The sequence below is a fragment of the Nerophis lumbriciformis genome, linkage group LG15 (genome assembly GCF_033978685.3).
Source record: "Nerophis lumbriciformis linkage group LG15, RoL_Nlum_v2.1, whole genome shotgun sequence".
Classification (NCBI taxonomy): Eukaryota; Metazoa; Chordata; class Actinopteri; order Syngnathiformes; family Syngnathidae; genus Nerophis; species Nerophis lumbriciformis.
In genome coordinates, this window is record NC_084562.2 from 45548324 (window position 1) to 45692502 (window position 144179).

Genomic DNA, 144179 nt, shown 5'->3' on the forward strand with positions numbered 1-144179 from the left:
GATTCTCTTATCGAATCCAGTATATGGAAAAAAACACAATATTTGGTTTAACAAAAGCTCACTTTTATTTTATAAGAAACATGAATAAATAATAAATAAATAAATATTGACTGTCAACCCCCTAAAAAAATAAAAAATAAAAATATTGACTGTTGTTACCCAAAGTATATTAAGTGGGATTTTTCAGAAAAACAAATATATACAGTAACACAAAAACAACCTGTCTCTGTGTTTACTATAGGTAAATAGCCATGCCTTGAGGCGTTTTTTCCGGTCCATTATTTTTGCTGCTTGTGTGACATCACAGGGAATGACGTAGCTCAGTCATTAGACTGAGCTACGTCATTTCCTGTGATGTTCCACAGGGCATTTCTTGTGGGACGTGATTCGTTCCCAGGGATTCGAATAAAGAACCAACTCTTTTTCTTTACTATAGTGGCCTCGATAACGGGAACCGGTTCCCAAAAAGGTATACGAGTCCATGGAATCGGTTCTTTTCTTATCGAACGGTTCTTTTCTTATCGAACAACCGGGAGAACCGGTTTCGAACATCATCCCTACATATAAGTCAATGCTATACTATTATGTCAAGATCATTTTAAGGGTCATTGATCCGATTTACTCACAATGTCCACAAGATGGCAGCAAATATGTAGCATTCTCATACCGCCTGGTATTTAAAGGGGAACATTATCACCAGACCTATGTAAGCGTCAATATATACCTTGATGTTGCAGAAAAAAGACCATATATTTTTTTAACCAATTTCCGAACTCTAAATGGGTGAATTTTGGCGAATTAAACGCCTTTCTATTATTCGCTCTCGGAGCGATGACGTCACGTTGTGACGTCACATCGGGAAGCAATCCGCCATTTTCTCAAACACATTACAAACACCGAGTCAAATCAGCTCTGTTATTTTCCGTTTTTTTCGACTGTTTTCCGTACCTTGGAGACATCATGCCTCGTCGGTGTGTTGTCGGAGGGTGTAACAACACGAACAGGGACGGATTCAAGTTGCACCAGTGGCCCAAAGATGCGAAAGTGGCAAGAAATTGGACGTTTGTTCCGCACACTTTACCGACGAAAGCTATGCTACGACAGAGATGGCAAGAATGTGTGGATATCCTGCGAAACTCAAAGCAGATGCATTTCCAACTGGACTGGACAGATCAACTTTCAGGAAAAGAGAGCGGATGAGGGTATGTCTACAGAATATATTAATTGAGGAAAATTGGGCTGTCTGCACTCTCAAAGTGCATGTTGTTGCCAAATGTATTTCATATGCTGTAAACCTAGTTCATAGTTGTTAGTTTCCTTTAATGCCAAACAAACACATACCAATCGTTGGTTAGAAGGCGATCGCCGAATTCGTCCTCGCTTTCTCCCGTGTCGCTGGCTGTCGTGTCGTTTTCGTCGGTTTCGCTTGCATACGGTTCAAACCGATATGGCTCAATAGCTTCAGTTTCTTCTTCAATTTCGTTTTCGCTACCTGCCTCCACACTACAACCATCCGTTTCAATACATGTGTAATCTGTTGAATCGCTTAAGCCGCTGAAATCCGAGTCTGAATCCGAGCTAATGTCGCTATAGCTTGCTGTTCTTTCCGCCATGTTTGTTTGTATTGGCATCACTATGTGACGTCACAGGAAAATGGACGGGTGTATATAACGATGGTTAAAATCAGGCACTTTGAAGCTTTTTTTAGGGATATTGCGTGATGGGTAAAATTTTGAAAAAAACTTCGAAAAATAAAATAAGCCACTGGGAACTGATTTTTAATGGTTTTAACCCTTCTGAAATTGTGATAATGTTCCCCTTTAAGATACATTTCTAAGCACTCGGCAGTCCGATGCTTTGTTTGCGGGCCAAAAGACACTGGCGGGCTGTTTGGACACCCCTAGTTTACATGCACCTGCTCACAGTTAACAGTTGGATGTGAGTGACTGATCAACCCCAAACAAGGTTTTATTTAGTTCCACAAGGCTACATTTTCCTTTACTAATGTAAAAAAATACAAATCCATCATTAAGCGACTGCAGTCATTAGTTATGCCAATGGCGCCACTGTCCACATGACTGCGGCCAGTCCAGGATCAGTAGGGACCGACTCAATCACACTGGGTTCCATTCCTCTTCCTTTGTTTTCATCCTGTTTCCTTCCTCGTCTTCTAAGATACCGTTCCACCGCGTGGAAGTCCAAACAATACAATACTGTGAAAGTAAACAAATTGTATGTAGGAATATCATATCTCAAATCCAGCAGGCCCTGGCTGGAGGGGATATTTCAGCAATCAACGCCAGGATGTGGGGCTTGAAGCACAAATGAAGGATGGCTCTCCAACGCATCATCTTTAGCTAGAAAAGAGTGAAATGACTACAATACTCCTGAACAACTAATTACAATAATTCCTGCAATAAAATGTTTATTTCATAATATGATAACAGTATATTACATGTATTTATTAATTAAAAATAGTAGAATGGACGTTTCACATGCTCAGTGGCCTGGTGGTTAGAGTGTCCGCCCTGACATTGGTAGGTCGTGAGTTCAAACCCCGGCCGAGTCATACCAAAGACTATAAAAATGGGACCCATTACCTCCCTGCTTGGCACTCTCCACTCTCCACTTGGAATTGGGGGTTAAATCACAGAAAATGATTCCCGGGCGCAGCCACCGCTGCTGCTCACTGCTCCCCTCACCTCCCAGGGGGGTGATCAAGGGTGATGGGTCAAATGCAGAGATTAATTTTGCCACACCTAGTGTGTGTGTGACAATCATGGGTACTTTAACTTTAACATACTGTAGCAAAGGCCTGTGAGAGTTTTGTTTGTATTGTATTTTATAGGATCGAGAAACTGTTTCTATTGGGCTTTGTACTTGTTTTTAAGTTGTTTTCATTGAAACATTTTATGCCTTATTTTGACCTATTACATGTTTTTATGTTAATATATATACAGTACAGGCCAAAAGTTTGGACACACCCTCTCATTCAATGGGTTTTCTTTATTTTCATGACTATTTACATTGTAGATTGTCACTGAAGGCATCAAAACTATGAATGAACACATGTGGAGTTATGTACTTAACAAAAAAAAGGTGAAATAACTGAAAACATGTTTTATATTCTAGTTTCTTCAAAATAGCCACCCTTTGCTCTGATAACTGCTTTGCACACTCTTGGCATTCTCTCGATGAGTTTCAAGAGGTAGTCACCTGAATGTGTTTTCACTTTACAGGTGTCATAGTTTTGATGCCTTCAGTGACAATCTACAATGTAAATAGTCATGAAATTAAAGAAAACGCATTGAAATGAGAAGGTGTGTCCAAACTTTTGGCCTTTACTGCATATAAGTCGGCATGCGACTGTGAATTGTTCTTGTTTGCGGATGACTCGGCCCTGCTGGTATCAGACAGGGACAAGTCACAGGTGGAGAAAATCCTCAGTGCTGAACTCTGTAGAACTTGCACCTGGCTCACTGACAAACCTACTCAGTGGCCTAGTGGTTAGAATGTCCGTCCTGAGATCGGTAGGTTGGGAGTTCAAACCCCGGCCGAGTCATACCAAAGACTATAAAAATGGGACCCATTACCTCCCTGCTTGGCACTCAGCATCAAGGGTTGGAATTGGGGGTTAAATCACCAAAATGATTCCCGGGCGCAGCCACCGCTGCTGCCCACTGCTCCCCTCACCTCCCAGGGGGTGATCAAGGGTGATGGGTCAAATGCAGAGAATAATCTCGCCACACCTAGTGTGTGTGTGACAATCATTGGTACTTTAACTTTTTACTTTTACTTTAACAAGCTATCCATACACTTGGGTAAAACGGAATCCATCCTGTTTGGGTCCCACATAAACCTTAAGAAAGTCAATGACTTCACTATAAAAGTGGGTGACATTGTTATCACCAGGAAGGATGAGGTCACCTACCTAGGTTCCATTCTAGAGGCTAATCTTTCCTGTGATAAAATGGCAACCAAGGTCATCAAAAAGGTCAACCAACGAACGAGATTTCTCTATAGAATCTCCTCTCTGGTCAACAAAAGCACCAAGAAGATTCTGGCGGGAACTCTCGTTCAACCCTTTTTTGATTACGCATGCACCTCCTGGTACCCTAGCACCTCCAAAACCCTCAAATCTAAACTCCAAACATCCCAGAACAAGCTAGTCAGATTACTTCTAGACCTCCACCCCAGATCCCACCTCACTCCTACCCACTTCTCCAAAGTGGGCTGGCTCGAAGGAGGACAGAGTAAAACAACTTGCACTGAGCCTAGTCCATAAAATCCGCTACACCTCCCTGATACCGAAGTACATGTCAAACTAGTTCCTTAATGTAAATGACCGCCATAACCACAACACCAGGGGGAGCTCCACTAACCACGTTAAACCCAGATTCCGATCTAACAAAGGTCTTAACTCATTCTCTTTCTATTCCACATCAATGTGGAATGCACTCCCAACAGGTATAAAAGAAAGGGCATCTCTATCCTCCTTCAAAACCGCAATAAAAGTACACCTTCAGGCAACTACAACCCTAAACTAACACCCTCCCCGGATTGTTAAGAATCAAATGTAGATACTTTTCTTATGCCTTCTGATCTCTCTCTCTCTCTCTATGTCCACTACTTGCTATACATATCCTACCAAGTCAGACCTACACTGTTTCAATATCCATTTCTCTGTTCTCAATTGTTGATGACTGATGATAACAACCAAACCTAACCCCCCCAAACCCCGAATTGTAAATAATGTAAATAATTCAATGTATGCACCCTGATGATTATCTTGTGTGATGACTGTATTATGATGATAGTATATATGATAGTATATATCTGTATCATGAATCAATTTAAGTTGAAAAACGTATTTGGGTGTTACCATTTAGTGGTCAATTGTACGGAATATGTACTTCACTGTGCAACTTACTAATAAAAGTCTCAATCAATCAATCAAGTAATTTATTTTTAATTGTGGTGTGTGACTGCTGCTGTTTTTGTTGTTCTCATAAGTATGTCGGTAACTTTGTTTTGCTACCCTCTTGGCCAAATCCTTCTTGGAAAAGAGATTTTAATCTCATTGAGTTTTTACCTGGTTAAATAAAGGATATTGATTGATTGATCGGTATATATTGTGGCCACCTGTTACCAACTTCTACTGTATGTATATTGAGTGTGTTATTACTGTCATTATCATTGTGTGTGACAGGAATATTTAACTACCGTATTTTCTGGACCGTAGGGCGCACCGGATTAAAAGGCACACTGCCGATGAGCGGGTCTATTCAGGTCTTTTTTCATACAAAAGGCGCATTGGATTATAGGGCACATTAAAGGAGTCATTATGATTTTTTTCTAAATGTAAAACACTTCCTTGTGATCTACATAACATGTAATGGTGGTTCTTTAGTCAAAATGTTGCATAGATTATGTTTTACAGATCATCTTCAAGTCGCTTTCTGACAGTCTCTTCAGGTCTTATTTACGTGGCTCACCTTTGACAGCGTCTTCTCCCCGTAATCTTTGTTGTAGCGGTGTAGCGTGCAAGGACGGGAGTGGAAGAAGTGTCAAAAGATGGCGCTAACTGTTTTAATGACATTCAGACTTTACTTCAATCAATAACGGAGCAGCCTCTTCTCATCCGTGGCTCACTAGTGCAACAACGCCGGAAATGTGTCCCGTGAAAAATCGTCCGACCGTAACTCTCTAATAACTAAAGTTCCTTAGGTGAATAATGTAAACCCACTACACCGGTATGTTTTTAGCGCTTCCATAGCAAGATATAAGTTACAACTTTAAGCTACTTTATATTAGAAATGACAACAACAGACGGTGAATGCCCCATAACAAGGAGATAGAGAAAAAGAAGAAGCTTATCGACTCTGGCATCGACCCGGACTACAGTGGTGGATGTGCGCACATTTTCAGGACTTATGCAGATCTCAAATACACATCAGAAGGTAAGAAAAGTTGGTTTTGCATAATATTGTGAAACAAAAACGCCAGATAATATGTCTGCTAACGGGTGCCATTTTGCGGTCCTTTTACACACACCATAGTAATACTTGTATCTCTGACTACGGTTGCCGTAATGGGCCGACAATCCATCAAGCGGTGCGGCTTCAAAGTCATACTAAAACATTTTGACAGATTTTTGAGTGCCGTGTGTAATGTTCTTTATTTGCAATGGAACATTTAAAGTTTTGGTGTTGTTTACTGGCGTCATATTGCAGTCTACACTTATCTCTTATGTGTGACTGGTCACACTTATCATTACACCATGTACCAAATAAAATTGCTTCGAGGTCGGTAAGCACAATCAGAATTATTCCGTACATTAGGTGCACCGGGTTATAAGGCGCACTGTCGATTTTTGAGAAAATGAAAGGATTTTAAATGCGCCTTATAGTCCGAAAAATACGGTAAACTGTTTTGAAAGCCACATCTCCAGAGAGCGAAGGACCGAGTGGCTGGGCTTCGCCCTTCATTATTAGTCTTATTTTGTGTATTCCGGAGAACCAGCGTCCTCTGCAGTAGACATTTGATTTTGGTCTATTTATTTTGTTGGAGTTACATTAGCGCTCTGCTGTTTTAAGGACATTCTGCAAAGAAGCTATTCAAAGATCATCTCTATGACTCTAGTGCAGGACTATTCAACAACACAATGAAGAGGGCCGCAGTGTCAAGAACTGAAGGGCTCAGGGGCCAGTTTTGTGATGAAGCCTACGTGCTGGGATTTCTACCATTGTTGCCGCTTGTCTGGATCAATGTGTCCGTCGCTTAAAAGGTCCGCCAGAAAACGATGACTCGAGGTAGAACATTTATACTTTGTCGTCCAGTCGTTGTTAAAAGTCAGATTTTTGCAGTTTATTTAGATTTTTTTCTAAGGTTGAATGAGTAGTCTTCTTCTACTCACCTCGCTGCTGCTTAACTGTGACACATATGCCTCGCTGTTGCCCCCTGCAGGGTGGCGGGAGTAATGCATACATGATCAACCCTAGTTTTAATGGTTTCATCAAGCCTATTTGGGCGATGTTTGGGGGGGCCACCAGTTAAATAGACCTACTCTAGTGTTTTTAAAAATGCAAAAAATGCTAATCTTTCACAAGTTTTTCGAAGTGATCTCGCGGGTCACGAGTTGAATAGCCCTAATGATGAAAAAGAGAAGTGGAACCTTGAAGAAAACCAAAAGACGTTTAGCCGATGACTATATACAGACTGCATTTGAAGTAAAGAAGCTACAGCAAAACCTTAGTTACATAAATCACATTACGGGAAAAAAAAAAGTGTAACTGCTAAAAAGGAGAGGACTTAAAGGGGTGCCTGGTGTAATGCCTCAGTTATGCAAATCACAAGTTTGGACCCCAGTGTTGTATGTGTGCTAGCAAGGTTGAATTGTCAATGCAAGGATCTGCCAATGTGTTTACAGTGGTCCAACTTCCTCCATACAACAGGAGCACTCGAGTGTTTTTAGGAATTTGCAGCAAAAGAAAAGGAGCAGTATCGCCAGTCTCGGTTTATTCAAAGTGCAGTTATCAATCACAGTTTTGCGATAATTGCAATCAGATACAGTGACGTGCCTCACCTGCCATCATGGAAAGAAAAAAAATGTAAAAAGAAAAAAAATCTATTAAATTGTTATATGTATTCAGTGATTACACTATAAAGTTATTTTCCATTTAACTTCACCAATTTTAGATTATTTTTATTCAAAATCGCTGAATTTTCACATTTGCCGTTCAAATACTGAGAAGAGACGGTGCGGTGATCAGCAGCCAGTTGAGGCACGTCACTCAGTGCCTCAACATGGATTGCGCAATAACTCGGCTAACTGCTGGCCTGCTGTGCAGTGAGACCGTAAAGTTAAAGTTAAGTTAAAGTACCAATGATTGTCACACACACACGAGGTGTGGTGAAATTTGTCCTCTGCATTTGACCCATCCCCTTGATCAATCAATCAATCAATCAATCAATCAATGTTTATTTATATAGCCCTAAATCACAAGTGTCTCAAAGGGCTACACAAGCCACAACGACATCCTCGGTACAAAGCCCACATAAGGGCAAGGAAAAACTCACCCCAGTGGGACGTCGATGGGAGCAGTGGGCAGGTGAGGGGAGCAGTGGGCAGCAGCGGCGCCGCGCCCGGGAATCATTTTTGGTGATTTAACCCCCAATTCCAACCCTTGATGCTGAGTGCCAAGCAGGGAAGAATGCTGGTATGAGCTTTTAAACATAACCCGTTAACTGCTGCCAATCAAATGGTGAATAAGATACTCTTTAGGGTTCATATGTTTGTAAATCTGACTGTGATGAAGTCAGTGCCTCACCAGTCATGAACCTCACCGCACGTCACTGATCAGATAACAATACAAACAATCGGAAGTTTCCGTTTCGTTCCCGCTAGCTGTGTGAGAAAGCGTTTCTCCAAGCCTTGTGTACATAATGCCCACTGCTCGCCTAATAACATCATACATTAACTTGTGTTCACATTGCTTCAAGTTTTGAGAACGAAAGATAAAAAGGTTTACTGTCGCCGACATCTTGCATTGACGACATGCCGTTACATCAAACATGTATGCGGTAAAATTGCGTTGTACATTTCATGCATTATTATTACAGACTGAAGATAAATGAGATGTGTTTTCTCAAAAAAAAAAAACAACAGCCTGCATGAAAGGGCAGGATTTCCACAAATAAATATGTGTTTTTACCAGAAATCAGTGAATTTGCAAGTTCGTAAAAGCTGAATCGCAAATATACAGGGATCCGCTATACCAGTGTTTCTTAACCATAGGGCTGGGTCCGCCAAAAAATATCTGTTTTTCAGCTGTGGTCCGCGTGGGCCGCAGCGGTACTCAGTTGTAATACACTTTTCCACCACTTGTGGCAGTAATGACAATATCAAACAAAGAAAAAGTTAGGCACTAAAGTCATAGTTTCTTAAGTGCAAGAAATATGACTAAAGTGGTGAAGTCATATTTTCATTTGCATTTAAATTGATGTAAAATAACATGATTATAATTATTATTTATTATTACTTAATTTATTTTAGCACAGAGGTTATAAATTGCAATACATAACTAATACATTGTAAGAAATATGTAGAAAAGTAATCAGTTTATATGAGTCTATATGAAGATGTTTTTGTTAAGAAATTGTAATATTTATTAATTAAATTAGTTATGATTTATTCACTGTAGCACAGTGTAATTGTATGTACATTTATTTTTCATCAGTTTTTATTAGGGATGTCCGATAATGTTTTTTTGCCGATATCCAATATTCCGATATTGTCCAACTCTTTAATTACTGATACCGATATCAACCGATATATACAGTCGTGGAATTAACACATTATTATGCCTAATTTGGACAACCAAGTATGGTGAAGATAAGGTACTTTTAAAAAAAATTAATAAAATAAAATAAGATAAATAAATTCAAAACATTTTCTTGAATAAAAAAGAAAGTAAAACAATATAAAAACAGTTACATTGAAACTAGTAATTAATGAAAATGAGTAAAATTAACTGTTAAAGGTTAGTACTATTAGTGGACCAGCAGCACGCACAATCATGTGTGCTTACGGACTGTATCCCTTGCAGACTGTATTGATATTTATTGATATATAATGTAGGAACCAGAATATTAATAACAGAAAGAAACAACCCTTTTGTGTGAATGAGTGTGAATGAGTGTAAATGAGTGTAAATGGGGGAGGAAGGTTTTTTGGGTTGGTGCACTAATTGTAAGTGTATCTTGTGTTTTTTATGTTGATTTAATAAAAAAAAACTAAAAAAAAAACAATACCGATAATAAAAAATACGATAATTTCCGATATTACATTTTAACGCATTTATCGGCCGATAATATCGGCCTGCCGATATTATCGGACGTCTCTAATTTTTATGAATCCCTTCTTTTGAAGTATATTTGGTGAGCATTTATTTTTGTAATCAGCTTGACTTGAGCATTGCTAATAATCTTTGTGATTAACACATGCGTTCATATCATTTGACATTTGTAAGTAGGTTACATATAATTATTGAATATCATTAAGATCAAGAGTAAGAATACTAATTCAGTGTTAATATTTTAGTGGGCCCTGGGCCCCTGTGTAGTGGAAAAGTTGGGTCCTAAGGTCAAAAAGGTTCAAATCAGATTAACAATCACTTTTTAATTCTAATGAGTTGCGATGAATCGCAGTTAATTGATACATGTTGCAATATGTTTACATACTCCATCATGCTTTGTTTAGAACCATTCAAATGATACAGTAATGGCTTACATGGCTATATAGTTGGTATTTTGTTACATTTTATTTAAATTTAGTTTGAAATCTTATTGCATACTGATGTATCTGTGCAAAATGAGTTTGCTCTGCTTTCATTTTGGGTGTCGTAAAGCGCCTGTAACTGCCGTAAAAGGGTATATTCAGTTCAAGCAGGGCAAGGAGAAAACAGTTTGTGGCAACCATCATGTCAATCACCTGTCAATGACGTGTTTGTGATATCGTCATATTCATTATTTTATCATTTTTATTATTAATTGTCATTTGTCATTCCTGTCATTGATCATCAGGAGAGAAAAATAAAATAAATCCTGTCATTTTTTGGCAATGGAACATTATCTACCCATTATTGACACACAATGATATTTTATTGTCAGAATAACATATATGGACATGTTTTTATGGTTTACTTGAATGCACTTCATTTACAGTATTAACTACAGTATAGTAAATGCAGGTGCAAGGTGCAGATGCACACCAAGAGATAAAACCTGTACACTAAATCTGAATCAAAATCCAGGACCAGATTTGTTGGTTAACAAAGAAGAAATTTTACTTGGTAGGCTGTGCTCTCGTGTTTACTTTATTCAACTACTAATAACAAATAACTAAACATATAAACAAGTACTTAATAACTAAAACGTGCAAGGCTAACAAATAATAGAAAAGTGGTGAACAGAGCAGAGCAAAAAGATGATGAAGTGAGCATGAGTAAGTACAGTCACAGTGACAGATTAGTTCCAGAGTTCTTTTACAGCGTTTATCAGATTGTTCGCCTGCGGGGGAAAAACTGTTCTTATAACGAGTTGTTTTGGCGTACAGTGATTTGTGACGCCTTCCGGAGGGGAGGAGTTTAAACAGTTTGTGACCAGGGTGTGAGGGGTCTGAAGTGACGCTACCTGCTCTTTTACTGACCCTGGATCGCTATAACTCCTGGATGGCGGGAAGGTCGACACCGACAATCAATTCTGCAGAAGTCGGTTGCAGTCTGTCCTGCTTGGTTGCAGATCCAAACCAGACAGTGACGGAGGTGCACAGGACAGACTGAACGACAACTCCCAATGCACTTATGTCTAGTCAGGGTGTATTTTAAAGCAAAATTTGCACATTGACTCGTTCAGTGAACATACACTATGGTCTGGTGTGGATGAACTTGACTGGCCTGCACAGAGTCCTGACCTGAACCCGATAGAACACCTTTGGGATGAAATAGAACGTAGACTGAGAGCCAGGCCTTCTCGACCAACATCAGTGTGTGACTTCACCAATGCGCTTTTGGAAGAATGGTCGAAAATTCCTATAAACACACTCCGCAACCTTGTGGACAGCCTTCCCAGAAGAGTTGAAGCTGTAATAGCTGCAAAAGATGGATCCACATTATATTGAACCCTGTTTCTGTCTTGCCTCTTGGTGAGGGCGGTCGCATTTTTCTCCGCTCCCTCCTTCCCTGCTTGCTTCCTTCGTGTCCTTGTCCTGTCTGAACTTTTTTGAAGCCTCTTTCTTTGCGCTGTCCTCAAATCTAAACATCAAACATGGATATGATCAGCTGGACTCTCGACGCAATTGACAAAGTCTTTTCGACAAGGAAAAGAGATTCGGGGGAGCCTGGCTGCCCTGATGGAACCATTGCTGCGGGGTACGTGAGAGACTCCTGGGATGAATGGAGAATTATGTGCCTCTCAGTCCTTTCCATCGAAGACGTGGAAGACATCTACCTATTTGGAACCGTGATCGCGGGGCACCTGCTGATTGGGCTGGGCATTGCTCTGGTGTATCGTCAAATTCGGAAGACGATGGCAGCCACTCAAGGAGCCCAACGGCTGTTCATCACAATGGAAGGATTGGGTCGGGCTGTGGGAACACAGACTGTGGTGATTTCTGATTTGAATCGCAAAATAGATCTCATCATGGAGAAGCTTGCTGAGAAGGAAGAATTAAATTGAATTTGAGAGAACCAGCACGGACACAGAGCAGGAAGATCATTGTTTTGACTGCTCGAAGAAAACAACATCTTAATCTATGATTTGACTCCCTCGAATGGCCTTGACGCTATCAGGAACAGGCTGTTCTGAAAAACTCCCCCGAGGACTCCTCAACGATGGACGCTTTTGACCTTCCTTTTTTTCAATAACACCTGGTGTCGAACTTTGAGATCGGCCCCAGTCCACAAAAACATTTCAACATCTTACCCAAGTTAATTGGGCATACATGCACGCACCCGCCCCTCCCCCAATCAACGCCTTCACCACTGCTTAATTCCTCTTCGGGGTTGTGGACGGCTGAGTAGCGCTTTATAGCGGCAGCCGGCCTTCAGAGCCCCAAATCCCCTCCCCCCCCCTCTGTTGCGAGTTGTTGTGATTACATGTATCGTGTTTATGTGTGCTATGCTATGTGAGGTTGTTTCCTTGGACTCAGTCTGGACCCCTCCCGAGGGTCCAGCCTTAGACTGATAATTTTTTTACTCTTCCCACTTTCCCAATGTCACCTTTTTCCAGTGACGTGCGGTGAGGTTGATGGCTGGTGAGGCACTGACTTCATCACAGTCAGATTTACAAACATATGAACCCTAAAGAGTATCTTATTCGCCATTTGATTGGCAGCAGTTAACGGGTTATGTTTAAAAGCTCATACCAGCATTCTTCCCTGCTTGGCACTCAGCATCAAGGGTTAGAATTGGGGGTTAAATCACCAAAAATTATTCCCGGGCGCGGCGCCGCTGCTGCCCACTGCTCCCCTCACCTCCCAGGGGGTGATCAAGGGGATGGGTCAAATGCAGAGAACAAATTTCACCACACCTAGTGTGTGTGTGACAATCATTGGTACTTTAACTTAACTTTAACTTTACACATACAAACTGTAGCACAAAAAAAAGCACATTTAATAAAAAAAACGCTATTATGGTCTTACCTTTACTTATAAGTGCGGGAACAGTGGTGTTCGTGTTGGAGGAGTTGTGAATCAATGAAATATGAAATCCGTGCTGCAGTCTGCAAGTGTACCTAATGTTGTGTCCCTGCAGTCGTTCACGGCTCCTCCGGCGCGAGCATTGTTGTTTTTGCACTTTTTGGCTTCTTGTTAAGTGACTTTTTTTGGGTGGATTCGGTCTTGCACGTGGAGGGTTTGGGTGTGGACTTTGGTTGGTGTGGCGCTCCCGTCGGGGGGTGCATTCTGCGCGGGGGTGCATTAACCGGCACCAGGAGGCGGGATTACTGCGAGCCTCACACAGTGTGTTTTCGCAGCAGTTTTATGATTGCTCAGCACAAGAAATACGTTACACACATACAGTTGTTGACAAAATACACTGTACATTATATACCTCAGCTAACTAAACTATGGACATGTATAATATAATTCATAAAGCAATACGGTCTCACTGCACAGCAGGCCAGCAGTTAGCAGAGTCATTGCGCAATCCATGTTGAGGCACAACTCAGTGACGTGCCTCAACTGGCTGCTGATCACCGCACCGTTTCTTCTCAGTATTTGAACGGCAAATGTGAAAATTCTGCGATTTTAAATAAAAATAATCTAAAACTGGTGAAGTTAAATGGAAAATAACGTTATAGTATAATCACTGGATACATATAACAATTTAATTTTTTTTTTTTCTTTTTACAATTTTTTCTTTCTATGATGGCAGGTGAGGCCCTGCCTCACCTGCCTTGTAACGTATGTCTGCTCTTAGTGGGACTGTGCCGAAAATGAAATTTCAGTTCTTATGTGTCTTGTACATGTTAAAGAATGGACAATAATAAAGCATCTTAAATCTTGAATCTTGATGGGTTAGGAATGGGATGGCACTTCAAGTTCATGTGTGATTCAAGGCAGGTGGCCAAATACTTTTGGCAATATAGTGTAAAACAACCTGCAGTCAAAATAAATTGCATGATTAATCTGAATTATGCCACATTGTATTGTGATTAATTGCATGTGTTAACTTTGTCAGCCATAAAGCTTTGTTTTAATCCATCAGAATCATCATTTTGTCCCCTCCACGCCCTCCACCTCTCACTGTTATACAAAAGATGGAAGTCCAAATCCATGGTTAATTTCCAGGGAAAGCTTTGTCATAAAACACTTTCCATTAATTAGTGCCTGTGTTTTTAACAGGAGAAGTGGGAGGTGGGGGGGGTGGAGGGGTCGAGTGATTAATGAGCTAACCGGTGCAGCCACAACGTCTCGCCTTGCTCCAGCGGCGAGCGTGAGAGTCAGCGCCACAAAGAGGGAGGAAGAAAAATAAACATGTGACCTTTGGAAATTCATTGAAAGGGTGGCTGTGTACATTTTCAAAGGGCTGCCGGAGCGTTGGAGCCGAACTGTGAGTGAGAGGGCAGCGCGGGGCTGGATTACACCCTCTCTGGTGCCACAAGTCCAGCAGACGAGGATGGGTGGAGGCTCCACTCGGACAAGGAAAGCGCTTCACCTCTTGACCTGCTCTACCTTTTCAACGTGCTCGCTGGGACTGAGTTACTTATCAACAGAATATACGGTGGAATTTAATGCCATATTATGCACTACTGAGATATTCTTTCACAAATAAGACAATTTAATAAACACCATTACAGAAACTGCATAAAAAAAAGATGCCAATGCTTAATGTTGATTAAAATACTGATTTAACAAAAGATTACTGTATTTTCCGGACCATAGGGCGCACCGGATTATAAGGCGCACTGCCGATGAGCGGGTCTTTTCAGGTCTATTTTCATACAAAAGACGCACCAGATTATAAGGTGCAATAAAGGGGTCATATTATGACTTTTTTCCAAATGTAAAACACTTAAAGTTAAAAAGTTAAAGTACCAATGATTGTCACACACACACTAGGTGTGGCGAAATTATTCTCTGCATTTAACCCGTCACCCTTGATCACCCCCTGGGAGGTGAGGGGAGCAGTGGGCAGCAGCGGTGGCCGCGCCCGGGAATCATTTTTGGTGATTTAACCCCCAATTCCAACCCTTGATACTGAGTGCCAAGCAGGGAGGTAATGGGTCCCATTTTTATAGTCTTTGGTATGACTCGGCCGGGGTTTGAACCCACAACCTACCGATCTCAGGGCGGACACTCTAACCACTAGGCCACTGAGTAGGTCACTTCCTTGTGGTCTACATCAGTGGTCCCCAACCACCGGTCCGTGGATCGATTGGTACCGGACCGCAGAAGAAATAAAAAAAAAAACTTTTTTTTATTTTTATTTTTTTTATTAAATCAACATAAAAATACACAAGATACACTTACAATTAGTGCACCAACCCAAAAACCTCCCTCCCCTATTCACACTCATTCACACAAAAGGGTTGTTCCTTTCTGTTATTAATATTTCTGGTTCCTACATTAGATATCAATATACAAACCCCATTTCCATATGAGTTGGGAAATTGTGTTGGATGTAAATATAAACGGAATACAACGATTTGCAAATCCTTTTCAACCCATATTCAATTGAATGCACTACAAAGACAAGATATTTGATGTTCAAACTCATAAACTTTTTTTTTTTTTTGCAAATAATAATTAACTTAGAATTTCATGGCTGCAACACGTGCCAAAGTAGCTGGGAAAGGGCATGTTCACCACTTTGTTACATGGCCTTTCCTTTTAACAACACTCAGTAAATAATTGGGAACTGAGACACATTTTTGAAGCTTCTCAGGTGGAATTCTTTCCCATTCTTGCTGGATGTACAGCCGAAGTTGTTCAACAGTCCGGGGGTCTCCGTTGTGGTCTTTTAGGCTTCATAATGCGCCACACATTTTCAATGGAAGACAGGTCTGGACTACAGGCAGGCCAGTCTAGTACCCGCACTCTTTTACTATGAAGCCACGTTGATGTAACACGTGGCTTGGCATTGTCTTGCTGAAATAAGCAGGGGCGTCCATGGTAACGTTGCTTGAATGGCAACATATGTTGCTCCAAAACCTGTATGTACCTTTCAGCATTAATGGTGCCTTCACAGATGTGTAAGTTACTCATGTCTTGGGCACTAATACACCCCCATACCATCACAGATGCTGGCTTTTCAACTTTGCGCCTATAACAATCCGGATGGTTCTTTTCCTCTTTGGTCCGGAGGACACAACGTCCACAGTTTCCAAAAACAATTTGAAATGTGGACTCGTCAGACCACAGAACACTTTTCCACTTTGTATCAGTCCATCTTAGATGAGCTCAGGCCCAGCGAAGCCGACGGCGTTTCTGGGTGTTGTTGTTGTTTTCGCCTTGCATAGGAGAGTTTTAACTTGCACTTACAGATGTAGCGACCAACTGTAGTTACTGACAGTGGGTTTCTGAAGTGTTCCTGAGCCCATGTGGTGATATCCTTTACACACTGATGTCGCTTGTTGATGCAGTACAGCCTGAGGGATCGAAGGTCACGGGCTTAGCTGCTTACGTGCGGTGATTTCTCCAGATTCTCTGAACCCTTTGATTATATTACGGACTGTAGATGGTGAAATCCCTAAATTCCTTGCAATAGCTGCTTGAGAAAGGTTTTTCTTAAACTGTTCAACAATTTGCTCACGCATTTGTTGACAAAGTGGTGACCCTCACCCCATCTTTGTTTGTGACTGACTGAGCATTTCATGGAATCTACTTTTATACCCAATCATGGCACCCACCTGTTCCCAATTTGCCTGTTCACCTGTGGGATGTTCAAAATAAGTGTTAGATGAGCATTCCTCAACTTTTCAGTATTTATTGCCACCTTTCCCAACTTCTTTGTCACGTGTTGCTGGCATCAAATTCTAAAGTTAATGATTATTTGCAAAAAAAAAAAAATGTTTATCAGTTTGAACATCAAATATGTTGTCTTTGTAGCATATTCAACTGAATATGGGTTGAAAAGGATTTGCAAATCATTGTATTCCGTTTATATTTACATCTAACACAATTTCCCAACTCATATGGAAACAGGGTTTTTAGATCAATACAGTCTGCAGGGATACAGTCCGTAAGCACACATGATTGTTTTTTTTATGACAAAAAAAAAAAAATCTTATTATTACTTGGGTTATAGTATTCAATTTTTTCAACATCGTTTCCTGCCTTCATCATTGTTTTGATTACACCCATCATATTTTAATCAGTTGTGTGTTCCTGTGTTAATTATCTAATATATTTACTTATTAAATGATAAATGATAAATGATAAATGGGTTATACTTGTATAGCGCTTTTCTACCTTCAAGGTACTCAAAGCGCTTTTTATTCTAAGTTATATTATTGTATTACTGATTCAAAAATATTTTGTTATTTGTATTTTTATTCTATTTTAATTGGTAATTGTAATTATTGTTATTTACTCTTATTAAATTTTCATTTCACTTTACTTTTGTACTTCCCTCGATGATCACGGGGATTACATTCCGGATCCCACACACACCAACTCAAACTTTAGCAATTTTACATGGCAATTTCAACACCTCCAAATTTGGTAATGGAAACTGCGACTAAGATGCACGTTACAATCAAACAGCAGGTGTGTACTAAGTACAATACTTACAGTATGAACACTTTTAGGGCACAACAAAAGAGTAGATTCAGCCTAATGGCAAAGACTACTCCCTGACTTGGCAACACACTGCAGCCTAACTAATAGGGCTGTGAATCTTTGGGGACCAAACGATTTGATTCGATTCGATTGTTGTTGCAACGATACGATTCAGAATCGATTCTCGATTCAAAACGATTCTTGAGTCAAAATCTATACTTCTTTAATAACATTGGAGGCCAGTTCTATGATTGACTACATTACTCCATAAAATAGACAAACAGCTCTGATCAATTTTCATCTTACTTAAAATCTCACTAGTTTTGTTTATTAAAATGCTCCCCAAACCTCTAATAAAGTCAAATACAAATAAGGCAACTGGAGAAGTATCCAACATAATAAATCTGTACAGCAAATATGAGCGTCTACATCAACAATATGATTTGCCTGAGTAGCTGGACATGACAGATTAAAAAAATATATATCTTTGATTTTTTTTTTTTATTGATTAAGAATCGTTAAAAGTAAGAATCGTGATTAATCTGAATATCTTTTTATTTTGGAGACCCCAACTAACTACTGCCATCTAATGTCTTGGGGTTGCCACTGCATTCAAAGTCTGCTTTATAATACCTGCAAAGAGACTCAGAAGTAAGGTTGTACGGTATCCCGGTATTAGTATAGTACTGCGATACTAATGAATCATATTCGGTACTATACCGCCTCCCCCATTGGTGGATCTAAACCTAACATACACTGTAATGATACCAAGTACAGGAGCGTATCTAGTCGATATTTCCTAGCATCACAAAATCTTCTTTCCTTTTAAAAAAAGTCATATTATGTTTATAAATTCAGGAAGTATGTCCCTGGACACATGAGGACTTTTTTAATATGACCAATGTATGATCCTGTAACTACTTGGTATCGGACCGATATCCTAAATTTGTGGTATCATCCAAAACTAATTTATAGCATCCAAACAACAGAAGAATAAGTGATTATTACATTTGAACAGAAGTGTAGATAGAAGATGTTGAAAGAGAAAGTAAGCAGATATTAACAGGAAATGGACAAGTAGATAATAATACATTTTCTACCACTTGTCCTTAATAATTTTTACAAAATAATAGAATGATAAATTACACAATTTGTTACTGAATATGTCAGAAGCTAAATTAAGAGCCTTTGTTTGTTTACTTACTAATAAAAGACAAGTTGTCTTGTATGTTCACTATTTTATTTAAGGACTTACAGTAACTGCAATAAGAAACATATGTTTAATGTACCCTAAGATTTTTTGTTAAATTAAAGCCAATAATGCAATTTGTTATGGTCCCCTTTATTTAGAAAAGTATCGAAAAGTACCGAAAAGTCTCGAAATACATTTTGGTACCCGTACCAAAATATTGGTATCGGGACAACACTACTCAGAAGTGTAAGAAATCAAGCTATAACAACTGGATAGCACACTTATCATTATCAGCTCACTGTTAAATTTTAAAATAAAACAAAAATTGTAATGATAAACAAATGAACATTTATTAACACATGAACAAACGCAAAAGAAACAAAAATTATTTTAAGATACATAAAATATTTTCTCACTTCAGAACTTTAGGAAGTCCACCAAGTAGTTCTAATTAGGGATGTCCGATAATATCGGACTGCCGATATTATCGGCCGATAAATGCTTTAAAATGTAATATCGGAAATTATCGATATCGGTTTCAAAAAGTAAAATGTATGACTTTTTAAAATGCCGCTGTGTACACGGACGTAGGAAGAAGCACAGAGCGCCAATAAACCGTAAAGGCACTGCCTTTGCGTGCCGGCCCAGTCACATAATATCTACGGCTTTTGACACACTCATAAGTAGGGATGATGTTCGAAACGGTTCTCCCGGTTATTCGATAAGAAAAGAACCGTTCGATAAGAAAAGAACCGATTCCATGGACTCGAATCCCTTTTTGAGAACCATTTCCCGTTATCGAGGCCACTATAGTAAAGAAAAAGAGTTGGTTCTTTATTCGAATCCCTGGGAACAAATCCCGTCCCACAAGAAATGCCCTGTGGAACATCACAGGAAATGACGTAGCTCAGTCCAATGACTGAGCTACGTCATTTCCTGTGATGTCACACAAGCAGCAAAAATACTGGATCGGAAAAAACGCATCAAGGCATGTCTATTCACCTATAGTGACCACAGAGACAGGTTGTTTTTGTGTTACTGTATATATTAGTTTTTCTGAAAAATCCCACTTAATATACTTTGGGTAACAACAGTCAATATTTTTATTTTTTATTTTTTTAGGGGGGTAACAGTCAATATTTATTTATTTATTTATTTTTTCTTATAATATAAAAGTGAGCTTTTGTTAAACCAAATATTGTGTTTTTTTCCATATACAACAACCTATCTGGGTTCGATAAGAGAATCGATAAGGAATCGGTTCGATAAGAGGATTCGATAATGTGCTCGAACTCGATAATTTCTTATCAAACATCATCCCTACTCATAAGTGAATGCCACGCATACTTGGTCAACAGCCATACAGGTCACACTGAGGGTGGCCGTATAAACAACTTTAACACTGTTACAAATATGCGCCACACTGTGAACCCACACCAAACAAGAATGACAAAACACATTTTGGGAGAACATCCGCACGGTAACACAACATAAACACAACAGAACAAATACCCAGAACCCCTTGCAGCACTAACTCTTCCGGGACGCTACAATATACAACCCTGCCCACCTCAACCTCCTAATGTTCTCTCAAGGAGAGCATGTCCCAAATTCCAAGCTTCTTTTTTGAGGCATGTTAAAAAAAATAATGCACTTTGTGACTTCAATAATAAATATGGCAGTGCCATGTTGGCACTTTTTTCCATAACTTGAGTTGATTTATTTTGGAAAATCTTGTTACATTGTTTAACGCATCCAGCGGGGCATCACAACAAAATTAGGCACAATAATGTGTTAATTCCACGACTGTATATATCGGTATCGGTTGATATCGGCATCGGTAATTAAGAGTTGGACAATATCGGAATATCGGCAAAAAAGCCATTATAGGACATTATCGGTATCGTTTTTTTTATTATCGGTATCGTTTTTTTTGTTTTTGTTTTTATTTATTTTTATTAAATCAACATAAAAAACACAAGATAATAAATAATGATAAATGGGTTGTACTTGTATAGCGCTTTTCTACCTTCAAGGTACTCAAAGCGCTTTGACACCACTTCCACATTTACCCATTCACACACACATTCACACACTGATGGAGGGAGCTGCCATGCAAGGCGCTAACCAGCACCCATCAGGAGCAAGGGTGAAGATACATTGTTTAATGCATCCAGCGGGGCATCACAACAAAATTAGGCATAATAATGTGTTAATTCCACAACTGTATATATCGGTATCAGTTGATATCGGTATCGGTAATTAAGAGTTGGACATTATTGGGATATCGGCAAAAAAGCCATTATCGGACATCTCTAATCCTAATGATATACAATGAGCTATTTCAATCTACTGGTTCCATTAAAAAGTTTCCCACAGACTATACTTTCAAGTAAGGCCCACTTCTAAAGAAGAATATTTGATCTGGCCAGTGTGACCAACCTTCTCCCTCAGCATAAAAGCGCAATCTGTTTGGGGTCCAGAGGTCCAGCGAGACATTATCTGCAGCATGTTTTCATAAGCGGGCCTCTGTGTCCTTTCAGTGGTGCCTAGGATATGCCGGGAGTGTTTGTGCGTCCATGTTTGTCTGGGCAACACACTGTCTGCCATGTCTCTGGTCTTGAGGAGAGCCATTAGGGGAGTGATGAAGCTGATGACATGCGGTTCCTGTGACAGGCCGCCTGGCCCCAGACTCCTCGCTGCTGCTGCTGCAGGGCTGGGAGCCCGCAGGTCTGCCCCATGACAGACATGGAGACGCAAGGACGGCGTTTATTTTGGGAGGTGGTTTGGTGCTGGACACGCTGTCTACTCCCCCCACTCGCCTTGATAACCCCACCCAAGTCTTCCCGCACACACACACAAACACACCTTATCACCGCCACTCACGCAGCCATGTTTGCGTTCGCTGACTGGAATTACACAGATAATGTTCGGTTTTGAGATAAGGGCTGTCTCTCGGCTAATTGTTATTCTTTAAGTTGCAAACAAAAATTGGAGTTACAGCATGGGGGCGGCATAGCTCGGTTGGTAGAGTGGCCGTGCCAGCAACTTGAGGGTTCCAGGTTCGATTCCCGCTCCCGCCATCCTAGTCACTGCCGTTGTGTCCTTGGGCAAGACACTTTAACACCTGCTCCCAGTGCCACCCACACTGGTTTAAATGTAACTTAGATATCGGGTTTCACTATGTAAAGCGCTTTGAGTCAATAGAGAAAAGCGCTATATAAACATAATTCACTTCACTTCACTTCACAGACATCGTGGCGAAATTGGGAGAGTGGCCGTGCCAGCAATCTGAAGGGTTCCTGGTTCAATCCCCACCTTCTACCATCCTAGTCACGTCCGTTGTGTCCTTGAGCAAGACACTTCACCCTTGCTCCTGATGGGTCCTGGTTAGCGCCTTGCATGGCAGCTCCCGCCATCAGTGTGTGAATGGGTGAATGTAGAAATAGTGTCAAAGCGCTTTGAGTTCCTTAAAAAGGTAGAAAAGCGCTATACAAGTATAACTAGAGATGTCCGATAAATGCGTTAACATGTAATATCGGAAATTATCGGTATCGTTTTTTTTTTTTATTGGTATCGTTTTTTTTTGTTTTTATTTTTATTTTTATTAAATCAACATAAAAAACACAAGATACACTTACAATTAGTGCACCAACCCAAAAAACCTCCCTCCCCCATTTACACTCATTCACACAAAAGGGTTGTTTCTTTCTGTTATTAATATTCTGGTTCCTACATTAGATATCAATATATATCAATACAGTCTGCAAGGGATACAGTTCGTAAGCACACATGATTGTGCGTGCTGCTGGTCCACTAATAGTACTAACCTTTAACAGTTAATTTTACTCATTTTTACTAGTTTCTATGTAACTGTTTTTATATTGTTTTACTTTCTTTTTTATTCAAGAAAATGTTTTTAATTTATTTATCTTATTTTTTTATTTTTTATTTTTTTTAAAGTACCTTATCTTCACCATACCTGGTTGTCCAAATTAGGCATAATAATGTGTTAATTCCGCGACTGTATATATTGGTTGATATCGGTATCGGTTGATATCGGTATCGGTAATTAAAGAGTTGGACAATATCGGAATATCGGATATCGGCAAAAAGCCATTATCGGACATCCCTAAGTATAAGTATAACCCATTTACCATTTACATCCCCGTCTTTAATTGGCGTAGCAAACGTCACAGTGAACCCGGCTGAAGATCCAGTCGCGAGCATTAGGTTATAGCTAGAGATCGACATAATTTTGTTTTCCAACCGTTACAATTACTCGATAACCCCAGCCAACAAGGTTAAGATGAATGGCGGACATTTATCCATGAAAATATGGAGAAGCTGCGGATGGTGTATTTGACGGAGAAGTAGCTCAAATAAATAACCATAGAAGTCCTTTCTCTAGGTTAATACTGTACATTCTTCATACTTCATAAAACTACTGTAGTTGTTTGTAGTGCATTCTAATGTATTTAATAGTCCTTATTGAAAAGGGTTTTTTTCTTTTTAGAAGGCATGTTTCATGTTAAAAATATGCTGTTTTTTTGTGGGGGGCAAACACCTAATAAAAGATTTCAATTCATTTCCATGGGGAACGTTGATTTTAGATAAGGTACTACTGTCTTTGCTAAGATGTTTCTAATTAACTTGGCTGACTACCACTGAGGTGTCCTTAAGAATGCAACACTGATATGATAATATAGACAGCTGGAGGGATGAAGACCGATCTACCAGACGTATCAAAATACATCAGACGTGCTGTGATTGTTTTTCATGTTCGTGCAGCACATGTTTGGATTGTTGCTCGGCAGATCAGGACTGCCACTTAGTCCGGGGGTCAGCAACCCACGGCTCTCCACCAAACGTTTTATACTGTGCGTGAATGCACAAAGGTGCGCTTTGTTGATGTTATTGACTTGTTGGAGTGCTATTCAGGCATATTTGGTCAGTGCATGACTGCAAGCTAATCAATGCTAACATGCTATTTAGGTGTGTATGTACATATTGATGGTTGTTTGTGTGCCGTGTTGTTCCAGACCACAGCAAACATTACCTAGATTGCCAAAGATTGTAATAAATCTATTAAAAGAAGATGTTTCCTTGAACTTGGACACACACATCTAAACCTTTGGCAATTAAAAGCCAGTAATTTTCAGGAGTTTTCTCACCTTCTGAGTAGCCTCTGATTTATTAATGGTTTCTAATGTCGTAAAAATGTGTAGAATAAATATTAAATCTCAACATTTCTGTGAACGAAGATTTGCTTCTGCCTGCGACACATAGTCATTTTGATAGTAGGCTAATATAGCTAACATAGACACTTACATCATGTGTTTCCTTCATTATAACACTTATATACAGCTTTTCATTTTTAGCGGTTCCAGAAAGATTAGTTTTTTGTATTTTTGGTCCAATATGGCTCTTTCAACGTTTTGGGTTGCCGACCCCTGACTTAGTCCAACGGAAGAAACTACCCACACATGAGGAAATTATCTCAAAAACAGCTATAAGACTTTTGCAACAAGTCTATTTTAACTGTAAATATACCGCCATGATCCATTATTCCTGCTGACTTTGATCTCCAGCCAATTGGGCACTATATCCACAAACAACCATGAGCACTATGGGAAGTACAGTCTCCAATTCACAGGCAAGCAACACTCAGGCACCTTCTGCGCTAAGGTTATCCAGGGTAAATCCCACCTAACCTTATCCTTGTCCACACACACAATGGTCGTTTAAGACCCCCTCATCCCCTCCGTCCGCCGACGCAACACGACCTAGTACGCATGCGGGGAAAATGCGCATGTCATAGTCACATCCATTGTTGCTTTGTGTGCAAGTTCTTAAATTAAATGTAACTTATCTGAACAATATCCAGTGTTGTGGTATTTCAACTAATTGTAATCCGGTGCACTGTATGGCCCTATTGTAGTGAATCACACCTGAGACATCATAAATTAATCAAATCTTTATTGAACGCGTGAAAGTAAACAATGTGATAAAGAACATTTTACATCAATCAATCTAGGGATCTAGATATCTGGTCAGGACACTCCTCACTCTTTTGCCTTCACCTTCATTGTCTATTCGTTTTTGGTGACTTTATATACTCTGGACCTAGACGTTGAGTCCGCGACATACATAAAAGTTAAAAAAGTTCAAGTACCAATGATTGTCACACACACACTCGGTGTGTGCCAGACAATAACTGATACAGTCTGCTTTGCCAGTCCAAATGTATTCTATTTTTTCCGTAGTCTTCCCTCCACGGCCAGGTAATACAAAGCACACGCTACCTTTTTTTATCACATCCACGGGAGCCCGCATTCTCGTTGTCTCTCCTTCGACAAATGGACAAAGTTTTTCAGTAAATAGAATCACAGTGTCATAATCCGTGGTCCGGATCATGTTTTTGTTTTGTTCTGTTAGTTTTGGACTTCTTGAGTTCCTGTTTTGTGCACTCCTGGGTTTATTTTGGTCACCATGGGGATCAATTGGGTTCACCTGCCTCTGGTTAGTGGTCCCACGCTCAGCTGCTGTCAACCACTAATCAGTGAGCTATTTATTCACCTTGCTCGCCACGCTCAGTCTGGCGTCATTGTTTGCTTCACGCAACTTGCTACGTAAGTCTTGTTTGTTTCTTGCCACAGTTCCCTGAGTATTGCTTGTCCCTCGCCCATGCTAAGAAGTAGCATTAGATCCAAGTGCGATCAGCACGTCGTGCCTTCGCCTTGTGTTCCGTTTTTTTGTACTACTTTGGTATTTTGAGAATTAAATCATGTTTTTACCTGCACGCTTTGTCCGGAGTGGTCCGTCTGCATTTTGGGAGAACGAACCCCACAGTAAGCTGCGAAAACCCCGTCGTGACACACATCTGACCTAGACATTAGAAAGTTCTCTTATGAAGCTGGCTGTGGCGCATTCTTTCTGACATCATTTCCTGTGTGGGGCGCGGTCTTTCTGGCGTCACTTCCTCTCTGAACTCAGTTTGTAAACGATCAATGAGTCCATTACAAAGCTAAGAGCCGGAGATTCAAGAAATAGACGGCGCACTTACCCGTGTAAAAAATTGTCCAAGGAGGGGAATCTTAAACGATGGTTTAGTGTGGCTGAAACGGGGGTTTAAGCTAAATAATTATTCATTTAAGGGGTTATCCGGCTTAGTGTAGACATAGCCTCAGTACAGTAAGGCTCCACTTTTCACAATGCGCTCGCTCGATGCTAATTTACGCTGCATATGTCAAAGACATGCTACCAATTTGCTTAAACAATTTGACACGGCGATTTCAACACCTACACATTTGGTAATGAAAACTAAAAGGTCTCAGAAAAAGAAACGACTGTCACATTCAACTTAATGGCAAAGACTACTTCCTGGCTAAGGCAACACATCGTAGTCCATACACTATCGTCATCTAACCTCTTGGAATTGCAACTGCATGCAAAGTCTGCTGTATAATACTTGCAAATGAGACAGAGAGGTGTAAAAAAAACAAGATAACGACTAGGGCTGCGAATCTTTGGGTGTCCCACGATTCGATTCAATATCGATTCTTGGGGTCACGATTCAATTTTAAATCGATTTTTTCGATTCAACGCGATTCTCGATTCAAAAACGATATTTTTCCGATTCAAAAGGATTCTCTATTCATTCAATACATAGGATTTCAGCAGGATCTACCCCAGTCTGCTGACATGCAAGCAGAGTAGTAGATTTGTGTAAAAAGTTTTTATAATTGTAAAGGACAATGTTTTATCAACTGATTGCAATAATGTAAATTTGTTTTAATTATTCAATGAACCAAAAATATGACTTATTTTATCTTTGTGAAAATATTGGACACAGTGTGTTGTCAAGCTTATGAGATGCGATGCAAGTGTAAGCCACCGTGACACTATTTTTTTATTTTTTTATAAATGTCTAATGATAATGTCAATGAGGGATTTTTAATCACTGCTATGTTGAAATTGTAACTAATATTGATACTGTTGTTAATAATATTCATTTTTGTTTCATTACTTTTGGATTGTTCTGTGTCGTGTTTGTGTCTCCTCTCAATTGCTCTGTTTATTGCAGTTCTGAGTGTTGCTGGGTCGGGTTTGATTTTGGAATTGGATTGCATTGTTATAGTATTATTTTGTATTAGTTTGTTGGATTGATTGATTTTTTTTTTTTTTAATAAATTTTAATAAAATAAAATAAAAAAAACAATTTTTGAAAAATGAGAATCGATACTAAATCGTACAACGTGAGAATCGCGATTTGAATTTGAACCGATTTTTCCCACACCTTTAATAACGACTGTATAGCTCATTATTAATTGTAAAATTAAAATGTTTTATTATTTTTAAACAATAAACATTTATTAACCCATTTGAACACAGACAAAAGTACCAAAGGTAAATTGGTACTGTTGAGTACCGGTATTGGTTACCAGATGCCATAAATCGGTACTGTATCGATGCAAATGTGAAAAGGACCCATATCATAGAACCAGGGGTGTCAAACTCATTTTAGATCGGCTGGCCACGTGGAGAAAAATCTACTCCCAAGTGGGCCAGACTGGTAAAATCACGGCGCGATAACTTAAAAATAAATACAACTTCAGATTGTTTTCTTTGTTTTAAAAATAGAACAAGCACATTCTGAAAATGTACAAATCATAATGTTGTTGTTTTTTTACACTTACATGTTGCGGTTAAAAGTATTCTACCTTTATTTGTCGTTATTTATACTTTCTGAATAAATTATGTGATAATGGTCATCACATCTCATTGGTGTTAATCTTCAATTTATCAAGATAAAGAAATAATATAAAAATCAAATTACAGGATGTTATTTATGTACAAACCCTGTTTCCATATGAGTTGGGAAATTGTGTTGGATGTAAATATAAACGGAATACAATGATTTGCAAATCCTTTTCAATCCATATTCAATTGAATGCACTACAAAGACAACATCTTTGATGTTCAAACTGATAAACATTTTTTTTTTTTGCAAATAATCATTTACTTTAGAATTTGATGCCAGCAACAGGTGACAAAGAAGTTTGGAAAGGTGGCAATAAATACTGATAAAGTTGAGGAATGCTCATCAAACACTTATTTGGAACATCCCACAGGTGAACAGGCAAACTGGGAACAGGTGGGTGCCATGATTGGGTATAAAAGTAGATTCCATGAAATGCTCAGTCAGTCACAAACAAGGATGGGGCGAGGGTCACCACTTTGTCAACAAATGCGTGAGCAAATTGTTGAACAGTTTAAGAAAAACCTTTCTCAACCAGCTATTGCAAGGAATTTAGGGATTTCACCATCTACGGTCCGTAATATCATCAAAGGATTCAGAGAATCTGGAGAAATCACTGCATGTAAGCAGCTAAGCCTGTGACCTTCGATCCCTCAGGCTGTACTGCATCAACAAGCGACATCAGTGTGGAAAGGATATCACCACATGGGCTCAGGAACACTTCAGAAACCCACTGTCAGTAATTACAGTTGGTCGCTACATCTGTAAGTGCAAGTTAAAACTCTCCTATGCAAGGCGAAAACCGTTTATCAACAACACCCAGAAACGCCGTCGGCTTCGCTGGGCCTGAGCTCATCTAAGATGGACTGATACAAAGTGGAAAAGTGTTCTGTGGTCTGACGAGTCCACATTTCAAATTGTTTTTGGAAACTGTGGACGTTGTGTCCTCCGGACCAAAGAGGAAAAGAACCATCCGGATTGTTAGAAGCGCAAAGTTGAAAAGCCAGCATCTGTGATGGTATGGGGGTGTATTAATGCCCAAGACATGGGTAACTTACACATCCGTGAAGGCGCCATTAATGCTGAAAGGTACATACAGGTTTTGGAGCAACATATGTTGCCATCCAAGCAACGTTACCATGGACGCCCCTGCTTATTTCAGCAAGACAATGCCAAGCCACGTGTTACATCAACGTGGCTTCATAGTAAAAGAGTGCGGGTACTAGACTGGTCCGCCTATAGTCCAGACCTGTCTCCCATTGAAAATGTGTAGTGCATTATGAAGCCTAAAATACCACAACGGAGACCCCCGGACTGTTGAACAACTTAAGCTGTACATCAAGCAAGAATGGGAAAGAATTCCACCCGAGAAGCTTAAAAAATGTGTCTCCTCAGTTCCCATACATTTACTGAATGTTGTTAAAAGGAAAAACCATGTTACACTACTTTGGCACGTGTTGCAGCCATGAAATTCTAAGTTAATTATTATTTGCAAAAAAAAATAAAGTTTATGAGTTTGAACATCAAATATCTTGTCTTTGTAGTGCATTTAATTGAATATGGGTTGAAAATGATTTGCAAATCATTGTATTCCGTTTATATTTACATCTAACACAATTTCCCAACTCATATGGAAACAGAGTTTGTAGTTTGATCATTTTCCTCGACTGGTGCACTAACATCATGTGGTTTATTTTTTTATTTTTTTACATATGTAGCATAAACAACAAAGATACAAAGAATTGCTATTGCGACATCTAGTGGACACATTTAGAACAGCAGTTTCTTTCATTCAAAAATTTTGGCTCATTTTTATATGTAGCAAACTCCTCCAGTGGGCCGGATAAAACCTGTTGGCGGGCCTGATCCGGCCCGCTGGCCTTACGTTTGACACCCCTGCCATAGATATGTGAATACGTTTTACTTTAAAAATATTCAAGATCATTGAAAGATTTTCTGATTAAAATCATATAATGATTTTTTGATGATGATATAATGACAGTGCGTGACTGCTCGCTGACTGCTCGCTGTTTCGAAAAAGCTAAGTATCGTTCTATTTGTGTGCTTTTAAATTGTTCTGCAGCTTTCTTTATTACTTTCTCAACATATTTAGTAGTACTATTTAACTTGCAAATCACCCGATCTCTGTCTCTCCACCCCTCCCGCAGCTAGCTAGCAGCTAGCTGCTAAGCTAACGAAGCTAGCGCGGAGAAAGGCGTCCCCGGGCGCCGGTCAGAAGGAGTCTACTCCTGCACACCGTGACCAGGACTTCTCGGAAGACAGCAGGAACTTCACTCGGTGACAGAAAACACCGTGAGTATGGCTTCCTGCGCGTCTTGCACCTTACTCACGGAGAGGCTGGCTCTGCTAGAGGGCCGTGTCCGCCAGTTAGAGCAGAGTAATCTCGTAACTTTAGATGTTGCGGACACATCTGCTAGCGTTAGCTGTAGCGAGCTAACTAGCCCAGCCTGTAGCAGTCCTAAGCGGCCTACAAGCTACGGTGTACCGGTTGAGACGCATAATAGATTTAGCTCTTTAGCTAGTCCTACACCCCAGTCTACCGGGCACCACACCTTAGTCATAGGGGACTCCATCACCCGAAACATAAAGCTTAGCAAACCAGCCACAATTAAGTGCATCCCGGGGGCCCGAGCACCTGACATTGAGGCTAATCTTAGGGAGCTCACTCGCAACAGGCCTAGTAAACACGTACGACAGGCTAATCGCACCACTAGTTATGCGAATATAGTTGTACACGTTGGCTCCAATGACACTAGAATGAGACAGTCAGAGATTACAAAGAGAAACATAGCCAGGACTTGTGATCTCGCTAGAAAGATGTCCAGGCATCGAGTAATTGTCTCTGGCCCCCTGCCTGCGAGAGGCAATGATGAGAGATATAGCAGATTAGTCTCGCTTAACAAGTGGCTGGCTAGCTTCTGTAGACAACAGGGACTAACGTTTATTGATAATTGGCCCTCTTTCTGGGGCAAACCAGGCTTGCTGATGAGGGACGGCCTTCACCCTAACCAGGAAGGCGCCATCATCCTGTCTAAGAATATAGACTACTGTTTAAGTCACATTTGACTAACTACACTAGAGCAAGCCCGGTCACAGGCAATTACAGAGCCTGCTAGTCCGGGTGAGGAGTCAGTTAAGCTAGAACTAGCCAGCGCCAGGCTGGATAATTCCTGTACGCATAGCAATTTTCTTAGAATAACACACAACTCACATAATGTGTTTTCTGTTGTGAATGTGTCCGGGGTAGATATGCATTCTACTGAGGTGGCAAATCATGATGCGTTCAGTCGATCGCAGCATCAAGCAAACAATCTGAAAATTCCCGTCGTATCAATTCCTAGATATGGTCGAAACTATTTAAAGTGCACTACGTATAATAAACGCAACATTATTAATATTTCTACTACGGATAATTTAAACAAAAACTTGTCAAAACAGTCCAATACTTATAATATGGGCTTTTTAAACATAAGATCATTGTCTCCCAAAACGTTATTAGTTAATGAGGTCATTAGAGACAACAATCTTAACGTCATTGGTCTTAGCGAAACCTGGCTCAAACCAGACGAATTTTTTTCGCTAAATGAGGCATCTCCTCCTAACTATACGAATGCGCATATTGCCCGTCCCCTTAAAAGGGGTGGGGGGGTCGCACTAATATACAATGAAAACTTTAACCTTACCCCTAACCTAAATAATAAATACAAATCGTTTGAGGTGCTTACTATGAGGTCTGTCGCACCGCTGCCTCTCGATATGGCTGTTATCTACCGCCCCCCAGGGCCCTACTCGGACTTTATTAATGAATTCTCAGAGTTCGTTGCTGATCTAGTGACGTACGCAGACAATATAATCATAATGGGGGACTTTAATATCCATATGAATACCCCATCGGACCCTCAGTGCGTGGCGCTCCAGACTATAATTGATAGCTGTGGTCTTACACAAATAATAAATGAACCTACGCATCGCAACGGCAATACGATAGATCTAGTGCTGGTCAGGGGTGTCACCACCTCCAAAGTTATGGTACTCCCGTATACTAAAGTAATGTCCGATCATTACCTTATAAAATTCGAAGTTCTGACTCATTGTCAACAAACTAATAATAATAATAACTGCTATAGCAGCCGCAACATTAATGCCGCCACAACGATGACTCTTGCTGACCTACTGCCTTCGGTAATGGCACCATTCCCAAATTATGTCGGCTCTATTGATAACCTCACTAACAACTTTGACAATGCCCTGCGCAAAACCATTGATAGTATAGCACCGCTAAAACAAAAAAGGGCCCCTAAAAGGCGCACCCCATGGTTTACAGAGGAAACCAGAGCTCATAAATTATCATGTAGAAAGTTGGAACGCAAATGGCGCGCGACCAAGCTTGAGGTTTTCCATCAAGCATGGAGTGATAGTTTAATATCGTATAAACGCATGCTTACCTTAGCTAAAGCTAAATATTACTCAAATCTCATCCGCCTCAACAAAAACGACCCTAAATTTTTGTTTAGTACAGTAGCATCGCTAACCCAACAAGGGACTCCTCCCAATAGCTCCACCCACTCGGCAGATGACTTTATGAATTTCTTTAATAAGAAAATTGAACTCATTAGAAAGGAGATTAAAGACAACGCATCCCAGCTACAACTGGGTTCTATGAACACAGATACAACTGTATCTACGACGGATACTGCAATACAAAATAGTCTCTCTCTTTTTGATGAAATAACATTAGAGGAACTATTACAGCGTGTAAGTGGGATAAAACAAACAACATGTTTACTTGACCCACTTCCTGGGAAACATATCAAGGAGCTTTTTGTATTATTAGGTCCATCAGTGCTAAATATTATAAACTTATCACTTTCCTCTGGCACTGTTCCCCTAGCATTCAAGAAAGTGGTTATTCATCCTCTGCTCAAAAGACCTAACCTTGATCCTGACCTCATGGTAAACTACCGACCGGTGTCCCACCTTCCCTTTATTTCGAAAATCCTCGAAAAAATTGTCGCACAGCAGCTAAATGAACACTTAGTGTCTAACAATCTCTGTGAACCTTTTCAATCCGGTTTCAGGGCAAATCACTCTACGGAGACAGCCCTCGCAAAAATGACTAATGATCTACTGCTAACGATGGATTCTGATGCGTCATCTATGTTGCTGCTTCTTGATCTTAGCGCTGCTTTCGATACCGTCGATCATAATATTTTATTAGAGCGTATCAAAACACGTATTGGTATGTCAGACTTAGCTTTGTCGTGGTTTAACTCTTATCTTACTGACAGGATGCAATGCGTCTCCCATAATAATGTGACCTCGGACTATGTTAAGGTAACGTGCGGAGTTCCTCAGGGTTCGGTTCTTGGCCCTGCACTCTTTAGTATTTACATGCTGCCGCTAGGCGACATCATACGCAAATGCGGTGTTAGCTTTCATTGTTATGCTGATGACACCCAACTCTACATGCCCCTAAAGCTGACCAACACGCCGGATTGTAGTCAGCTGGAGGCGTGTCTTAATGAAATTAAACAATGGATGTCCGCTATCTTCTTGCAACTCAACGCCAAGAAAACGGAAATGCTGATTATCGGTCCTGCTAAACACCGACATTTATTTAATAATACCACCTTAACATTTGACAACCAAACAATTACACAAGGCGAATCAGTAAAGAATCTGGGTATTATCTTCGACCCAACTCTCTCGTTTGAGTCACACATTAAGAGTGTTACTAAAACGGCCTTCTTTCATCTCCGTAATATCGCTAAAATTTGTTCTATTTTATCCACTAGCGACGCTGAGATCATTATTCATGCGTTCGTTACGTCTCGTCTCGACTATTGTAACGTATTATTTTCGGGGCTCCCTATGTCTAGCATTAAAAAATTACAGTTGGTACAAAATGCGGCTGCTAGACTTTTGACAAGAACAAGAAAGTTTGATCATATTACGCCTATACTGGCTCACCTGCACTGGCTTCCTGTGCACTTAAGATGTGACTTTAAGGTTTTACTACTTACGTATAAAATACTGCACGGTCTAGCTCCGTCCTATCTTGTCGATTGCATTGTACCATATGTCCCGGCAAGAAATCTGCGTTCAAAGAACTCCGGCTTATTAGTGATTCCCAGAGCCCAAAAAAAGTCTGCGGGCTATAGAGCGTTTTCTATTCGGGCTCCAGTACTATGGAATGCCCTCCCGGTAACAATTAGAGATGCTACCTCAGTAGAAGCATTTAAGTCCCATCTTAAAACTCATTTGTATACTCTAGCCTTTAAATAGCCCCCCTGTTAGACCAGTTGATCTGCCGTTTCTTTTCTTTTCTCCTCTGCTCCCCTTTTCCTTGAGGGGCGGGGGTGCACAGGTCCGGTGGCCATGGATGAAGTGCTGGCTGTCCAGAGTCGGGACCCGGGGTGGACCGCTCGCCTGTGCATCGGCAGGGAACATCTCTGCGCTGCTGACCCGTCTCCGCTCGGGATGGTGTCCTGCTGGCCCCACTATGGACTGGACTCTTACTATTATGTTGGATCCACTATGGACTGGACTCTCACAATATTATGTCAGACCCACTCGACATCCATTGCTTTCGGTCTCCCCTAGAGGGGGGGGGGTTACCCACATATGCGGTCCTCTCCAAGGTTTCTCATAGTCATTCACATCGACGTCCCACTGGGGTGAGTTTTTCCTTGCCCGTATGTGGGCTTTGTACCGAGGATGTCGTTGTGGCTTGTGCAGCCCTTTGAGACACTTGTGATTTAGGGCTATATAAATAAAGATTGATTGATTGATTGATTGATATAATGAGTAACGATATATTCAATATTGGATCATTTCCTGTGGCACCCCTAATGACATCTCAATGACTAATCTAGAGTACACACTTTTAACAGACAAGATCCAGTGTGAGACAACACTGAAAAAACTCTGCCTTTGCAACCATAATATCACCAAGTTTGTTTACAATATATATTATTTATATAGTTTGTATTGTAGTTTGCATGGTGCAAAACTGCATTGCATCCTTAATTCTTCTGTATGTTTTCTTTTTCTTTTTTTTTCCTAACAAAAAGCCTGCCATTTAATTAACATTTTCTCCTCATTCTTTTGTTTAAAAGGTTCCTGTGTTAGCAAAATGTTATTTCCAAATGAAGCAAAGCAGGATGCTAAGACTTTTTAAGAGTTGAGAAACTTGAAACCGTGTTTGCGCAACAATCAGTGCGTCTCCTTGCCGCCAAAGTGTCTAGACTGCCACGTGATGGCGGGAATCAACCAATGGCTGCAGACTTCTCCTATGTCGGGGCAGTGAGAGGAAAAGGCAGAGAGCGAGAGAAAGAGAGATAGACACTCCAAAATAAAAGCATTACTTTCCATATTAGCAAGTTTTTGGTATCAATCCAATATCAATTAAATACAGGGACAGTATCTCAATATAATTTTTCTTGAATTTTTTTTAAGCTAATTCAATATTTTTCCATACATTTAAAAAAAGTCAACTATTTTCTTCTAATCTACAAACTTATTTGTGAACAATTTAACAACATACTAATTGAACACTGGAAGATGACGTCACAATATTCACACAATAATATGATTGTTCCCATCTACATATTAAATACAACTGTTTGAGCAAAATAAGTCAAACATTAACAATAGAAGGGAACTGAAAACATCTCATTGAGCAAATCCGTTTGCAAACTCTAAATCAAACTGATACCGTCAAGCATTTTTATGATGCAAAGAAATGTGGCATATATTTATTAACACAATCAATAGTTAATGGCAAAAAGTTATAGCCAATTGAAATTATTAATAAATTGGTGTAAAGCAGTGCTTCTCAAATATTTCTGTTGTGCCCCCACTAGGAAAAATAAAATATTTTGCGCCTATTTTACTATAAATACATACTTGCCAACCCTCCCGAATTTTCCGGGGGACTCCCGAAATTCAGCGCCTCTCCCGAAAACCTCCCAGGACAAATATTCTCCCGAAAATCTCCCGATTTTCAGCCGGAGCTGGAGGCCACGCCCCCTCCAGCTCCATGCGGACCTGAGTGAGGACAGCCTTTTTTCACAATGGGAGGACAACAAGGTGACAAGAACTAAATCATCCAGACTAGAGACAAATTGTAATATTATGTTTATCTTACCTAAAAATAAATATATTTATTAATTTAAAAAAAATAAAAATACATTTTTACTATATTTTGCTAAAAACATCAAAATTAATTGTATTTTTTTTGTATTTTTTCTGACTCCTTATTACATCCAGCCATAGAATTAAAATAAACATATTTGAAATAATTAATTTTATATTATCATAATAATTCATTTAAAATGACCATATTTAATTATTAAAATAATTGCTTGTTTATCCACAATTTTAGCATTTTATTCATTACATTTTGAAGCTCTCAGAAGCCAAGTTATGTTATATTCCTTAAGATTTATTTATGCAAGTTTGAAGTATCAATTATCCAAACACAGTTTTGTTTGCATATTTTCAGGATGTAGATATATATATATATATATATATATATATATATATATATATGTGTATGAAATACTTGACTTGGTGAATTCTAGCTGTCAATATACTCCTCCCCTCTTAACCACGCCCCCCACCACGCCCCAACCCACCCCGACCACGCCCCCCATCCTCCACCCCCCACCTCCCGAAATCGGAGCTCTCAAGGTTGGCAAGTATGTATAAATACGGTAGTATAATGTGCCTATCAGTGGCGGGCCGTACGTTTCCCACCTAGGCCTTCAGTGATGTCCGACTTCAATTATTGCCTCTCAAAATACCATCATTGATGTCCCCACATGACCATTGCTGGAGAAATACTACACATGAACACATTTACGCCCTACTGGGCATTGAATCACCACCAACAGTGTACATAACGGGTTATTTTCTGGCGCATTTAAAAAATCAATAAACCCGCATCGGCAATTAAAACATATCTTATGTGGTACTGTCAAAATTAAAATTGCAAAACACATATTAAACGTGAAAAATTAAAGAAATAAAATATCTAAACTCACAATCTGTAGAACTCATTTGAACTTCCGGGGTTGGCTGACATCGTCTCATAAGATGGAGTTTCTCTTTAAATATCCTTCTTGAAAATGACCTTGCAAATATATGTGTTGTCTTGTCTAATCATAAAAGATGGGGTTTTTTGTGCTGAAAACATGGTTTTGTTGTACTTTTACAATGACAATAAATTCCTATCCTAAAAGATGCAGAAAAGGCGTGTTGGCTGAGATGCTAAAGTTTACTCCACAAGGTGCTCATCAAAAACATCCCGCTGCCGGCATGGCTAAACGCTGCTTCACTACTGTGGCATGCTGGGTAATGGAGTTCTTATGTTTCCTAGCTCATAACATCACAATATATATCTGCCTTAGGCCATCTAGAAGGCCTTACTGACAACAACAATGTGATCTGATTGGCTATCGCAACTGTCTATCAACTGTATGTGTCCGTACACTTACAGTGCATTGTGTTGATTCTGAAGGCTTCGGTACAGCATGGCAACATAAGCTAGCTGAGTTTTGATTGGATAAAAACTCTATAACCTAAAAACAACAGCGCTGGAAGGAGCATAATATGACATGAAGAGAATATGAATACTTTTAGATATTTAAAGAAAGTAAATAAAATAATTTTATCTTTAATTATGATCATGATTTCTGGTTGTATTAGGCCAGCAGAGGAGGCCTTACTGGCCCTGACGGCACACCACTGGTGTCTATAAAATAGTTATAGCTATACCTCTGCGTAACATTGTGAACTTATTAACATGAAAGGAAACAACACACTGGTCTTTCCTCGTCTCCCACCGTGGTTACAGTGAAGCCAAGTGCTACAAACGCTTCATCATATTCTGGTACGGCAAAAAAAAAAACATGTTCCGTGCACCCCCAGGGGGGGGGCCCGCCCCACTATTTGAGAAGGACTGGTGTAATGCAATCCTTGATCGAAATGTTTTTCACCAGATTTTACAGTTTCACTTTCATTAGCATGCTTAGAATGTTTAGACTGTGTCAATCTGTCCAAAATGTACCGTATTTTCTGGACTATAGGGCTCACCGGAATATGAATGAATGAATGAATGAAATAAGTTTATTTCGGTCATATAATCAACCATCAACCATTAACCATTTTGTGTGACCAGTTTAACAGTACAGATTATACACATTTAACAATCATACACATGTACACACAAAAATAAAATAAAATTTTAAGAATGACCGAAAAAGGAATAGGCTGAAGCCAAAGCTTATATTTGCCTATCCTATATCAATGGGATGAAAGTAATTGTTACTATATTTTATAATTTTCAATTACTTCACCTTTCAAGGTTTTCTTAAACCTTAACAAAGAACTACATGTCTTCAACTCATCACTGAGCTTGTTCCACCATTTAACTCCTAAAACTGAAATACTTTTGTATTTTGTATTCGTTCTTACTTTACCTATTTTAAAAATCAATATAAGCCGCACCCACTAAATTTTATAAGAAAAAAAGATTTTACACATATTAGCTACACTGTAGTACAAGCACCAAAACCAGTGAGGTTGGAACATTGTATAAATGGTAAATAAAAACAGAATACAATGATTTGGAAATTCTTTTCAACCTCCAAGGTTTCTCATAGTCATTCACATCGACGTCCCACTGGGTTGTGAGTTTTTACTTGCCCTTATGTGGGCTTTGAACCGAGGATGTCGTTGTGGCTTGTGCAGCCCTTTGAGACACCTGTGATTTAGGCCTATATAAATAAACATTGATTGATTGATTGAACATACAATATTACTGTTCTTTGTAAATGCACATAATAAATATTAACAGTGTTAGGATGTATTCATTAAATTACTATTCTTAAGAGCTAAAAGGGATTCAAAGTAATATTTGGATATTGACACATCTCATCTCTGCATAAATTGTTAGATTACCCATAAGACGGTTATGTATATGATAATAAAGTACATATTGCACTGTTTACATGTTGAGGTACCCTTCAAAAAGTTAAAATCTACCCCAAACGGTAACTTATTGTTGCCAAAGTTGATTATTTTGATTGATTGATTTGATTTAAGCACTGATGAAATGTGTCAATATCCAAATATTACTTTGAATTCCTTTTTGGCAACCAAGAATACAATGATTTAATGAATATGTCCAAACACTTTATTAATATTTGTGATGTGCTTAAAAAATCAGCTAATATTGTATGTAGCTTTTAAACGGGAAAAAATGTTAAGTACATCAACATCAAATCACTAAGAGTCCTTTACAATCTCATTAATATCATAAAAATTGCCAACTCTTTTATTTTTACAACAAAATAAAGGCTTAAATGATTTCAAACGCAAAATAACACAAGTAACCATAAATACAAGTTTTTTGTCCAACATGTAGTAATCAGTTGTGGACAGACGAAGCCCCAGCAGTGCAAATTTTAACAAGCTCACGAGGCTGGAATACATTTTTGGCAGAAGCCCCCCCTGAAAAAATTGACTGCCCCCCTCAAATGTTTTTCTGCAGCCGGGTCTGTGCACGAGCAAGAGTGCCCTCTGATGGCCGTTAGCTAAGAAAAAGCCATAGATTAGCTGCATTGTTGTATAAGCCCCAGGGTTCAAAGCGTAGGAAAAAAAGTAACGGATTATAGTACATAAAATACGGTAATTTTTGTTCAATTTTTCATTTGCCTTACAGGGGTCTTCAACAAGTAGCTCGTGAGCTACTATTAGCGCTACAGCTCATTTTGTGTAGTTCACCAAAGTGTGAAAAAATATTTGCCGAAACTCTCAGTATCTTTATAACTGTTCAATCCAGGCAATATGTCGGTATTGTACACCAAATTACAACAAAATCACATAAAACACAATGACCTTAATGTTTGGAGATCTGCTTCCTAAATAAAGTACAATTTAAATGTTGCCAGTAATATAAAACACTAAATAATTTTTGGGGTCAAAGTAGCTCAAATAGTGAATAAGAAAGTGTGTTATGAAATATAAGATGCAGATGAAAAAAAATGTGTGTGCAAAATATGACTTAGACAAACTTTATTGATCCACAAAGGAAATTGTTCCACACAGTAGCTCAGTTACAACGGATGGAAAGGGTAAGGATGGAAAGGATAATGCAGGTATAAAGTAAACTAAAAATATACCACAGTAGCAATATAAATATAAATAAAACAAAATTGTTGATATCAACATTTTGTTAACGCTCTGGCAAAACAATCCTATTCACTTCGTTTGGGTTGAAATAACTGGTATATGTTACAAAAACGTGTAAAATAACGTTTTTATTTTGTAAAAGTAACTCTCAGAAGAAAAACGTTTGGAGACTTCTGCCGGACAATATGGTATTTTTGCTTTTATTTTGAAAATATATACGGAACTAGATTTATTGTATGAAATCCGTCTTGACAGCCCGTGCTGCTGCTGCTACTGCATGCGTGTTGGTGGTGGGCGATACTGCACGTTTTAATAACAGATATACTGATATCACCTTCGGTGTCGACTTTAGCGACGTTAAGAGAGAGAGAGAGAGAGAGAGAGAGAGAGAGAAAAGGGAGAACTTACATGAGGAGTAAGGAGAAGGAGCGCTTCAGCTCCGTTAAATAGCGGAAGTCATCCTAAAAAAAGTTGTTCCCCGTCTTTGGACTATTTTGCAGGATTATAACGTTTTTCTTTTTTGTCTTGTCTGGATTTACTTTACGAAAGTTTTTTTCCATGGATGGCGGGGTCCTCAAAGCAGGAGTCGGCGAGCTCCTGGCAGCTTCTGTTAAGATGCTGTAAACTTGTAAGTATGCTGGGAGGACTGCGTGCAACCTTCACAAAGTGTGCATGATTCCCGCGGAGGAACCCCCCGAGACTGAACGCTCTCTAATGCCCCTGAGGACGACGAGCACCCCGGGCTGCGCATGTTGTGCACGCCGTGCAACATCCACACGTCCCGGGCGACGAGTCTAAATCCATGCGGGACCCTCCGCCAGCCGGACGGGACCGACGCGACGCATCCAGGACGGTCTAGGGTTGTCGTATGTTCCGGTCGAGACGCTCCGGGCTCGTACGGCGACTGTGGAGAAGCCGTGCGGTCGCACAGCGCGATGGAAGCGGGGGATGTCCGTGTGGCTCCCGGCAGCAGGGGCCGGTGACACGCGTCGGGGGCCCCGCGGGGGAAGCCGGAGAGGAAGCGGGGCGAGCCGACAATGACCCCGGGACCATGTGCGGGGACGATGCGGAGACTCGGACGGTGACGTGTTGTTTGTTCGCGGACCTCAGAGGACCTCGAACTCCCCGAAAAGACAACTGCGAGTGTGGCCTGCTGAATATTACTCACGCTTTTCTGAAAAAACTCCCGGAGAGAAGTCTGGATGTGTTGTTGAAGGCCGTGGAGACCAAAGGAGGAGTAGCGAGCGACTGTGTGATGGTGCCGGCGGGCACCGAGCTGAGGGTCGGGGCTCACCGCGTCTCGTCTCAGCACCTCCTGTGCCGGATGTACCGGTGGGGAGACCTGCCGCCCTCAGCCCACCTCAAAGCCCTCTGCCACTGCCAGAGCTTCGGTGGGCAGGACGGTGCCAAGGTGTGCTGCAACCCGTACCACTACAGCCGTCTGTGTGGGCCAGGTAATCAATCAATCAATCAATCAACCAATCATGTATTAGGGATTAAACCAGGGGTGTCAAACGTAAGGCCCGTGGGCCGGATCAGGCCCGCGATCAGGTTTTATCCGGCCCGCGGAATGAGTTTGCTAAGTATAAAAATGAGCCGAAATTTTAGAATGAATGTGTGCACTAGATCAGTGTTTTTCAACCTTTTTTGAGCCAAGGCACATTTTTTGCGTTGAAAAAAATCCGTAGGCAGACCACCAGCAGAAATCATTAAAAAATGAAACTCAGTTGACAGTAAAAAGTCGTTGTTGCAATTGTTGGATGTGGATTTAAACCATAACCAAGCATGCATCACTATAGCTCTTGTCTCTAAGTACTGTCACGACCTGTCACATCACGCCGTGATTTATTTTGAGTTTTTTGCTGTTTTCCTGTGTGTAGTGCTTTAGTTCTTGTTTTGCGCTCCTATTTTGGTGGCTTTTTCTCTTTTTTTGGTATTTTCCTGTAGCAGATTCATGTCCTCCTTTGAGCGATATTTCCCGCATCTACTTTGTTTTAGCAATCAAGAATATTTCAGTTGTTTTTATCCTTTTTTGTGGGGACATTGTTGATTGTCATGTCATGTTCGGATGTACATCGTGTCTTTGCTCCACAGTAAGTCTTTGCTGTCGTCCAGCTTTCTGTTTTTGTTTACTTTGTAGCCAGTTCAGTTTTAGTTTTGTTCTGCATAGCCTTCCTTAAGCTTCAATGCCTTTTTTTTGGTGGCACTCACCTTTTGTTTATTTTTGGTTTACGCATTAGACACCTTTTTACCTTCACACTGCCTCCCGCTGCATCTACAAAGCAATTAGCTACCTGCTGCCACCTACTGTATTACATGGTTACTCTGCCGAGCTCTAGACAGCACCGACCACTCAACAACAACACATAATTTGCAGACTATAACTACTGGTTTGCAAAAAATATTGTTTTAACCCAAATAGGTGAAATTACATAATCTCCCACGGCACACCAGACTGTCTCTCACGGCACACTAGTGTGCCGCGGCACAGTGGTTGAAAAACACTGCACTAGTGTACCGTGAGATACAGTCTGTTGTGCCATGGGAGATTATGTAATTTCACGTAATTGGGTTAAAAACATTTTTAGCAAACCAGTAATTATGATTTGAGAATAACGTGCCGTTGTTGAGTGTCTGTGCTGTCTAGAGCTCGGCAGAGTAACCGTGTAATACTCTTCCATATCAGTAGGTGGCAGCAGGTAGCTAATTGCTTTGTAGATGTCAGGAACATGGTTTGTCGTGATCACAATATGCAGACGACAGCGGGAGGCAGAGTGAAGGTAAAAAGGTATCTAATGCTTAAACCAAAAATAACAAAGAGGAGTGTCGTTAAGAAAAGGCATTGAAGCTTAGAGATCGCTATATAAAACAAAACTAAAACTGAACTGGCTGCAAAGTACCGGTAAACAAAAACAGAATGCTGGACGACAGCAAAGACTTACAGTGCTTGGAGCAGACGGCGTCCACAAAGTACATCCGTACGTGACATGACAATCAACAATGTCCCCACAAAGAATGATTAAAAACAACTTAAATAGTCTTGATTGCTAAAACAAAGCAGGTGCGGGGAATAGCGCTCAAAGGAAGACATGAAACTGCTACAGGAAAATACCAACAAAACAGGAAAAGCTACCAAAATAGGAGCGCAAGACCAGAACTAAAACACTACGCATAGGAAAACAGCAAAAAACTCAAAATAAGTCACGGCATGATGTGACAGGTGGTGACAGTACACCTACTTTGAGACAAGAGCTATAGTGATGCATGCTTGGCTACGGTTTAAAGTCATATCCAACAATTGCGACAACGACTTTTTATTGTCTACTGAGTTTCATTTTTTTAAGATTTCTGCTGGTGGTGTGCCTTATGGATTTTTTCAATGAAAAAAATGTGCCTTGGCTCAAAAAAGGTTGAAAAACACTGCACTAGATGTCACAATAGCAATTCTTTGTATAATTGTAGATAATGCTACATATGTAAAAAAAAAATAAACCACATGATGTTAGTGTACCAATCGAGGAACATGAGCAAACTACATAAATAACATCCTGTGATTTCATTTTGATATAATTTTTTTTATCTTGATAGATTGAAAATGAACACCAATGAGTTGACTGATGAACATTCATTCAGAAAGTATAAATAACGACAAATAAGGATAGAATACTATTAACCGCAACATGTAAGTGTAAAAAAAACAACAACGACATTTTGATTTGTACATTTCCAGAATGTGCTTTTTCTATTTTTAAACAAAGAAAACAATCTGAAGTTGTCTTTATTTTTAAGTTATTGTGCCGTGATTTTACCAGTCCGGCCCACTTGGGAGTAGATTTTTCTCCATGTGGCCCCCCATCTAAAATGAGTTTAACACCCCTGGATTGAACGATATGAACATTTCATATCACGGTTATCCTAAGTCGGGGGTAGGCAACCGGACTCTTTAGCTCTTTAGCACCGGCCTCGTGGCTCTCTTGAGCTTTTTCAAAAAATGTATGAAAATGGAAAAAGATGAGGAAATAATCTTTTTTTTTTTGTTTTAATATGGTTTCTGTAGGAGGACAAACATGGCACAAACCTCCCTAATTGTTAGAAATCACACTGTTTGTATTAAACGTGCTTCAGTGATTAGAGACTATTTGGAGAGCATCGTTTTGTCCTACTAATTTTGGAGGTCCTTGAACTCACCGTAGTTTGTTTACATTTACAACTTTCTCCGACTTTCTAAGACGTGTTTACGCCACTCCTTTTTTGTCTCATTTTGTCCACCAAACTTTTAATGTTGTGCGTGAAGGCACAAAGGTGAGCTTTGTTGATGTTATTGACTCGTGTGGAGGGCTAATCAGGCATATTTGGTCACATGCTAACATGCTATTTAGGCTAGCTGTATGTACATATTGCATAATTATGCCACGTGTGTAGGTATATTTGAGCTCATTTAATTTCCTTTAAGTCCTCTTAATTATTTTTATATGTGCTTGTCTCATGACACATTATCTGTATGTAATATTTATTTCTGATAGTTGTTTGTGTACCGTTATAGACCACAGTAAACGTTACCCAGCTTGCAAAGATTGTAATAAATCCATTAGAAGAAGACAGCCTGTCATTTCCTTAAACTTGGACACACACATCTATACCTTTAGCATTTCTAAAACAGTAATTTCCAGAAGTTATCTCACCCTCTGAGAAGTCTAAATTTTACTAATGATTTTGAATGTTGTAAACATGTGTAGAATAAATATTACATTTCAACATTTCTGTCAACAGAAGATTTGCGTCAGCCTGCGACACATAGTCATTTTGATAGTAGGCTGTTATAGCTAATATAGACGCTTACCTCATGTGTTGTCTTCATTATAACACTTATACAAGGCTTTTACTTTTTTGCGCTCGAGACAGATTTTTTTTTTGTATTTTCGGTCCAATATGGCTCTTTTAACATTTTGGGTTGCCGACCCCTGTCCTAACTAGTGTGAGTCTTTGGACACCTAACTATTCGATCCGATTCCGAAACCTGGGGTGAAGATTCGATTCAGAACTGAGTTTTGATTCAACACCATTCTCGAATCATACCGATTCTTGCAATGTACTAATTGATATGATAATTATAATGAAACTTTTTCAAAACAGTTTACAAGTCATAAAAGCTACTTCTGGTTGCATGGAGATGGCCTAAAAACATAGTTTATAAAAACTGATTCTTATTAAATGAACACCATTTTTTTATTGGTTTTTGAAAATTGTGTATCAATTTAGAATTTGGGTGAATAAGAATCACGATTTGGATGTGAATCGATTTTTTTGTGCGCCCCTATCAGGGTATTGTTGAATGTGCTCAAAAATAAGTGATGTTTTTAACATTTTAAAGTGTCTTGTACTGTATTACTGTCAGCATTTAGGCTACCGTATTTCCTTGAATTGCCGCCGGGGCGGTAATTAATTTAAAACCTCTTCTCACTCCGGCGCTTACCATAGGCATGCGGTAAATGTAAGCATGCGCTAATTATTTTAAAACCTCTTCTCACTCCGGCGCTTACCAAAGGCATGCGGTAAATTTAAGCCTGCGCTTATAAATTTGCGTGTGATGTAAGGATACCATCATTAAAAGCACATTTAATTAAAAAAAAACGTTATTATGGTCTTACCTTTACTTATAAATGAAGTCCATGCGCAGCTCCTTCTGAACAAACGCATCGATAACTTGTTTATAGAAATTTTCCTTATCTTTCTTCAGTTTTTAAAGTCTCTCTGTCTCGATGGAGATACGGTATTCCTTTAATTATTACCTCCACCTTCAATTGAAAGTCCAGTTTAGAAAACTGTTTTATTTTAGATATGTAATCCTCCATGTTAAAAGTCCAGGCGAGAGGAAAAAATAAACGATCGCTGCTAACTGTTGCTGCTTGTTGTCACTTCTTCTGCAGCCGAGTAGTCGCAAGAAGAATCACTAGCGTCCTCTACCACCAGGAGGCGGGAGTCATTTAATGACTCATATTTGACACACACAGCTACAGTATATTAATAAAACATATCTGCTTACTGTTCTTTTTAGCATATTCAATAGCTTGGACCTTAAATCCTACTGAATAGCTCTTTATCTTCTTCCCTTTATGCGATTTTAAATTATTGAAATTAGCCTCCTCCATTTTGAAAATGATGACAGGTGAAGTGTCACTCGTGACGTGACGAGTTTGACCCGGCGGAAATTCTAGACATGCGTTAATAAAAATAATATTTTGCGAAACGAGTTTGACCCGGCGTTAATCCTGAGCCAGCGGTAATGCTAAGCATGCGCTAATTATTTTGTGAAACGAGTTTGACCCGGCGGCAATTCTAGGCAGGCGCATACTATATACCCGGCGGCAATTCAAGGAAATACGGTAGTAGCGATTAGCGTAAACGCTAGCTGCTTCTCTTGGAAATAAGCAACAAATACACACACACACACACAAACACACCTTCTTACCACTACTCATGCAGTCATGTTTGCATTCGCTGACTGGAATTACACAGACAATGTTATGTTTGAGATAAGAGCTGTCTCTCGGCTGATTGTCATTATTTAAGTTGCAAGCAAAAATTGGAGTTACAAACATCCCCGTCTTTAATTGGCGTAGCAAACGTCACAGCGAACCCCGCAAGATTCAACCAAAAGACCTGATCGCTAGCGTTACCTTGTAGCTAGAGATCGCCATAACTTTGTTTTCCAACCGTTAGAATTAGTCGATGACGCCAGCCAACAAAGTTAAGATGAACGACGGACATTTATCCATGAAAATATGGAGAAGCTGCGGCTGGTGTATTTGACGGAGAAGTAGCTAAAAACATGGCCTAAAAACATATTTAAAATAATTGATGCTTATTAAATAACAACATTGTTTTATTGGTTTTTGAAAATTGTGTATCGATTTAGAATAAGAATCATGATTTGGATGTGAACATATTTTTTGTGCGCCCCTATCAGGGTGTTGTTGAATGTGCTCAAAAATAAGTGTTGTTTTGAACATTTTAGATTGTCTTGTACTGTATTACTGTCAGCATTTAGGCTAGTAGTGATTAGCGTAAACGCTAGCCGCTTCTCTTGGAAATAAGCAGTATTACCGTGAGTTTTTTGAAGTTTAGTATTCAATCCCGGTTTTACTTCAATTCAAATTTCAAATGGTATCACTAGCCATCTGGAATTTTTCGCAGTTTGTCATTTCACCCGTAATCGTTCATCCCTGGTATGTGTGTGATGTGTTCGGGATGTATGTATGTATTAAAAATCAATAAATTAGCCACAACATTGTATAAATTGCAAGATTCAAAGCGTGGGAAAAAATTAGTGGCTTGTTGTCCAAAAATTACAGTATCCATCTAGATAAGGGGTGTTCAAGTGAGCACGGGGGGGGGCATTTTTTATGGCCCATGGCACATTCTAATGCGAAAATGAACAAATCCCTGATTAGAACATTGCACAAAAAAATCTAAGAAAAATATTTAACTGGCCCAAATTTCTCCAAAATGTATAGGACCTGAACACCAAAATGACCGACGACCTTTGCGTATGATTTTGCGGCATCTTGTCTGAATAAACATGTGTACACATTTCTGTGCTAAAGCCTTCAAAAAAGTTTAAGTTGGCGGAATATTGTAATAATATTAGTAAAGGATAATAGTAGGAAGAAATTTAATATCTCAAGGGGGTTAGATTACACTTATTTTCTTTATTACCTATAACACAAAGCCGAGTTGTGGATGTTTGTTCAGTTAGTTTAACACATCGATTCTCAAACTTGGGCTCCATCTAGTGGTGCGCCAAAGAATTACTTGATTAAAGTACAGTGTTTTATTTTCCTGTCTTTAAACACAGTGTTACTGTTCAAAGTGTGTGTAATGTTACAGTGGCCACTAATATTAAATCTACTTGTTAAATAAAACATTTGCCTTGTTTTTCATTAATACTTAGGCTGACTACGCTACTGTATTTTAATGGTGGTACTTGGACGGACAAGTTTTTTTTCTGAGGTGGTATTTAAGGAACATTTTTCTAGAACCACTCATTTAGCATGTATTGATTGTCCTACATTGTATTGGTTTTAAGTATCTACGATGCACAAATTGTATCATAAATGCATCCTTCAATTGTTATGTCTTCGGCCCTCACTGGAAAAAGTTTGGACTCCCCCGTACTAGTTAGACCACCAAACACTTTAGGCCAGGGGGAGTATTGCTTCCTAATGTGCCTTTTGGGACCCCATTTGGTGAGGCTTGAAGCCACCTCCTGACCCGAACAACAATGACATAAGACAGACACACAGTTCCGGCTGTAAGACATCAATATTTTATTGATGAATAGGCTCATTAAGACAAAAAAAATCTTGCACTAAATTCTCTCGGACTAAGGGTCAAAATGCAAAAGGAGCCACAGCCAAGGTTTGTGTTGCCTTTTTTTTTTATATAACTCTGCATATAACAAAACAGTTGAAAGGCTGTTTTAAATTAGCACTGAAAACTTGCCGCATATTCCAATTGACGGTCGCTCTCAAGTTGCAATAAGGTTTTTCCCCCCGTCTCTCTCTCAGTCTCTCTGACAAGGAGAGCCTCCTCTTGTTATTTAGGTGAAGGAGTGCCGATAATATACAGTTTGCATAGTGCTGGCGCCAGACTGACTGCTGGGTATCTTGACTGAGGACCAGGCAATTACTGCCTCTGCTCTTAAAGGGACCGCACACTCCATGTCAGCAGTGCACTGAAGGGATAGAGTTGTTCTGTTGGACACACACACTGGCAGCAGAAAGGGCTTGTGCATGAGAAAACTGAGTTCAATAAGTCTACAATTTAAAAAAAATACAAGGGTAATACTCAAATACAACTTTTTAAATGTGTTTTTTGTTGTTGCAGAGTCACCTCCTCCCCCGTACTCTGTGTCCCATTCAGATGAACACAAGCCACTGGGTGAGTTTGGCCGCGGTCACATGACAAAGCAGAAAATGACAGGTGTCGCCATAGTTCAGTCAGATAAGACTGACACGTTGTCGTCGTATGATGTCATGACTCGAGATGAATTTGATGCACCAAAATGTTGATTGGGATATAAAATGTGCAAAAATATTGTAATTTTTTTATACTAGTGCTGTCAAATGATTACAATTTTACATCAAATTAATCACAGTGTTGCTGGGGAGTAATTTTGATTAATCAAGGTAACACCAGTTGGACAAAATGCGTTTCAGTAGGGATAGGTACCAAATTCAGTACTTTTATAGGCACTGACAGAATTCTGCCGGTACTACCAGGTATCGATTCGCGTCAAATCTATTGGTGCCATATCCATCAATCCATTTTCTACCGCTTATCCCATTATTTCGATACTTTTGTTGTGATGTGACCTCACGTTCGGTTGTGGACTCGGCCGGATGAAGCACTTGGCGGTGTACCAAGCACTTAAGTAGCACTGAGAGTGGACTCTGTCGGACAGCAAAGAAAGTATGCCTGATTTGAAAACGCTCGGTCATATTGTAAGGCTACACTTTTCAAAATGCGCAAGCTTGATGCTATTTTACAAGATCTGTGTCATATACATGCTACTGATTATCATTTCAACACCTCCAAATTCGGTAAATTCAGTTTATAAGCACGTTACAATCAAACAAGTGGTGTACAATACTTACATTATAAACACTTTTTAATGTGCAGCAAAAGACTAGATTCAGCTTAATAGCGAAGACTACTCCCTGACCAGGCAACACACCATAGCCTATACACTACTGCCAACTAATGTCTTGGAATTGCAACTGCAAGCAAAAATCTACTATATACTGTAATATGTGCAAATGAGACTCAGAAGTGTAAGAAATCGGGATATAACTAATGGACAGCACAGGTACTATTATCAGCTCACTGTTAAATGCATGTAGTTTTTATCAGTTGCACTCATCAAAAGATTAATCAAAGCAACAGAATATATATCAAAGCTTTTTCCGAATCAACATGAATGGATTTAATGATTAATTGTTGCAGCCTCTGCATTGTTGTAGTATTTTTAGTATAGCTTTTAAACATATGCATTAATTTAGTCCCTGAGTAGATTTTAGGTTTTGAGCATGCATTCTATAGATATACAGATGTAAATTGTGGTATGCTCTAGAATAATTTGAATGTAGTTGTTTTGTAATTTATGCACTGTATTTTGGGTGATTTCATGAATTGTAGGCCTCTTTGCGCAGCACTTTATGACTTATACTTCCGGTATATGCATTTTTAAAAATGAACAGTTAAATATGCCTCCTTTGAACGACAGGTTATTGTGGGATCAGATGTGTAAATGTATGAGGGCTCATGTGTGACGTGTTTTTGGTATAAGTTGTTATTTTGTGCTGTACTGTTTTCTATGTGAGCCGGATGTCTTTTTATAAGCCGTCATTTTATTGATTTTAGCAGTTGTGTCGTATGTTTTCTCCCATGTGTATAGTATGTGTCAGACTAAAGATGGTAAGATGGAAAGTAGCTGCTTGCTAAATTTGGTGCGCCCATCAATTCCTCGTGTATGGTGCTTAGGGCTGCAACGATTAATCTGTGGTGTTGGAAAACATTGAATACGTGGACATAGGTTTGGGCGATATGGCCTTTTTTTAATATCGCGATATTTTAAGGCCATATCGCGATACACGATATATATCTCGATATTTTGCCTTAGCCTTGAATGAACACTTGATGCATATAATCACAGCAGTATGATGTTTCTATGTGTCTACAATAAAACATTCTTCTTCATACTGCATTAATATATGCTACTTTAAAACTTTCACGCAGAGAAGGAAATAACAACTAAAAAAATCACTATTTTTTTCATACGGTGTTGATCTGGAAATGTTTGCCTCAGCATTTTGATGGTGTGGGCGTGTGGGACCGAACAAAGATGTTGACATGCGGAGTAAGCACTCTTCATTCTCTAGCAGGTGACTTTTCAAATGATGCTACATATTATCAGTAATGCTACTTTTTATAGTAACGCTTTTGCCCCACACTTGACAAATTACGGTTGTCTGTTCGACATATTCCCACTTGAAGCCAAACCACCACCAGACGATGGACCCCCTGCTGTTTTTTGGGGGAATTAATTATTCCTTCATTTGTTACCAGATTCGCACTCTCTCTCTCTCGTATTACCACTAGCATCACAGCTAACGTTACCCATGCTGCTACCTCTTTGCTGCGCGAGGGCGTATACGAATGTGACGTATGACGTGACAGTATGTGACGTGTGTAAGAAGGTGCGCTTGTCTGTCTGTGAGAAGGAGACACAGGAAAGAGTGAGGAGAGCCTGTAGTGTAATGCCAGCAGCTAAAAGCAACTGCGTGAGAACGTATACTCGAATATCACGATATAGTCATTTTCTATATCGCACAGAGACAAACCCGCGATAAATCGCGTATATCGATATATCGCCCAGTCCTACGTGGACATACTTTCCTGTGATCTGTGATGCCGCCAACAGTGAAAGTAAAAAGTGCAATATCAATGTTGATGATGTGCGTTTATTAGAAAAAAGAATAAAAGTAGTGGCAAGCATAAAAGTTGCAATTACAGTTGTATGTCCAAGACGTGTATAGTTTATGGTACGTTGGCTAGTCAGTTTAGTTTTAGCTGAATCTAGTCTTTGGTGGCACCCTTAAAAGTGTTAATAGTGTAAGTATTGTACTTATTACACACCAGCTGTTTGTCTTTCTGTGTTGGCCCTGCGATGAGGTGGCGACTTGTCCAGGGTGTACGCCGCCTTCCGCCCGATTGTAGCTGAGATAGGTTCCAGCGCCCCCCGCGACCCCGAAGGGATTAAGCGGTAGAAAATGGATGGATGGGATGTTTGGTTGTAACTTGCATCTTAGTTGAAGTTTATTAACAAATTTGGAGGTTTTGAAATCTGCATGTAAAATCGCTAATCAGTAGCATTTTAATAGCAAAGCCAATAAGATAAGTTGTGCCTTTCTTAACTTACGTTTGAGTTTTTTTCTGAACCCGTTTCTTTGTTGGCGTTGGAAATTGCAATATTACCTAGAGGTAGTAGGGCTGAGTCTGCTCTCAGTGCTGCTGGAGTGATCGCCAAGTGCCGAGGCTGAGACAACAACTGGGCGTGACGTTATGGCACGCGCGAGACAGGTACCATAACATGGCACTGTGGGATTGGGTCGGTGCCAAAAAAAGCACCAAATCTCTATCACCTGAATCCTTTAACTATCGTATTTTTCGAACTATAAGCATCTACTTTTTTCCCAAGTTTTGAGTCCTGCGGCTTATACAAAGGTGCAGCTATGGTGTGTATACAACAAACTTAACATAGTAGTAACACCGACACAGAGACTGAAAGGGTGTGTTATTCTTTGTGCAATGGTGCCATCTTTTGGGCGAGTTTGCAAACTGCAGGTGAAAGTCTACAGTACTTCCTTGTGTTTTGTACCTTGAACCAGAAGTAAAAGTGCTGTTCGGTCTTTTCGTCGTCCGTAGCGTTTCTACTGGTATAGTTTCTTCATTCATCACTAACGGCAACGTTTGTAAGTTTTGCAATATAACTAAAACAATTCATACTTGCTAACCTGTCACATGTTTGAAAACAGTGTTTTCATGCATATTTGTACGTGCTATTGTAATGTAATCAAGCCGGCGTTGTTAGCATCAGCTAATATGCTAACACGTTTACAAGTGTCTGTGTTAGTATCATTAACTTACAATGGCATTCTTTTTGTATTGTTCCAGTTTCACAAATTCCTCAGTAGATTCACCAAAACGTCACCATGAATTTACTGAGTCTGTTTAGCTGATTGGAGCGCTAGTTTCCGCAGCTAGTGGGTCCATGACGATGACTTCTATTTTGTTTGATTAGGCGTTTTACTGCCATGTTATAGGCACCGTTTGGAAAAAATTAAGGTATGTAAATAAACATTTACACAATCTGTGTAAGTATCTAATTTCACAACGTATCTGCAGCTTATAATCCGGTGCGGTTAATATATGTTTAAAAATATTTTAGATGCGACTTATATAGTCCGGAAAAATACGGTATTTTTATGCGGCCCCTGGTAGAAAAAGTTTGTCCACTCCTGATGCGCTGCTTTTGTTTGATCCAGCAGACAAATGTGTCACAGCTTCTTTCCTTGACATTCCAGACTCTCCTCTGTCTTACACTGAACCCACGCGCCCTCTCATCATGCCGACAGACCACACAGGTGAGCACGATCGCATTTGCGTTGTTTCATCTTGTTGTAACCGTGTGCGTGTATGCGTATGCATTCATGCAATTGAAGAATCCGTGGGGTGGAAAGGGCCTATTTGAGGCGTGCATGTGCATTAGCCAGCCTGCTAACCCCCGCTTTGACATGTGCATGGAGTGGTAAATTATGGCGGAGTCGCAATGCTCGGCCTTCCTTCCTATTTTGCAAGGCTGCTGAGATAACCCCCAAAGCCCGCAGCATAAAGTGTCTATTGTCAGCAAGGGCATGAGGGAGTTTGTGGGTGTCTGAGGTCTCTCGCTACTCTGATGCTGCAAAACTAGCCCCCAACTACCCCCCATTTGTCCCCATCTCTCTTTTCCTCTCTCCACCACAGCCAAATATTTCATTGCAATAAGATCCCCACGCATACACCCAATCCCCTTTGCCTCTCCTAGCACCCATCCCCCTTCTTTCTTCCCTCAAATCCCTCCATTCCTCTTGGCAATTGAGCGGTGGAAAGAGACTTGTATTTTGGGGCGGGAGGAGGGAGGGGGGTGATGTGGCTTAGGTGTAGAATTTGAGTGTGTATATGTGGAAAGGGGGGAGCTTAGAGTTGTGCTTGGACAGGAAACAGCCCCCTCTAGATGATGAAACTGGAGCTTTATTTGTTTAAGTGCTGAGGTCGGCCTGGAGAGGTCCGTGTAGTATTAGAAAGAAGAAAAAAAAAAAGCCCACAAACCCACTCCACCACGCCTGTCTGGACTCGGCCGTGTGAAGGTGCTGAAAGATGAATGGGCACCTATGAAGTGCGCATCCTAGACGTGTCTGATGTGTACAGCTGATGGACTCATCACCGTGTTGCCGCGCTGTCAAGTATGTCCGAGACCGCCTGTTGCTGGGCTGCGAGGGATCCCCATGTGTGCATCTCACTGGTTTTATGGGGATTTGGACCAGATATCCATGTCTTCTCCGATGTCCTGTGGCAGATAATTTTTTTAAGTTAAGGGGCTGGTTCATTGCTGCAGTTTTCCGTTCTAGCTGGACAGCTTTTAGATGAGCGGTTCTCAACTGCAGGGTCGGGAGAAAGTGAGTTGTAGACCTATTCTGATTTTTTACTTGAGGGCCAATACGTCAGAAAATTCACTAAAAACACAACACATAAATTATCCATGCTAAAATTAAGATTATGATGTAAAGTGAATGACTAATAATTAAGTAAATACAATTTGAAATCTCGGCAAATTTGCAGTGTGCCTATTTGATATCAAAGTCATTTTAGTGTAGTGCTGGTTGTCATTAGTATAAAATATTATTTTATTTGTTTATTTGCAGACAGACATAGTTTTGTATTTCATTATTGTTTCTTTTGTTAATATCAGAGTCCGTTCTGCAAAAAGGTCATCCCTAGAAGCACACAACTTATGTACAGGGACCCACAGTTAAAATATACATCCTCATATAATGTACAACATACTGGACAATACAATACATTTCAAAATCTACCCACCAAATACCCATTTACAATTTCATTTACAAATAAAAAAGGAATCTTTAAATCCACCAAATCAGTCTCAATATCCTATTATTCAAATGTGATTAAAAGGTTGCATCTTGAAGATATTCTCATCATACATACAGAGGTCAAGACCAAAATGACCTCTAACTTAATGGTCTTTTGACCACTGAGCTTCTGACGCTGTCTTGTTGACATACTGTTCAACCACATCAAAAGTAGCGTGCCACGTTACATTAAACGCATTGTAATGTACGGAAAAAGTATTTTGATTACTCGTTACCAGTAAAAGTAACGGCGTTGGTATGTAGCGTCATTTTTCCGAACACTGCAAATTTATTTATGAGAAACGTAGCATTTCAGACCCAGGCCAGCAGGCACAAGACATTAAAATAAAGTTGAGAACTTGTTGAATTAAATCCTGACGTTTAGCAATTCAAACATAACGTTGAAACAACATACTTTTTGACAACGTTTTATTCAATGTCGGGTTGTGACGTTGATTTAACCATTGAAATGTGGTCATTTCCCAACCAACATTGTGGATCCAACGTTAGACACCAACGTTGACTCAATTTACAAATACCGTATTTTCCGGGTTATAAGGCGCACTTAAAATCCTTTTTTTCCCTCAAAATTCAACAGTGCACCTTTTAACCCAGTGCGCCTAATGTACGGAATAATTATGGTTTTACTTACTGATCTCGAAGCAATTTTATTTGGTATATGGTGTAATGATAAGTGTGACCAGTAGATGGCAGTCAAACATAAGAAATACGTTTAGACTGCAATATGATGGCAATATGACTCAAGTAAACAACACCAATATTTGATATGTTCCATTGAAAATACAGAACATTACACACGGCGCTCAAAAATCTGTCAAAATGTTTTAGTACGGCTTTGGTAAGCTATGAAGCCGCACCGCTTGATGGATTGTACTGTGCTTCAACATACGGGTATTATTATGGTGTGTGTTTAAGGTAATACATATTATCTAGTGTTTTGTTTCTAATATAAAGTAGTGTAAAGTTCTTACTTATATCTGTCAGTAAACTCACCATGAAAGCACTAAAACATACCGGTGTAGTGAGTTTACATTAATCACCCAAGGAACTTGAATTATTAGAGAGTTCCGGTCGGACGGTTTTTCACGGGACACATTTCCAGCGTTGTTGTTGTTTCCGGATGAGGAGATGCTGCTCCGTTATTGATTTAAGTAAAGTCTGAATGTCATTAAAACAGTTAGCTCCATCTTTTGACACTTCTTCCACCCCCGTCCTTGCACGCTACACCGCTACAACAAAGATGTCGGGGAGGAGACGATTTTGAAGGTGAGCCACGTAAATAAGACCGCCCACAAAACATCCGGAAGCGACTGTGAGAAATCGGCTTGAAGATGATCTGTAAAACATAATCTATGCAACATTTTGATCAAAGAACCACCATTACATGTTATGTAGACCACAAGGAAGTGTTTTACATTTAGAAAAAAAATAATAATAATATGACTCCTTTAATGCACCCTATAATCCGGTGCACCTTTTATATGAAAAAAGATCGGAAATAGACCATTCATCGCCAGTGCGCCTTATAATCCGGTGCGCCCTATGGTCCGGAAAATACCGTACAACTATTTTGCAAAGTTGTTTCAAAGTCAGTTTTAAAGGACATGTATGTATAATCAATGTCTTGTGTCTGCTGGGAGTGTTCTACAAACTCCAGTTTTTCTATTGTTGATGTTTTTTACTCATCCATCCACCTATAAATAAAGTTGATTTGATTTGATTTATTTAGATTTTTAATGAATGTGTGAAAGTTACCCATTATCCAGGCTACAAACATTCAATTTAGGAACAACTGTCATGATCATTTTTTTCCATTAAGTGTCATCACGATTTTCTTGTTTCAAACTAAAAGTGTTGTTTTTGGAGGACGCGAAAGGAAACTACGTGCGATTGTTTTCAAGGTGAACCACGACGGGAGGCACCACTGATTGTGTGCCCGGCGACATGAGCGGAGCGAGATCAGTTTCCTTACAGACATGCTGTGTGTGTGGTGTTTGTGTGAGAGCATGCATGTGTGTGTGTGTGTGTGAGTGTGTGTGTGGTCTTGGCTCCCCTACCCCCCACAACACAGCTCCTTTTGGAGCCAAGAGTTGGAGTGCAGTCACACAAACAAAGATCTACGGATTGTGGTGGTGACACAGGTGGTTTAATCACAGGAAATTGATCAAGATATCAATTAAGGAGGCTAGTATTTAAAAATACTTGATGTGCCTTTTTGTTCCCGCTGATAGCCCGCAGTGTTTGCTAAACAACAAAAGTGCTTGTTTCTGTTCTTGGAGCCAACTGTTAAGTGGAGGTTTAGCAGAAAAAGCTCATCAGCAGGGTGTGGTCTATGCATACCTTGCCCCGGCCTCTTTTATCATTCAATCAGTTCAAGTTCCCTTCAAAACCACAGCAAACAGGACTGCTCTAAAAAGGAAACCTTTTAGTAGACTTCTGTATGACTTGTTTAATTCGACTGCTTATTGTGTGTGTGTGTGTGTGTGTGTGTGTGTGTGTGTGTGTGTGTGTGTGTGTGTGTGTGTGTGTGTGTGCGTGTGTGTGTGTGTCCGACAAAGCGAGAGGAATGTCTGCCGTGACTTGGTGATAAGATCCTTGCAGTGTGCTCAAATAAGGGTTCTGTAAGGACAAACGCACGCACAAGCGTGCATTGAGCCTGTAAGAAAGTTTCTTGACTTCATAGTCTTTTGTTAAGAATGATGATAATACAATATTCAGGGGGATTCCGTGTTATTGGTCTGAATCGATGTATATTCTCATTGCGATTGTGATAAAATAAGCATTTCTGTCGAGTTCTTGTTTGTTTTCTAGTTGTCGTTTGGTTGGTCCATAGTCTCCCATACACACAAATGTGTCCTACTGTATGAGACCCCCTCCCCAGGAACTAGACCACACCACTACCTGCCCCCTGTCCTGCACGGCAGCTGAGAATTTCATACAGTATGTGTCGAGGTGGGGGACGTTTTTGTGTAGTGTAATTGTGCCTTTCATATAAGGGGGCACTTAGACTTAGACTTAGACTTCCTTTTTATTGTCATACTTAGTTGATCTTCAAAAATATTCTCTTAAATACAGTACAGGCCAAACATTTGGACACACTTCATTCAATATGTTTTCTTTATTTTCATGACTATTTACATTGTAGGCATCAACACTATGAATGAACACGTGGAGTTAACAAAACAAGGTGAAGTAACTGAAAACATGTTTTATATTCTATTTTCTTCAAAATAGCCATCCTTTGCTCTGATTACTTTTTCGCACACTCTTGGCATTCTCTCAGTGAGCTTCAAGAGGTAGTCACCTGAAATGGTTTTCACTTCACAGGTGTGCTTGAAGCTCATCGAGAGAATGCCAAGAGTGTGCAAAGCAGTAATCAGAGCAAAGGGTGTCTATTTTGAAGAAACTAGAATATAAAACATGTTTTCAGTTATTTCACCTTTTTTTTTTTTTAAGTACATAACTCCACATGTGTTCATTCATAGTATAGTGACAATCTACAATGTAAATAGTCATGAAAATAAAGAAAACACATTGAATGAGGAAAAGGTGTGTCCAAATTTTTGGCCTGTACTGTATAGGTCTTTTTATATCCTATATACAGTATTATGTAACTATATATATCACAGTATACCATCCTTCCAGACTATAGAGCACACTGGTAAATACGTTTTAGAAGAAAACTATATTAGCCACACCAGACAATAAGCTGCAGATATATTGTTGGGAAATGAGTTATATACACAGAAAGATTTTGTAAATGTTTATTTACATATTTTAATTGTTTCCAAACGGTGCCTGTAACACGGTAGTAAAACGGCTGATCAAACAAAACAGAAGTCCTTGTCATGAACTCACTCGCTGTGGAAGCTAGCTCTCCAATCAGCTTAACAGACTCAATCACTCTACGGTGATGTTTTGGTGAATTTACTTAAGAATTTGTGAAACTGAAACAATACAAAAAGAATGCCACTGTAAATTAAATGAACTAACACAGACACTTGTAAACGTGTTAGCGTATTAGCTAATGCTTATGACGCTAGCTTGATTACATTATGATAGTAGTTTTTTCATGCATATTTGTTTGAACTATCAAACATGTGACGGTGTAGTGAGTATGAATTGTTTTAGTTATTTTGTAAAACCTACAAACGTTGTTTGGAGTGATAAATGAAGACACCATACGAGTCGAAACGCTATTAACGACTAGAAGACGTAACAGACACTAAATAGAAGAAAATACTGTAGAAGTTAAAACACTGCGCCATTGTGCTCTATGTAATATGTATAATATAAAACATATATCCATCCATCCATTTTCTACCGCTTATAAAGTATGTATGTGTATTACATATATAATACATATAATACAAGTATATATATATGTATACACACAAACCTACTCAGTGGCCTAGTGTTTAGAGTGTCCGCCCTGAGATCGGTAGGTTGTGAGTTCAAATCCCGGCCGAGTCATACCAAAGACTATAAAAATGGGACCCATTACCTCCCTGCTTGGCACTCAGCATCAAGGGTTGGAATTGGGGGTTAAATCACCAAAATGATTCCCGGGCGCGGCCACCGCTGCTGCCCACTGCTCCCCTCACCTCCCAGGGGGTGATCAAGGGTGATGGGTCAAATGCAGAGAATAATCTCGCCACACCTAGTGTGTGTGTGTGACAATCATTGGTACTTTAACTTTAACTTTAACTTTAACAAACACAATTAATGCCAATTTTAGGGTTAGTGCATCTGCCTCACAATACGAAGGTCCTGAGTAGTCTTGGGTTCAATCCCGGGCTCGGGATCTTTCTGTGTGGAGTTTGCATGTTCTCCCCGTGACTGCGTGGGTTCCCTCCGGGTACTCCGGCTTCCTCCCACCTCCAAAGACATGCACCTGGGGATAAGTTGATTGGCAACACTAAATTGGCCCTAGTGTGTGGATGTGAGGGTGAATGTTGTCTGTCTATCTGTGTTGGCCCTGCGATGAGGTGGCGACTTGTCCAGGGTGTACCCCGCCTTCCGCCCGATCGTTGCTGAGATAGGCTCCAGCGCCCCCCGCAACCCCAAAGGGAATAAGCGGTAGAAAATGGATGGATGGTTTTAGCAACTGCTTGGTAAAGGAAAAAGAGTAGGGTTAAATAAGCTTTGCCTCTTCCTACTCCTTTTCGAACATGTTGAATAGAGAAACTGGAAATTGTGATGTATCATGTTGTATGCATGCATGTTCGAAATAAACTCAAACTCAAAGTTCACAATACATGTCACTGAATCCGTAAAAAATTAAAATGCATTGTTTTTAAACACAACGTGTATGTTTTAAATTTTTAAGCACCGACACCTTTTTTAGAAGTGCAGATTTGGTTCTAGTATTGGTAAAACAATGTAAACGATACCCATGCCTACTCGCTGCAGCAATAACCCCATGAATTGGCTCTTTGACTGATGGGGCACAGCCCAGGAATGTTGGGAAGTTGGGAAGCTGAGGGGGAGTAGGGTCTTGGAGTGAAAGAGGCGGGAGGGGGGTCCGACTGACTCTGGAGAGTGACATCTGATACATGTTTGAACATATCACCGTTAATAGTTAAGACACACAGAGTGGAGTCGACATTCTTGGAAGTTTGGAAGACAGTTTTAAGAGAGTGCTGTTCAAGTGGGATGGGGGTATAAAGTGTTGTGGTTTATTCAAGCTTTTGTAAGCGCTCTTCGGGTCTCTGTGGTCCAGATCAGACAACGAGCATGAATATTAAATTAGATCCCTGCGCAAAATCCAGGAAGAATCAATTCTTGGGATATCAATAGGGGATCAGATGTAAAAATAGTGCAAACCCTCCAAACTGTGCTTGGCATGAATGTGTGTGTCTAAGCCTGGACAGGTCCTCTCATTGCCTTGTTTGCTGGCACGCGTACAACACTTACGCTCTCATGCCTGACTGAGACACATTAGACTTTATGGAATTCAACATCAAGTGCTGGCCCATTAACCATTTCCTCAAATATTTTCCATCACAGCTCTTTTTCACCAAACACTTTGAAAGACACAGAGCGTGACTCACGCGTCGGTAGGGTAGGTTTTTTTGTCCCGATGAAGTTGGGACTTTGCTCTTTTTCGTATTTGAGACCTAATGGCAGAGTTTGAGCTAAACTTATTTGAACTCGAAACAGCAATGAAATCATGTTGAGGTACTAACTCATTTTTGAATTCAATAAATATCATCCACTTCTTCTTCTCAGCACTGTCCTTCACACTCACTTTCTTCGTCTTCATTGTTGGAAAAACAACATTTTTTTGGTTAGCTTTTTGCTAATGCTTGCAAATCGTGCTGGGCGATAAGGATTAAAACTTATATCCCGATATTTTTAGGCCGACTACCGATGTACGATATACAGTACAGGCCAAAAGTTTGGACACACCTTCTCATTCAATGCGTTTTATTTATTTTCATGACTATTTACATTGTAGATTGTCACTGAAGGCATCAAAACTATGAATGAACACATGTGGAGTTATGTACTTAACAAAAAAAGGTGAAATAACTGAAAACATGTTTTATATCCCAGTTTCTTCAAAATAGCCACCCTTTGCTCTAATTAATTTTTCGCACACTCTTGGCATTCTCTCATTGAGCTTCAAGAAGTAGTCACCTGAATTGGTTTTCACTTCACAGGTGTGCTTGAAGCTCATCGAGAGAATGCCAAGAGTGTGTAAAGCAGTAATCAGAGCAAAGGGTGGCTATTTTGAAGAAACTAGAATATAAAACATGTTTTCAGTTATTTCACCTTTTTTTGTTAAGTACATAACTCCACGTGTTCATTCATAGTTTTGACGCCTTCAATGACAATCTACAATGTAAATAGTCATGAAAATGAAGAAAACGCATTGAATGAGGAGCAGGTGTGTCCAAACTTTTGGCCTGTACTGTATATCGGTATCTTAAACAACACGTGCGCATGTCCATATGTCAGTTGTTAACACGAAACGCGTTACTTTAGTGAGCCTTTCTGTTAAGTTGTCTGATAGTTGTGTACATTTCCGGCAAAATTTCTCTAGCAAAATGATTTTGGCTGGGTAATCAGTATTGCTGGTTAAATGTTTTCAGCATAATTATAAATCCCTTTTGCTCGACCACTGATATGGGAATTATATCCTTTGCAACGTGATAGGTCAATGCTTTTGTAATGTTGTGCCACCTTTTACCTTTTTTTGTCGTAAGACACAGGCTTGCAATGAACTTTGTTTTGGGACAGAGGCCTAGGCAGGCTGCTAAAGGTCTGAGTGCAAACAGTGTCTTGGCGTACAAACACTTCATTTATTTGTGTATTTTGCATGCTCGATGTCACATCCTTTTTACATCCTGTACACATGGGCGCGACCATTTCGAAAAGCTTTGACCGCTTCTGGCGTGTTTTTAATTCCACAATTGTCGTACCTTGCGCCGGTCACAGCTGTGTCAGGATTTAAGGATTTTATCGTAAAAGGGGCCTTTTCCCTGCAGCAAGTCTTTAATTGTGATGAGAAGGAAAAGGCACTACCAGGACACAGGCTCATGAAGGATCGTCTCACATTGCTACTTCATGCTAACACTTGCGGTGACTATGTGAAGCCACTTCTCTTTTATCACTTCGAAACTCCCAGAGTGTTTAACAATGCCAAAAATATTCGGAGACATAAGGAACATGATTTTCCTTTTTTTGTTGTTGGGTTTTGTGTGTGTGCATGTTCACGTTTAAGCTTGCTGTATTGTTGTTGTGTTGTTTGGATAAAAATTAGATTGTTGAGCCATTACCCCAACAAAAATGACAAAAGAATATGGCTTCTAAGGTGCCGAGTGATAGTTAAAAAAAAACAAAAAAACAATGGTTCTGTTTCTGTTTCGTGTGGCAGATGAAGAGCAACAAAACGTTATTTGCAAAACATACTGTAGCCTACATTAATACGCAATAAGTGGGTTTCAGCCAGAGAGGATGAATAGCAGATAATGCTGTGTGCTGTGCCTGTCAGGCGCAGGGAAGAGAAAACGGCCGTAACTAAGGTAGCATCAGAATATGTTTTATATAATAATGGCAGCATTGTCTCAAATACATATCTCTCTCAAAATATACCGGTATAACCCGTAATAAATTTTGGTCAGATCGTAGGGTTTGACATTTGCTACGCAAATGAACGGTGGAAAGGCTCCCAACCCAAATTTTTGCCTGCCACCTAAAGCATAACAATTATCCAAGAGACCACTCTATCCCCAAAAAACAGGGTACTTAGCTGAAGTACCACTGTATGCCACTTTTCATTGCAGTGACCTGTTAGTGTCAGCGTACTAAAATAAAACTAAATAAACGTATAATACTTAACAACTTAGGTTTGTCTGACCTTAATCAAAAGGACCACATATAGTTTCACCCTTTAACCACAATTTGCTTTGGGCGGTTCAATCAAGCTCGTAAACGGATACCTCAACATTAGGACTTTTTTGGTTTGACTACCGGCAATTTCCAGAGTACATTACCTCTCAGTTTTTGGAAATGTGTTATTTTGCTCATTAATGTACTATTAAGTGTTAGTCAGGTAGCTCTTTGGGGTCTGTGTTTTAGAGGCTTAAAACATGCCAGTTCAGTCTAGACATGTGCAATTAAATTGCTTGCATAAATATCTTTGTCATGTCTTGGTTCCTAAACTGTGCAGTCCTTAGTTAGATTTTTTAACCCACAAATATAATAAGAACACCACTGGCTAGATTTTATTACTATATTGATGGTTTAACACAGTGCATATCAATTATGTTATGTCATGATTCCACTGGATGACAGTTTGAAATGAATCCTGACAACTTGACAATATTTTATTTTTTATTCCTGTCACAAACGTTTACATTGTTTTGCCTCTGTTACCACTGTACGCACGTGTTCTGTGTACTTACCACTTTTACTGTATAGACACAGAACAGGGAGACTGCTAATTAGGTTGAGCACTGCTGCCACCTAGCTGCAGACTTTTGTATTGTTCTAGCAGGAATTCTAGATTATATACACCCATCCATCCATCCATCTTCTTCCGCTTATCCGAGGTCGGGTCACGGGGGCAGCAGCCTAAGCAGGGAAGCCCAGACTTCCCTCTCCCCAGCCACTTCGTCCAGCTCCTCCCGGGGGATCCCGAGGTGTTCCCAGGCCAGCCGGGAGACATAGTCTTCCCAACGTGTCCTGGGTCTTCCCCGTGGCCTCCTACCGGTCGGACGTGCCCTAAACACCTCCCTAGGGAGGCGCTCGGGTGGCATCCTGACCAGATGCCCAAACCACCTCATCTGGCTCCTCTCGATGTGGAGGAGCAGCGGCTTTACTTTGAGCTCCCCCCGGATGACAGAGCTTCTCACCCTATCTCTAAGGGAGAGCCCCACCACCTGGCGGAGGAAACTCATTTCGGCCGCTTGTACCCGTGATCTTGTCCTTTCGGTCATAACCCAAAGCTCATGACCATAGGTGAGGATGGGAACCTAGATCGACCGGTAAATTAAGAGCTTTGCCTTCTGGCTCAGCTCCTTCTTCACCACAACGGATCGATACTGCGTCTGCATTACTGAAGACGCCGCACCGATCCGCCTGTCAATCTCACGATCCACTCTTCCCTCACTCGTGAACAAGACTCCGAGGTACTTGAACTCCTCCACCTGGGGCAAGATCTCCTCCCCAACCCGGAGATGGCACTCCACCCTTTTCCGGGCGAGAACCATGGACTCGGACTTGGAGGTGCTGATTCTCATCCCAGTCGCTTCACACTCAGCTGCGAACCGATCCAGTGAGAGCTGAAGATCCTGGCCAGATGAAGCCATCAGGACCACATCATCTGCAGAAAGCAGAGACCTAATCCTGCAGCCACCAAACCGGATCCCCTCAACGCCTTGACTGCGCCTAGAAATTCTGTCCATAAAAGTTATGAACAGAATCGGTGACAAAGGGCAGCCTTGGCGGAGTCCAACCCTCACCGGCAATGCGAACCAAGCTCTGACACTGATCATACAGGGAGCGGACCGCCACAATCAGACAGTCCGAAACCCCATACTCTCTGAGCACTCCCCACAGGACTTCCCGAGGGACACGGTCGAATGCCTTCTCCAAGTCCACAAAGCACATGTAGACTGGTTGGGCAAACTCCCATGCACCCTCAAGGACCCTGCCGAGAGTATAGAGCTGGTCCACAGTTCCACGAGATTATATACACATATCACGAAAATCTTCCCTGCTGCTGGCTCCCTGACCCACTAATTGAGAAAAAATGGTTTAACAGAACATATAAGTATTCATATTTTTCACAATGACTAATCATATTGAATAAAAATTGCTCGTCGGTTCGAGGAATTTGTCTGGCGTTCAGGCTTGTTACACACCGCTGTATGTTCCACACATACGTGGACATACACGAAAGCAGACGCAACAAGCGTCTTTTAGGTTGCAAATAGTCCCTTTTAGCCGACGTCGACATAAAATCCGAGACCCTAAGGCGAGGGTCAGCAACCCGCGGCTCTCGAGCCGCATGGAGCTCTTTAGTACCGCCCTAGTGGCTCCCTGGAGCATTTTTAAAAAAGGATTTGAAAATAGAAAAAGATGGGGGGGAATTTTTTAAGTATGTTTTTTGTTTGAGGACAAACATGACACACACCTTCCAAATTGTTAGGAAGCCCACTATTTAATATGTTTGTGTGTATGCTTCACTGATGACAGTATTTGGTGAAGATTGTTTTCCATCCATCCATCCATCCATCCATCTTCTTCCGCTTATCGGAGGTCGGGTCGCGGGGGCAGCAGCTTAAGCAGGGAAGCCCAGACTTCCCTCTCCCCAGCCACTTCGTCCAGCTCCTCCCGGGGGATCCCGAGGCGTTCCCAGGCCAGCCGGGAGACATAGTCTTCCAACGTGTTCTGGGTCTTCCCCGTGGCCTCCTACCGGTCGGACGTGCCCTAAACACCTCCCGAGGGAGGCGATCGGGTGGCATCCTGACCAGATGCCCGAACCACCTCATCTGGCTCCTCTCGATGTGGAGGAGCAGCGGCTTTACTTTGAGCTCCCCCCGAATGACAGAGCTTCTCACCCTATCTCTAAGGGAGAGCCCCGCCACCCGGCGGAGGAAACTCATTTCGGCCGCTTGTAGCCGTGATCTTGTCCTTTCGGTCATAACCCAAAGCTCATGACCATAGGTGAGGATGGGAACGTAGATCGACCGGTAAATTGAGAGCTTTGCCTTCCGGCTCAGCTCCTTCTTCACCACAACGGATCGATACAGCGTCCGCATTACTGAAGATGCCGCACCGATCCGCCTGTCGATCTCACGATCAACTCTTCCCTCACTCGTGAACAAGACTTCGAGGTACTTGAACTCCTCCACTTGGGGCAGGGTCTCCTCCCCAACCCGAAGATGGCATTCCACCCTTTTCCGGGCGAGAAAAATCACCCGGAAGATTGTTTTGTCCTACTAATTTCGTCAGTTCTTAAACTCGCCATAGTGTGGACTTTGACGCAGCAGTTTGTTTACATGTAAAATCTTCCACTCCTTCTTTGTCTCATTTTGTCCACCAAATGTTTTATGCTGTGCGTGAATGCACAAAGGTGCGCTTTGTTGATGTTATTGACTTGTTTGGAGTGCTAATCAGGCATATTTGGTCAGTGCATTACTGCAAGCTAATCAATGCTAACATGCTATTTAGGCTAGCTGTATGTACATATTGCATCATTATTTCTCATTTGTAGGTATATTTGAGCTCATTTAATATCCTCTACTTTATCCTCTTTGTTTATAATTTAGTTTTGTATATCTCATGACGCATTATTATTATTATAATATTGGCTGCATTTCAGATAGTTGTTTCTGTGCCATGTTGTTCCAGACCACAGCAAACATTACTTAGCTTGCCAAAGATTGTAATAAATCTAATAAAAGAAGACAGACTGCCGTTTCCTTTACCTTGGACACACACATCTATAACTTTGACCATTCTAAGCCAGTAATTTCCAGGAGTTTTCTCACCTTCTGAGTATAGCTTCTGATTTACTAATGGTTTCTAATGTTGTAAAAATGTGTAGAATAAATATTAAATTTCAACATTTCTGTCAACAATGATTTGCTTCAGCCTGCGACCGACTTGTCCAGGGTGTACACCGCCTTCCGCTCGATTGTAGCTGAGATAGGCTCCAGCGCCCCCCGCGACCCCAAAAGGGAATAAGCGGTAGAAAATGGATGGATGGATAGACAATTACGTCATGTTGCCTTCATTATAAAACTTATATACGAATTTTGATTTTCTGCGGCTCCAGACAGATTTCTTCTTTTGTATTTTTGGTCCAATATGACTCTTTCAACATTTTTGGTTCCCGATCCCTGACTTAAGGGAACATTTCTATGAACAATCGGTCTGTTTATGTCGTTTATGTTGTAGTATTGTTAAATGTATCATTGTCCCATTTTTGCAAAAGCAGATTTGTAGTTATGTAGCAATCAATCAACCAATCAAAGTTTATATATATAGCCCTTAATCACAAGTGTCTCAAAGGGCTGCACAAGCCACGATGACATCCTCTGCTCAGATCCCACATCAATAAATCAAAGCTTCAACATAGGACCAAACTTCTTTCTTTTGTAGTTCGCAGCCCTTATTACATTTCCTTTTCGGCAAATTGCATTAATTAGCATAAATCCAAATCCTTTATTGTCGCCCATTTGTCTGTGGCGAAAGTCTCAAGTAAACGTGCAAGCAATGGGTATGTTCGCACATGTCAACGTGACTCAGCCCATCTGAAGGATGTCAACTGAAGCGGGTAAAGTCCCCATTTGCTTGTGAAGTAATTGTCATTTTTATCGTCTTTATTGTGTCAGATCACAAAAAAAGATCTGACTTTGTCTTCTTCTTTATTCACGCCATTGCTTTTCCGTCTGACTTTTGCCGGAACTCCTTTGCAGATTTTATGCCGTCGCCTGTCATTATTGTTAATTGAAGACACTCTAATTGAGTCTCTCCTGTCCTCCTATCTGTCTTTCCAACACTCTGCCCCAGTCCATGTTGTCAGACTTTTGCAATTTAAAATAAGGTTTAAATTACAGGACTGGCTGTGGCTTTCCTTTGTTCCCTCAGAGTTTCTGCCAACTCGCAATTTGGCTTTTAATGGACTCCTGCCATGCTGCTGAACCTAAAGATTCTTTGCAGATGTTGAAAGGCACTGACGCGATGAAATGTAGGACACTGTGCCCTGTGCTGGGCTCTAACCACCTCGTTTTTACAAACCCAGTGTCTGCAGTATTTACATAGTTGTCACTAAATCATCCATTAGACCAAACGTTTTGCCTCCAAGGGCCAAAGTGAAAATGTGCCAAAGGTCTGGGGGCCAAACAGGGATTTTTACCATGCAACACCAGTAGTGAGGAATTTAGCTTCATACCGGCAATAATTAATTATAAGGCCCCGGAATGCATTTGGGATAGGCTCAGCCCCCCTGCAACCCTGAGAGGGAAAAGGGGTAGAAAATGGATGGATGGAGAGTAGTAGAAATTGTTACAGTTGTGTGCATAAGTCAGTTAGCATACTCTCTGCATCTTTTATGTACGTTTTTAACCTGAAAACATTAAAAAAAGGTAATTGTATGCAAATTTTGTGATTACTGATGTGTACAGCTTCACTAATGGACATTGGAGTGTTACTTTAGGTGTACAGCTCCACTAATTGACATTGGAGTGTTACTTTCAAAGGCAAAATTAAAGTATTGCTGAAAACATAATTTTTTATGGGACTTTATTGTATTATATGTATAGTACATGTTCCAAAAAGAAAAAAGCATAAAACACACCAGAATTAGAGATATTACAATTCAAAGTAAAGAAGCTTAGTGTTACGCTCATGACTTGGTGTAACTAAAAATTACCCTATAAGATGAAGGCAATTGCATTTTATTGATATTTGATTGTATTCAATGTTTATAAATGAATATTTAAATATACTAAATGTAAAAAAGGGAATAAATATTCAAAATAAGATCATTAAATGAAATGTAGTTTGGTTACGCCATCATGAGCGCAACACAAGGTTGTAAAAGTTTCAACTACAATTCTAAATAAGATGTCAAAAGCAAACTGAAATCAAATACACACAGCTTAAAGATTGATCAATACCTATTTAAATTTAGTAATACGTAAATATGATGATTTATCAAAATATAAAAGAAATATACCTGAACAGAACGCTCTTGATGGTTACACCAAAAAGTAACGCTATGAATAGCGTTTTTTCAAGTTTTTGGGGTATTTTTATGCTATTTCCAAGCATCTCCTTTTTATTATCGTTGATTTTAAATGGTCAAACTAATGCATATTATATATGCATGCCCTAGCAAACAAAAAAAAAGTCATTTATTTTGATTGTTACATTTTGAAGTACATTTGTGCAAGTGGGTGCGAATGTACCCATTACCAGAGCTGTACACTGATAGATATTTTCTCCGATTGCTTTCAAACTTTACTCCGACAGATTAGACATATGGAGGATGCTAAATCTTGAAGCGTTTAGGTTTTCATTATAGGACGTGGGTGAAGCATGGCGACCAAGATTATCATTCTCCATAGAGCGTCAAAAATTCATAACTTTACCGTAGAGCATGAATCTCAAATTCAAACATAACTAGTTAGCCTGTAAAAAAAAAGGCAGCTCTGTCACCAGAATTTTAATGGAAAATTTACGGTAGTTTTCACACCAAATTACTGTAAATTGAAAAACTGTACCACTGTTGTTTAATGTTAAATTCTGGTGACTGAGCTGCCAGTTCTTACCATAAAATCTATGGCAATTCATTTTTACAGTGCATTACTGTATATTAAAAATCGGTACCAGTATTATTTTTGCCGCAAAATTCTGGCAACTGAGCTGCTACTTTTTTTATTGTAAAATCTGCATTCCCTGTTTTTACAGTGCATTGTTGTAAATGGAAAAATGTTGCCAGAAACAGTAAGTTTCTGGCAACTGACTTTTTTTTTTTTTACAGTGTATAGCCTTCAACGATTGTGCAGTTTGGAAGAGGTCAGTATAAATATGCATTAAACTTGGCAGCCATCCTTTAGCGGGCCAACCCAAATGACACGAGGGGCCCCACTGTGGGCATCTCTGCGTTAGGGACACATTTTTCAGCAGTTTATTTTTGTTTAGTATTGCAGGCTTGCAATAAATGGATTACAGGCAACATTGACATTTAATATCATTATATCTCATACGGGCTCAAAGCCCCACTTAAGAACGTTCAGTTTTGGTTGATCTTAGCGGCGCCAGTGGACCAAAGTGGTAACTACTGTCACGTACATATAAACTGGCACAATAATACCACAATGATTCAGTATCAGTATCTTTCCACAGTAGGATGCTACATAATGTGCTCACACTTTATATTTGCCGCATTGTTTTTTTCTTTACACAGTACTTTTGATTGGCCCTGTGATGAGGTGGCGACTTGTCCAGGGTGTACCCCGCCTTCCGCCCGAATGCAGCTGAGATAGGCTCCAGCACCCCCCGCAACCCCAAAAGGGACAAGCAGTAGAAAATGGATGGATGGATAGAGTACTTTTGAGTTGCATCAGTGTGGAACGATCAAGCTGGTGGCTATTTATTGCTATCACGTAAATTTACGATAGCCAACATTAGCTCACGCCAGTGAGTAAAAGCCACGGGCAATGTTGATCATGACTGTCCTTTTATCCGGCTAGCCCCCCTTCTTCTTATTTTTGCCCCGTTAGACAAAACTTTTTGTTTCTTTGGTTGTTTTGCAGCTTCTACCATGATAGCAATATAATGCTGTGTTCCATTTACTTTGAAAGTGGGAAGTCGGCGCTCGATTAGATAGATTTATTGGTCCCCGTGGGGAAATTCATTTCCACTGCCGTACATTTAGACAATAGACATTACACATCACAAAACAAAAATAACAAAAAGACATCATACATGACCAACACATTTATGGGCTTGTCAGACAGGTCGGCCGGGCCCGCTGTTAAGGGCGGCTATAGCTGCAGGGATCAGGCTTTTTCTGAGGCGGGCCCTCCGGAATTTGATGGTTCTGTATCTGCGCCCTGATGGTAGTGGGATGATGTATTGGCGTAGTGGGTGACTGATATCCTGGACTATTGTGTTAGGAATGGCGTCACAGCCGAGTTCAGTTACGATGTCGGAAATCAAGATTGCCACATTTACAAAATGGGGTGGTGAGAATGCTCCGACTTTCCGTGTCGAAAACTCGACCACGAGGGGCGTTCCAGTTGAAATTCCAATGAGGAACTCGGAAAATCCGACTTCCCAGTACAAATGGAACACTTGCACAGAGGCATTCACATTGACTTCCTTCTTAATAAAAAATAGGGAAAGGGGGAGTGACTTATGCCGTAAAGCAAGTCAACACATTTGTAGTTTCTTGTGTGGCAGGGTTCCTGCCACCCTACTCAGGGTTACTTAGTGCCAGTGAGAGCAATACAGACCCCTCAGGCCATGACAGAGGTGTCATTCAACTAATTGTAAATGGATATATCATCCCAAAAAAATTTGGAAAATATTTTATGGGCTGCTTTAAAGCTTAGAGACACTTGTTATTTCACTATATCAGGACTGAGATCATCGTGCTTATGCTATTTGTCGGCACTTCACTGTATGTTTGCAGCATACACACATTCTGTTTGTGGACCAGAATATCCACATTGCTTGAATTTTACACTAAGATCTCCTCTTATTAGGTATTTGTCCAATTTTTTTTTTCCTCACAGAGGAACAACCGGATGTATCCCTCCGCTAAATGCGTGTAATTATGTTGTGAGGAATGAAGGACCCACATTAGACTCAATGAGACACTTGCCAGCTTGACCTCTGTGACTGGCTGAGCTGGGAGGAGGTGAGGTCAAGGAAGAGGGCCTGTCCAAGAATGTGTTAGGAGGGGGGAATGTCAACTATCGTTGTCTGCCTCTCTCACACACATATTCAAATAGCCAATCATTATGACAGAAAAGTCTATGTTTAAAGCCTGCATTAGATTTTTGTAGGCCTGGGCTGCCAACAAATTTTGCTCGACGATATATAGACCTACAAATTATGGACAATAAACGATATTATTGCCATTACTTTTTTGAGACCAATTCATTTACTGATTTAATGATAATACATTATATTAATGCAATAAATATGTATTTCTCACACATTTTAACATTGTAGTTGAATTGTAAACTTTTAAATACCAAATAAAATAAAATAAACAAATAATACAAATAAAATGAAAATAAACAAATACCGTATTTTTCGGACTATAAGTCGCATTTTTTATTCATAGTTTGGCCAGGGGTGCGACTTATACTCAGGAGCGACTTATGTGTGAAATTATTAACACATTACCGTAAAATATCAAATAATATTATTTAGCTCATTCACGTAAGAGACTAGACGTATAAGATTTCATGGGATTTAGCGATTAGGAGTGACAGATTGTTTGGTAAACGTATAGCATGTTCTATATGTTATAGTTATTTGAATGACTCTTACCATAATATGTTACGTTAACATACCAGGCACGTTCTCAGTTGGTTATTTATGCGTCATATAACGTACACTTATTCAGCCTGTTGTTCACTATACTTTATTTTATATTGCCTTTCAAATGTCTATTCTTGGTGTTGGGTTTTATCAAATATATTTCCCAAAAAAATGCGACTTATACTCTAGTGTGACTTATATTTGGGTTTTTTTCTTCTTTATTATGCATTTTTGGCAGATGCGACTTATACTCCGGTGCGACTTATACTCCGGTGCGACTTATACTCCGAAAACTACGGTACTACAAATATACGGAGCCCTTAAAGGGACATGGGGGAATTTTTTTTTTTTAACAATTTTTTTTTTAACAATTTTTTTTAGACATGTTTCTCGTGCGCACGAGAACGTTTTTATAAAGTTATAAAAACTTTTTTTTTAAATGTATAATTTTTAATTTTATTTTTTTTTTTAGACATGTATCTCGTGCGCACGAGAAATTTTCTCTTGTGCACGAGATACATGTCTAAAAAAAATATACATATAAAAAAAAAATTTCCCCACGTTCCTATAGGGGCTCCGTACAAATTAAATATAATCTGATTGTAAACAAAAATGTTGCACTCGAAATAAAAATCACAACCAATAATGAAATAGGTTCTGTCTCTGTTAAGTAGTGAGTGGAGGACCCTCAAATATACACAACCAAAGCAATAAATAAAATGGCTAAATAAAGTTGTTGTGACCAAAATGATCATGGTTATCATTATTATTGTGGTATTGTTTGATATGCTCAAAAAGTAATTATGCACACGCAAAATCTTTTTACCAAGTTGTATATATTTTATTATTAACTAAAATAAATAGCCACACAATATACTTTCTTGGAAGAGAGAACATTAAATATTGCTCCGGCTTCATAAGATCCATATTCTTTTTATTTATGTGTTTAAATATGTTTATGTTCTTTCATTTATAAACGTTTTAGGATGTTTTAAAAAAAAAAAGAAGTAAATTGCGTGATCAGTTGTTTCACTTCCCGTTTATGTGACGTCACGTGAGTTCACTTCCTGTGGAACGAAGTCCGTGTCCGTCTGTTTCAACATGACACTGTTTGAGTTTATATCGATATTTTGATATATGTGGAATGTGAATATTGTATCTTAGTTGTTTAAACAGTAATTGTAAGTGTTTATAAAAGTTTATATTGGGAAATGATGTTTCTTAATGAGGAAAGACGTTAATGTGTCTTGTTATGTTAGCATTTTAAGCTAACTAGCAAGCTAATGCTAGTTTGTCTCCATAATTTTATCAATGTGTGGGTTGTCAATTAGGTTTTTTGATCATTTTCATTTAATTTGTTAAAACTAGCCATCGGGAGTTTTACAGCAGTTATCATTACTACTGTTTATTTGTAGTACAAATGCCCGCTGCTGCTGACACCGATGCAAAAGAGTGACCGCGCTTGTAACCCGTAACAACACATACACATGGCGATTATCGAAGCTGGCATACTTACCGACTTAATTTTCACTTATCGTCCGGTTGATTGACTTACGAATATATCGGATTTTTGGTACCTGAAGGAATTTCTGTACAATGCCCCCGAGACTGGCTGACTGATATCGACTATCGCCATAATGGAAATCGGAACTAGCAATTGCTTGCACATAGCGATGTACTGATATAAACATTTGATACAACTGTTATTGTGACCGAAATGACCACAGTTATCATTATTATCGCAGTATTGTTGAATGTGCTGAAAAAATACTTATGCAGACACTGAAATAAACAATAATACAATATTGTAGAGGTTGCCCTCTAGTGGGTTCTTCGGACCACCACACACTGCCAGGAGAGCCCGGAATTCAGAATAAAACACTGTTTTATTTTCATAAATAGCAATCGGCTTCTGCTTTCCAGCACAATGTCTTTTCTTCCTGCGGCCGCTCATCAGCACCTCCAACTCCAACAACGTGTCTCATCCCGGCTGCTGCTAATAAAGGCGACAGGTGAGGCCATCTACTCACCTGTCGCTGTCTTCGAGGCCGGTCCTGGCATACCCCGTTCCGCGGCAGGCCCGCAGGCCACGCCCCCCTCCACAAATATATATAGACACACTGTTAGAAAATTACTATTTTACATGTTTTGTGCGTCTCATGCTTCACTAATAGTGTTTTAGTCTTAGTATTTTATCTGTTTTAATGGCTAAGCTTTTATTGTTTTAAATATTGGTTTGTACTGTAGCACTTAAAAATGTATTTAAATGTAAAGTGCATTACAAAAAAATTATGTTATTATTATTTTTTAGTATTTCTAGCAGTTGTTGTGGAGTCCTACGCTGTTCAGCAGTCATTGAACGCACCGTTAAAACACCTCCGTGTCGTATACCTCCAAGTATATATTGATCACTCTGTTAAGAAAGCAAAGCTTGTAGGTTCAATGTGCACAATTGAATAAATTAGTCGCTCATACAGCAATGTGTTTATATAAGTTTAATTTGGAGTATGTTGTTTCTTAAAGGGGATCCAACTTTTCTTACATATTGGTACCTGTTTTTGTGTATTTGGGATCTGCATACGTCCCAAAAACTCAAAATCAAACCATGGCGTCATGGCGGCGATGTCTGTGAAACAATTTTGCCTTCTTTCATATTTTTTCCAAACCAGAAATTTGCCCCATTTGTGACGTTTTTGCCATTGGGGACTTCAGCGGATATGTCCATATATGGTAAAGTTTTACCCGAAAAGCTTTGCTCAAGTCTGCCATTGTAGTCCCAACATTGTAGTCAATAAGTTCCTTATTTTTCTCTATACTCTTACTGTGGGGCAGACTGGCTCGTAGATGCATATGCATCTTCATCTGTTGCCATTTCTAATACAAAGTAGAGTACAGTTTGAACTTATATCCGTCAGTAGACTCGCTATAGAAGTGCTAAAAACTACAACATGGCTGACGGTTAGGAGATGCAGACGAATTGGAGGCACGTGTGTTTTAAATGTAGAAAAAAAATCATAATATGATCCTTTTAATGGGGAAAGACATTAATGTCTCCTGTTTTCATGGTGGCATTTAAACTGGCGAGCTGGCACTTGTCAGTCCGGGAGTTTATCGAAGTGCAGTTATCAATAACGGTTTATGGATCATTTTAATTGAAAATGGTAATACTAAGAGACGGGAGTTTTACCATGGTCATCAATAATACCGTTTATCGTTACATACCTACTGTAATGTAATAAATGGCACGCTTATGATAACATGTACCATTTACAGTATTTTAGTAATTATAAGCTTTACCGTAGAATTTTTTTTTTGCTACCTGCTAGTGGTCGGAGGAGCAATGTGAGCAAAATGAAGTGTCATGACGCCATAAAAGTAGTTTCTCCGTGTTAGCGCTAACAAAAGCAATGTCGCTATGGCTTGGTTATTATGCAGGTCACAGCATGTAAATGGAGCGTTGATGGAGCGACCATTTTTTTATTGCACTTTATAGGCTGAAAACATGTACCCCAATTATATGTATTGTTAGCTGCCTTTTACCAGCAGTTTTTTACTCTTTAGAACACACATACAAGGAAAGACGTGTATGTTCTTGTCTCACATAGGGATCGTGAATGACGCACAGAAAAACAAAAACAAAAAAACTGCGGTTCACCTTTAAGGGAGCACTTTTTAGAAATAAATAGACCAAGGTGGACCAGGACTTGTTGTGTTCTGTTGGTCCGCAGGAAAGGGTTCAAATAAAATCAAACAAAGAAACAACATTAAAATGTGAGAAAAAAATAACAAAAAGATGGAATGGAATGATAATTGATACTACTAACTAATAATAATATGTTTTGATACTTAACACAAAGCTGATTTAAAGTTGTGTCTTAAAATATATGTGATGTTTGATTTTAGCATTGTTTTTGTATTGTTTATTTTTTTTGTTTTTTGTTTTTCAAAATAAGACAATATCAAAATGGCCCCTGCATGCTTTGTTTTTTCAGTTTAGAGCCCTTGGTGGAAAAGGTTTGGATACCGATGTACTAAAAGGAATATGTTATTCATTAAATGCAGAAAGATATCATACTACAATTTTCTAGATTTAAAATGGTCAACATTAGAGTATTAAAACTAGGCTCTATAATGGGTTTTGTTTGATCCAATTATCCTGTTATTTAGCATTTTAGTATCCTATCTACAGGTTCTGTACAAGCTTCTTGAGGTATGACGTAATATTTAGACGTCCAGTTGTCTAGAATAAAATGATGTATGTCCAACCTGAAACATTCTTTGGCCTGACTTGCAGAAAGGCAGGAAACTGGTCACTTTCTCTCTTCCTTTTGAAGAAGCTTTCTCAAGGAGCTCCAAACATTTATTAGCATATGTGAGTTATTAACGACATAACTTATCCATGTTGTTAAACAAGAAGCGTGGAGACATCACAAGAGCTCTTCATGGAAGAAGTGAGAAAGAGCAAGTTGTGTGCAGGGTGTGCGTGTGTGTGTGTGTGTGTGTGTGTGTGTGTGTGTGTGTGTGTGTGTGTGTGTGTGTGTGTGTGTGTGTGTGTGTGTGTGTGTGTGTGTGTGAGCAACAGCCGTGTTGTGGCAGACCGTGAAGCCAAAGTCTGGCGATAACGGCGTGCTCTGATGAGGAGATAGTGAAGACGCCAGCTTAAAAGAGGCGTGCTGGATGTGAAGTTTCAGCATAATGAAAGTTGTCCCATTTGTTGAGAGGGAGGGAGGGCGCGGGGGGGGGGGCGACCTGACCCTTTTTGCTAGTCTTGACGAACCTTCCCAAATTGTTAGAAAGCCCACTGTTTACTATGTTTAATATGAGTATTTGGTGAACATCGTTTTGTCCTACTAATTTCGGCGGTTCTTGAACTCACCATAGTGTGGACTGTGACGCATGTAAAATCTTCCACTCCTTCTTTGTCTCATTTTGTCCACCAAAAGTTTCATGCTGTGCGTGAATGCGCAAAGGTGAGCTTTGTTGATGTTATGGACTTTTTGGAGTGTTAATCATGCATATTTGGTCAGTGCATGACTGCAAGCTGATCAATGCTAACATGCTATTTAGGCGAGCTGTATGTACATATTGCATCGTTATGCCTCATTTGTACGTATATTTGAGCTCATTTAATTTCCTTTACTTTTATCCTCTTTGTATATAATTTACTTTTGCATGTCTCATGACATATTATCTGTATGTAATATTGGCTGCATTTCTGATAGTTGTTTGTGTGCCATGTTGTTCTAGACCACAGCAAACGTTACCTATCTTGCCAAAGATTGTAATAAATCTATTAACAGCCTGCCGTTTCCTTTAACTTGGACACACACACCTATACCTTTTGGCCATTAAAAGCCAGTAATTTCCAGGAGTTATCTCACCTTATAAGTAGCCTCTGATTTACTAATGGTTTCTAATGTTGTAAAAATGTGTAGAATAAATATTAAATGTCAACATTTCTGTCAATGAAGATTTGCTTCAACCTGCGACACACAGTCATTTTGATAGTAGGCAGTTATAGCTAATATAGACACGTACGTCTTGTGTTGCCTTCATTTGAAGACTTACTTGTTCACTTCTTGCGGCTCCAAACAGATTAGTTTTTTGTATTTTTGGTCCAATATGGCTCTTTCAACGTTCGGGGTTGCTGACCCCTGTCGTAGACCAGTGGTCCTCAAAACTTTTTTCACCAAGTACCACCTCGGAAAACACTATAATGACCAACATTAAAATACACTATCATAGTAGGCCTAAGTACCGTATTTTTTGGAGTATAAGTCGCACCTGCCGAAATGCATAATATAGAAGGAAAAAAACATATATAAACCGCACTGAAGCCCGGCCAAACTATGAAAAAAACTGCGACTTATAGTCCGAAAAATACGGTAGTCATTAAAAACAAGGCCGAGGTTTTGTTTAACAAGTATATTTAAAATGTTTGGCCATTGTAACATTACACACAGTTTGAACAGTAACACTGTATTTGAATATAAGAAAATAAAACACTTTAATCAAGTGATTCCTAATGAAGCCTGCTTACCACTACCAACATTTGAGAATCACTTTCCTAGACAACAGTCTATGGGTGAATCCTCCACTCCTAAATCCCCCCACCCTGACTAAAACCACCCACTTCAGTCAACACAGTGGAAGAGTCTAATAACTGGAGGGGAATCTAATCCTTGGCAATGGATGAAGGACAAGGGTCTCCCTCACTCCCACAGTGTCCCTTCATTTTTTCCATGGATGCTGGTTATGCTTGGCAGGTTGTCTCTTTCTCTCTCTGTCATTTTCCAGTTCTCGTTCGCTCGTTTTTTTCCACCCTACTACTTCCCCATTTTCTCCCAACTGTATTCTTGCCCTCCTGCATGTTGAGGTTTGCAACAGGAAGCCTCCCTTGCCCTGACCTGCAGTTTGAAGGAGTAGGTCAGCATTCCGTGGTCTCACTAAAAGACGACACAAACTCATAATATTCGAAATATATGTGCATACATATCCTTTTTAAATTAACTAGTGTGTAGGTATGGGTACTGAATTCGGTACTTTCATAGGCGCCGACCGAATTCCGTCGGTACTACTAGGCATAGATACAATTAAAACAAATGGTGCCATATTTTAAATATTTTTTTAGACTAGACTTCACGGGCAAACAAGTAGCACTAAGAGTGGACTCATGTTACAATTGTCCATGCCAACAAAGCAAGTATGCCTGATAGACAACACCTGAACGTACATTAAGGCTCCACTTGTTAAAATGCGCTACCTCGATGCTAATTCTTTAAATTGGATTTGCCATACACATGCTGCTGATTAGTATTAGCGATATTGCAGTGCTATTTCATCACCACCTAATAAAACTACAAAACCAGTGAAGTTGATACGTTGTGTAATTTGTAAATAAAAGCAGAATACAATGATTTGAAAATTCTTGTCAACTTATATTTAATTGAATGGACTGCAAAGACAAGATATTTAATGTTCAAACTGAGAAACTTAATTTTTTTTGGCAAATAATCATTAACTTAGAATTTAATGGCAGCAACACATTGCAAAAAAGTTGGCACATGGGCATTTTTACCACTGTGTTACATAGCCTTTCTTTTTAACAACACTCAGTAAACGTTTGGGAACTGAGGAGACCAATTTTTGAAGCTTTTCATTTGGAATTCTTTCCCATTCTTGCTTGATGTACAGCTTATGTTGTTCAACAGTCCGGGGTCTCCGTCGTGGTATTTTAGGCTTCATATTGCGCCACACATTTTCAATGGGAGACAGATCTGGACTACAGGCAGGCCAGTCTAGTACCCGCACTCTTTTACTACTGTTGTAACACATGGCTTGGCATTGTCTTGCTGAAATAAGCAGGGGCGTCCATGACTACGTTGCTTGGATGGCAACATACGTTGCTCCAAAACTTGTATGTATCTTTCAGCATTAATGGTGCCTTCACAGATGTGTAAGTTACCCATGCCTTGGGCACTAATACATCCCCATACTGGCTTTTGAACTTTGCGCCTATAACAATCCGGATGGTTCTTTTCCTCTTAGTTCCGGAGGACACGACGTCCACAGTTTCCAAAAACAATTCGAAAGGTGGACTCGTCAGAACACTTTTCCACTTTGCATCAGTCCACCTTAGATGAGCTCCGGCCCAGCGAAGCCGGCAGCGTTTCTGGGTGTTGTTGATAAATGGCTTTCGCTTTGCATAGTAGAGTTTTAACTTGCACTTATAGATGTAGCGACCAACTGTAGTTACTGACAGTGTTTTTCTGAAGTGTTCCTGAGCCCATGTGGTGATATCTTTTACACACGGATGTCGGTTTTTGATGCAGTACCGCCTGAGGGATCGGAGGTCCGTAATATCATTGCTTTAGTGCAGTGATTTCTCCAGATTTTCTGAACCTTTTGATGATATTACCGACCGTAGATGGTGAAATCCCTAAATCCCTTGCAATAGCTCGTTGAGAAATGTTTTTCTTAAACTGTTGGACAATTTGCTCATGCATTTGTTCACAAAGTGGTGACCCTCGCCCCATCCTTGTTTGTGAATGACTGAGCATTTCATGGAAGCTGCTTTTATACCCAATCATGGCACCCACTTGTTGCCAATGAGCCTGTTCACATGTGGGATGTTCCAAATAAGTGTTTGATGGGCATTCCTCAACTTACTCAGTCTTTTTTGCCACTTGTGCAAGCTTTTTTGAAACATGTTGCAGGCATCAAATTCCAAATGAGCTAACATTTGCAAAAAATAACAATGTTTTCCAGTTCAAACGTTAAGTATCTTGTCTTTGCAGTCCATACAATTGAATATTGGTTGAAAAGGGTTTGAAAATCATTGTATTTTGTTTTTATTTACGATTTTTTTTAACGTGCCACCTTCACTAGTTTTGGGGTTTGTACAACTAAGATGCACATTACAATCAAACAGCTGGTGTGTATATAAGTACATTACTTACAGTATAAACATTTTGTAGGGCGCAGCAAAATAAAAGATTCAGCTTAATAACAAACACATCATAGTCTAAACGCTACTGCCATCTAATGTCTATGAATTGCAACTGCATGCAAAGTATACAGCTCCGTTTATACTGGAAATCCGATCTGATTTTGTTGCTCTTATGTGACATAGATTGTATTTGTTTGCTATCAAGTTATATCCATGGACACACGAATGGTTGCTGTAATATTTTCCTCACTCTAAACTCTTAATAACATTCTGTTAATTTCCTGCTGACGCTCGAAAGTGCTTTAAATAGGATATTTTCACATCAGATGTGGGCCACACAAGGAGGTAGTCCGAATCCGTTTGGAATCTGATCTTTTCAAATGTGACTGCGGTCTAAACGGCAATGCGACCTGCGACTTTTCCATCATCTGCCTTCTTCCTTCACACAACAGTCACGGCACAAACCCACTGACACGCCAATCTTTTGCATCCATGTTTTCTCGTTCAGTAGTGACTTCCTTGTTCAATTACGGAATTCGGTCAACTTCCTTTGTTTTCACTTTATCGAAATGCGCGTGCAAGTGACGTCAAAGCCACATTGGGGCCACATTGGGGCCTGTGTGGGCTTATATTGGAGTCAGATTTCTAAAAAAAAAATCTGATTTGGTCCACTTTGGCCTGCAGTGTAAATATAGTCGAGTGTATAATAATTGCAAATGAGACTCAGAAGTGTAAGAAATCAATATATAACAACTGGAAATCACAGTTGTAGTATTCAGCTCACTTTAAAAGTTAAATGATAAAAATATGTTTTATTATTGAACAAATTAAAATTTAATTGGTACCGTTGAGTACCAGTATCGATTCCCAGGTACCAAGAATTGGTACCGCATCGGTTCAAATGTGAAAGGTACCCATCCCTACTTGTGTGGTGCTAATATACAACCAGACTCTCCCCATTGCAAGAAAAACTTTATTTTGTTTTCTTATTCTGTGTGGATGTTTTAACGCTGTATAACAGGTGTGTCCAACTCGTTTTCATTGAGGGCCACATTGCAGTTACGGCTGCCCTCAGAGGGCCGCTTGTAACAGTGAGTAAAATATGAATATTAATGTGTACGGTCTCTTCTTATCATATTGTGACGCAATTTGAATTGCATCTGATTATTATTAGGGCTGCAACAACTAATCGATTAAAATCGATTATAAAAATAGTTGGCGATTAATTTAGTCATCGATTCGTTGGATCTATGCTATGCGCATGGGCAGAGGCAATTATTATTATTTTATTTTTTTTATAAACCTTTCTTTATAAACTGCAACATGTACAAACAGCTGAGAAACAATAATCAAAATAAGTATGGTGCCAGTATGCTGGTTTTTTTTCAATAAAATACTGGAAAGGATAGAAATGTAGTTTGTCTATTTTATCCGATTATTAATCGATTAATCGAAGTAATAATCGACAGATTAATCGATTATCAAATTAATCATTAGTTGCAGCCCTAATTATTATATATATTTAAAAAAAATCTGCACATTTTGCGGTAAAAAACTGGCAGCTCAGTCACTACAATTTTACTGTAAAATGTTTTTTTTTCAGCATGTTACTGTAAATGGAATAACGGTACCGCTCTTTTTTACGATAAAAGTCTGGCAACCGAGCTGCCCATTTTTTTTACCGAAAAAAATCCATGGTTGTTGTTTTAACTGTGTATTATTAGACTTAAATTTAGACTTAGACAAACTTTATTCAGCCACAAGGGAAATTGTTCCACACAGTAGCTCAGTTACAAAGGATGGAAAGGGTAATCATGGAAAGAATAATGCAGATATTAAGTAGACTAAAAATGTACCATAGTAGCAATATAAAATGTAACATATATGTAATATTTACACATTATATATACACTATTATTGTTAATAGATAAACATCACCATTTTTTTTTCACTGTAAAATTCTGGCAACTGAGATGCCAGTTTTTTCTAAAGTGTACAATAACATAAATCAAGCAGATATTTAAGTGTGTATTTTTATTTTAACACATAAATCAGATAAATACATAAATCAAGCAGATATTTAAGTATTTATTTTTATTATAACAAAAACATTTTTGGAATGTATCATAAAATAATATTTGTTGAATTAATATATACTATTAGAGTGTGCCATTTTTATGTCAAAATGGAGATAGATAGAAAGATAAAGTATGTTATTGAGACATATTATGTCCAGGCTTTTGCGGGCCACGTAAAAAGATGATCTGACCCCGGGCTTTGAGTTTTGACAGTCATGTCACGCTCCTTAGCAACATAATGAATACACATGTCGACATAAACCGCATTAAGAAATTACCCTTATGGGTCTCAAATTGTATGTCGACATAAAAAGCAGTCATCCATGTGTGTCAAAGTCGACTTAAGTGGGCATTTTTACTGGGGAACCGTGTTCAATCAACCAAAAATTTGACCATAGATACTTTTGTTTTCTTTCCTAAATTTGTATTGTCAGGCATATCAAATAGATATTGATGCCCATATCTGCTGTACAGATTTAGTCTTGAATACTTCTCTTGTTGCCTTATTTGTATTTGACTTTATTAAATGTTTGAGTAGAATTGTATTAAACAAAATCCTTTTCCTTTTAAGTCATATAAAGATTAATTAGAGATGTTTATCTATTGTATGGAGGAATGTAGTTAATAATAGAACTGGCACCCAAGGTTATTAACAAAGTATTGATTTTGAATGGAGAACCGATTCTGAATCGAATCGTTACCCCCAAGAATCGAATCGAATCAAAGTTTCACAGCCCTACTAAATAATGCCTTTCAATGCTGTTGTTTTTGGTAATTCAGGACTCACCCCATGGCAATAATGCTAAGAATAAACTTCAACTCGGATCGAGTAGCTTAAGTCTTAGCTACCAAGATAGATAGATGGATAGTACTCTATTGATTTCTTCAGGAGAGTTCCCTCAGGAAAATTAAAATGTGCGTAGCTCCAGAACCATCCACCGCACGCAATAGAATGGCGGTTGCACGGGCGAAAAAGCTACGTTGCTATCCTCATTTTGTAAATGATGGCTTAAAGCAGTGGTCCCCAACCAACGGGCCGCGGCCCGGTACCGGTCCGTGGACCGATTGGTACCGGGCCGCACAAGAAATTTAAAAAAATAATACTAATAATTTATTTTTATTTTTTATTTAATCAACATAAAAAACACAATATATACATTATATATCAATATGGATCAATACAGTCTGCAGGGATACAGTCCATAAGCACACATGATTGTATTTCTTTATGACAAAAAAATACAACAACAACAAAAAAAATACCATAAACTACTAAAAACCAAATCTGACTGGAGCCGGAAAAAATTAAAAGCCTTATATAAGTGTTATAATGACGGCAACACATGATGTAAGTGTCTGGATTAGCCTACTATCAAAGGCTGATGCATATCTTCGTTGACAGAAATGTTGTATTTTAAGTTTTATTCTACACATTTTTGCAACATTGGAAATGATTAGTAAAATGGAGGCTTCTCACAGGATGAGATAACTTCTGGAAATTACTGGCTCAGAATGGCCAAAGTGTAGATGTGTGTGTCCAAGTTTAAGGAAACAGCAGGCTGTCTTCTTCTAATGGATTTATTACAATCTTTGCAAGCTGGGTAACGTTTGCTGTGGTCTGGAACAACATGGCGCACAAACAACTTTGAGAAATGCAGCCAATATTACATACAGATAATGTGTGATGAGACATGCAAATATAAATTAAATACACAGAGTACATAATTAAAGGAAATCAAACAAGCTCAAATATACCTACAAACGAGGCATAATGATGCAATATGTACATACAGCTAGCCTAAATAGCATGTTAGCATCGATTACCTTGCAGTTATGGATTCACCAAATATGACTTATAAGCACTCCAGCAAATCAATACAATCAACAAAGCTCACCTTTGTGCATTAACGCACAGTATAAAATGTGTGTTGGGCAAAATGATACAAAGAAGGAGTGGCATAAAACACGTCTTTCTGTGGCAGCATCGGAGAAAGTTGTACAAGTAAACAAACTAAGATGAGTTCAAGAATCGCTGAAATTAGTAGGACAAAACGGTGCTTGCCAAATACTCTCATCAGTGAAGCATGTATAACATAAACAATGGGATTTCTAACAATTAGGAAGGTTCGTGTCATGTTTGTTCTCCTACAGAAAATATATTAAAACAAAAATTATGTCTTTTTCTTCATCTTTTTCCATTTTCACACATCTCTGAAAGAGGTCCAGGGAGCCACTAGGGCGGCGCTAATGCGGCTATAGAGCCGCGGGTTGCTGACCCCCGCCCTAAATTAATAATTATCACCTCGTGGCGCAGTGGAAGAATGGCCGTGCGCGACCCGAGGGTCCCTGGTTCAATCCCCACCTAGTACCAACCTCGTCATGTCCGTTGTGTCCTGAGCAAGACACTTCACCCTTGCTCCTGATGGGTGCTGGTTAGCGCCTTGCATGGCAGCTCCCTCCATCAGTGTGTGAATGTGTGTGTGAATGGGTAAATGTGGAAGTAGTGTCAAAGCGCTTTGAGTACCTTGAAGGTAGAAAAGCGCTATACAAGTACAACCCATTTATCATCATTTATCATTTACCTCCATTGTGGAAAATAAACTGCATTTCTTAGTACCTTAAGTACCATCATCAATTAACATTATCACTGGAGAACAAGGCTAAACATGTTGTTCACCGAGAGCAAGTCATGAGCAGGCATGCTAACTGCTAAACTAGCCGCTAAGTTACCTTTCTTAGTAAACAAGAAGTCTAGATGGAACTGTAAAGTAATTAGCTATCAGCAGGAAATTAACAGAATATTATTAAGAGTCTAGAGTGAGGAAAATATTACAGCAACCATTGGTGTGTCCATGGATATAACTTGATAGCAACGTTCTCTCTAAGGTGCGCGCATGTGCAATTGCGCACTGCTCAAGCATCCTCTGCGCACGGCAAATCTGTGCCACGCACAAAATCAAATAAAAAAATAAGCGCACAACAATTTTCGACACACGGACACGACAGAGAAAACAGTTTTCGTCATCATTGTTCAAATATTGTAACATCTGTCGAGACGCTTTGAGGACATGAATTCCATCCATCACTTTACTGAGCAAAAGTCTTTATTGTCGGCCATAAACACATCACCAAAACATTAGTAAAAAATATTATATGTGGCACAACTGGTCATTTTCTGCTGTACAAACCAGACCAAAAGCAACTTTGTTATATCAACAGCAGCCGCTCGCTCTTTCTCACTTGCGCCAACACATGCACATATGGTACTTAGCCAGTGATGCGTTTACAGCCATACAAAAAGTCAAACAACTCCAACACCACACATAAAGTGTAATACCAGGTCAAATGTGTGCTTATGCTAGTGTCATTTATTAGGAATCTTAATTTATAAATATTAATCATGAAATGCTGTTAGTATATTAAATAAATACTAATAAAAATATATTTTTTACAAACAGGAAGTTGCAGTAATGTACACATGATCCCCTGCTTACATCTCATTGTGCAACATGTGAATGTTTTAATGGGAACTAAATGCAATGTCTGAAAGGGGTACAAACTATTTCCAAAGCAGGACCTCCACCCAGACAAACAATACAAGTACACAGTTTATGAAAAACTATATTTTTTGTTATTGTCATTGTAAGTGGGCCTAAACACTTATATTAGACAATAATCTCATGGAAATGACTGCTGTCATTTGATTATAATAATAAAAGAATGTTGTCTGTCTATCTGTGTTGGCCCTGCGATGAGGTGGAGACTTGTCCAGGGTGTACCCCGCCTTCCGCCCGAATGCAGCTGAGATAGGCTCCAGCACCCCCCACGACCCTGAAAGGGACAAGCGGTAGAAAATGGATGGATAGATGTAGATTGAACTTGTTATTTAGTCAGGTCTGGGACAGGTGTGCTGCTGGTGTAGCCACAGTGTGCACGTCTGATATTGCTCCCATGAGCTCCACTGAATGAATTTTTGCGTTTGCTCACACACATGAAAAATTAGACGGAACATTGCTTGATAGTTCACGCTTCTTTTAGCTGCGTGCCTACGGTGAGCCTAAGCTAGTATTGGGCAAGGTGCCAAGGTATTCCATTGTTGTAGGTGGCACGGAAACGAGGACAACAAGAATGCCGGCGCATTCTGCCGCATACGCCGCACGGTTGCGACAAGGACACTGGGAATAATGTTTTATTTCAACAGCAGCATAATTACCGTCTAGTTAGCATTCAAAGGTACACCAAGTGACTTCTTTTTCAGTTGTTCTTCAAAATAAAAGCATGGCAATATTAACCAGGATTGTACCACAGCATTTGTATTGTTGTTCCAAAAAAAAATATGGTATGTATTAGTGTTGTCCCGATACCAATGTTTTGGTACCGGTACCAAAATTATTGTGATACTTTTCGGTACTTTTCGATACTTTTCTAAATAAAGGGGACCACAAAAAATTGCATTATTGGCTTTATTTTAACAAAAAATCTTACGGTACATTAAACATATGTTTCTTATTGCAAGTTTGTCTTTTAGTAGTAAGTAAGCAAACAAAAACTCCTAATTTAGTCTGCTGACATATGCATTAACATATTGTGTCATTTTCCATTCTATTATTTTGTCAACATTATTAAGAACAAGTGTTAGAAAATGAATTATTAATCTACTTGTTCATTTACTGTTAAGATCTGCTTACTTTCTCTTTTAACATGTTCTATCTACACTTATGTTAAAATGTAATAATCACTTATTCTTCTGTTGTTTGGATACTTTACATTAGTTTTGGATGATACCATAAATTTGGGTATCAATCCGATACCAAGTTGTTACAGGATAATACATTGGTCATATTTAAAGTCCTCGTGTCCAGGGGGAATATAGTACTTCCTGAGTTAATAAACATCATATAAATTGAAAAAAAACAAAAGAAGATGTTGTGATACCAAAAAATATTCACGTAATCATAGTAGTATCGAATAGATACGCTCCTGTACTTTGTATCATTACAGTGGATGTTAGGTGTAGATCCACCAATGGCGTTTGTTTACATTTTGACGCCGGTGAGCTATGGTGTGTAGTGAAGCATGTTTAGCTATTCCTCGTCCTGTAGGGATGATACGTGTAAGAAACTTACTTTATTTGTCGCCATGGAGGCGAGGATTAGTGATTTAGAAGTAGCTAAAACACTGCAGACTGCGGATGGACTTTAAAGCACCTCTTCCTGAGGGCGTTTCAGTGTTATAACTTCACCTTATCGTTAGTTTTTAAGCCAAAATGCGTCCATTCTCCCTTTTTTGTCTACCCACATTGTCTGCTTGCAAGTACTCTGTGATTGTGCACTGCCGAACATGCTCCTCTGCTCGTAAACCAGCAAAGGCACGACGTGACGACGATCACAAAGGTTGGGGGACCGGTACTTTTTAGAGACGGTATAGTACTGAATATGATTCATTAGTATCGCGGTATTATACTAATACCGGTATACCGTACATCCCTAGTATGTATTAATGGCACAGGTTTTTTACTTTAGCAATAAAGTAAACCGCATAAAAATTGATTGAAAAATAAGCAAGTTATGATTAATTTTCAATATAAAACGCATTGTATTGCTTGGCTTTAAAAGGGAAGTGGCTCCGGCGAAGATGTCTGCCATATAGGCACGTTGCTCAGCAAGACACAGGAAAACATAACAAGTAAGGAAGCTAAAATAAAGAATATTAGCAAAACTGCGCTTGAGAAACCAAAAAGGATGAGATTGGCACTAAGAGGCAGTGCTTTTGAAATAAAACAACAAAGGTTACTTATCTAATTGGTAAACAGTGCAGTTAAAGGTTGGCCCGGCCTAAACGCTTGCAGGTCGGCGTAATGGCTGCCAGATGACTGCGTATAGGCACGCACAATCTCACAGACCCACACTTCCTCAAACATAAACACAGTGATAACCTCTTTTCTTTTTTTTTCTACCCGTCTTAGAAAAAATTCCATTGAAGAACTTCAGACACGTTTCGCCGCCGCGCTCTCACACACGCTCGTTATACCTTTAGTTGGATGACCGCCAAGCGCAGCCTGATGACACCAAGAACCGTGCGAGGAACATTGAACATGACATGTAGGTCGTGATTGAGCTTGCTGCTGTTTTTCTTTCGACTTCACCGAGTGAGCGAGGACGTTTGTTTGTGTTTTAATATAATTGTGTTCCTGTCTTCTGTTTGCAAACAGATTTTGACTTCATTCCACAATAACACATTTGTAAGGGTTTATGGCAAGGGGTGTCCAAATTGCGACCCGGGAGAAGGGGCGGTCTTTTTCTTTGTCTTTTCTCACTGACTGGCTTTTGGTGGATTGTAAAAAATATTGTAAATTAATGAATAGCGAGATTGTTATCAGACACAGCGGTGTCTTGGTTTTTGTACGCCCTACATTTCATAGGGTTTGGTTTTCGACCAACATTCCGGTTATCGTACGGCCAAACATTGCGATTAACAAACTCATTCTGCGGAATGGAGTGCCCAAACAAATAATCTTACATGTTAGTGACTCAATTCCTGTGCAACTGCAAAATAATCCACCAAAGGGCCAAAAAAAATGCAAGTGATTGCTTGATTTGATCGAGATAATTGTTTCTTAACCATAGAACAGGGGCCCATTGTTGGTCCGCGAGTGCCCCCTAAAATATCTGTTTCTCAGCTGTGGTCCGTATGGGCCAGAGCGATACTTGGTTGTAATACACGTTTCCACCACTTGTGGCAGTAATGACAAGATCAAACAAACAGAAGAAGTCTGGAGTCATCTAGAAGTTTCTTAAGCGCAAAAATTACGACCAAAATGGTGAAGCTGTATTTCTATTTACACTTTCAACGTATTGACAGTTTAGTGAGAAACATTCATTATTAATTTAGTTTCTTGATTTTAGCACAACATAATTGTATGTACATTTATTTTTCGTCATTTCCTTCTTATTCAGTATATTTGGTCAGTATTTATTTTAATACATGTATACCGTATTTTTCGGACTATAAGTCGCAGTTTTTTTCATAGTTTGGCCCGGGGGTACAACTTATACTCAGGAGCGACTTATGTGTGAAAATATTAACACAATACCGTAAAATATCAAATAATATTATTTAGCTCATTCACGTAAGAGACTAGACGTATAAGATTTCATGGGATTTAGCGATTAGGAGTGACAGATTGTTTGGTAAACGTATAGCATGTTCTATATGTTATAGTTATTTGAATGACTCTTACCATAATATGTTACGTTAACATACCAGGCACATTCTCAGTTGGTTATTTATGCCTCATATAACGTACACTTATTCAGCCTGTTGTTCACTATTCTTTATTTATTTTAAATTGCCTTTCAAATGTCTATTCTTGGTGTTGGGTTTTATCAAATAAATTTCCCCAAAAAATGCGACTTATACTCCAGTGCGACTTACATATTTTTTTCCCCTTCTTTATTATGCATTTTCGGCCGGTGCGACTTATACTCCGGAGCGACTTATACTCCGAAAAATACGGTACATAATAATCTTTGTGATTATTTCATTGTTTCACATCATTTGACAAGGTTGTAAACTGTAAGTAGGTTGAGTATGATTAAAATCAAAAATAAGATTACTAATTCAGTGTTAATATTTGGGGTCCCGGGCCCCTCTGTCGTCGTAAAGTTGGGCCCCATGGTCAAAATGTTAAAGAACCTCTGAGCTAGATCACTATTTAATTCAAGAAAGAACTGGTTGAAAAAATACAAATGGTGGCTCACTGCTAATGGTCGTCTTTGCCAACAATTCTTCAATAAGGGTAAAAGTGATGTTAAATGTACAGTGGAACCTCGATTTATGAATTTAATTGGTTCTTAAACATGGTTCGTACATAGAAACGTTTGTGTATTGCAGCAAATTTCTCCATAAGAAACAATGTAAACATGAATAAAAGGTTGCAGCCTCGACAAAAGTCCATATTTTAGTAAAAGTTAGTCAACTTTGAACACATCATAAAGCGTTATATATATCAAACAGACGTAACAAGTCTGTTTCTATTTAATAACAATTCAAAACAACAACAACAAGTCTACAAGCTCTGCCAACACACAGTGTCACTAGCTCTGTGGTGCACTCACATTTAAAAAAACATAAAACTCCTTAACTTTAATAGCCAGGTTGCCACAATGATAAGGAATAAAAGATAACATCCACCTTACCTTGTCGATCAATCTCATTGGTGTGCAGAGTAAGAATGAGGGAGAGGGGAAGAAGCAGTGTCGACAACGCTGTGGATACTTCCTGAGGGTTTCATACCACACATTGCTTGTCAATTGCTTTCTTTGGACTCATATTTAGCTAGCAAAACTAGAAAAATATTGTAAAAAGGCTAAAAAAAAACACAGTAGCTAACAGCAGAATTCTAACAGATTCCACAGTGCTTGTATTATGTATGACGTAGTAAATTCTATACTCTGCCAGCTCATTCCAGTGACCACTACTTCTCATAGATATAACACTAGAAGTAAACCTTTATTGAGAGGGAAAAATCATCATCTAATGTACAAGCTTTAGTACAGCCTGTACAGGCCCAATGGTCTGGAATGAGATTGATAGCTCTATAAAATAAAAAAACATTTTCAAAAAGCATTTTAAGCTAAATTTATTGCGACGTTATGCTTAGTATATTTAGCACACCCCTTATGGTTGAGGAATTCACATTAGTCGCATAATTTTGGTCTTGACCTCTGTATGTACTGTATGATGAGATTATCGCAGATCTTCAAGATGCAACCTTTTAATCAAATTCGAATAGGATATTGAGACTGATTTGGTGTATTTAAAGATTCCCTTTTTTATTTATGATTGAAATTGTAAATGGGTGTTTGGTGGGTAGATTTAGAAATGTATTGTATTTTGTATATTATATGAGGATGTATAATTTAATTGTGGGTCCCTGTCCATAAGCTGTGTGCTTCTAGGGATGACCTTTTTGCAGAAGGGACTCTGATATTAACAAAAGAAACAATAATGAAATACAGAACCATGTCATTCTGTAAATAAATAAAAGAATCGTGCTGTGCTGACAGAATGAGCTCTGGAGATCGATCAGCCCGTTCACAATGGATGTGAACGGGCTGATCGGTGGATGAAACGTTCGTACACCGAAACAGGGTTCGTACACCAAAACTAGGTCTGTGGTTCGTGAATCAAAAAGTTCATACAATGAGGGTTTTGTAAATCAAGTTTCCACTGTATCTCTGCATGTTTTTCTGCACGGAACCCTGAGGTAGGACTGCATTATACTAATTTGCATTTTTTGTTCAGCTAGCTTAGCATATATTGAGCTACACTGGATTGGTTTTAGTGTTTTTATTGGACAAAATGTATCAACGTACCCCCCCACCCCTGAATCCTTTAGTGGAAAACGTTAGTTTATCCCGAGGTTATTGACGTCATTACATGCCGAGATTAGAAGAGAAAGACACAAACATGATCTGTCTGGCGAGTGATATTACTCTCACATACGTGGAAATACAAAACTAGTCACCAATCAGACCAACCAATCTCGCGTTTCCCAGCACGTCCACTGCAACCTTAACTGGGGATCTACATACTTTTGGATGGCTGCAAGTCAAGACTCTTCTTCTAAACACACTGGAGTGGTGAGAAAGAGATAGCGTGCGCTCTTTGTTGCGTGAGCTGTTGCCGTCTCATCACATGCTCAAGCCCCACAGGATTTATTTGCTGATTTATTTATTTATCTCGGCAACAGGCAAAGTGTTTGCAGTGACAGCGTGTTAAATGATGTTAGGCAACGTTTACGCGAGATCTGAAGATCTAAGATAAATGGTAAATCTTTTCTTTGTGTGTGTAAAGACCAGAATGCTGTGTTTTTTTCGCACAAGATCCTAAGATATGTAAGCTAGAATGCTGTTATATGTACGTCAAGGCAGCCGTTAGCAATGGCTCATTGCAGTGGAATCCACTTATGACGACAAACTGTCAAAATCGACCAACTTGTTAAGTCCTAACTACTGTGTATTAGTGTTGTCCCGATACCAATATTTTAGTACTGGTACCAAAATGTATTTCGATACTTTTTGGTACTTTTCTGAATAAGGGGGATCACAAAAAATGACCTTATTGGCTTTATTTTAACAACAAATCTTAGGGATCATTAAACATATGTTTCTTATTGCAATCGAAAAACAACTTTGTCCTTAAAGGGGAACATTATCACCAGACCTATGTAAGCGTCAATATATACCTTGATGTTGCAGAAAAAAGACCATATATTTTTTTAACCGATTTCCGAACTCTAAATGGGTGAATTTTGGCGAATTAAACGCCTTTCTATTATTAGCTCTCGGAGCGATGACGTCACATTGTGACGTCACATCGGGAAGCAATCCGCCATTTTCTCACTTTCGTCGGTGTGTTGTAACAACACGAACAGGGACGGATTCAAGTTGCACCAGTGGCCCAAAGATGCGAAAGTGGCAAGAAATTGGACGAAATTTGTTCAAAATACGAGGCTGTGGGGAAAGCCGATGAAATGGTCAGTCGTTTGTTCCGCACACTTTACCGACGAAAGCTGTGCTACGACAGAGATGGCAAGAATGTGTGGATATCCTGCGACACTCAAAGCAGATGCTGACATCAACTCCAAAACTGGACAGATCAGCTTTCAGGAATAGAGAGCGGATGAGGGTATGTCTACAGAATATATTAATTGATGAAAACTTTATTCATTACTCGCGGTTTTACGTAAATTATTATACATAAACTGTGTTTACCAGTAATTTAGCTTAAAAACATTTATTTTTTTCAATCATTCGAGTACATTCGGGTAGTCTTGTGTAATGCAGTATTTTGTGTCTATTTAGGTATGGTTAACCTGAGTGCTGAAATCGTGGAAAAATATATGTTCTTAGCGCGCCTGAAATGGGCTGTCTGCACTCTCAAAGTGCATGTTGTTGCCAAATTTATTTCATATGCTGTAAACCTAGTTCATAGTTGTTAGTTTCCTTTAATGCCAAACAAACACATACCAATTGTTGGTTAGAAGGCGATCGCCGAATTTGTCCTCACTTTCTCCCGTGTCGCTGGCTGTCGTGTCGTTTTCGTCGTTTTCGCTTGCATACGGTTCAAACCGATATGGCTCAATAGCTTCAGTTTCTTCTTCAATTTTGTTTTCGCTACCTGCCTCCACACTACAACCATCCGTTTCAACACATGCGTAATCTGTTGAATCGCTTAAGCCGCTGAAATCCGAGTCTGAATCCGAGCTAATGTTGCTATATCTTGCTGTTCTATCCGCCATGTTTGTTTGTATTGGCATCACTGTGTGACGTCACAGGAAAATGGACGGGTGTATATAACGATGGTTAAAATCAGGCACTTTGAAGCTTTTTTTAGGGATATTGCGTGATGAGTAACATTTTGAAAAAAACTTCGAAAAATAAAATAAGCTACTGAGAACTGATTTTTAATGGTTTCAACCCTTCTGAAATTGTGATGTTCCCCTTTAAATAAAATGGTGAACATACGAGACAACTTGTCTTTTAGTAGTAAGTAAGCAAACAAAAACTCCTAATTTAGCTGCTGACGTATGCAGTAACATATTGTGTCATTTTTCATTCTATTTTGTCAAAATTATGAGGGACAAGCTGTACAAATTGATTATTAATCCACTTGTTCATTTACTGTTACTTTCTCTTTTAACATGTTCTATCTACACTTCTGTTAAAATGTAATAATCATTTATTTTTCTGTTGTTTGGATACTTTGCATTAGTTTTGGATGATACCACAAATTTAGGTATCGATCCGATACCAAGTCGTTACAGGATCATACATTGGTCATATTCAAAGTCCTCATGTGTCCAGGGACATATTTATAAACATAATAGTTTATAAACATAATATGAATTTAAAAAAAAGGAAAAAAGATTTTGTGACGATAAAAAATATCAATGTAATCATAGTAGTATCGACTAGATACGCTATTGTACTTGGTATCATTACAGTGTGTAGATCCACCCGTGGCATTTGTTTACATTCAGGCTGCTCGCTTGCTGTTAGCGGTTAGCTATCGTATCCTCCTACGGTGTCTAGTGAAGCATGTTTAGCTATTCCTTGTCCTGCAGGGATGATGCTTGTAAGACACTTACTTTATTTGTCGCCATGGAGGCGAGGATTAGTGATTTAGAAGTAGCTAAAGCACTGCCGACTGGGGCTGGACTTTAGCCGCTAGCTAGCGAGCCATGTCTTAAAGCACCTCTTCCTGAGGGCGTTTCAGTGTTATAACTTCACCTTTATCGTTAGTTTTTAATCCAAAATGCATCCGTTCTCCCTTTTCTGTCCACACACTGTGTCTGCTTGTAAGTACTCTGTGATTGTGCGCTGTCGAACATGCTCCTAAACCAGCAATGACACGACGTGAGGACGGCCGGGGCAGAGGGGGGTGGCGGACCGGTACTTTTCAGAGGCGGTATAGTACCGAATATGATTCATTAGTATCGCGGTACTATACTAATACCGGTATACCGTACAACCCTAGTACGAACCAAGTACACCGGGACTAGATGAGTAGATTGACAACTTGACATAAATGGGTTGTCGAGATAAACGGGATGGGTCAAATGCAGAGGGTAATTTCACCACACCTTGTGTGTGTGACTATCAGTTGTACCTAACTTTCTACAAAGATACAAATAATTGCTATTGTGACATCTAGTGGACTCATTTAGAACAGCAGTTTATTTCATTCAAAAATTTCGGCTCATTTTTATACCTAGCGAACTCGTCCCGCGGGCCGGATTAAACCTGTTCGTGGGCCTGATTCTGCCCGCGGGCCGTACGTTTGACACCCCTGGTCTAAGACGTCGACTTAAGCTGGCAACGTTTAGGAATAAAAACACAGTGGACCGAGGCTTGATGAGTTGGCACACATGGAATGGCTAGTCGACATAAATAAACCAAATTTTCAACGGTCTTAAATTTTATGTTGTAGCGGTTACTTTTTGGACATTAATTCACCACACCAACAATGTCGACAAAAGGGGTTGGCCGTGTATGTAGAGGTCAACTTAAGCGGGCGATGTTTAGTTTTAAAAACACAGTGAACTGCGACTTGATGAGTTGGCAGACATAAATTAGCTTGTCGACGTAAACAGACCAATTTTTCGTTGGTCTTAAATTCTATGTTGACAAAAGTGGTTGGCCACATATGTAGACGTCAACTTAAGCGGGCGATGTTTAGTTTTAAAAACACGGTGAACCGCGACTTGATGAGTTGGCCGACATACATTAGCTTGTCGACGTAAACAGACCAGTTTCTCGTTGGTCTTAAATTCTGTTTACAAAAGTGGTTGTCCATGTATGTAGAGGTCAACTTAAGCGGGCGATGTTTAGTTTTAAAAGACACGGTGAACCGCGACTTGATGAGTTGGCCGACATAAATTAGTTTGTCGACGTAAACAGACCAATTTTTCGTTGGTCTTAAATTCGATCTTGACCAAATTGTTTTTGTCCATGTGTGTAGACGTCAACTTAAGCGGGTGATGTTTAGTTTTTAAAACACGGTGAACTGCGACTTGATGAGTTGGCCGCCATACATTAGCTTGTCGACGTAAACAGACCAGATTCTCGTTGGTCTTAAATTCTATGTTTACAAAATAGGTTGTCCATGTATGTAGAGGTCAACTTAAGCGGGCGATGTTTAGTTTTAAAAACACGGTGAACCGCGACTTGATGAGTTGGCCGACATAAATTAGCTTGTCGACGTAAACAGACCAATTTTTCGTTGGTCTTGAATTCGATCTTGACCAAATTGTTTTTGTCCATGTGTGTAGACGTCAACTTAAGCGGGTGATGTTTAGTTTTTAAAACACGGTGAACTGCGACTTGATGAGTTGGCCGACATAACATTAGCTTGTCGACGTAAACAGACCAGATTCTCGTTGGTCTTAAATTCTATGTTTACAAAAGTGGTTGTCCATGTATGTAGAGGTCAACTTAAGCGGGCGATGTTTAGTTTTAAAAACACGGTGAACCGCGACTTGATGAGTTGGCCGACATAAATTAGCTTGTCGACGTAAACAGACCAATTTTTCGTTGGTCTTAAATTCGATCTTGACCAAATTGTTTTTGTCCATGTGTGTAGACGTCAACTTAAGCGGGTGATGTTTAGTTTTAAAAACAAGGTGAACCGCGACTTGATGAGTTGGACGCCATACATTAGCTTGTCAACGTAAACAGACCAGTTTCTCGTTGGTCTTAAATTCTGTTTACAAAAGTGGTTGTCCATGTATGTAGAGGTCAACTTAAGCGGGCGATGTTTAGTTTTAAAAGACACGGTGAACCGCGACTTGATGAGTTGGCCGACATAAATTAGCTTGTCGACGTAAACAGACCAATTTTTCGTTGGTCTTAAATTCGATCTTGACCAAATTGTTTTTGTCCATGTGTGTAGACGTCAACTTAAGCGGGTGATGTTTAGTTTTTAAAACACGGTGAACTGCGACTTGATGAGTTGGCCGTCATACATTAGCTTGTCGACGTAAACAGACCAGATTCTCGTTGGTCTTAAATTCTATGTTTACAAAAGTGGTTGTCCATGTATGTAGAGGTCAACTTAAGCGGGCGATGTTTAGTTTTAAAAACACGGTGAACCGCGACTTGATGAGTTGGCCGACATAAATTAGCTTGTCGACGTAAACAGACCAATTTTACGTTGGTCTTAAATTCGATCTTGACCAAATTGTTTTTGTCCATGTGTGTAGACGTCAACTTAAGCGGGTGATGTTTAGTTTTAAAAACACGGTGAACTGCGACTTGATGAGTTGGCCGCCATACATTAGCTTGTCGACGTAAACAGACCAGTTTCTCGTTGGTCTTAAATTCTATGTTTACAAAAGTGGTTGTCCATGTATGTAGAGGTCAACTTAAGCGGGCGATGTTTAGTTTTAAAAAAACACGGTGAACCGCGACTTGATGAGTTGGCTGACATAAATTAGCTTGTCGACGTAAACAGACCAATTTTTCGTTGGTCTTAAATTCGATCTTGACCAAATTGTTTTTGTCCATGTATGTAGACGTCAACTTAAGCGGGTGATGTTTAGTTTTTAATACACGGTGAACCGCGACTGATGAGTTGGTCGCCATACATTAGCTTGTCGACGTAAACAGACCAATTTTCCGTTGGTCTTAAATTCTATGTTGACAGAAGTGGTTGGCCATGTATATAGACTTCGACTTAAGTGGTCACTTTTTAAGGTAAGGAGTTTATCGACAAACTGTAGATGGGTTGTAGACATAAACGAGGCAGACTTACCGGTAAGCATGTTGTTATCTGCTCAGTTATGGTTAGTGTCCGCCCTGAGATCGGTAGGTCGTGAGTTCAAACCCCGGCCGAGTCATACCAAAGACTATAAAAATGGTACCCATTACCTCCCTGCTTGGCACTCTGCATCAAGGGTTGGAATTGGGGGTTAAAATCACCAAAATGATTCCCGAGCGCAGCCACCGCTGCTGCTCACTGCTCCCCTCACCTCCCAGGGGGTGCAACAAGGGGATGGGTCAAATGCAGAGGGTAATTTCACCACATCTAGTGTGTGGTACTTTAACTCTAACTTTAATGTTGGGTGTCTTTATGTTTCGAAACCAATACAAGAACACAAAGCAGCATCTTTGAGTGTACCGTATTTTCCGGAGTATAAGTCGCTCCGGAGTATAAGTCGCACCGGCCGAAAATGCTTAATAAAGAAGGAAAAAAACATATATAAGTCGCACTGGAGTATAAGTCGCATTTTTTGTGGAAATTTATTTGATAAAACTCAACACCAAGAATAGACATTTGAAAGGCAATTTAAAATAAATAAAGAATAGTGAACAACAGGCTGAATAAGTGTACGTTATATGAGGCATAAATAACCAACTGAGAACGTGCCTGGTATATTAACGTAACATATTATGGTAAGAGTCATTCAAATAACTATAACATATAGAACATGCTATATGTTTACCAAACAATCTGTCACTCCTAATCGCTAAATCCCATGAAATCTTATACGTCTAGTCCAGGGGTCGGCAACCTTTACCAGTCAAAGAGCCATTTTGACCAGTTTCACAAAATAAAGAAATTAATGGGAGCTACAAAAATCTTTTGAAATTTAAAATGAAATAACACTGCATACAAAGTTTTTTTTTTGCTTTGCGCTATGTATAAACTAAGGGTCTCAGACACACGGCCCACACCTTAATATGAAAATTTAATGTTAGTGCGGCCAGCGAGTTTTATATGAATAGCGCTTGACAGCGTCATACTTGTCAACCCTCCCGGTTTTTCCGGCAGACTACGAAATTCAGGGCATCTGTTCTCTCGAACGTGCCGTGGTGGTACAGCATTCAGCGCCCACTACAATCAGCGTGCCGGCCCAGTCACACGTTGTTTAGGGCTTTTGCTTGCTCACGTAAGTGACAGCAAGGCATACTTGGTCAACAGCCACACAGGTTACACTGACGGTGGCAGTATAAAAAACTTTAACACTCTTACTAATAATGCGCCACACTGTGAACCCACACCAAACAAGAATGACAAACACATTTCGGGAGAACATCTGCATTGTAGCACAACATAAACACAACAGAACAAATACCCAGAATCCCATGCAGCCCTAACTCTTCCGGGCTACATTATACACCCCCGCTACCAAACCCCGCCCACCTCAACCGACGCACAGAAGGGGGGGGGGGGGGGGCTGGGTTTGGTGGTAGCAGGGGTGTATAATGTAGCCTGGAAGAGTCAGGGCTGCATGGGATTCTGGGTATTTGTTCTGTTGTGTTTATGTTGTGCTAAGGTGCAGATGTTCTCCCAAAATGTGTTTGTCATTCTTGTTTGGTTTTGGTTCAAAGTGTGGCGCATTATTAGTAAGAGTGTTAAAGTTGTTTTATATGGCCACCGTCAGTGTAACCTGTGTGGCTGTTGACCAAGTATGCCTTGCTGTCACCAACTTGTGCAAGCAGAAGATGCATATAACAAGAGGCTGGGCTGGCACGCTGTTTATACAGATTGTAACGGGTGCTAAATGCTGTACCATCATGGCACGCCCTTATTATTATTGTAAGGGTGTAAACCGGAGAATTTTAATCCCGGTAGTTTTTGGCGAGACGCACTGAAATCCGGAAGTCTCCTGGGAAAATCGGGGTGGGCAAGTATGCAGCTGAGCCGCATCAGAGTGATCAAAGATGCGGCTCCGGAGCCGCGGGTTGCCGACCCCTGGTCTAGTCTCTTACGTGAATGAGCTAAATAATATTATTTGATATTTTACGGTAATGTGTTAATAATTTCACACATAAGTCGCTCCTGAGTATAAGTCGCACCCCCGGCCAAACTATGAAAAAAACTGCGACTTATAGTCCGAAAAATACGACCTTGACCTGAACCAACCTGTGACTTGACTCTACATACCAGATAATAAAAAATTAAAAAAACGCCTTTGGAGCAAATGGTTTGAGCCACATGTCTGGTTTCTAAACCAAGTCTCCTTACACGTTGTCTTCCTGTCCAATCCTGCACTGCAAGTGTTAAAAAAAGCAGCACCTTAAAGTCCACTACATTTGCTGGATGTCTTCTTTGGGAATGGATTTAATCTGGAGCTCATAAAGTCTTGCTGTGCTTCCCCAGACCTGTTTGTGTTACTTTATTACAGGGAAGAGCATGGCCCGTAAAAGTGTGTGTGTGTGTGCGTGTGTGTGTGTGTGTGTGTGTGTGTGTGTGTGTGTGTGTGTGTGTGTGTGTGTGTGTGTGTGTGTGTGTGTGTGTGTGTGTGTGTGTGTGTGTGTGTGATTGTAGACCTGTAAAAACTCCAGACCGCAGGAGTTGCCAGCCTGGAATTCGGTAATGATACACGTGGGCCTCAAATGTGAAGTGCAATTTTGTGTGTGTGTGTACGTGTGTGAGTGTGTGTGCAGAGTATGATAATAGTTACTCTGTTTGGACCAGAACGGACAATTTGTGCACTGCTGTCTCATCACGTATTTGCATACACACAGAAAAACCAAAATGGCCATAGCACACCTAACCATATAATAATCCCCCGTTTTGTTCATTGAAGGGAGCGGACATGGAGGGGGGTGCTCCGGTGGGACATGGCAAGAACGGGGCCAGTGGGTCTTTAAATCCTCCGCATTAGTAATCAGTGTGTGGAGAAAAAGAATGGCATCATTGAGTGTGGGAGTTAATGTGAGCTGATAGCATGAGGGCTCGTGAGGGGTGGGGGGTCAAGGGTTCAGCGGCCTGCACTTGGTTGACAGAGAGCTGAATGCTTCCCACCCCTTCTTGTCTCTGCTGCGCTGCACCTTCACTCCAATGCAGGATGGGGGATGCTGAGGGATGCCCCTGGAGGAAGTGGACCGCTTTGCACGCTTCTTTCAACACATGTGTGGTGTTGAAACAAAAGGAAATGTTCGAATAGTAGGCTTGACAACATAGAAAATGGCGATACACGGTGGAGGCCGCCTATCTGACTGGCTTTTTTTATAGAAATGGCCGCTTTATGCGTTACATGTGTTTCGAGGTCAACTTACAGTAAGTGGGCACTTTTGAGTACCGTATGTTTGGGACCATAGGGCACACCGGATTAAAAGGCGCACTGCTAACGAGCGCGTCTATTCAGGTCTTTGTTTCATACAAAAGGCGCACCAGATTATTTGGCGCATTATGATTTTTTTCTAAATTCAAAACACTATGTTGTGGTCTACATCAGTTAATCCTCAACCAGGTTGAGGATGAATTTATGAACTACCGCATTTTCTCCGACTTAAAGGGGAACATTATAACAATTTCAGAAGGGTTAAAACCATTAAAAATCAGTTCCCAGTGGCTTACTTTATTTGTCGTAGTTTTTTTCAAAATTTTACCCATCACGCAATATCCCTAAAAAAAGCTTCAAAGTGCCTGATTTTAACCATCGTTATATACACCCGTCCATTTTCCTGTGACGTCACATAGTGATGCCAACACAAACAAACATGGCGGATAGAACAGCAAGCTATAGCGACATTAGCTCGGATTCAGACTCGGATTTCAGCGGCTTAAGCGATTCAACAGATTACGCATGTATCGAAATTGAAGAAGAAACTGAAGCTATTGAGCCATAACGGTTTGAACCGTATGCAAGCGAAACCGACGAAAACGACACGACAGCCAGCGACACGGGAGAAAGCGAGGACGAATTTGGCGATCGCCTTCTAACCAACGATTGGTATGTGTTTGTTTGGCATTAAAGAAAACTAACAACTATGAACGAGGTTTACAGCATATGAAATACATTTGGCAACAACATGCACTTTGAGAGTGCAGACAGCCCATTTCAGGCGCGCTAAGAACATATATTTTTCCACGATTTCAGCATTCTAAATGTGCTGTTTTTGTCCAGTAAGATACATTTTTACGTAAAACCGTGAGTAATGAATAAAGTTTTCATCAATTAATATATTCTGTAGACATACCCTCATCCGCTCTCTTTTCCTGAAAGCTGATCTGTCCAGTTTTGGAGTTGATGTCAGCAGGCCAGGGAAGCTAGGGGCGATATTCTTCTCTTGATCATCTTTGGTGGCATAAGGGACGGTAGAAGCGGTGTGAGCCAAGACATCCAGGGGGTTTAGCTCGCTCGTCTGCGGGAACAAACTGCCGCCTTTGCTTGCTGTGCTACCGAGGTCCTTTGTCCCTGAATTGCTCACACACTCCGGCAGATTCAATGGGGGTCTGGCGGTAGATTTCTTTGACTTTATCGTTGGAAATGCATCTGCTTTGAGTGTCGCAGGATATCCACACATTCTTGCCATCTCTGTTGTAACATAGCTTTCGTCGGTAAAGTGTGCGGAACAAACGACTGACCATTTCGTCGGCTTTCCCCACAGCCTCGTATTTTGAACAAATTTCGTCCAATTTCTTGCCACTTTCGCATCTTTGGGCCACTGGTGCAACTTGAATCCGTCCCTGTTCGTGTTGTTACACCCTCCGACAACACACCGACGAGGCATGATGTCTCCAAGGTACGGAAAACAGTCGAAAAAACGGAAAATAACAGAGCTGATTTGACTCGGTGTTTGTAATGTGTTTGAGAAAATGGCGGATTGCTTCCCGATGTGACGTCACAACGAGAGCAAATAATAGAAAGGCGTTTAATTCGCCAACATTCACCCATTTAGAGTTCGGAAATCGGTTAAAAAAATATATGGTCTTTTTTCTGCAACATCAAGGTATATATTGACGCTTACATAGGTCTGGTGATAATGTTCCCCTTTAACTTTTCGCCTGTCCTACTGAACACACCAATAAGCTTGTTAATAGATCCATGTATATTACAACTCTTTTGTTAAAGACAATGCACATTAATGCATACTTGCCAACCCTGAGACCTCCGAATTCAGGAGGTGGGCGAGAAAATGAAAGGATTATAAGTGCTCCTTATAGTCCGAAAAATACGGTAATAAGAAGAACACAGTACGCTGAGTATTGATGAGTTGGTCGACATAGACGGGCTGTCGACATAAACGGACTAATTATTCATGGCTTTATAATTTTATGTCAACAGAATCGGTCGACCATGCATGTTGACGTCAACCTAAGCAGACACTGTTTGTTAATAGGGACACGGTAGACCGGGAATCGACATAGATTGGCTAGTCAACATAAACTGACCAACTTTTCATTGGTCTCAAATTTTATGTTCACAAAAGTGGTTGGCCATGTACGTAGTTGTCGACTTAAGCGGGCGATGTTTAGTTTTCAAAACACAGTGGACCGGGACTTGATGAGTTGGACGACATACATTGGTTAGTCGACAGCACCCCCCGCGACCCCAAAAGGGACAAGCAGTAGAAAATGGATGGATTGATGGACATAAACAGACTGATTGTTCATAGATATCAAAGTTTATGTCAACACTGTCTGTGAACGGTGACTTAAGCGGGCACTTTTTAGTAACAAGAAGAACACGGTGGACTGGAACTTGATGAGTTGGTCAACACAGACGGGTTGTGGACATAAATGGACCAATTTTTAATAAGCTCTCAAATTCTACGTCGACAAAACCGGTCCATCATGTATGTCGTTCTTATCTGTGCTGTAAAGTTCAAATTTAAATGACAATAAAAAGGAAGTCTAAGTATAAGTTAATGTCAACTGAAGCTGACTCTGTGTAGTAATAAGAACAAGGTGAAACGGGCTTTAATGAGTTGGTCGACATTAACAGCTTGTCGACATAAACGGACAAATTATTCATGGCTGTCAAATTTTGTGTCAACAGAATCGGTCGACCATGCATGTTGACGTCAACTTAAGCGGACACCGTTCATTAATAAGGACACGATGGACCGGGAATTGAAATAGCTAGTTTACATAAACAAGCCATTTTTTCATTGGTCTCAAATTCTATGTTGGCAAAAGTGGTTGGCCGTGTGTGTAGACGTCAACTTAAACGGGCGATGTTTAGTTTTAAAAATAGCCACACATAAATGAATGTATGGGAAACAATGCCATCCGCATTGTCAGTGTTGGGAAAATAAAAAAAAAAATCACATCATTACCTTGGTTTTTTTTCCCAACAATGACTGAATTGGTCAAAAACTGAAGCAATGTTGCCACCATCAGGACAAATTATCTTGATCCATTTCAGACACCCCAATACATTCGCACTTACACATGTTATAAAGTATCATTGTAGTTTTACATGCAGAAAACATATATATAAATGAGAAATGAGCTTTGCTACGAGTTCCATCTTGAATTCAATAGTGTTTCTTACCTCCTTTTTACAAGTGCTGGCACTCACAACTTTCTTTGGCCCCATGGCGGATTATTTTGCAGTCATACTTGATTAAAAAAAAAAGTCACCAACATGTGGAATTTGTTACCATTGTATTGGTATAGACCAGTGTTTTTCAACCTTTTTTGAGCCAAGGTACATTTTTTGTGTTGAAAAAATCCAGAGGCACACCACCAGCAGAAATCATTGAAAAACGAAACTCAGTTTGTCGCAATTTTTGGATATGACTTTAAAGCATAACCAAGCATGCATCACTATAGTTCTTGTCTCAAAGTAGGTGTACTGTCACCGCCTGTCACATCACACCCTGACTTATTTTTAGTTTTTTGCTGTTTTCCTGTGTGTGGTGTTTTAGTTCTTGTCTTGCGCTCCTATTTTGGTGGCTTTTTCTCTTTTTTTGGTATTTTCCTGTAGCAGTTTCATGTCTTCCTTTGAGCGATATTTTCCCGCATCTACTTTGTCTTAGCAATCAAGAATATTTCAGTTGTTTTCATCCTTCTTTGTGGGGACATTGTTGATTGTCATGTCATGTTCGGATGTACATTGTGGACGCCGTCTTTGCTCCACAGTAAGTCTTTGCTGTCGTCCAGCATTCTGTTTTTGTTTACTTTGCAGCCAGTTTAGTTTTAGTTTCGTTCTGCATAGCCTTCCCTAAGCTTCAATTACTTTTCTTAGGGGCACTCACCTTTTGTTTATTGGTTTAAGCATTAGTTACCTTTTTACCTGCTTTCTGCCTCCCGCTGTTTCCGACATCTACAAAGCAATTAGCTACTGGCTGCCACCTACTGATATGGAAGAGTATTACACGGTTACTTTGCCGAGCTCTAGACAGCATCGACACTCAACAACAACACATCATTTGCAGACTATAATTACTGGGACGGCGTGGCGCAGTGGGAGAGTGGCCGTGCGCAACCCGAGGGGTCCCTGGTTCAATCCCCACCTAGTACCAACCTCGTCATGTCCGTTGTGTCCTGAGCAAGACACTTCACCCTTGCTCCTGATGGGTGCTGGTTAGCGCCTTGCATGGCAGCTCCCTCCATCAGTGTGTGAATGTGTGTGTGAATGGGTAAATGTGGAAGTAGTGTCAAAGCGCTTTGAGTACCTTGAAGGTAGAAAAGCGCTATACAAGTACAACCCATTTACTGGTTTGCCAAAAATATTTTTAACCCAAATAGGTGAAAATAGATAATCTTGCACGGCACACCAGACGGTATCCCACGGCACACTAGTGTGCCACGGCACAGTGGTTGAAAAACACTTGTCTAGACCCCAGAATGCAGAGACGGCAGGCAAAGGGAAAGTACCGTTAATCCGGAAAGTATTCACAGCGCTTGACTTGTCCCACATTGATTTATTTTACAGCCATGTTCCAAAATAGAATACATTCATTTTTGTCATCAAAATTCTACACACAATACACCACAACAGCAATGTCCTCCTGTCTTCTTCTACGGTGTTTTACCTTCACGCCGAAGTCTAGTAAAAACTGCTTTCGGGTAAACTTGTTGTAAGCCCTGCCCACAGGCACAACACTGCCATTAATTTGAAATGGCAAAAAAAAGAGAAGCTAAGTTGAAAATAAAAACCTGCGGAACACACAAAAAATAACAGTGTACGCAAATATCAAGATCAGCATTGAAAACAAATAGTGACGATACAACACTCAAGATAACATACTTGCCAACCCTCCCGAATTTTCCGGGAGACTCCCGAAATTCAGCGCCTCTCCCGAAAACCTGCCGGGACAAATATTCTCCCGAAAATCTCCCGATTTTCAGCCGGAGCTGGAAGCCACGCCCCCTCCAGCTCCATGCGGACCTGAGTGAGGACAGCCTTTTCTCATGACGGGAGGACAACAGGGTGACAAGAACTAAATCATCCAGACTAGAGATAAATTGTATTATTATGTTTATCTTACCTAAAAATAAATATATTTATTAATTAAAAAAAAAAAAAAAATTTTACTATATTTTGCTAAAAACATCAAAATTAATTGTATTTTTCTTTGTATTTTTTCCTGACTCCTTATTACATCCAGCCATAGAATTATACATTAAAATAAACATTTGAAATAATTGATTTTGAATTATCATAATAATTCATTTAAAATGACCATATTTAATTATTAAAATAATTGCTTGTTTATCAACAACTTTAGCATTTTATTCATTACATTTTGAAACCCTCAGAAGCCAAGTTATGTTATATTCCTTAAGATTTATTTATGCAAGTTTGAAGTATCAATTATCTAAACACAGTTTTGTTTGCATAATTTCAGGATGTAGATATCTCTCTCTCTCTCTCTATATATGTATATATATATATATATATGTGTATGAAATACTTGACTTGACTTGGTGAATTCTAGCTGTCAATATACTCCTGCCCTCTTAACCACGCCCCCAACCACGCCCTGCCCCACCCCCGACCACGCCCCCACCCCCCACCTCCCGAAATCGGAGGTCTCAAGGTTGGCAAGTATGCAAGAACATGAACCAAGTTCAAACCTGTCATGACATAATTATTTTCTTTTCTTTTGGCCTGACAATAAATGACATTTGAACTGACCCTCCTTCTCCCCCCCCCCTCCGCAGAGACCGGTACCTCCCTGGGCTCCTCGTCATCCTGCGGCCGTCGCTCCCACTGGTGCAGCGTGGCCTACTGGGAGCAGCGCACACGCGTGGGCCGCCTTTATCCCGCCCACGAGCCCTCGCTCAGCGTTTTCTACGACCTACCTCAAGGCACGGGCCTCTGCCTCAGCCAGCTCCGCGCCGACGTCAACCACTGTCGCCGTGACGACCACGACACACCAGTACTTCCCAGCTACCCCGGACAAGGAGGGAACGGCGGCGGCGGCGGCGGCATACGAGCGACCCGCAGTAAAATCGGCTACGGCATCGTGCTGAGCCGGGAGCCGGACGGAGTGTGGGTGTACAACCGCAGCCAGCACCCGGTGTTCGTTCACTCGCCAACTCTGGACCTCCTCAGCGCCGGGGGGCTGAGTGTCAAGCGGGTGATGCCGGGATTTTCCCTTAAGGTGTTCGACTATGAGAGCTCCAGCTGGATGGCCCAGCACGGCATCGAGCCTGAAAGCCAGGAGGGGCCCTGGGACCCCCACAGTGTTCGTATTAGCTTTGCGAAAGGATGGGGCCCCTGCTACTCCAGACAGTTCATCACTTCCTGTCCGTGCTGGCTGGAGGTGCTCCTGAACACCCACAGATAGCACACACACAATATTTGCCATCTACCAAGATTTAATATAAAGTTGATATATATTTTATAACATATATTATACATGTAAATACTTGAGTCATTTTACAATGCAGCTATTTATGTATAGTGTAGTAATGTGGACAAGACAAACAAGGAAGAAGAATATGCACTTTTCATTCTTTATATATGCATTACAGAGTTTCTCAGTGTCATTTTGCAAATATAAACGCTGGTTTATGCTCTCATGATCATTATTTCAAAGTACTCCTTACACACAATAAAGCATTTGTATCAAATGAAACGATTGCTGGTTGGCTGAAGTCATTCTGTTACTTTCAGTAAGTTAAGTTCAAGTTAAAGTACCATTGATAGTCGCAAAAACACTACGTGTGGTGAAATTTGTCCTCTGCATTTGACCCATCCCCTTGTTCACCGCCTGGGAGGTGAGGGGAGCAGCTTGCTGCAAGGTTCGTTCCCCCGGGATGCAGACGGACCACTCCGGACAGGACGTGCAGGTAGGAACATGATTTATTCTCAGAACTCGAACCAAAACAGAAAACAAGCCAGAGGAGAAACGTGCCGATCGGAGTGGACGCTAGGGCTAACACTTAGCATGGACTAGAGCATAGGCGTCAAAGTCTGGCCCGCCGTGTAATTTCATTTGGCCCTTGAGGCAATATCAAATTAACATTAGAGCCGTTCCGCCGGTATTATTTTCAGTGCCCCTCTCGAAAGTCTACCGGGGCAACCACTCTCCCGAATTTCTCCCGATTTCCACCAGGACAACAATATTGGGGGCGTGCCTTAAAGGCCAAGCCTTTAGCGTCCTCTACAACCTATCGTCACGTCTGCTTTTCCTCCATACAACCAGCGTGCCGGCCCCTATCACATGATATATGCAGCTTCTACACACACACTTAAGTGAATGTAAAGTATACTTGATCAACAGCCATACAGGTCACACTGAGGGTGTCCGCATAAACAACTTTAACACTGTTACAAATATGCGCCACACTGTGAAACCACACCAAACAAGAATGACAAACACATTTCGGGAGAACATCCGCACCGTAACACAACATAAACACAACAGAACAAATACCCAGAACCCCTTGCAGCACTAACTCTTCCGGAACGCTACAATATACTTGCCAACCCTCCCGGATTTTCCGGGAGACTCCCGAAATTCAGCGCCTCTCCCGAAAACCTCCCGGGACAAATTTTCTCCCAAAAATCTCCCGAAATTCAGCCAGAGCTGGAGGCCACGCCCCCTACAGGGGACAGCCTGTTTTCATGTCCGCTTTCCCACGATATAAACAGCGTGCCTGCCCAATCACGTTTTAACTGTAGAATGATCGAGGGCGAGTTCTTGGTTTCTTATGTGGGTTTATTGTTAGGCAGTTTCATTAACGTCCTCCCAGCGCGGTAACAACACACAACAACAGCAGTCACGTTTTCGTCTACCGTAAAGCAGTTCGTCTGCCGTAAACAGCAATGTTGTGATACTCTTAAACAGGACAATACCGCCATCTACTGTACATGCATGTGTGACAATAACATCTACGGCTTTTAGCGAGTGCAGTGCACAACTGCGCACACAACAAGGAGACGAAGCAGAAGAATGAGGAAGATACAGCCGTGGCGACGCCGACGACGAGTAAGATGAAGAAATACGCTTGTAAGTTCCAAGCCGCAGCTGCGATTGGACCTGGATAGCCTCCGGGAAGAAGTAGTGGACTCCCAAGTGCTTGGCAGTGAAGATCTTCCTCAGGAAGCAAAGATTGACCGGTTTTGGGCCATGCTAGGGAGAGATGGAAGATTCCAGACTCTAGTGCATTTGATGAAAGCACTTTTGTGCGTGCCACACAGCAATGCATCATCACAGAGGGTGTTCAGCATGGTTAGAAAAATAGTGACAGAGAATAGAACAAGGATGGACAATTCAACCCTTAACTCAACAATGAGTAGATGAGTGTTATGTGTGTGTATATGTGTAAATAAATGAACACTGAAATTCAAGTATTTCTTTTATTTATATTTATATATATATATATATATATATATATATATATATATATATATATATATATATTAAAATAAATATATACATATATTAAAATAAATATATATATATATATATATATATATATATATATATATATATATATATATATATATATATATATATATATATATATATATATGTAACCGGTGGTCTTTTCCTCTCTGCGTTGTGTGGCTTTTGTGAAAAACGACCGACACCATGGATTGCTCAGCTGCACTTTACTGATAAAACAGAACACAATTGTTGTCAATAAGTTTTTGACGTCGTCGAGTCCCTCTGCCGTTATGGTGGACAAAAGGCAAGTTGGAAGGCGTGTCCAACGCATATATAAAGACAGGTGTCACCGTAATTATTGCAGTAGGAGGGACAACGAGACAATGGTTCCACATTGACAAAACCCATCCATCCATCCATTTTCTACCGCTTATTCCCTTTGGGGTCGCGGGGGGCGCTGGAGCCTATCTCAGCTACAATCGGGCGGAAGGCGGGGTACACCCTGGACAAGTCGCCACCTCATCGCAGGGCCAACACAGATAGACAGACAACATTCACACTCACATCCACACACTAGGGCCAATTTAGTGTTGCCAATCAACTTATCCCCAGGTGCATGTCTTTGGAGGTGGGAGGAAGCCGGAGTACCCGGAGGGAACCCACGCAGTCACGGGGAGAACATGCAAACTCCACACAGAAAGATCCCGAGCCCGGGATTGAACCCAAGACTACTCAGGACCTTCGTATTGTGAGGCAGATGCACTAACCCCTCTGCCACCGTGAAGCCCCACATTGACAAAACATCAAACAATATTCAGGTATTTACATGTAACTTACACATTTTGTGTAATTATAACAATAATAAAGCATTATAAAATACATTATTTACAAGACATAATGGACCCTGTTACATATACTTGACTTTCAGTGAATTCTATATATATATATATATATATATATATATATATATATATATATATATATATATATATTTATATATATATATATATAAAGTCAAGTATTTCATATATATATATACATATATATATGAAATACTTGAAATGGTGAATTCTGGCTGTGAATATACTCCTCCCCTCTTAACCGCGCCCCCAACCACACACCCGCCTCCAACCACGCCCCCGCTCCACCCCCGACCACGCCCCCACCCCCCACCTTCCGAAATCGGAGGTCTCAAGGTTGGCAAGTATGTTGAGTATCCAATCACAAGTTGCAATTTAGCAGGAAGCAGGAAGTGTTGCTGTTCACTTTTTTTTAACCCACAAAGAAGGAGAACAAAACGTTGATTAGGTGGCAGATATATATTTGCAAGGCCATTTTCAAGAAGGATATTTAAAGAGAAACTACATCTTGTGAGACGATGTCGGCCAACCCTGCTAGCTAGCTCAGCTGTCCCGGCCATGAAATGGGGAAATGCCCGCCATTTCCACTCGAATCAACCGACTACGAAGGGTCCCACTGGCTTATACGGCGTGGAATGGGTTGCTACAACTTGTGAGTTCAAATATTTTATTTCTTTATTTTTTCACGTTTAATATGTTTTTTGCAATTTTAATTTTGACAGTACCACATAAGATTTGTTTTAATTGCTGATGCGGGTTTATTGATTTTTAAATGCGCCAGAAAATAACCTGTTTTGTACACTGTTGATGTGTTTAAATGCAAATAGTGCGTAATTGTGTTCCTGTCTAGTATTTCTCCAGCAATGGTCATGTGGTGACATAAATGATGGTATTTTGAGAGGTAATCATTGATGTCGGACATCACTGAAGGCCTAGGTGGGAATTTAATTGATTGATTGAAACTTGTATTAGTAGATTGCACAGTACAGTACATATTCCGTACAATTGACCACTAAATGGTAACACCCGAATAAGTTTTTCAACTTGTTTAAGTCGGGGTCCACCCAAATCAATTCATGGCAACATGGAAACATTGTGACATTAGCATGCTAACAAGAAGAGTTAGCATATTTCATTCACAATTTAGTGGTATAATTCTCTGCTTTTATTGCATTACATTTAAATTTATGGCAAAGAAAACGGCTAAAACGCTAATAATTAACATACTAGTACTAAACACGACTACTAATTAGTAATAAGTACTGTAAGCGCCGAGGCAGTTGTATATTGTCAGGACACTGTCAGTAACGTAGCTACTATGTTAATAATTAGCATACTAAGACTAGGTACCACAGTACTAATACAGTAAGTAATAAATACTATAAGTAATCAGTCCTACTAATAACTAAGTGCCACATTTTTTGTATGCTTAATATAGCATAATAATATTCCAACGTTACTATGCAAACAAAGAAGCTAACTTACAAGATGGCACCCAAGTACAGTAAACAAAGCCTTGATTTTTAGGTTTAAACAAACAAAATGCGTTGAAATAATAGCATAAAAGTTAGCATGCTTCCGTTAGCATGCTAACATGGGAAAAGTTATAGCATATTTGTGAGATAGCACCAAGTACATACATACATGATTTATAGATCGAGTGATAGAGTTTATTGTTTTTAATGCATTCCGTTTTGGTTTATACAAAGGAAATTTGATAAAATTCTAATATGCTAATAATTAGCATACTAGTACTAATTAGTACTAAGACCTGTAAGTACCAAGGCATTTGTATAGTGTCAGGACACAATGGCCTGTATACATTTGCATTTAGACGTTATTAAAGTACAAACGTAGCTAAAATACTATTGGGTACACACTAAAAAATGTTGGGTTAAAAAATAACCCAATTTTAACCCAACTGCTGGTTCAGAAAAGGACAAACCCCTTATTTGAGTTATTTTAACTCACCATTTTGGGTTAATTTTTTCAATCCAACTTTTGCGTTGAATTATCTAACCAAAAAAGTTGAGTTATGATAACTTAATGTCGGGTTATTCCCAAGCAAACTTTTGGGTTGAATTATTTAACCCAAAAGTTGAGATATGATAACTCAATGTTGGTTGATTGTAAATAATGTTAATGAGATTAATCCATAATAAAATTCCCTTCAAGAAAAAAGTAACTTTTTTTTTTGTGTCCTGTCCAGCTTCTCAGGCAAACCATATAGTTGATGTAGATGCCCATGTCGGCTGTTCAGATTTACTTTACAAAAGAGAAGTGTAGGATACTTCTCTTGTTGCCTTATTTGTATTTGACTTTATTAAATGTATTTATATTATCATTTGGTGCAGCCGGGCCGGAGCAGGAGGGGATAGAAAGAGAAAAAAAAAGAAGACAGAGGGAGAAATTGTGGGGACAAGAGGGGGATTAGACAGAGAGACAAAAACAACAACAGCAAACACAACAATAACAACAACAATAGAGCAACATCAGCAAATACGACATGTACAAATATGATGGTAAAAGTAATAGCAAATAAGCAGTTAGCAAAAATAATAAATAATACAGAAATGACAATGAGCATTATTACACTACAAATGGAGCAATACAAATACCAATAGAAATAGCGCTATTGATAATGAACAATACCAATAATTTACCTTTATTATCAACAATACAGATGTTCAAATGCAACAATACATATACGTAATGATAACTAGAGATACGAAAGAATGCATAAAAATGGAGGGGAAGAAAGAGAACAGTGACGTGCAGTGAGGTTCGTGGCTGGTGAGGCACTCACTTCATCACAGTCAGATTTACAAACATATGAACCCTAAAGAGTATCTTATTCACCATTTGATTGGCAGCAGTTAACGGGTTATGTTTAAAAGCTCATACCAGCATTCTTCCCTGCTTGGCACTCAGCATCAAGGGTTGGAATTGGGGGTTAAATCACCCAAAAATATTCCCGGGCGCGGCGCCGCTGCTGCCCACTGCTCCCCTCACCTCCCAGGGGGTGATCAAGGGGATGGGTCAAATGCAGAGGACAAATTTCATTACACCTAGTGTGTGTGTGACAATTATTGGTACTTTAACTTAACTTTAACTTTACACATGCAAACTGTAGCACACAAAAAAGCACATTTAATAAAAAAAACGTTATTATGGTCTTACCTTTACTTATAAGTGCGGGAACAGTGGTGTTCGTGTTGGAGGAGTTGTGAATGAATGAAATATAAAATCCGTGCTGCAGTCTGCAGGTGTACCTAATGTTGTGTCCCTGCAGTCGTTCACGGCTCCTCCGGCTCGAGCAATGTTGTTTTTGCACTTTTTGGCTTCTGTTAAGTGACTTTTTTTGGGTGGATTCGGTCTTGCACGTGGAGGGTTTGGGTGTGGGCTTTGGTTGGTGTGGCGCTCCCGTCGGGGGGGTGCAGTCTGCGGCGGGGGTGCATTAACCGGCACCAGGAGGCGGGATTACGCGAGCCTCACACAGTGCGTCTTCGCCGCAGTTTTATGATTGCTCAGCACAAGAAATACGTTACACACATACAGTTGTTGACAAAATACACTGTACATTATATACCTCAGCTAACTAAACTATGGAAATGTACAATATAATTCATATAGCAATACGGTCTCACTGCACAGCAGGCCAGCAGTTAGCCGATTCCGCAATCCATGGTGAGGCACAACTGAGTGACATGCCTCAACTGGCTGCTGTTCACCGCACCGTCTCTTCTCAGTATTTGAACGGCAAATGTGAAAATTCAGCGATTTTGAATAAAAATAATCTAAAACTGGTGAAGTTAAATGGAAAATAACTTTATAGTATAATCACTGGATACATATAACAATTTAATAATTTTTTTTTCTTTTTACATTTTTTTCTTTCTATGATGGCAGGTGAGGCCCCGCTCGTCACTGGTATGTATGTATGTATGTGAGTATATGTGAATTTGCATGTACAATACATTTGACTCCCAGTGTGTGTGGGAGCCAGAGTACGGCCCAAGCCCCCGGAGAGCCCAACCCACAAACAGTAGGTGTGGCGCCCATGGGAACCAGGGACCACCGCCCCCACGCAGCCAGGCCGGCCAGCAACAGGAACCCCAGAGCCAGGCCTACCGCGACGCCCGTAAGAGCCAGCAGCAGGCCGCAGACAGACGCACACAGCAAAAAGTAACTTTTTATTGAAAAAAAAAAAAGCATTTTGGCCAAATGGTTTGTAATTTAGAAAACCCAGAAATTTTGTTAAAATAATACCCTTATAGCCCAAAAAATTGATTGCTCTTCATAAAAAATAACTCCAAAATTTAACCCAACACTAGCAACTCATAAATTGGGTTATCAAAATAACCCAGCATTTTTTTTAGTGTGTACTAAGTACTAGAAGTAATCAGTCTTAAATATCTGCCAAGTTATACAATGTGCCTACATCATGCCATGTTTATTATATTTGCATTTCAATATTTGTAAAGTGCTAGGGAGAGGGAAGTCTGGGCTTCGCTGCTTAGGCTGCTGCCCCCGCGACCAGACCTCGGATAAGCGGAAGAAGATGGATGGATGGATATTTGTAAAGTAGCTCAAATGCTAATAATTAACATACTAGTACCGTATTTTTCGGACTATAAGTCGCAGTTTTTTTCATAGTTTGGCCGGGCTCCAGTGCGACTTATATATGTTTTTTTCCTTCTTTATTATGCATTTTTGGCAGGTGCGGCTTATACTCCGGTGCGTCTTATACCCCGAAAAATACGGTACTAAGTAGTACTACTAATTAGTGCTAAGTACTGTAGGTGGCAAGGCAACTTTATAATGTACCTATATCTTGTCAAATTTACATTTATAATGATATTTTTTTTTAAATCACAAAATCTTTTTTCAGCGTTTTTTGTTACCAACCTAGGAAAAAAGAGTCAATCGTATTTTTTCTTTTGTTTGAATATTACTTTATTATGAATATTGTATGTAATAATAACAGAGAACAATGAAATAATTCAAATATATTTGATATTGATATTATATATAATATAAATTGATATTGTTACATCGCCATCCCATGTTTTTGTCTGATTATAATTGTGATCGAAATCCGAATCAATGGTCCTGAAAATGTTAAGTATCAGTATCGGCATTATTATGGCCGATACTGCCTCTATGACTACTTGGTGTTGGATCGCTACCCAAATTTGTAGTATCACCCAAAACTAATGTGAAGTATCCAAACAATACAATAAAAGGTGCTTATTATATTTTAACAGAAGTGTAGATAGAAACATGTTACAACAGAAAGTAATCAGATATTAACAGTAAATTAGCAAGTAGATTAATAATAGTTTCGACAAAATAATGCAACTGGAAATGATGCAATATGTTGCTGCATACGTCACCAGCTAAATTAGGAGCCTTTGTAACCTGGTTTGAAAGAGTTATGTCATCTTTTACAAACCCCAAAACCAGTGAAGTTGGCACATTGTGTAAATGGTATATAAAAACAGAATACAATGATTTGCTAATCCTTTTCAACCTATATCCAATTGAATAGACTGCAAAGACAGGATATTTAATGTTCCAACTGGAAAACTTTGTTATTTTTTGCAAATATTAGCTCATTTGCAATTTGATGCCTGCAACTTGTTTCAAACAAGCTGGCACAAGTGGCAAAAAAGACTGAGAAAGTTGAGGAATGCTCATCAAACACTTATTTGGAACATCCCACAGGTGAGCAGGCTAATTGGGAACAGGTGGGTGCCATGATTGGGTATAAAAGCAGCTTCCATGAAATGCTCAGTCATTCACAAACAAGGATGGGGTGAGGGTCACCACTTTGTGAACAAATGTGTCAGAAAATTGTTGAACAGTTTAAGAACAACATTTCTCAACGCGCTATTGCAAGGAATTTAAAATTTTCACCATCTAGGGACCGTAATATCATCAAAAGGTTCAGAAAATCTGGAGAAATCACTGCACGTAAGCAGCTAAGCCCGTGACCTTCGATCCCTCAGGCGGTACTGCATCAAAAACCGACATTAGTGTGTAAAGTATATCACCACATGGGCTCAAGAACACTTCAGAAAACCACTGTCAGTAACTACACGTGGTCGCTACATCTGTAAGTGCAAGTTAAAACTTTACTATGCAAAGCTAAAGCCATTCATCAACAACACCCAGAAACACCGCCGGCTTCGCTGGGCCCGAGCTCATCTAAGATGGACTGATGCAAAGTGGAAAAGTGTTCTGTGGTCTGACGAGTCCACATTTCAAACTGTTTTTGGAAACTGTGGACGTCGTGTCCTCCGGAACAAAGAGGAAAAGAACCATCCGGATTGTTATAGGCGCAACGTTCAAAAGCCAGCATCTGTGATGGTATGGGGGTGTATTAGTGCCCAAGACATGGGTAACTTACACATCTGTGAAGGCACCATTAATGCTGAAAAGTACATACAGCTTTTGGAGCAACATATGTTGCCATCCAAGCAACGTTATCATGGACGCCCCTGCTTATTTCAGCAAGACAATGTGTTACAACAGCGTGGCTTCATAGTAAAAGAGTGCGGGTACTAGACTGGCCTGCCTGTAGTCCAGACCTGTCTTCCATTGAAAATGTGTGGCGCAATATGAAGCCTAAAATACCACAACGGAGACCCCCGGACTGTTGAACAACTTAAGCTGTACATCAAGCAAGAATGGGAAAGAATTCCACCTGAAAAGCTTCAAAAATTGGTCTCCTCAGTTCCCAAACGTTTACTGAGTGTTGTTAAAAGGAAAGGCCATGTAACACAGTGGTAAAAATGGCCTTTCCCAACTTTTTTGTAACTGTTGTTGCCATTAAATTCTAAGTTAATGATTATTTGAAAAAAAAAAAAAGAAAAAGTTTATCAGTTCGAACATTAAATATCGTGTCTTTGCAGTCTATTCAATTGAGTATAAATTGAACAGTTTTTATTTACGAATTACACAACGTGCCAACTTCACTGGTTTTGGGTTTTGTACATGCCAAATAAAATATTGTGACATATATGTTATCCCAGAAGGGTGCAATATGTATTGTGATATAGATTTTAGGCCGTATGTCCCATCCCTAGTTGAGGGTCTGCTACGCGCACTGTTAGAAATGTAGGATTGTGCTCCTAGAAAAGCGCATCTGCATGGATCATAATCCAGTTCAACTACAGTATCATCATGGAAAACTGAAAGGCGTTTCAGCGCCAGTGGTTAGAAAATAAAGCGCCTAAAGAGAGATTACACAACACGCCGCAGAAGGCCACTCGGGTCCAAAGTGACTCTGCTGGGAGAGAGTTTATCCCGTTGGAGTCTTATTTACATTTCATTATTTACGTTCAAGTAGGAGGAAAGAAGGCAATGCCCGGCAGTGGGAAAGCTTTTTTAGAGACACGCAGGCAGACATTTTTGTGCCACTCACACACAACCAGTGATTAACTTTTATAAGCTTCCATACAGAAAAATACACTTATGTACGCATTAAATGTAATAATATATCATAAAAACCCCCAAAGAGCCAAATACAATTCTGGTGTTTTTTCCCCCCCCCCCCTCCTTCATCTTCTTGCTGCGCTATGCACTGAACAAAAACACGTCTCACTGAAATCCAACATGACAACATTTGTGATGTTGTCACCGCGGTAATGAATGCAAGATGGACAATAAAATACTTTTTTTTTGTTAGCGAGTGTGCAAGAGTATTTTTACCTAACCATTTATTTATATGTCCTCATTGTGTTGTCATTGAAAGCATAGGTGCAACTAGGCTTGTACGGTATACCGGTATTTGTATAGTACCGCGATACTAATTAATCATTTTCGGTACGATACCGTCTCTGAAACATACCGGCCCCACCGGTTTAAGTGTATACGAGCATGTTCGGCAGCGCACAATCACGGAGAACTTACAAACCACGTTTCCATATGAGTTGGGAAATTGTGTTAGATGTAAATATAAACGGAATACAATGATTTGCAAATCCTTTTCAACCCATATTCAGTTGAATATGCTACAAAGACAACATATTTGATGTTCAAACTGATAAACTTTTTTTTATTTTGCAAATAATCATTAACTTTAGAATTTGATGCCAGCAACACGTGGCAAAGAAGTTGGGAAAGGTGGCAATAAATACTGATAAAGTTGAGGAATGCTCATCAAACACTTATTTGGAACATCCCACAGGTGAACAGGCAAATTGGGAACAGGTGGGTGCTATGATTGGGTATAAAAGCAGCTTCCATTAAATGCTCAGTCATTCACAAACGAGGATGGGGCGAGGGTCACCACTTTGTCAACAAATGCGTGAGCAAATTGCTGAACAGTTTAAGAAAAACCTTTCTCAACCAGCTATTGCAAGGAATTTAGGGATTTCACCATCTACAGTCCGTAATATCATCAAAGGGTTCAGAGAATCTGGAGAAATCACTGCACATAAACAGCTAAGCCCGTGACCTTCTATCCCTCAGGCTGTACTGCATCAACAAGCGACATCAGTGTGTAAAGGATATCACCACATGGGCTCAGGAACACTTGAGAAACCCACTGTCAGTAACTACAGTTGGTCGCTACATCTGTAAGTGCAAGTTAAAACTCCCCTATGCAAGGCGAAAACCGTTTATCAACAACACCCAGAAACGCCGTCGGCTTCGCTGGGCCTGAGTTCATCTAAGATGGACTGATACAAAGTGGAAAAGTGTTATGTGGTCTGACGAGTCCACATTTCAAATTGTTTTTGGAAACTGTGGACGTCGTGTCCTCCAGACCAAAGAGGAAAAGAACCATCCGGATTGTTATAGACTCAAAGTGGAAAAGCCAGCATCTGTGATGGTATGGGGGGTGTATTAGTGCCCAAGACATGGGTAACTTACACATCTGTGATGGTGCCATTAAGGCTTAAATAAGGTTTCACCTGCACTACCTACGCCTGCAGTCTCTGCATCCTGGGGTCCAGACCAACCACATTTTTAAAATTTTGATTTAATTGTACGTTATTCATTTTATTGCATAAACATATATTGAATATATTAAATAAATAGAAAAAATAAAATAAAAAAAGAGAATTAATATGTATCAATAACTATTATACAGTCATGGTCAAAAGTTTACATACACTTGTAAAGAACATAATGTCATGGCTGTCTTGAGTTTCCAATAATTTCTACAACTCTCATTTTTTTGTAATAGAGTGATTGGAGCACATACTTGTTGGTCACAAAAAACATTCATGAAGTTTGGTTCTTTTATGAATTTATTATGGGTCTACTGAAAATGTGACCCAATCTGCTGGGTCAAAAGTATACAAACAGCAATGTTAATATTTGGTTACATGTCCCTTGGCAAGTTTCACTGCAATAAGGCACTTTTGGTAGCCATCCACAAGCTTTTGGTTGAATTTTTGACCACTCCTCTTGACAAAATTGGTGCAGTTCAGCTAAATTTGTTGGTTTTCTGACATGGACTTGTTTCTTCAGCATTGTCCACACAGGACTTTGGGAAGGCCATTCTAAAACTTAATTCTAGCCTGATTTAGCCATTCCTTTACCACGTTATCATAATAAATTCATAAAAGAACCAAACTTCATGAATGTTTTTTGTGACCAACATGTGCTCCAATCACACTGCAAAAACTGAAATCTAAGTAAGATTGAATATCTCAAATAAGGGTGATATTTGCTTATTTTCTATCTGATAAGATAATTATTCTCACTAAGCAGATTTTATGTCAGAGTGTTTTACTTGTTTTAAGGGTTTTGGTCCTAAATGATCTCAGTAAGATATTACAGCTTGTTGCTGAGATTTGATGACCTATATTGGGTAAAACATGCTTGAAACTAGAATATCAAGTGTTGCAAAGCTGTGTCATCAACACTCACAAGTATAAAACTACTTTTTTAAAGTAATCATTTCTTATTTCAAGCCTGAAAAAAAAAATCATGACTTTGACACAATTGTGTCTCATATTAAAACAGATGACAGCCAAATGGACTTTGCTGTTTTATTTTCAATGAAACAATAGAACATACGTACTCATAAAGTAGTACAGTTGTTATTAGTGAGAATATACTTATTTTAAGGTATTTTTGGGTTCATTGAGGTTAGCTAATTTGACTTGTTTTGGAAAGTCTTGACAAACCAAATTTTCTTGTTCTATTGGCAGATAATTTTGCTTAGATCAAGTAAAATACCCCTCATTTTTGTATTTTTTTTTTCTTGTTTTTGAACACTGACTTTTTGCAGTGCACTCCATCACACAAAATAAGAGTGGTAGAAATTATTGGAAACTCAAGACAGCCATGACATTATGTTCTTTATAAGTGTATGTAAACTTTTGACCACGACCGTATATATCAGTGGTTCTTAACCTGGGTTTGATCGAACCCTAGGGGTTCGGTGAGTCGGGCTCAGGGGTTCGGCGGAGGTCAAGACACACCCGACTCATCGTGTAAATAAAAACTTCTCCCTATCGTTGTATTGCGGATACGGCAACAGCAGAAGTCAGACTGATTTGCAGGTGTGTAATTTGTTGTGAGTTTATGCCCTGTGTTGGTTTTGTTCTTTGAACAAGGTGATGTTCATGCACGGTTCATTTTGTGCACCAGTAAAAAAAACATGGTAACGTAATGGTATGGGGAACAAATTCACCATTAATTAGTTGCTTATTAACATGCAAATTAGTAACATATTGGCTCTTAACTAGTCATTATTAAGTACTTATTGATGCCTTATTCGGCATGGCCTTATGATAACCCTAACCCTCTAACCCTAACCCTAACCAAATAACTCTAAATTAAGTCTTTGTTACTTAGACTATGTTCCTCTAGTGTCCAAAAAACTCTAAATTAAGTCTTTGTTACTTAGAATATGTTCCCCATACTAAAGTGTTACCAAAAACATATAACTTTGTCTTGAATTTGAAAAAAAAACCATTTTATTTTTCACTAAAGAAGGGTTCGGTGAATGCGCATATGAAACTGGTGGGGTTCGGTACCTCCAACAAGGTTAAGAACCACTGGTATATAGGTTATATATTTATTATATCTCTTTTTTCTTTTCTTTATTTCTATGAGGGGAATCTCCCTGTCGGAGGGGAGAGTGAGAGGCGCTTTTTTTTTCCGACTTCTTAGCGCATGACTGCAGTGTGAGTTTTATTTCCACAATGAAAAGCATGAAATCACCGTTGACGTGTAATTAGATGAAAGAAAGACAGCTCGCTAAAACGTTTCATTGGGAAAATAAACGAAGCTAAGCGTTTTTTTTTCCTTCCAGTTAACGCATAGAAGCGAAGGCGGCAGGAACGAACGACGGTCATCTTCACGCTTTCGACTGCAATAGTTGCCCCGTTTTTACACGGCGAGCTGGTCCTTTCAATGGGCTGCTGTTTGTTTTGCAGCTGGTCTTTGTTTTGTCATTTTAAGCACTGTGTCTGTCAGCCACGGTGTAATTATGTGGAGACAGAGACACAGGAAGGGGGGGGTTGCAAGAGACAGCCTTCTTCTCTTTCAGCCACAAGCAGTAAGTAAGTATACTGCCTGGAGCCGCTGGCCTTTTTTGAAGAGCAGCCAAGACACTCCTCAAGTCCTTTTTTAACCCCTTTCAATCAATCCTTCTTAGAGTCTACCTGCTTGACTCTGAGCAGTTATGGACCAGGCAGCAGCTGGATTAGGTCTGCCATGTGTAAAAAAAAAAAAATTGGAATCTACAGGCCCTTTCTAAAAAAATGTTTTTTTAGACTGGGACATGATCTTGTTTGGACCCTCAATTATGGAAGCATAAAGATCAAATTGTAATGATATGGAATAAAAATAGGGTTTGGATTTGTGGTACTCGAGCGATTAAGAGGTCGACTTGTGTCAGGGTCGGAAGAGAACAGCTTATGATCCAAAGCATACCACATTGTTCTGCTCGTGCAGGGGTGTCCAAACTTTTTCCAGCTAAAAATGTATATACATTTTGTACATGAAAGACACCAGAACCAATACAGTGTAGGTGACTATGTGCTAATATCTGAACAAAATATCCTCATCTTAAAGGCCTACTGAAACCCACTACTACCGACCACGCAGTCTGATAGTTTATACATCAATGATGTAATCTTAACATTGCAACACATGCCAATTAGCTTACTAAAGTGCAATTTTAAATTTTGCGCGAAATATCCTGCTGAAAACGTCTCGGTATGACGTGACGTCACGGATTGTAGAGGACATTTTGGGACAGCATGGTGGCCAGCTATTAAGTCGTCTGTTTTCATCGCAAAATTCCACAGCATTCTGGACATCTGTGTTGGTGAATCTTTTGCAATTTGTTCAATGAACAATGTAGACAGCTAAGAAGAAAGCTGTAGGTGGGAAGCGGTGTATTGCAGCCGGTGTTTCATTGTTTACATTCCCGAAAGATGACAGTCAAGCTTTACCATTGGCTTGTGGAGAACTGGGACAACAGAGACTCTTACCAGGAAGACTTTGAGTTGGATGCGCACACGCGGTACCGTGAGTACGCATGCAGCTGCGGCTTCCAAACATTTGATCGCTTGCCCGTACGTGCGTGCCGCTATGTGCATGTCACGTAAGTAACTTTGGGGACTTTGGGGAAATGTATGTGCTGTATGAACTTTGGGGAGGTGAACGGTACTTTGGGCTGTGGGATTGAGTGTGTTGTGCAGGTGTTTGAGTTGTATTGGTGGGTTATATGGACGGGAGGGGGGAGGTGTTTGTTATGCAGGATTAATTTGTGGCATATTAAATATAAGCCTGGTTGTGTTGTGGCTAATAGAGTATATATATGTCTTGTGTTTATTTACTGTTTTAGTCATTCCCAGCTGAATATCAGGTCCCACCCGCCTCTCACAGCATCTTCCCTATCTGAATCGCTCCCACTGCCCTCTAGTCCTTCACTCTCACTTTCCTCATCCACAAATCTTTCATCCTCGCTCAAATTAATGGGGAAATCGTCGCTTTCTCGGTCCGAATCGCTCTCGCTGCTGGTGGCCATGATTGTAAACAATGTGCAGATGTGAGGAGCTCCACAACCTGTGACGTCACACTACTCGTCTGCTACTTCCGGTACAGGCAAGGCTTTTTTATCAGCGACCAAAAGTTGCGAACTTTATCGTCGATGTTCTCTACTAAATCCTTTCAGCAAAAATATGGCAATATTGCGAAATGATCAAGTATGACACATAGAATGGACCTGCTATCCCCGTTTAAATAAGAAAATCGCATTTCAGTAGGCCTTTAACTTTGTGTTATAGATGAAAAAAAGCACATTACATCAATTCATTAATATTTTCATGATTATTATTATTTTTTTAAGATTTTATTCATTTTCTTTCAGTGTTATAGTTCTGTAAAGCACCTTGCAGACCAACTGCGCTCAAAGACCGAGGTCCTCGACAGGTGTCCCAGGGGGTCCGCAGAGGTACTGCTAGGGGAGGTCATAAAATATTTTGTTGTTTGGCATTTTTCATATATTATTTTTTCACAAATTGAAATGCTTTTAAATATATAATAACATTGAGTCTACACCAGTGGTTCTTAACCTTGTTGGAGGCACCGAACCCCACCAGTTTCATATGCGCATTCACCGAACCCTTCTTTAGTGAAAAATAAAATGTTTTTTTTTTTCAAATTCAAGTTCAAAGTTATATGTTTTTGGTAACACTTTAGTATGGGGAACATATTCTAAGTAACAAAGACTTAATTTAGGGTTATTTGGACACTAGGGGAACATATTCTAAGTACCGGTAATAAAGACTTAAGTTAGAGTTATTTGGTTAGGGTTAGGGTCAGGGTTAGAGGGTTAGGGTTATAATAAGGCCATGCCGAATAAGGCATTAATAAGTACTTAATAATGACTAGTTAAGAGCCAATATGTTACTAATTTGTATGTTAATAAGCAACTAATTAATGGTGAATATGTTCCCCATACTTAAGTGTTACCATGTTTTTTTTACTGGTGCATAAAATGAACCGTGCATGAACATCACTTTGTTCAAACAACAAAACCAACACAGTGCATAAACTCACAACAAATTACACACCTGCAAACCAGTCAGCTGTTGCCGTATCCGTAATACGCCGATAGGGAGAAGTTTGTATTTACACGATGAGTCGGGTGTGTTTTGACCTCCGCCGAACCCCTGAGGCCGACTCACCGAACCCCTAGGGTTCGATCGGACCCAGGTTAAGAACCACTGGTCTACACACTGTAGTGTTGTTTATAAAAGATATTTGCATAGACACCCTTCTCACTGTACCTTGCAGTTTTAAAATAAAAACAAACTGCTGCATATTATGCATTCATGTTAGCATTTAAGGTTAGCACTGTAGTTGACAGCTAGTGATTAGCGATCGAGTTGTCAGCAAACCATGTGTGCACTGGTGGCCAGCTAGCGATTAGCTGTTAAGTTGCTAGCTAGCGATTAGGGCTCTAGTTGCAAGCTAGCTATTGGCACTCTAATTCCCAGGTAGTGATTCGCGCTCTATTTGCCAGTTAACAATTTGCAGACTCATTGCCAGCTAGCAATTATTACGCCATTTGCCAGTTATTTGGGCACTATAGTTACCAGCCAGCGATTAGCAATCTAGTTGTCAGCAAAAAAAATTGCACTAGTTGCTAGCTAGCGATTTGCACTGTAGTTGCCAGCTAGCGATTTGCGCACTCGTTGCCAGTTACCGATTATCGCTCTAATTTACAACTAGCGATTTTCACACTAGTTGCCAGCTGCCGATTAACTGACTAGTTGCTAGCTAGCGATTAGCGATCTAGTTGAAAACTAGCGATTGGCGCTCTCATTGCCAGCTAGCGATATGCAGACTAGTTTCCAGTTAGTAATTAGCACATTAGTTGCCAGCTAACGATTAGCGCTCTAGTTGCAAGCTATCAATTTTGCACTGTAGTTGCCAGTTAGCGATTTGCGCACTCAGTTAGCGATTTGCGCACTCGTTGCCAGTTACCAATAACGTTTTAGTTGCCAACTAGCGATTTTCACACTAGTTGCTAGCTAGTGATTAGCGCTCTGGTTGAAAACTAGCGATTAGCGCTCTCGTTGCCAGCTAGCGATATGCAGACTAGTTTCCAGTTAGTAATTAGTACATTTATTGCCAGCTAGCAATTAGCTCTCTAGTTGCAAGCTGGCGATTTGCACTGTAGTTGCCAGCTAGCGATTTGCTCACTCGTTGCCAGTTACCGATCATCGCTCTATTTGCCAGCTAGCGATTGACGTTTTAGTTGCCAACTAGTGATTTTCACACAAGTTGCCAGCTAGCGATTAACTGACTAGTTGCTAGCTAGCGATTAGCGCTCTCGTTGCCAGCTAGCAATATGCAGACTAGTTGCCAGTTAGTAATTAGCACATAAGTTGCCAGCTAGCGATTAGCGCTCTCGTTGCAAGCTATCAATTTGCACTATAGTTGCCAGCTAGCTATTTGCGCACTTGTTGCCAGTTACCGATCATCGCTCTAATTGCCAGCTAGCGATTAACGTTTTAGTTGCCAACTAGCGATTTTCACACTAGTTGCCAGCTAGCGATTAACTGACTAGTTTCTAGCTAGCGATTATCGCTCTAGTTGAAAACTACCGAATAGCTCTCTAGTTGCAAGCTGGCGATTTGTACTGTAGTTGCCAGCTAGCGATTTGCGCACTCATTGCCAGTTTCCGATCATCGGTCTAATTGCCAGCTAGCGATTAACGTTTTAGTTGCCAACTAGCGATTTTCACACTAGTTGCCAGCTAGAGATTAACTGACTAGTCGCTAGCTAGCGATTAGCGCACTAGTTGAAAACTAGCGATTAGCACTCTCGTTGCCAGCTAGCGATATGCGGATTAGTTGCCAGTTAGTAATTAGCACATTAGTTGCCAGCTAGCGATTAGCTCTCTAGTTGCAAGCTAGCAATTTGCACTGTAGTTGCCAGCTAGCGATTTGCGCACTCGTTGCCAGTTACCGATCATCGCTCTAATTGCCAGCTAGCGATTAACGTTTTAGTTGCCAACTAGCGATTTTCACACTAGTTGCCAGCTAGCGATTAACTGACTAGTTGCTAGCTAGCGATTTGCGCTCTCGTTACCAGCTGGTGATATGCAGACTAGTTTCCAGTTAGTAATTAGCACATTTATTGCCAGCTAGCAATTAGCTCTCTAGTTGCAAGCTGGCGATTTGCACTGTAGTTGCCAGCTAGCGATTTGCGCACTCGTTGCCAGTTACCGATCATCGCTCTAATTGCCAGCTAGCGATTAACGTTTTAGTTGCCAACTAGCGATTTTCACACTAGTTGCCAGCTAGCGGTTAACTGACTAGTTGCTAGCTAGCGATTAGCGCTCTCGTTGCCAGCTAGCTATATGCAGACTAGTTTCCAGTTAGTAATTAGCACATTTATTGCCAGCTAGCAATTAGCTCTCTAGTTGCAAGCTGACGATTTGCAATGTAGCTGCCAGCGAGCGATTTGCGCACTTGTTGCCAGTTACAGATAATTTCTCTAATTGCCAGCTAGTGATTAACGTTTTAGTTGCCAACTAGCGATTTTCACACTAGTTGCCAGCTAGCGATTAACTGACTAGTTGCTAGCTAGCGATTAGCGCTCTCGTTGTCAGCTAGCGATATGCAGACTAGTTTCCAGTTAGTAATTAGCACATTTATTGCCAGCTAGCAATTAGCTCTCTAGTTGCAAGCTGGTGATTTGCAATGTAGTTGCCAGCTAGCGATTTGCGCACTCGTTGCCAGTTACCGATCATCGCTCTAATTGCCAGCTAGCGATTAACGTTTTAGTTGCCAACTAGCGATTTTCACACAAGTTGCCAGCTAGCGATTAACTGACTAGTTGCTAGCTAGCGATTAGCACTCTTGTTGCCAGCTAGCGATATGCAGACTAGTTTCCAGTTAGTAATTAGCACATTTATTGCCAGCTAGCAATTAGCTCTCTAGTTGCAAGCTGGTGATTTGCAATGTAGTTTCCAGCTAGCGATTTGCGCACTCGTTGCCAGTTACAGATCATCGCTCTAATTGCCAGCTAGCGATTAACGTCTTAGTTGCCAACTAGCGATTTTCACACTAGTTGCCAGCTAGCGATTAACTGACTAGTTGCTAGCTAGCGATTAGCGCTCTTGTTGCCACCTAGCGATATGCAGACTAGTTTCCAGTTAGTAATTAGCACATTTATTGCCAGCTAGCAATTAGCTCTCTAGTTGCAAGCTGGTGATTTGCAATGTAGTTGCCAGCTAGCGATTTGCGCACTCATTGCCAGTTACCGATCATCGCTCAAATTGCCAGCTAGCGATTAACGTTTTAGTTGCCAACTAGTGATTATCACACTAGTTGCTAGCTGCCGATTAACTGACTAATTGCTAGCTAGCGATTAGCGCTCTAGTTGAACACTAGCGATTAGCGGTCTCGTTGCCAGCTAGCGATGCGCAGACTAGTTGCCAGTTAGTAATTAGCACATTAGTTGCCAGCTAGCGATAAGCGCTCTAATTGCAAGCTAGCTATTTGCGCACTCGTTGCCAGTTACCGATCATCGCTCTAATTGCCAGCTAGCGAATAACGTTTTTGTTGCCAAATAGCGATTTTCACACTAGTTGCCAGCTAACGATTAGCGCTCTAGTTGCAAGCTATCAATTTTGCACTGTAGTTGCCAGTTAGCGATTTGCGCACTCAGTTAGCGATTTGCGCACTCGTTGCCAGTTACCAATAACGTTTTAGTTGCCAACTAGCGATTTTCACACTAGTTGCTAGCTAGTGATTAGCGCTCTGGTTGAAAACTAGCGATTAGCGCTCTCGTTGCCAGCTAGCGATATGCAGACTAGTTTCCAGTTAGTAATTAGTACATTTATTGCCAGCTAGCAATTAGCTCTCTAGTTGCAAGCTGGCGATTTGCACTGTAGTTGCCAGCTAGCGATTTGCTCACTCGTTGCCAGTTACCGATCATCGCTCTATTTGCCAGCTAGCGATTGACGTTTTAGTTGCCAACTAGTGATTTTCACACAAGTTGCCAGCTAGCGATTAACTGACTAGTTGCTAGCTAGCGATTAGCGCTCTCGTTGCCAGCTAGCAATATGCAGACTAGTTGCCAGTTAGTAATTAGCACATAAGTTGCCAGCTAGCGATTAGCGCTCTAGTTGCAAGCTATCAATTTGCACTATAGTTGCCAGCTAGCTATTTGCGCACTTGTTGCCAGTTACCGATCATCGCTCTAATTGCCAGCTAGCGATTAACGTTTTAGTTGCCAACTAGCGATTTTCACACTAGTTGCCAGCTAGCGATTAACTGACTAGTTTCTAGCTAGCGATTATCGCTCTAGTTGAAAACTACCGAATAGCTCTCTAGTTGCAAGCTGGCGATTTGTACTGTAGTTGCCAGCTAGCGATTTGCGCACTCATTGCCAGTTTCCGATCATCGGTCTAATTGCCAGCTAGCGATTAACGTTTTAGTTGCCAACTAGCGATTTTCACACTAGTTGCCAGCTAGAGATTAACTGACTAGTCGCTAGCTAGCGATTAGCGCACTAGTTGAAAACTAGCGATTAGCACTCTCGTTGCCAGCTAGCGATATGCGGATTAGTTGCCAGTTAGTAATTAGCACATTAGTTGCCAGCTAGCGATTAGCTCTCTAGTTGCAAGCTAGCAATTTGCACTGTAGTTGCCAGCTAGGATTTGCGCACTCGTTGCCAGTTACCGATCATCGCTCTAATTGCCAGCTCGTGATTAATGTTTTAGTTGCCAACTAGCAATTTTCACACTAGTTGCCAGCTAGCGATTAACTGACTAGTTGCTAGCTAGCGATTTGCGCTCTCGTTACCAGCTGGCGATATGCAGACTAGTTTCCAGTTAGTAATTAGCACATTTATTGCCAGCTAGCAATTAGCTCTCTAGTTGCAAGCTGGCGATTTGCACTGTAGTTGCCAGCTAGCGATTTGCGCACTCGTTGCCAGTTACCGATCATCGCTCTAATTGCCAGCTAGCGATTAACGTTTTAGTTGCCAACTAGCGATTTTCACACTAGTTGCCAGCTAGCGGTTAACTGACTAGTTGCTAGCTAGCGATTAGCGCTCTCGTTGCCAGCTAGCTATATGCAGACTAGTTTCCAGTTAGTAATTAGCACATTTATTGCCAGCTAGCAATTAGCTCTCTAGTTGCAAGCTGACGATTTGCAATGTAGCTGCCAGCGAGCGATTTGCGCACTTGTTGCCAGTTACAGATAATTTCTCTAATTGCCAGCTAGTGATTAACGTTTTAGTTGCCAACTAGCGATTTTCACACTAGTTGCCAGCTAGCGATTAACTGACTAGTTGCTAGCTAGCGATTAGCGCTCTCGTTGTCAGCTAGCGATATGCAGACTAGTTTCCAGTTAGTAATTAGCACATTTATTGCCAGCTAGCAATTAGCTCTCTAGTTGCAAGCTGGTGATTTGCAATGTAGTTGCCAGCTAGCGATTTGCGCACTCGTTGCCAGTTACCGATCATCGCTCTAATTGCCAGCTAGCGATTAACGTTTTAGTTGCCAACTAGCGATTTTCACACAAGTTGCCAGCTAGCGATTAACTGACTAGTTGCTAGCTAGCGATTAGCACTCTTGTTGCCAGCTAGCGATATGCAGACTAGTTTCCAGTTAGTAATTAGCACATTTATTGCCAGCTAGCAATTAGCTCTCTAGTTGCAAGCTGGTGATTTGCAATGTAGTTTCCAGCTAGCGATTTGCGCACTCGTTGCCAGTTACAGATCATCGCTCTAATTGCCAGCTAGCGATTAACGTCTTAGTTGCCAACTAGCGATTTTCACACTAGTTGCCAGCTAGCGATTAACTGACTAGTTGCTAGCTAGCGATTAGCGCTCTTGTTGCCACCTAGCGATATGCAGACTAGTTTCCAGTTAGTAATTAGCACATTTATTGCCAGCTAGCAATTAGCTCTCTAGTTGCAAGCTGGTGATTTGCAATGTAGTTGCCAGCTAGCGATTTGCGCACTCATTGCCAGTTACCGATCATCGCTCAAATTGCCAGCTAGCGATTAACGTTTTAGTTGCCAACTAGTGATTATCACACTAGTTGCTAGCTGCCGATTAACTGACTAATTGCTAGCTAGCGATTAGCGCTCTAGTTGAACACTAGCGATTAGCGGTCTCGTTGCCAGCTAGCGATGCGCAGACTAGTTGCCAGTTAGTAATTAGCACATTAGTTGCCAGCTAGCGATAAGCGCTCTAATTGCAAGCTAGCTATTTGCGCACTCGTTGCCAGTTACCGATCATCGCTCTAATTGCCAGCTAGCGAATAACGTTTTTGTTGCCAAATAGCGATTTTCACACTAGTTGCCAGCTAGCGATTAACTAACTAGTTGCTAGCTAGCGATTAGCGCTCTATTTTAAAACTAGCGATTGGCGCTCTCGTTGCCAGCTAGCGATATGCAGACTAGTTGCCATCTAGCAATTAGCGCTCTAGTTGCAAGCTAGCAATTTGCTCTGTAGTTGCCAGCTAGCGATTTGTGCACTCGTTGCCAGTTACTGATCATCGCTCTAATTGCCAGCTGGCCAGCTAGCGATTAACGTTTTACTTGCCAACTAGCGATTTTCACACTAGTTGCCAGCTAGCGATTAACTGACTAGTTGCTAGCTAGCGATTAGCGCACTAGTTGAAAACTAGCGATTATTGCTCTCATTGCCAGCTAGTGATATGCGGACTAGTTGCCAGTTAGTAATTAGCACATTAGTTGCCAGCTAGTGATTAGCTCTCTAGTTGCAAGCTAGCAATTTGCAGGGTAGTTGCCAGCTAGCGATTTGCGCACTAGTTGCCAGTTACCGATCATCATTGTAATTGCTAGCTAGTGAGTAACGTTTTAGTTGCCAACTAGCGATTTTCACACTAGTTGCCAGCTAGCGATTAACTGACTAGTTACTAGCTAGCGATTAGCGCTCTAGTTGGAAACTAGCGAATAGCTCTCTATTTGCAAGCTGGCGATTTGCACTGTAGTTGCCAGCTAGCGATTTGCGCACTCATTGCCAGTTAGCGATCATCGCTCTAATTGCCAGCTAGTGATTAACGTTTTAGTTGGCAACTAGCGATTTTCACACTAGTTGCCAGCTAGAGATTACCGCGCTAATGCAAACTAGCCATTAGCTGCACTACTGCTAATATTTAAATATCATAGTATTGCACAATAACAAGGTACCTTTATAACTACCGTATTTTTCGGACTATAAGTCGCAGTTTTTTTCATAGTTTGGCCGGGTTCCAGTGCGACTTATATATGTTTTTTTTCCTTTTTTATTATGCATTTTTGGCAGGTGCGATTTATATTCGGAAAAATACGGTAGTTAAATATAAAACATTGTTCTACAAGATATACAGTATAAGTAGGGGGTCCCCACTCTATCGCTTCATTTGTTTTGGACAACGTTGAAGAACCTTGCTCAAAATTAAACTTGCCTTGTTTTATCTAACCCCCTTGAGATATTACATGTTTTCTTATTGCTATTGTTTACTATAATTATTATTATTATTGTACTGCCAACTATAAACTTTTTGAGGACATTCTGAGGACATAATGTATCTTGCAAGAAATTTGAGTTCACCATGACAGGGAAAAAAGGTCAGTAAGAAGCACATGTCGTCAGACATTTTGGTTTTCAGGCCCCATTTTTGACATAATTTGGGCCCGTTTAATTTTTTCATTTTTTTTTTGTGTAATGTTCTAATCAAGGACATGTTTATTTTGTGTCACTCTGTATAAAATGGCTGCAATTCCTGAATTACAAATGCCAATTTTTTGTGAAAGTAATAATCTGCGTGACAGTTCTTGGTTCTAGGTTCTGTTGTTTTCCTGTGTTTAGTCTTTTTCTTCCTGGCAAGCGCTCTTATTTTTGTTCCACTCCCTGTTTTGGTATATGTCTTGCATTGACTCCACTACTGTTTCTGAGTGTTGTTCTTCACACATGCTCTTGATTAGTGATCAGGGGACTCACCTGCCTCTGATCACCAACCAGCAGGGTTTATCTATAGTTTGTTTGTTTATTGTGACTAGTGTTCATGGTGTGCTTTTTGGTCTTTATGTTCATTAAATCTCCTTACCTGCATGTCGCTTCCTGTCTCTGCATGGTGGGGTCACGCCAACTCCATCCTTGCGAGTTCCTGACAGTGAAACCTCTTAAAGATTAAAGTCGGCAATCATATCAAATTGTATCAAATCCTTTCAAATTTAGCAGTGTACCTCTTTTTTTTATTATTCCATTCCAAAAGGTCAGTTGAAAACCGAATGGTACGAAAATCGAAACAAGGAATAATGTAAATCCAATTAATCTTCTACAAAACTTCAAGATTGTAACACAAACCCCTGTTATTGAGAACAATTATAAGTTTACATGCATAAAATAATGATACATAAATAATGAATGAAATGTATCAATCAATTAAAAAAATTTCTTTATTGACGACTCTTGTTGGGGAATACCGCAATTAGCGAAGAGGAAGTAAGAAGGGTAGGGAGAGACACACAGATTGATTGATTGAGACTTTTATTAGTAGATTGCACAGTACAGTACATATTCTGTACAATTGACCACTATATGGTAACACCCGAATAAGTTTTTCAACTTGCTTAAGTTGGGGTAACACTTTGCTTTGTTATTTCTTGAATTTAATAGCGTTTCTCTCCTTTTTTGTCAAAATGCTGTCACTCGCAACTTTCTTTGGCCCCATAGTGGATTGTTTTGCAACAAAGACTTGTGGCATAACTGTGTTAGTTAGCAAAGAACTACAGATGTTATTTTCTGTTCCACGATCTATTGTTTAAGTATCAAATCTGGCCAAAAACGCTGATCGGAAAGTAGCATGGGGCATTTTAAACAGCATTATCAACAAAGGTAGTAATAAGAAAGCAAATTATCCTCAATAATTTATAAATGGAAAGGACAAAAAATAAAATATGGCTGAAATACAATTTTTTTTTAACAAATATTAAATATATAATATAAACCTGAAAGGAGAAAAAATGCAGTGTATATATATATATATATATATATATATATATATATATATATATATATATATACACATTTACAGTAATACACCATAAAACAACAACCATAGGTTGTACAGTTAAAACAATGGTACTATACAGTACATATTGTGAAAAACATTGTAATTTTTTTAGAATTCTAAATCGATTAATAATGAAGAAAATATTATTACTATATATACAGTACAGGCCAAAAGTTTGGACACACCTTCTCATTCAATGGGCTTTCTTTATTTTCATGACTATTTACATTGTAGATTGTCACTGAAGGCATCAAAACAATGAATGAACACATGTGGAGTTATGTACGTAAACATGTATGTATGTATGTAAAAAAGGTGAAATAACTGAAAACATGTTTTATATTCTGGTTTCTTCAAAATAGCCGCCCTTTGCTCTGATTACTGCTTTGCACACTCTTGGCATTCTCTCGATGAGCTTCAAGAGGTAGTCACCTGAAAGGGTTTTCACTTCACAGGTGTCATAGTTTTGATGCCTTCAGTGACAATCTACAATGTAAATAGTCATCAAAATAAAGAAAACACATTGAAATAAGAAGGTGTGTCCAAACCTACATGTACTGTATATATATACATATATATATGTATATATATATATATATATATATATATATATATATACTTTAAAAAGAATTATGAATACATTTTGAATCGGGATGAATACGGATCACAATTTGGATGTGAATGTATTTTTTTGTGCACCCTTACAAATAACCCTAACTTTTTGTGAGTAGTGTATTCCACTTTGTGTTGAATATAACAGAAAGCAACTCTGCTCCAAGACCACACAATCAAGCATAAAACCGAGCGCCTTTTGTTGTTGTTGACAGTTAAAAGGTTTCCTTCAAAGAGTTGCATTCCGCCACAATACCAGCAGGAAATGCAACCAGGGTACGGCTTGATTTTTATTTTTTTTTCCTTCTTTGGGAGGTTTGAAATGTTTTCCATATTGAGGGAGTCTAAATGGATGCAGGAAATGCTGTCACTCCACTCTGCTTTCCAAACTTCCAGAATGAGGTTTTGGCTCCGGCAGATGCCAGGGCAGTAAATTCCAGCGCAGTACCGACCCAGCTCAGGTTTCCTCCTGTTGGTAGAAAGACTTTGTCAGTCTCCGCCCTCGCTTGGTTCTACTGATGAAATGAGCTGATTGGACTCAGTTGGTGCTTTATTGGCGGATGCTCTTGATGTTTGCTGCAGAAATCAGAACATTCATTTACGCCAGGGGTATCCAAAGTGTGATGTAGGGGTCATTTGCGGCCCGTGGATAATTTTCTAACAGCCAGGGTCCAGTCAACAAATACTATTTTTTTTAAATAGACATAAAAAGGTGGAATAAATTAGTAAATAGGTGATATGTAATGAGAATAAGTTGCAAAAAAATAAATGTATGACTTCTTAACACTTTTATGAGTGGGGCCCTTTTGGATTCCTGAGAATTTTAGTGGGATTTTTTTCTTTTTTAAACGCTGTCTTAGCTTGAAAAATAATAATGAATTAAAATCAATGTTGTTATGAATTAGTGACCAATTACTTAACATCAAATGTTCCACTTTAAAAAAAAATTGCAGTTGAGGAGTGGGTGGCGGGGCTTATATATATATATATATATATATATATATATATATATATATATATATATATATATATATATATATATATATATATATATATATATATATATATATATATATATATGTATATATATATATATATATATACATATATATATATGTATGTATATATATATATATATATATATATATATATAAGACAATAATGTTGAATATTCAATAACATGGCAAATTCTTGCATCCAGCACACCTTACAATAGTGGTAATAAAAGATGCAACCTATGCTTGAAAGAGAAACTGTTTATTATTTACCGTCCAGACCTGTCATCCCTCAACAAGCGCAGCGAAATTGTAACAACATGCCGCCATAGACGGAAACACCTCCTAGGTAACACATGAGCCAATCACCACGCCCCTAGGCCAGCCTGTACCCACCCACTCTGTGCCCTATATAAACCATGGTATGCGAATGCTCCCATTAAAATCTCCTGACGATTGAGGGTACCCCCCCCTCATGAAACAGGCCTGTAGAGATGAAATAGTCTTGTGATTTTTTTCCCACACATACATATATATACATATATATATGTATGTGTGTGTGAGTGTGTGTGTGTGTGAGTGTGAGTGTGAGTGTGAGTGTGAGTGTGAGTGTGAGTGTGAGTGTGTGTGTGTGTGTGTATACAAACCCCAAAACCAGTGAAGGTAGCACGTTGTGTAAATGGTAAATACAAACAGAATACAATGATTTGCAAATACTTTTCAACCTATATTCAATTGAATTGACTGCAAAGACAAGATATTTAGTGTTCAAACTGGAAAACTTTGTTATTTTTTGCAAATATTAGCTCATTTGGAATTTGATGCCTGCAACATGTTTCAAAAAAGCTGGCACAAGTGGCAAAAGAGACTGAGAAAGTTGAGGAATGCTCATCAAACACTTATTTGGAACATCCCACAGGTTAACAGGCTAATTGGGAACAGGTGGGGGCCATGATTGGGTATAAAAGCAACTTCCATGAAATGCTCAGTCATTCACAAACAAGGATGGGGCGAGGGTCACCACTTTGTGAACAAATGCGTGAGCAAATTGTCCAACAGTTTAAGAACAACATTTCTCAACGAGTTATTGCAAGGAATTTAGGGATTTCACCATCTAGGGTCTGTAATATCATCAAAAGGTTCAGAGAATCTGGAGAAATCAATGCACGTAACATTGAATGCCTGTGACCTTGGATGCCTCAGGCGGTACTGCATCAAAAAGTGACATCTGTGTGTAAAGGATATCATCACATTGGCTCAGGAACACTTCAGAAAACCACTGTCAGTAACTACAGTTTGTGGCTACATCTGTAAGTGCAAGTTAAAACTCTACTATGCAAAGCCAAAGCCATTTATCAACAACACCCAGAACCGCCGCCGGCTTCGTTGGGCCTGAGCTCATCTAAGATGGACTGATACAAAGTGGAAAAGTGTTCTGTGGTCTGACAAGTCCACATTTCAAATTGTTTTTGGAAACTGTGGCATCGAGAAAAAGGACCATCCGGATTGTTATAGGCGCAAAGTTGAAAAGCCAGCATCTGTGATGGTATGGGGGTGTATTAGTGCCCAAGGCATGGATATCTTACACGTCTGTGTGTGTGTACATGTTTATGGAAGTTAATTTGTGTCTTTATTACAAAAGCTTTTTTTGACACTGAATTTATCTAACTGAATGTTTTGTGTTTGAATTTTGTGGACTGAATTTTTTATATCAAATTTCATTGAAAAAAAAATCAGTGTATAAAAAGACCGGCCCCCCCAGTCCTTACATGTCTGGAACTGTGGACCCCAAAACACTTAAGATTAATATTACTGATCTGTGGGAATAAGCGCCTGTAGAATGACAAATAATAAATGACTGGGTGCTTCATATAGCGCACATCATTAGTGCTGGGCTGGTAAACAGTGTAAACAAATGTGTCAGCAAGATATGCAAATGTATGTTTTGTTAAATGTGTTATTTTGCACTAAAATATACATTTTTAAACAATTATCCCATTTTTATTTTTTTTTGTACAAAACATATATCAAATTAATTCAAAGTTGGATTAAAAAAGTGTAAAAATAATTTTACATGAATTTTTCAATAGCAAGAGGAGTCAGGACCTATTCAATAGTGTTTCTCGCCTTCTTGATCAATTGTATTTGGCCTAATTGTGGCTTTTTTGCAGCTGTATTCAATATAAAAAAAACCTACCAAAACGGGGTCACCAATGCGTGAGATTCTTTGTTTTGGCACTCGATGCCGCAGAATGATATGCACAATATTTGGCCCTACCAAACCATAGGGAACTAAGCCACCTCATCAAGTCTGTGTTTAAGCGGTTTTTTTTAAATGTTTTTTTTACTATTTTCAAAAACAAATGAACAGACAAAACACTTGTTATGTGTCATTTTTTCCACGAAAAAAGACCAAAGCCTATCAAAAACATGACAACCCAAACTGTTTAAGTCAGGGGTGCTCACACTTTTTCTGCAGGCGAGCTACTTTTCAATTGATCAAGTCGTGGGGATCTACCTCATTCATATATATAATTTATATTTACTTATTTATGAAATATATGTTTTTGTTAATAAGTTAAAGGTGTTTAATGATAATGCAAGCATGTTTAACACATATAGTTAATATTGTTAATAAATTAAAGGTGTTTAATGATAATACAAGTATGTTTAATACATATAGTTAATATTGTTAACAAGTTAAAGGTGTTTAAAGATAATACAAGCATGTTTAATACATATAGTTAATATTGTTAACAAGTTAAAGGTGTTTAATGATAATACAAGCATGTTTAACACATATAGTTAATATTGTTAATAAGTTAAAGGTGTTTAAAGATAATGCAAGCATGTTTAACACATATAGTTAATATTGTTAACAAGTTAAAGGTGTTTAAAGATAATACAGGCATGTTTAACACATATAGATTCCTTTCTTTCATGAAGACAAGAATATAAGTTGGTGTATTACCTGATTCTGATGACTTGCATTGATTGGAATCAGACAGTGGTGCTAAAAACGTCCGCATTTTCGAATGGAGGACAAAAAAGTCATCCTTTCTGTCCAATACCACATGAAAGTGGTTGGTTTTTGGCATCTTATTTGTCCAGCTTCCGTACTCTTTTGTATACACTTTACAAGAAATACATTGTCGGCAAACTCCGTAGCTTGCTAGCTTGTGCACGCCAGCTTTCTGAGACTCTTGTTTTGTTAGTGCAACTGTGCAGTCGGTCTTTGGAGTTTTGACAACAGGTACGGCGCCAGAGTCTGTTGAAATAAAGTGTTTCTCGCCTTCCAGTCGGTAATTTTAATGAGCTGGCAGCAGCCAGCGTCATCTCAGAAGACCCTCGGGTGCCGTGAATGTCAATCAAGTGACGAAAGTGACATCATAGTGAAGATTTATGATCGCTCATTTTTAGGACTATTTTTTTAATGCCTGGCTGGTGATCGACTGACACACCCTCCGAGATCGACCGGTAGCTCACGATCGACGTAATGAGCACCCCTGGTTTAAGTCATCCATAGTTTAATTTTTTTCCTCTCTTCTTGCACACGATATCAATGTGATTTATTGTCATTTGGTTGTGTTGTTCCACTTCTTGTATTGGAATACAACAGGAGTTGCTCCAAAGGATGATTTTGTAAAAATTAGATTTTTATTTTTTATTTTTTTATTAATCAGTCCAACAAAATAATACACAATATTAATACAATTCCAATTGCAAAACCAAACCTGCCACGGCAACATTCAGAATAGCAATCAACAGAGCAATTGAGAGGACACACAAACATGACACAAATCAATACAAAAGTAGTCAAACCAAAATTAATAAAATATCAACAACAGTATCAATATTAATAAGAATTCCAACATAGCAGTGATTAGAAATCCCCCATTGACATTATCATTACAGCCATTTATAAAAAATAAAATAAAAACATTTGAAAAATGAACAATAGTGTCACAGTGGCTTACACTTGCATCGCATCTCATAAGCTTGACAACAAATTGTGTCCAATATTTACCACAAAGATAAAATAAGTCATATTTTAGGTTCAATTAATAGTTAAAACAAATTTAAAATATTGGATCCCATATTCCAATACATAACTCATTATTTTAAACTAAATGCAGTTTTTTCTACTGATATAATTTCCATAGCTTGTGTGTACCAGTCAGTATGAGTTGGACGACCAACATCTATCCATTTTTTTTATATTACCCTTTTTGTTATGATGCATATTGAAATAAATACATTTTTACTTTTTGATGACACGTTACTAAATTGATGCAGATCACCAAGAATACACGTTTGCAGTGTCATTGGTATGCTTAAATTTAGGAATGTGACTGCTTTTGTTGTTTTCAACCATAATTCTTTTATTCTCTGACATTCCCACAATAAATGAACAAGAGTTCTCTCAGATGCCCGACACTTCATACATAACTTGCTATCTACTACACCAATTTTAAACAGCTGAGAAGATGTAAAATACAATCTATTCAAGATCTTAAATTGACTCAGCTTATTTGGAATGCTTCTAAGGGGCTTTTTCCAAATATCATTCCATGATATGTCTCTTTCATCTCAAATGTTTAAGTCCATCACTCATTTCCGAACACATGCATCATTTGCAGTATGATGTTCATTTATTATTCCATAAAACCTTTTAATTAATTTCTTAATTGTTTCTTGATTAAAACGTGTCTTCCAGTTCATGGCTATTAAAAGACATACTTCACACTCACATCCACACACTAGGGCCAATTTAGTGTTGCCAATCAACTTATCCCCAGGTGCATGTCTTTGGAGGTGGGAGGAAGCCGGAGTACTCCCACCTCCAAAGACATGCACCTGGGGATAAGTTGATTGGCAACACTAAATTGGCCCTAGTGTGTGGATGTGAGTGTGAATGTTGTCTGTCTATCTGTGTTGGCCCTGCGATGAGGTGGCGACTTGTCCAGGGTGTACCCCGCCTTCCGCCCGATTGTAGCTGAGATAGGCTCCAGCGCCCCCCGCGACCCCAAAGGGAATAAGCGGTAGAAAATGGATGGATTTTATCTCTTTAAAACAAGCTGTAAAAAAAAAAAAAAAAATCCTCTGAAAGATAAAATTAAAAAATATATATTGTAGTGTATATTATATTGATCAACTAATTAAATAAACAGTTGAAAGGAGTTTACATAAATAATATGATGAGGTTTAGTAATACCTCTATCTTTCCATGTTGTCCATTTGACCACATTTCTATAAATAATTATATTAGGATTGTACCAAAGTGGTTGATTCACAGATGTAATTTGGTTGATTCCAAGTATTTTCTGGCACAGTTTTAGAATGCTAAAGGTGGTTTCTATTGGGCTCTGCCTCAATTCATTAGGTCTTTTTTTTTATTGTAACATAGACTCCCGACACAGATTTTTTCCTATGTTGATCCAGTCATTATCTGCAGAAGAAGAATGGAATAAGTGGCTTGCTTGTTCACAACCAAAGGAGATACAATAATGTAAAAAAAAAAAGGTATTTGTAGTCCTCCTTTATCTTGTGGACTAGACAATCTGTGAGCATCTGGCCTTCTTTCCACAACATATAAAATGTGATATCATTGCATGTATTTTCTGAAAACCACTTTTATTAATTAGGACATACATCATTTTCGATATGTAATTAGCTCCTGGCGGTATACTAATTTTTACTATGTTCACCCGACCCCAAAGTGATATTTGGATTTCTGCCTCTTTCCATTTAATTTTGGAGTTCTGAACTTACGATTTTTTGCAGTGTTTATTATGTGGTAATATTTCCCATTTGTCCCAATTAACTTTATACCCTAAAAACAGCCATATTCAGTGATTACTTCATTGATATAGTGAAGAGAGGAATCAACATATGACAGGTAGAGAATTATGTCCTCACAATAGATTGATAGATCATAATACTGAGAGCCATTTTTATACCATGAATATTATTTTCACTTCTTATTTTTGCAGCTAAGGGTTATAATAATCAAATTAAATAACAATCCAGATGCAGGACATCCCTGTTTTGCTCCTCTTTTTAATGACAAAGGTTAAAAAATGTGATTATTGGTTTTGACTGATGCCATGGGCCTTGTATAAAGCATCTTAATCCATTGTATAAAATGATCTCCAAATCCAAATTTACGTAATGTGCAAAACATAAATGACCAATTTATGCGGTCGAATGCCTTCTCCGCATCAATAGCACATACTGCTGTGGAATAAGGGAGACTTCTCGCATAATAGATAACATTAAACAATTTCCTTGTATTGTCTGAAGATTGTCGACCTTCCATAAAGCCGGTTTGGTCGGTATGAATACATTTTTCAATTACACTTGATAATCATTCATTATTGGATACTATCTTGACTGGAAACTGGTCACTGATGGAGAAGGTCGTTCCCTTGAGTTCTTTTCCACGTTCCATTACCATGGATTTACTCTTTGGGTCAACAAACTGTGCAACAATTGGACGACATACTCCCCGTTCTCCCCTAGAATGTTGTTTTTTTTCCAATACCATGAACTTGTCCAAAACCGATGTTCCTTGCTGTTGCGCCATCCATCTTAAGATGGGATGTGAGACAAGTTTGGACCAGCTCCTCTGGATCTTGTACTTCAGTGTAAATCTGTCAGCTAATGAGGAAAACGATCTGCCTGTTGCTGTATATTGTGTTGCAGGTACTAGCCTGGGCCCTGAAGGGAACGTTAACTTGATTGTCCCAAGATTGATGCTGCAGGTGTCAGCATAAGCCCTGCAGAGCTCCAATAACAGCTTGCTCGTTTTACTTTTGGTGTAAAAAGCCTATATCTTGTATTGTAGATGCTTTAACTTGCATTAAAATATCTATTCTAAGTGGAGATCAAACAAAAGGTGAAGTTTTGTGTGTTTATTTCACTGAAAGGTGTGCCATTCTACCAAATCAGTGTCATTTGCATCCCCAGGAAATAAGATGTATAGATGCACGATAAAATTAACTCTTAAAGTAATTTCAGTAAGCAAATTGTCCTTCACATTGAACCGATTGCTTATATTTACTAAGTACCATTTGAAAGATTAATTTAAATACTGGAAAAATAGCATTGGATGTAAAAATTTGTCTTACCATGAAATATAATAATTGAAATCCTTTACATACGTTATATATTTCTGTATACATATTTGTGTTACTTTTTATCCCAACTATACGTTAAGTTTTCTTTCTTTAAAAAAATTACAAAACCTAAAATTCACACTTTACTTGTGTCCATGGGGTTTCACTCAGTCATATTACCCTAACACATTATGCCCTCAGAGAAATGTCACATAATTGACAGAAAGTTGCATTCTACAAACCCCGTTTCCATATGAGTTGGGAAATTGTGTTAGATGTAAATATAAACGGAATACAATGATTTGCAAATCCTTTTCAACCCATATTCAATTGAATGCACTACAAAGACAAGATATTTGATGTTCAAACTCATAAACATTTTTTTTTTTTTTTTGCAAAAAAATGCTAAAAATATGTTGTCTTTGTAGCATATTTAATTGAATATGGGTTGAAAAGGATTTGCAAATCATTGTATTCCGTTTATATTTACATCTAACACAATTTCTCAACTCGTATGGAAACGGGGTTTGTAAATCCTTTGTCTGCCACATGGCTTATTTATTGTTCTGTATATTCCATATGTCAACTATGACTCCAGGTTAAAATCTCAACACAGTCTAGTTAGCAAAATTATTTATTAACATAAATTATTTTTTAAATATTTTTTGGGAGGTCAATAACTGTACTGTGCTGATTGTCAACATGCTATGTGCATTAATGTTGAGTGGCAATATTGCATGTGTTGCTAATTCCATGCTAAAAACTCACTCCTGTTACTTTACTGAGTTATCTTCGGTTTATAAACAAAAATGAAATAAAGCTCCCTGAGCCAATACACATTTTGAGTCGTTCAATGTTTGTTTTAATCGGATTTACACTTGAAAAAAGACAGAAATTAATTTCATGTAACAAACCACAGTAAGGTTATGGCGGACCAAATGGGAAACAGTTAAATGAAAAAAACATTTTTTTATTAATTATTTAAATGTAATATCAATTAATTATATTAGATAAACAAATGTGGTAATAAATGTGTCATTCATTTATTTAATATAAAATTACATTTAATCATTTATTTTTTGCTTTTATTATTTCATGATTTGATTAATATTTCATGAACTAATTATTATCTAAGGATGTATTCATTGATTTAATTATTTAATGCTTTATTGTTTCCACTTATTTAATTACACATTTACCTAATTATTTAAATATCTATTTATTTATTGAATTCCGTCCGATTTGTCCCTTGTAAGCGCTTCATTAATTAATGTAATCTGTCAGTCCAAAGGCAGTGAGTGGGTCCTTACATCTGATTGGATACACTTCCACTTGTATTGACTGGACTAGATCTTGTAAACCAACCCTGACTTTGACGGCTGAGTTTGACAGATACATTTAATCAATTTAAATCAGGGGTGTCAAACGTATGGCCCGAGGGCCGGATCAGGCCCGCAAACAGGTTTTATGGGATGAGTTTGCTAAGTATAAAAATTAACCTGAAATTCTTGAATGAAAGAAACTGCTGTTCTAAATGTGTCCACTGGATGTCGCAATAGTAATTATTTGTATCTTTGTAGATGATGCTACATATGTACAAAATAAACCACATTTTAGTACATCAGTCGAGGAAAATGATTAAACTACATAAATAACATACTGTAATTTTATTTTTTTTATCTTGATAGATTGAAAATTAAC

At 39.6% G+C, this 144179-nt stretch overlaps 1 protein-coding gene across 1 annotated transcript; it reads left to right on the plus strand.

Moving 5' to 3' along the window:
• The first annotated feature begins 40363 nt into the window (after positions 1-40363).
• On the plus strand, positions 40364-108083 carry LOC133616165 (mothers against decapentaplegic homolog 6-like). The gene is made up of 6 exons (XM_061975309.1): positions 40364-41408; positions 48841-48894; positions 53100-53159; positions 53983-54017; positions 100873-100924; positions 107187-108083. The coding sequence occupies exons 1-6, from the start codon at positions 40823-40825 to the stop codon at positions 107813-107815; spliced, it is 1416 nt and encodes a 471-aa protein (XP_061831293.1). The 5' UTR covers positions 40364-40822; the 3' UTR covers positions 107816-108083.
• Positions 108084-144179: the final 36096 nt, after the last annotated feature.

Bases quoted from the DNA above. Each gene is read 5' to 3' on its own strand.
- LOC133616165 (XM_061975309.1), top strand. From the start codon at position 40,823: ATGTTCCGGTCGAGACGCTCCGGGCTCGTACGGCGACTGTGGAGAAGC. The intron at 54,018-100,872 runs GTATGTCCGAGA...TGTTCATTGAAG, and splicing joins CCGTGTTGCCGCGCTGTCAA to GGAGCGGACATGGAGGGGGG. The intron at 100,925-107,186 runs GTGGGTCTTTAA...CCCCCTCCGCAG, and splicing joins ACATGGCAAGAACGGGGCCA to AGACCGGTACCTCCCTGGGC.